Here is a 143,491-nt window from a genome sequence, read left to right on the forward strand (position 1 = left end):
AAACGTCTCCATTGAAGATAACTCATCTCTTTCGAAAACATACATTCGCAAATTTGCCACTGCTGTCATGAGTGACTTCTTTTCAAAGAGGCCCAGAGACAAAACAGCTGCCATTTCTTTCATTCATTCTCTTCTCTTCCTCCAAAAACACATGTAAAAACTATGAAATACAGTCTGAAACAATTCATTATTTTGTTCCTGAGAGGAATTTCCTGATTGACTCTAGCAACTCTTTCTTCATCCTGTTTTGATCAGAACCTCTCTTCACCTTTAATTTATTTTTCAGAGTTCATCTTACAAAGCTGTCCTTTTAAAAAATATTAAAATGTATTATATAAACTTGCTTCTCCACCTGTTGCTCCATCCTACAGTAGCAACAACTCTGAAAAGTCACTGAGCGGCTTAAAGTTTGAATTACCTGTACAATTGTTCCAAAGGGGTTCTTCAGCTGTCCGCATAGGAGAACCCTTTTTGGTTTTAGGTAGAACACTTTTTGGTTTCAGGTATAACCCTTTTGGGTTCCATGTAGAACCCTCTGTGGAAAGGGTTCTACATGGAACCCAAAAGGGTTCTAACTGGAACGAAAAATTGTTATTTAAAGGGTTCTCCGATGGGAACAGCCAAAGACGCTTTTAGGTTCTAGATACCACCTTTTTTCAAAAAGTGTACAAGAGTTGGGTCCAATAATATTCATATGACGTATTCCCTTAGTAGATATTCTTTACTGTGATAAACATCTAAACCAGGGTTCACCAACCCTGTTCTTGGAGAGCTACCCTCCAGTAGGAATTCACTCCAAACCCAGTTGTAACTAACTTGATGCAGCTGATCAACCAGCTAATTATTAGAATCAGGTGAGCTAGGTAGGGTTGGAGTGAAAACCTACAGAACAGTAGCCCTCCAGGAACATGGTTGGAGAGCCCTGATCCAAACCATTTAACCTGTAGACTCTAGCGGATGGACTCCAACTGATCCGCCAGTAGCCGATGACTAATAGCTGATAAATCAGTTGTGCTGTTTAATATGTCACTAGAAAGAAAAGACAAGAGAAGCAGCACATCCCAGAATGTATTTATTTACATTACATGCTCTAGTAGTGCATGGTCTATCAGTCACCTTATGGAGATCTGAATAGCATACCATCCCTGTGTTCATTTTGGGGAGGGGAGAACGTGTCCTTACTCTGCCTGCACACCATCTGTGCTCTCGTGGAGATTTTCCTTGGAGTTTCAAACAAAAGAAATAACTAAACTAATGGAGCTTCCAAAAGACATCAGTTAATCAACGCTGGACCCAGATCTTCCACCCCCAGAGACTCTCTGTGCCTGCGCTGCCTGAGGTGGACCGCCAACTCACTGTCATGTCCAGGACTTGATTGTTCAAACAGACGAAAAGATCGAGGCGGACAAAAACGTCCAAATATCTGATCGTTTCTACAGAAATGAGAGAGGAGAGGAGGCTCTGCACACCGTGCCAGTGGAGAGGCTGGCTGTCAGGAACGAGGGGGATGAATCCCCAGAAGAATGATTATAATCTGAAATGTTTGGCAGAGCCAGAGACGCTAGATTTATGTTTGACATTACGATTGGACATCCACACAGAGAGTGGGAATGGTTTGTAGAATATTTTGTCTGGTGTAGGTTCCACAGGAGGTTGGTGGCACCTTAATTGTGGAGGTTGGGCTCATGCTAATGACTGGAGCGGATTCAGTGGAATGGTATCAAATAATCCAACACATGGTTTCCAGGTGTTTGATACCATTCCATTAGCTCTGTTCCGGCCATTATTATGAGCAGTTCTCCCCTCAGCAGTCGCCACTGGTAGGTTTCACTGCAGCATGCACTCCAGAGCGTCTCTCGTTTCTTATTACCCATTTCTGAGAACTGGTATTTATTGAGGTCTATTTAAAAAGAGTTTATTTCCAAAACGCTATATCCAACAATTTTTCACATTTGTGTTTTTTTCATCAGAAATGAATGGTTATAGGTATCTTCATGTGTGTGTAAAATATTACTGATCTCATATATTTTCAATGTGTATTAAAAGGGGTATTTAAAGTAACCATTGTTTAGCTGAAATGGAATGTTGGTATCCTGTGTATTTAACATATGAATTGAACACATCATAAATCTAGCCTCATGCTATAATGTTTGGTTAGAGTAAGACATCGTACCAAATGGCACACTATTCCTTACCCTTCACCTCCACTGTGACCGTAGTGTCAATGGCTATTCCTTACCCTTCAGCTCCACTATCAGCTTGGGGTCAATGGCTATTCCTTACCCTTCAGCTCCACTATCAGCTTGGGGTCAATGGCTATTCCTTACCCTTCAGCTCCACTGTGGCCGTAGTGTCAATGGCTATTTCTTACCCTTCAGCTCCACTATCAGCATAGTGTCAATGGCTATTCCTTACCCTTCAGCTCCACTATCAGCATAGTGTCAATGGCTATTCCTTACCCTTCAGCTCCACTATCAGCGTAGTGTCAATGGCTATTCCTTACCCTTCAGCTCCACTATCAGCATAGTGTCAATGGCTATTCCGTTCCCTTCAGCTCCACTATCAGCATAGTGTCAATGGCTATTCCTTACCCTTCAGCTCCACTATCAGCATAGTGTCAATGGCTATTCCTTACCCTTCAGCTCCACTATCAGCATAGTGTCAATGGCTATTCCTTACCCTTCAGCTCCACTATCAGCTTGGTGACAATGGCTATTCCTTACCATTCAGCTCCACTATCAGCGTAGTGTCAATGGCTATTCCTTACCCTTCAGCTCCACTATCAGCATAGTGTCAATGGCTATTCCTTACCCTTCAGCTCCACTATCAGCGTAGTGTCAATGGCTATTCCTTACCCTTCAGCTCCACTATCAGCGTAGTGTCAATGGCTATTTCTTACCCTTCAGCTCCACTATCAGCGTAGTGTCAATGGCTATTCCTTACCCTTCAGCTCCACTATCAGCGTAGTGTCAATGGCTATTCCTTACCCTTCAGCTCCACTATCAGCGTAGTGTCAATCGCTATTCCTTACCCTTCAGCTCCACTATCAGCTTGGTGACAATGGCTATTCCTTACCCTTCAGCTCCACTATCAGCGTAGTGTCAATGGCTATTCCTTACCCTTCAGCTCCACTATCAGCATAGTGTCAATGGCTATTCCTTACCCTTCAGCTCCACTATCAGCGTAGTGTCAATGGCTATTCCTTACCCTTCAGCTCCACTATCAGCGTAGTGTCAATGGCTATTTCTTACCCTTCAGCTCCACTATCAGCGTAGTGTCAATGGCTATTCCTTACCCTTCAGCTCCACTATCAGCGTAGTGTCAATGGCTATTCCTTACCCTTCAGCTCCACTATCAGCGTAGTGTCAATCGCTATTCCTTACCCTTCAGCTCCACTGTGGCCGTAGTGTCAATGGCTATTCCTTACCCTTCAGCTCCACTATCAGCGTAGTGTCAATGGCTATTCCTTACCCTTCAGCTCCACTATCAGCGTAGTGTCAATGGCTATTTCTTACCCTTCAGCTCCACTATCAGCATAGTGTCAATGGCTATTCCTTACCCTTCAGCTCCACTATCAGCTTGGTGACAATGGCTATTCCTATTACTTACCCTTCAGCTCCACTATCAGCTTGGTGTCAATGGCTATTCCTTACCCTTCAGCTCCGCTATCAGCGTAGTGTCAATGGCTATTCCTTACCCTTCAGCTCCACTATCAGCATAGTGTCAATGGCTATTCCTTACCCTTCAGCTCCACTATCAGCTTGGGGTCAATGGCTATTCCTTACCCTTCAGCTCCACTATCAGCTTGGGGTCAATGGCTATTCCTTACCCTTCAGCTCCACTGTGGCCGTAGTGTCAATGGCTATTCCTTACCCTTCAGCTCCACTATCAGCATAGTGTCAATGGCTATTCCTTACCCTTCAGCTCCACTATCAGCATAGTGTCAATGGCTATTCCTTACCCTTCAGCTCCACTATCAGCATAGTGTCAATGGCTATTCCTTACCCTTCAGCTCCACTATCAGCATAGTGTCAATGGCTATTCCTTACCCTTCAGCTCCACTATCAGCTTGGTGACAATAGCTATTCCTTACCCTTCAGCTCCACTATCAGCTTGGTGACAATGGCTATTCCTTACCCTTCAGCTCCACTATCAGCGTAGTGTCAATGGCTATTCCTTACCCTTCAGCTCCACTATCAGCTTGGTGTCAATGGCTATTCCTTACCCTTCAGCTCCACTATCAGCGTAGTGTCAATGGCTGTTCCTTACCCTTCAGCTCCACTATCAGCATAGTGTCAATGGCTATTCCTTACCCTTCAGCTCCACTATCAGCGTAGTGTCAATGGCTATTCCTTACCCTTCAGCTCCACTATCAGCGTAGTGTCAATCGCTATTCCTTACCCTTCAGCTCCACTATCAGCATAGTGTCAATGGCTATTCCTTACCCTTCAGCTCCACTATCAGCATAGTGGCAATGTGACATTCTACCTGCTACACAGAGCTCATTGTTTGAGAGTGGAGAGCAACAGAGGGGAACGGCATCTTTATTCTATTTTCCCTATTATATTGGACCATATTCATCGATTATGCATAAGTACAATAGCTTTGGTCCAGTTTTCGCAAGTACTCATAAATGTTTTGCTATTGCTTGTGCTAAATGATCCTCTAATTACACACGTTTCTTTTGTTTACATTGTGAACATAGTCAATGTAGCTAGCTAGAGTTTCTGCTAGCTAGAAGCTTCTTGACTTCATACTGTAAGGACCGATGCCGGAGATGAGAAGCAGGTACAGGGAGTCAACATTTAATCAGGAAACAGACAAAGACTGTTTTTGTCTGTTTTCTGATTAAATGTACACGGGTACAAAATGACAAACTACAATTAATGCTCTAGCAGGGAACAGAGCGGGGAACCAGACAGATATAGGGGAGGTAATGACAGAGGTGATTGAGTCCAGGTGAGTCCAACAATCGCTGATGTGCGTGACAGGGGAAGGCAGGTGTGGGTAATGATGGTGGCATGTCACGTCCTGGCCAGTATAAGGGTTAATTGGTATTGTAGTTTGGTCAGGACGTGGCAGAGGGTATTTGCTTTATGTGGTTCAGGGTGGTGTTTTGGTAAAAGGGCGTTTGATTTAGTATTTCCGGGTTTTTGGTTTATGATCTATGTTTATGTAATTCTATGTCTAGTCTAGGTAGTCTGTTTTCTATGTAGAGTTAATTGGGGTGGACTTCCAATTGAAGGCAGCTGTGTGGTGTTGCCTTTGATTGGAAGTCCTATATTAGTTGGGTGTGTTTGTCTGTTTAATTGTGGGAGATTGTTCTGAGTTTAGCCTTGTGCCTTGCCAGACTGTCTGTAGTTCGTTTCGTTTTGGAGTGTTCGTTTTGATTTAATAAATGTTCAAAATGAACAACCGCATGCCTGCTGCGTTTTGGTCCTCCTTCACCGACGACAACCGTGACATGGCAGGAGTGCGTAATGTTGGGGAGCCTGGCGCCTGAGAGCGGGAGCAGGCGTGACACATACAACTTAGTAAAATAACCAGTGGTGTCTAGTCCAGGCCATATGCAACCAAAATCGACTTTATTTCTCATTATTTTAATTCACAAGATAAAATTAACAGGTGCGTCAGCCATCAAGAATTGAACCTTGGCAATTCTTGAGCTTAGACGCTGCCATTGGAAGTGACGCAGTGCGTGCGCAACACAGGCAGTATAGCAGCTTTCATTTATTTTAAAGGAAGCATTCCCTCAATGGCAGATGGCTGATGGCAATGCCGGATGCCCGATGGCTGTACTGTAGTAAGGCTGTTATATAGTGCCCTGCTTTTGACCAGAGCCCATATTACTGTGTCGATACATTTTTGAACGTCTTTTTTTTAATATTGATGTCACAAATGTATCATTCGTACCATTTTTTATTAAAAATATTATTATTTTCACACCCTGCAGTGCTAGTTTTTTCTCTGAGTGAGGCAGATATATCTAGTTTTGCAACAAAATGTGATTGTTTGTCTCTCTGAAATGAAACTACCTAGTGATAGGATTCAAACAAATACATGTCTGTCATTTACCAACCATATGCCATGATTAGATTGGGGGAAAAAAACACACCTGTCACGCTCTGACCTAGGAGAGCTGTGTTTTCTCTGTTTAGCAAGGCCAGGGTGTGATAGAATGCCCACCCACCTATGTTTTGTTTTCTATGTTTTGGCCGGGTATGGTTTCCAATCAGAGGCAGGTGTCTATCGTTGTCTCTGATTGGAAGCCATACTTAGGCAGCCTGTTTTTCCTTTGTGTTTTGTGGGTAGTTATTTTCCGTTTAGTTGTAAAGTACCTGACGGAACTGTCTGCTGTCATTTTTTGGTTTAATTTGTAAGTGTTCATTCTTCTTTCATTAAAACTTCAAGATTAACATATTCCACGCTGCACCTTGGTCTACTCATTATGACGCCTGTGACAACACCAATCTCTTACATCATTTATTTAAACAAAAAAGTGAATTTACCCATATTTTTTAAAATGGATATACTGTATAGCGTTTTGGAATGAAACTTAATTTCTACATACAGGGAGATGCAGGATATGTGAGGTTGTAAATGTGATGTGTTGATCATATCTGTTTGAATGAGAGTCATTAACATGGAAGGAGGATGATGTCGAAGATGGCAGGTTATGGTTCTAAGACAGACCGTGAGTTTAACGAAATACAAAGCATTTTAGAAAAGTGAATCACTTAAAAAGACCAACGGATGGGGTAGAAAGAGGTAGACAAATAAAAAGCCCTGGGAGAACATACTGTATATTTGGCCTTTTCTAAGTAGGGTGCAAGGTTTCAATTAGGAGGACATTAGCCTGTCGTCCCTGAGACCAGAATTGTTGGCCGGCTAGTATCTCTTGATGTTTAATGGCGACTTCTATGGCTTTATGACATCCAGAGCCATGACACACTGCACAACACTGCAATCAATGCATGTTTCTCATTTTGGAGGGAAAAAACGATCTCGGAGAAAGAGGATACATAACAAAGAGATGCAAGAAGGCTATCAGCAACTAATAATTACTTATGAACTGTCTTGTCTACAATCCTTCAACATCGGGACGAGGTCATTCCCACATTCTTATTTTATTTTATTTTTTTACAGTAGTTAGTTATACTTCTGCTTGAAATAATCTGGCATAATGTTTTTGCACTTAGCTGTGCTGATGACAACTGTGATTGATTTATCCGACTTTCGGAAAACGTGTGATTGCTAATGTCCGTTCACTGTTATTGCAGGCCCCAAATGTATCACTTTATGACCAGTCGAATGAGAACAGAATGTTTTCATATGTCCGCCTTTATCTGAATGGAAGAATTGTCTCTGAAATGGGGAATCTAAGAATTATACTGTATGACATATTTCCATCACTGTCACGTCCTGACCAGCAGATGGAGCTGTTGTAGTAGTTTGGGGGTCAGGACGTGGCAGTCTTGTGTGTGTGTGTTTGAATGTTCTCTGTGTCTTGTGACTCCTGATCAGGAACAGCTGGGGATCGTTGTTCCTGATTGGGAGTCATATATGTAGGAGTATGTTTGTCACTGGGGGTTGTGGGGAATTGTGGTGAGCACTGCTTTTTTGGGTTTAGCCTGCTACCCTGTCGTATCGTGAGTACTGTTCATTGTTTTGTTTATTGTTTTTCCCCAGTGGATACTTTACTTGTTTTGTTAATTAAAGAAACATGAGTGTCCACACTTCTGCTGCGCCTTGGTCCTCCTTTCAAATCCACGATGGATACGGTGACAGAATTCCCCACCAACAATGGACCAAGCAGCAGAAAAAGGAGCGCGAGAGATGGGCTCGCGAGGGGAAGGAGTTCTGGACCTGGGAGGAGATCAAGTCGGGGAAAGGACCCTGGCGGAAGGATTCCCAGGTCGAGGAGGTAAAGCCAGCCGGTGGACGGAGTCGCAGGCGGCGGTCAAGGAGGCCCGGAAGACACCCCCAAGACATTTTTTTGAGGGGGCTAATGGGGTGGTCTGGAAGGGCAGAGGAAGAGCCCAGACCACTGCTCTCGTGGGGGATGACGGCGGAGGAGGAGACAAAGATGAGAAAGTTGATTGAGGACCTGCAGAGGGAAGAGCTGGAGGAGGAGCCATGGTATGCAGAGTTGCGCGCTGTGTCGCCAGTGCGCCCGCACAGCCCGGTGCGTCCGGTGGACATGCCCAGCACATGCCGTGCTAGGATGGGCATCCAGCCAGGACGAGTGGCTAAACCAGCTCCACGCTTCAGGTCACCCGTACGTGTTCACAGTCCTGTCTGGCCCGTTCCTGCTCCCCGCACCAGGTTAGTGGTGCGTGTCCCCAGTCCGGCCCGGCCCGTTCCTGCTCCCCACACCAGGTTAGTGGTGCGTGTCCCCAGTCCTGTCCGGCCCGTCCCTGCTCCCCGCACCAGGTCAGTGGTGCGTGAGCCCAGTCCTACTCGTCCTGTTCCCGCTCCCCGCACTAGCCTGGAGGTGCGTGTTCCAAATCTGGTACGCCCAGTACCAGCACCACGCACCAGGCTTCAAGTGCGTAAACTCAGCCTCGCCAGTCAACAGTCGCCAGAGCTGCCCGCCAGTCAACAGTCGCCAGAGCTGCCCGCCAGTCAACAGTCGTCAGAGCTGCCCGCCAGTCAACAGTCGTCAGAGCTGCCCGCCAGTCAACAGTCGTCAGAGCTGCCCGCCAGTCAACAGTCGTCAGTGCTGCCCGCCAGTCAACAGTCGTCAGTGCTGCCCGCCAGTCAACAGTCGTCAGTGCTGCCCGCCAGTCAACAGTCGTCAGTGCTGCCCGCCAGTCAACAGTCACCAGAGCTGCCCGCCAGTCAACAGTCACCAGAGCTTCCCTCCAGTCAACCATCACCAGAGCTGCCCGCCAGTCAACAGTCGTCAGAGCTGCCCGCCAGTCAACAGTCGTCAGAGCTGCCGGCCAGTCAACAGTCGCCAGAGAGGCCAGACTGCCCTGAACTGCCGGAGTGGCCAGACTGCCCTGAACTGCCGGAGTGGCCAGACTGCCCAGACTGCCCCGAGCTGCCAGACTGCCCAGACTGCCCCGAGCTGCCAGACTGCCCAGACTGCCCCGAGCTGCCAGACTGCCCAGACTGCCCCGAGCTGCCAGACCGCCCCGAGCTGCCAGACTGCCCCGACAGCCAGGAACGGCCTGCACCTGAGCCACCTCCAGGATAGGTGGGTTGGGGAGGGAGGGTGTAGCACAGTGCCATCGGTGACGGCAGCCACCCTCCCTTCCCTCCCTTATTGTTTAAGGGTTAGTGTTTATGGGTTTTGTTGGGGATTTTGGTTGTTGGTTTTTGTTTTGTGGTTAGGTGCATTCCGGGGTCTGCAACTTGAGGGGGGGTACTGTCACGTCCTGACCAGCAGATGGAGCTGTTGTAGTAGTTTGGGGGTCAGGACGTGGCAGTGTTGTGTGTGTGTGTGTTTGAATGTTCTCTGTGTCTTGTGACTCCTGATCAGGAACAGCTGGGGATCGTTGTTCCTGATTGGGAGTCGTATATGTAGGAGTATGTTTGTCACTGGGGGTTGTGGGGAATTGTGGTGAGCACTGCTTTTTTGGGTTTAGCCTGCTACCCTGTCATATCGTGAGCACTGTTCATTGTTTTGTTTATTGTTTTTCCCAGTGGATACTTTACTTGTTTTGTTAATTAAAGAAACATGAGTGTCCACACTTCTGCTGCGCCTTGTTCCTCCTTTCAAATCCACGATGGATACTGTGACAATCACATCTTAGCTTAAATGAGAATGTACTCAGTACAGTACAAGAACTTGTAATTGCTCAAATGTTCCACATCGGGGCCAATATAATAATGGTAACCAGTGACGTTCACCCATGGCAAGGCTCAAAAGCTTTTTGCACGTTTTTTTTTATGTCAACATCAAAACGAAGCAGGGGGACACAATGGTGACATAACAAGATTCCCGTTCATCTAGCATTATAAAAACACAACGTCAAATGTCAATAAATTCTAAACCATATCAATAGCTGGCACCAGGGACTTACTAATAACAGACTCAAGTCATACTTTACCAGACAAAAGGCAACAATGTATGAAAGAAAGTCTCCCAGTCAAGCTGTGTCCGTTTACAGTCCATACAACAGGCCCACAAAGTTTTAAATGCAGAGTACAATTAGTCACGCATCGTCTGCTCTGGCACAGAAACCATACCGTAGAAACAGACTGTAAACAACATCACATTTCACAGCACTTGTGGTTATGGTTTCAGATCTGAAGACTCCTATACAGCTTACCAGTTACAGCTACTCTGTGGCTGCAGCTGACCCCAAGGTCAGGCCTACTGTACGCTCCACAGACACGTCTCGCTTCCAGCTGACATGACACATTTGGCTGGCGGTGGCGACGTTGTGTCATTGTCACTCAGGAAACCTCTGGCCGGGGACAAATGACCTCGTCCACCTAATAAAAGACATCTGTAAGCGCCGACATCATGTCAAGACTGGAGCAAAAATAAATGTCGAAATCAAGAGTGAAATATCACTGGAGTCAGCAGGAGCTTTTTAAATCATCCGATGATCAGCAGCTGAAGACGGGTGAACAGTCTCTGACGTGTTAAGTTAATGTGTGTGTAGGATTGTGTTGCCTACCTGTCGCTATGGCCGGATTTATGTTCAGTGCTCCTAAATTAGGCAATGCATGATTTAAACAAAAGTTCTAAGTTACAATATGCGCAGAGCTCAAGTTAGGATGCTAATGGAATAATGGTCTTTTGTAACACATCCTGCTTGTTCCACCTAGTGGAAAGGTGTAGGGGTACCAATATCACATGGAAGACCTCGCCAGACCAATCCTCGCCAAAGATCAGTTTAGAGCTCACGATCAATAAGTCTCACCGCAGCCTAGAGCTGCAGGGCCAAACACCAGGGGGATCAATGTCTTCTAAACATCTCCAATAGGAAATACTTGGATCTCTCTCCCTCTAAAATCAGTCATTCTCACAGTCATGGATCTGGGTCCGTTTCCTTCACCCCATGGATATCATCTCCATTTCACCACCTCCTCTCTGTTTACCTGGCTGCTCATAACTGCTCTTAGGTTATGAAAACATAACAGCTAAAAGAAGGCAGAGAAGTGCGTCATACTGTAAGTTCCCCGTTTATAGACCCGTCATCACACTAGGGGCTCTGGACCGGGAAGTGCCGCCTGCACGGGGGAGAGCTGGGTTGTTTTTCCACCTGAGGGGGACTGGGGTCTATTTTAAAAACACTCATTTCCCACATGGCTCTGTAAATGAAAGTTGAAGTGCAGTGGGTTGGACAGCGTAGATAGAACAAAGCAATGGAAGGTGTCCATGGAGAAGGTTTCATCTGTGAATCTTTGCCACAGTAAACTCTTCAGGTGACTGACTGGGTTTAAGTCTCAGAGAGTGAACCAAAGGCCTGTAGAATGAAGCAAAAGCCTGAAGGTTAGCAGCCTGCTAACACCTACTTTGTCAAAATGGAGTGAATGATGGAGGGCGAATAGTATTCAATCAACATAGACAACCTGCTCAAACTTCTGGGTATCCAAAAAACATACATATTCACATGGTATTAATATAGCAACAGTGACATTACAGTGCAGGTACGCATTGTTACATAATACTTGCTGTACATTACTGTTATACCTCTTTGTGCCAAGCACAATAAATAGATCACTTCCTCCTACAGTGCCTGAGGTGACATTAAACCATCAGGTAGATGATTAGTAGCCATTTTAACAGTAACTACATCGGGGCACTTAGTCTGCTGAGTAATTTATAAGGAGTAAGTATTAAGAGCTCATTTCAGTACATTGTCCCCTCTGGGCTCGTCAGTAGCTCTGACTGCTCCCGTCGTTCTTGTTCATTACCTTTCATGCACCATTTCTTAAGATTTAATTAACATTTAGATGCATAGTTACCAAGTATTTACATGGTTGAAAAAGGTATTGCAAAGGGATGCGATATCAAAAAAACCTTTGACTTTAACAGGCTTTTCAATGTTTGTTCAGCAATGATGATGTTGCCTAGCTCTAGCTTACACTGCAATGAAGCTTTTACATAATTCCCTCATTAGTGTGTTTGCAGCAAGCTGAATCGTCTGCTTCTGATGAGCAATTTGTCATGTTTAAATGTGCTTTTTATACATGATACAGGGCACTTGAGAAAGTCCCTTTTTGTAATCTAAAACAGTCCTCCTAAGGGAGTATTAGACTAGACAATTCCAGCTCATGGCCTCACTTCATTTTCCTCTCCTCATTCCCACTTTACTCCAGCTGCCAAGCCCTCCTCTTCCTTCTCTCCTTCACGTCTTCAGCGAAGAGGAGACAGTAGATGTAACCACAGCTGACCAATCTGTGATTTTCAGTAAACGGATTAAAGTCAGAAACAGACATGGTGTATTCAATCTGACACACATTGTTGATAGATGTCAGTTTAAGATGATTGGTTAATGATTTTTTTGAAGTTTCCTTTTTTGTGGTTTGCATGTTGCAACACAATACATCTGTTTATCACGCCCTGATCTGTTTCACCTGTTCCTGTGATTGTCTCCACCTCCTCCAGGTGTGGCTTATGTTTTCTGTCTCTCTGTGCCAGTTTGTCTTGTATGTTTAACTGGACTTTGTACCCGCCTGCCTGACCATTCTGCCTGCCTTGACCACGAGCCTGTCTTCCACTCTGTACCTCTGTCACGACTCCTACCGTAGGTAGCTCTCCCTCCTGTTCGGGTGGCGCTCGGCGGTCGTCGTCGTCGCCGGCCTACTAGCTGCCACTGATTCCCTTTTCCCCTTTTTCGTTTATTGTGTGCACCTGTTTTTGATTTGGGCTGATTAGCTGTGCTATTTTAGCCAGGAGGCCCGCCTGCTCTGTGTGCGGGATTATTTGTTTGCTGTATTGCTTGTGTATGCACGCTCATTTGTATTTTGAGGTGCGAGTGCGTATGTTGTGCCGACCTGTTTTGTCCCATGTGTTTGGGCACTTTGGTTTTTTGTGTGCGCTCTAGTTCGCTGTTGGGGCGGCTTGTGTTTTGCCGTTGTGTGTTGAATAAATAACACTACCCTGCATTCTCTGCCTCCTGCTCCTGACTCTGCACCCACTACGCCCTAGCGTTACAACCTCCTGGACTCTGATCTGGTTTTGACCTTTTTGCCTGTCCACGACCATTCTCTTGCCTACCCATTTGGATTAATAAACATTTTAAGACTCCAACCATCTGCCTCCTGTGTCTGCATATGGGTCACGCCTTGTGTCATGATACTGTTCTCTTACTGTGGAGTAAATCTACGTCAAACCCTTCAGCAGAGGGGCCTTACCGTTTTAGGTAATAAACAAACAACCAAAATCTGGATTTGAACTTTTTTTCTTAGAAATCGAGCAGAAAATCTAACTTCTTTTTAGGATTTGTCAGGATTTGAACACATCTGCCACGTCTACTCCCGCTCCCCCTCTCCGGTGCTTGACGTCGCCGGTCTACTAACCACCGGTCCTGGCAACCCATCTTTACACACACCTGGCAACCTTGATTACGCACACCTGCGCCTCATCATTAGTGTCGTGTCTTTGGCTATGCCGGATTAAGTGATATGACATGCTAACTTATAAAATTATTTCTCTGTAATTAATATTACCTGATTAAGCTAATCATGTAAATGTAATTAACTAGAAAGTCGGGGCACCACAGAAGAACGTTTATAGAGCTGTTATCTTCCGAATAAACTCTTAAAATACTTAGTAATATTTTACATCGATAGCAGTCAATATTAACCCTTATCTTATTTTCAGTCTCATCATGAAAGTTGTAAATTCTTGGTTATCATCACGAACCCTGGCTAACAAGTTGAATCAGCAATACAAAATTGAGTTTAATTATTTATTTACTAAATACCTAACTAATCACACAGAATTACAAATACACAGAATACAATGATGTCATACAGAATTCGCCCTGGTGAACGAAGCCTGTATGAAAGCTGGTTACACAAAGGAAAGGGGGGTTGGGCTTGAATGAAAGAGCGGGAAGATTTAGGAACAAAGAAACAGCAGCTATGCTATCGTAAATACATTATCTTATGCATTCTAAATTACCGCCCATTTGGAAAAGGAAAATGCAATAAATATTTACTCTGAGCTGCGGCCGGGTTGGCCAACAGATCTTCCTGTAGTGGAAGAATGTCTCTAGTGGTAATGGATACGTGGTGGTATCTTCGTCTGGTTGTTAGACTGGATCCGTCGTCCGTCCTTTCCTAGCCCACGTTAGCAGCGGCTAACTCAACGGCTAGGAAGTATCACTTCTGTAGTGAATAAGCTCAAAGTTCATACCATTCGCCATCAAAGCTCACGCCGAGGTTGGCTTAGTTCTGTCCTTGATATGGTTTAGTTAACATGTGGTCCTTCTGACGTAGAGGCTGCAGTCCTCCCGTACTGGAACCCTGGTTATCTTTTCGTCAAAGACTTATATAGTGGAGAGGGGGAAAGGAGGTGTTTCATCGTTTATAACCCCATGTCTCTTCACAGGGTTGGCCACTGATCGGGCAGGGCACTTTCCTTATGAAAACCCAATTCTCTCATTTGGAAGCTAAAATTACATTTAATCTCCTAACAAACAATTTCAATATCAAACATTTCAATTGCATAACAATTCCATGTGACTCTGATAACTAGAGGGTGTATACTTTCTCAGGTACAGTTTATGTCGTCCTGTCATCAATCATAATGTCTCAGATAACAATGAACTGACATACATACTCATTACGTTATCAAGCATATTTCCAACTGGTTTTATTATCAAAAGATGGTTCCTTTTCCCCATTTGTTTGATGTTCCCAGACTCTCTATATTTAACACAGGCTATTCAAGTCCTTCAGTAGGGTCAGAGAGAGAGGGGAAGGGAGAAAGGTATTTATGGGGGGGTCATAAACCTTACCCACAGGCCAACGTCATGACATTAGGCACAACTGGACTTCATAATTTCCCTGATTACTTCCCCTTTATTTAGCCCTCCCTTGTCATCAATACTTAGGTGTTATTGGTTTTTCTTTCACGTGCAGTACGCGTCCCAGGTTTGTTCTTTTGTATCTGTTCTGTGTTAAAACTCACCTTCTGCACCTCCTTTCTGACTCCCTGCGTATACGTTACAGAATAACACCTCGCAATATGGAAGCAGCATAAGATTCAACTCTCTTCCAGACCTTTAATGAACAAGGTCATCTAGTCCATCAACACCACGACCAGCTGGCAAAACTGGGTACGGCTATGGAGGAGGTCCTCTGTGTTCTCCACCACCTCGACACCACCAGCGAGGTACTCCATACCCATATCAGAGGGCCTCCTACCACGGGTCGTACAAGTCAGCCATTTCCCCATCCTACCCAGTCATCCCCCCAGGTCAGAGCTGCCCGACTATCCCTTCCGGAGAAATATGACGGTATTCCATCAAAATGCCGTTGCTTACTACTCCAGTGCTCCCTCTAGTTTGTCTATCAGATGGGAGCTCCCACCACCAAGAGGTCCAAGGTTGCCATGATCATTTCCCTGCTGACCGGATGGGTGTTGGTGTGGGCTACGGCCATCTGGGAGGGAAGAGAGGAGGAGCTGGTTTCGTAAGAGAGCTTCGTGGCTTTGTTCAGGGCAGTCTTCGACCATCCTCCAGAGGGCAGAGAGGGAGGTGAGCGACTTTTCCATTTCTGGCAAGGTGCCAAGACCAGCAGGATGCCAAGAGCCTCACCTTTTGCCTGTGGCAACCTCCAGCGAATGGAATGAGCCGGCGCTCCGCATCTCTATTCCGTAGTGGTCTGCACGAGGAGGTCCAGACAGAGTTGGCATGTCGGGATGACAACATATCCTTGGACACTCACCTCGATGGCCATCCGTCTGGATAACTTTCTTCGGGAGCGCAGATGTCCACCTCGCCACTCGCCTCCATCCTTTGCATGTCCTGAACCCAAGGAGTTAGGGGCCACAGATCTCTCCGCGGCAGAACGGCGTTGCCGGAGACAGCTGGGGCTCTGTCCCTATTGCGGCCAGGAAGGGAACCCGCTAGAGCAGAGGGGCGGCCCCGTGATCTTCCGTCTCCCAGGGTAGACGTGAACATTCCATTATTATCGTTATCCGCCAAACCCTTTCTGGTTCCTAATTCACTGGCTGGCTGTCCCTTAAGTGCTGTCTATACAGCTCTAGTGGACTCCGGTGCTGCTGGGAACTTCTCCAACCAGGCCCTCGCCCTCGCCTCCTCCTTGAACTTAACCTCATACCCGCTCTCCTCTTCACCTTTTCCTGTCCAAGCCCTAGATACACAACCATTGGGATCCGGCACAATTACGCACATCACCACACCACTTATCCTCACCGTGGGACGTACGCACCAGGAAAGCCTTCCCTTATTCATCACCACCGCACTCGTACACAAGGTAATCCTTGGCCTTCTGTGGATCCAACGTCACAACCCCACCCTCTCATGGTCGAGCATGAAAATCACCACCTGGGGACCGGGATGTCAGAGGACCTGCTTCCCTGTTCCCTGTTCCATACAGAGTCCTGTATGTGCCCACCAATCGGGCCTCCTGTATCGTTGGCCCCGTGTTTTGGGATGTAGATGTGGACTTCCGCCAGGCTCTGCAGAGGGAACCTGCTCCTGTTACCTGCCCTCCAGAACGTCCTCACGGGGGTCCTCACATTTTCGTCCTCACATTTTCCGCCACTGGACACCCAGGTTTCAACCGCACCATCCAATCCTTTTCCGAGAAGTACTGGTGGCCCACCTTGGCGCAGGACATCACCCACTAGGTCTCTCCAGAGATGTTTGTTGTTGTTGAACACTGTCGAATGCTGAAAGCTGAACTAAGACCTCGATTTAAAAGCCGACAGTGTTTTTATATGACAGTGTTTTATATACTTTTATTTTTATTTTGAATCCTGCGGCTCTGTTGGGCTAAATTGCTGTGAGTGCTGCTATCTGTCCCTGAATCCAGCTAATCTAGCTGGCTCAGCGGCCTCAAATGGAGGCCACTATTGAACATTTCCAGCGTTGCAGGAGCTGTGTTTACTTTGCTTTGTTCTGGGACAATGTGGACCGCGCTGACTTTCAATGTAGCATCTGCTTGCTTGCAGAGGACTACAAGAGCGAAGTAGCTACTCTTTGCAAGCAAGTAGCAAACCTACATATGCTACTGGGGAACCCACACCCACCTACTTTTTATTTTCTTCCTCCTCAGTAGCCGGACGCTGCTCTGGTCTGGTGGAAGTTCCGGCCCGGTGTCGGCTCTCCACAGCAGACTGGCCGGTGCTAGGCAGGGTTCCATCCCTGAAGGGGTCTCCCCCTTCCCTGGAGAACGGAGCTGTCCTCGATCCAACCAACCAGCCATGGAGGTACGTCACTCGCCGTGGAAGACGAAGAAGGCGTCCTCTGGCAACGGGGGTCTCCATGGAGATGTTGAGCCCGGAACTGACACAGACCAGAAACAGCTTTGCCGCCCTGGATCCAGAGGTTCTGGCACCTTGGTCCTTGGTGACTTCCCAATCAAGATCAGATCCAGAGGTACCTGCGTCTTCGTCCTCGGTTTTGTCTCCCTCTCCAGTGGCATCTACCTCAGGTTAAGATCTCCAGAGCTCCCAGCCTCACCAGACCGTGAGGCTGCCTGAGAGACCGGCCCATTCAACATCACCAGCTGTCATCATAGGCAGCTCTATGGTGAAAAACATCTCGGTCCCCTTGGCAAAAACCCTGTGCTACCCAGGAGCACGAGTACAGAACATAACAAGGCTGCTTCTGACTGTTCTACCACAGATGCCGAGAGCTGACACTGTCGTAGTCCATGTGGGCCGCGGGTGTGAAAGATTCAGCAGACTACTGGAATTACACATCTGGCTAAAGACTACTGTAGCTCCACTGGAGTCACTTTTATTGATAACTTTGACACCTTCTGGAATCAGAAGATACTCTACAGTGTCACGACGTGCGCAACTAGTTGCAGGTAAGTCAGGTTGCAGGAGAGCAGAGATGGGTGAAAACAGGCACACTTTATTCATGCCCAAGGAAAACAGTGAATATGCCCAAAGTACACAAACGGTACAAAAAAAACAAAACACATGGGTAAAACACATACCCGACGCAAACCAGCCTGAAGCGAACCACACGTAACAAACAAACAGTTACACATACAGACATGGGGGGGAACAGAGGATAATATACAATTTGTCAGATGAGGGAATGTGAACCAGGTGTGCGGAAAACCAAGACAAAACAAATGGATAATGAAAAGTGGAGCGGTGATGGCTAGAAGACCGGTGACGTCGACCGCCGAACGCCGCCCGAACAAGGAGAGGGACCGACTTCGGCGGAAGTCGTGACATACAGAAATGACGGAGTCCATCCAAATCATCTTGGCTCCTGGACTGTCCATACATTTCAAGGCTGCGTTGAAACAATGACTGGTAAATGATCCAAGACCAGCTCAGTTAATCCCTACTATTGTGACAATGAGTCGTCATAATGCTGCATCAAATGTACAGGATCTTAGGGGCATTGGCAAACACAATGCAAGTAATTTAATTGATGTACCCCTAATTGCACCAAATACATCTGTTTATCCTACAGCTATTGTAAGCAGTAATCATGAGCCTATAAACCAGAGTTACACTGTTAACACTGAGGCGGTGTGCAATAGTAGGAAGACAATGTGCAGCTCGCCCTGCACTATCAGCTCCAATGTAAATAGCATGAGTAAGTCTACCTCTGATAAGCCATCCAGTAAAGCATTAAAAACAATCAAGCAACCCAGAAAAGTGCTAAAAAGTAGCCCATATTAGCATATGTAGTCTAAGAAACAAGGTCCATGAAGTCAATAACTTGCTTGTAACAGATGACATTCATATTCTGACTATATCTGAAACTGACTTTGATAATACCTTTGATACAGTGGTAGCAATACATGGTTATAACATCTACCAAAAAGACAGAAATGCCAACGGAGGCGGTGTTGCGGTTTATATTCAGAACCACATTCCTGTAAAGCTTAGAGACAAATTAATGTTAAATACTGTTGAAGTAATATGGCTACAGGTTCATCTGCCTCATTAAAGGCCATTCTTGTGGGAAGCTGCTATAGACCACCAAGTGCTAACAGTCAGTATCTGGATAAAATGTGTGAAATGCTTGATAATGTATGTGATATCAACCGAGAAGTATATTTTCTGTGTGATTTAAATATTGACTGGCAATCATCAAGCTGCCCACTCAGGAAAAAACATCAAACTGTAACCAGTGCCTGCAACCTGGATCAGGTTGTCAGTCAACCTACCAGGGTAGTTACAAACAGCACAGGAATTAAATCATCAACATGTATTGATCACATCTTTACTAAAGCTGCAGATATTTGCTTTAAAGCAGTATCCAAATTCATAGGGTGTAGTGATCATAATTAATAGCCATATCTAGGAAAACCAAAGTTCCAAAGGCTGGGCCTAATATTGAGTATAAGAGGTCATACAAGAAGTTTTGTAGTGATTCATATGTTGATGTAAAGAATATTTGATGGTCTGTGGTGTGTAATGAGGAGCAACCAGACACTGCACTTGACGCATTTATGAAACTACTTATTCCAGTTACTGATAAGCACGCACCCATTAAGAAAATGACTGTAAAAACTGTTACATCCCCTTCGATTGATGAGGAATTGAAAAATGGTATGGTTGAGAGGGATGACGCAAAAGGTATGGCAATTAAGTCAGTCAGCCCAACTGACGTACTGCAAATTAAGATATCATGTGACTAAACTAAATAAAAATAAACTACACTATGAAACACAGATAACTTATATAAAGAATGATAGTAAAAAGCTTTGGGGCAACTTAAATTACATTTTGGGGAAAAAAAGCCAACTCGGCTCCATTGTTCATTGAATCAGATGGCTCATTCATCACTAAGCCCACTGATATTGCTAACTGCTTTAATGACTTTTTCATTGGCAAGATAAGCAAACTTAGGGATGACATGCCAGCAACAAACGCTGACACTACACATCCAAGTATATTGGACCAAATATATGAAAGACAAGAATTGTACATTTGAATTCTGAAAAGTCAGTGTGGAAGAGGTGAGGAAATTATTGTTGTCTATCAACAATGACAAGCCACCGGGTTCTGGCAATCTGGATGGAAAATTACTGAGGATAATAGCAGACGATTTTGCCACACCTATTTCCACATCTTCAATTTAAGCCTACTAGAGAGCATGTGCCCTCAAGCATAGAGGGAAGCTAAAGTCATTCCGCTACTGTAACGCCCTGGCCATAGAGAGGGGTTTTTGTTCTTTATTTTGGTTAGGCCAGGGTGTTACATTGGGTGGGCGTTCTATGTTCATTTTCTATGTTGTCTGTTTCATTGATTTTGGCCGTGTGGCTTCCAATTAGGCACAGCTGTTGTTGGTTGTTGCTGATTGGGAGTCACACATAAGTGCCTGTTTTTCCGTTGGGGTTTTGTGGGTAATTGTTTCTGTTACGTATTGCACCTGACAGTACTGTTTGGCTGTCAGTTTTCTAGTTTTTGTGTATAGTGTTCTTTCGTCCATTAAAATCATGATGAACACTAACTCCGCTGCGCCTTGGTCTACTCTCTCTCCCAACAGCCGTTACAGCTACCCAAGAATAGTAAAGCCCCCTTTACTGGCTCAAATAGCTGACCAATCAGCCTGTTATCAACCCTTAGTAAATTTCTAGAAAAAATTGTGTTTGACCAGATACAATGCTATTTCACACTAAACAAATTGACAACAGAATGTCAGCATGCTTATAGGGAAGGACACTCAACAAGCACAGCACTTACACAAATAACTGATGATAGGCTGAGAGAAATTGATGATAAATTATTGTGGATTATAATGAATGGACATTTTTGTAGGAGTTGATATATTTTTGTAACGGAAAGAAAATCAAGCATGAAATTTCAACGTGGAAATTACAAACGTCAGAAACCTTTTTAAACCTCCTATAAACTACAAGTTGTCCGCCGAAAGGGTGATCAAATTAAGATCCTACATCTGTATAAAAAAGTAGGCCCCAGACTACGGGGGATGCCGGCTGCTGTAACTGCTGTAGACACACTTTGGTGAAACCACTGTTCCCAAACGATTACAGTAGAACCAAACAGAGGGCAGAGAGAACTTTGCTGAGAAAAGAAAGGTCTGGCTTCTATCGGTCAACACGTGAAAATACTTTATCGCTCAATTAACATCTCCTGGTTTATTCATTCACTCACTGAGCCAGGAACAGAATAGGCCTAAACAGCATCAAAGTAGTCACAACCTCCCTCTAATCTGATGGAGTCATTGATCAACGTGAGGGGATTGTTACCCTTAGAAAAACCTTCACTGACCATCTGGCCCCTGATATTTTTCCTCAGAAAAGATCCAAGTCCTTTACCTGTCATCTGAAAGGATCTGTATAGAGGAAGGTGGTACATCTGTTACAGAACCTTGACAGGATGCTCCATCATCTTGACTTGAGGTTCAGCATGTAAAGTAGCTACATGTACAGTGGTCCATAAGAGAGACCTTACCAAGGTATGCTCCTAGTTAAAGTTGAAATTTGTAACTTTTGGGGCGACCTGACCAAATTCACATAAAAATATGAGTTCTAGATCTGTCGTTCTCTTTGAAAGCATTCTAAGAAGTGGTAGATCTGCTCTATGTGAGTTATTTATATTTGTCCCATTCTTAAGTTTTGTTTTTGCATATTACTTTCAGCTGAAAATACTATATTTTTGGTTATGGAAAATATATTTCACAGCATTTTAGATAGTATAATGATTATCTACACTATACTTGCTTGTTTTGTCACATAAACTGAAGTTAGGCGAACTAATAGAATTTTAGAAACCAGGAAATGTCAGAGAGCGATTTCTGCATAGTGCATCTTTCACATTTCAGAAAATGGATTAATTATAAAAATAACTGATTGAATCAACATTGTTTCCATGTCATTTCAACCAAAAAAATTCAATGTGATGACGTTGAATCAATGTGGAAAACTGATTGGATTTGAAAAAAGTAATTTCATATTATTTGCACCCAACTTTTAACCTTAATCCAATGACATGGTGAAATGTTTTGTGGATTTCACATTAGTTGACAACTCAACCAAATGTAAATCAAAACTAGACGTTGAACTGACGTTTGTGCCTAGTAGGAAGGGTTCCAATCATAAGTGAAAACATTTATATGAAAGTACACACTGGTACGACATAATTTATTTAAATACCAGACAAAACTGTAAATAAAGTGTGGTAGCCCTAGCCCTAACCATAATATAACCATTGTCTCATAACTGTCTGAAGCTGACAATAAACCAAGACAAATTTCCACCCTCCCAGGAGTTCCTTGGCTAGGACAGTCCCTTCTCCGGTGTTAGGGTTAGGAGAGACAGACTCAGTCCTGGTGCCAAACCACAGGTCCCCGGCACACCGTCTCGCCAGAGAGCCTGGTGATTGATCCTGGAAGGGATGAGCTAGCATTCTAATTGGTGGATAGTACCACGCCAGGCCAGACAGCAGCAACAATGGGGGACGGACACACATGGAGTATTTAGGACCACACGGTGACAAACAGACTGGAAAGTAATAATGGTGCAGCACAACACCTTGGAGATGCAGCTCAGCTCGGACAGTGGAAAGATGACCTCAGAGGGTTGAGTTCCACTAAGCCAGCCAGCATAGGAAATACAGCTAAGTACTTCTATATGAGGATAGCTCTCCCTGAAAAGTCATCAGGATTAAACCTCCAACTGGGTGTCATTGGCATAGTCTCTGCTACAGTGCTGCTCTCTCATCCTTAAGAAAATACTGTAGATCAGGCCTGGGCAATTATTTTCCATGGAGGGCCACATTATAATATATTTTTGCCATCGCGGGACAGAATCATATTACAGGATTATACATCATGTGTATGACTGTTGTCAGATATATCTACTGTAAATCACATCCAGATATGCTACTTATTTTACTGTTTTAACATGCACAGAAATAAACCACATCCATGTTCTTCTTTTGGTAGGTATTTTCATTACTAAACATGCAATGAACTACATGGAGGGAAAAGTACATTGTGCATTCAGCACCACGGACAGAACTCTTGTTAACAGGCATGCACAAAAACACAAGAAAGAGAGAGAGCTCAACATTACATTTAAATTACTCAATTAGTGTGAGGAGTGAAGTCTCTGATGGGCATTGACTAGAGCAGTGAAATCAGGTATAGTTTCTGACGTCGCTATGCGCAGGATTGCTGAGAGGTGAGAGTCAGTAAGAGATTATCTGTGCCTTGACTTGTTATATTTCATCACTGAAAATGTCTGTTCACATACATAGGATGACCCAAACCGTACAAACATCTTCTGAGCATGACTCCTAATCTTTGGAAAGTTTAGTTAATTGAGAGATGCATAGAACCTTGTCAGTGACATTGTTTTGAATAGTTCTCCAATCACTGCATCAGACTGAAGAACGATAAGCTCAAGTTGCAGGTCAGTGGGAGCATTATCCACATTGAAGGTGAAAGGAGAGGAAACCAACAGCATGTCATTTTCCAACACTTTGAAATCCTCAAAACGATGAGAAAACTCACCATTCAAAGCTTGCAGCAGTGATGTATATTTATCCCGGTGGTCATCTGATGGAGAACAGACTAGTAGTGTTGGAAGGTGGGTGAGATTCTACTTGGCGGGTCAGGAGGAGTAATTTTCCCTTGAAGGCTTTGACAAGGCTGTACATCTGATGTGCAAAAAGGCTCTTCCCTTGTAGTTTGGAATTCAGTTCATTCATGAGGGCCATGATGTCCACATTGAAGGCACAATCAGCCAACCATTATTTGTCTCGCAGTTGAGAGAAATCCACATATTTTCCTTTAATTTGCAAAAACTCAGCAATCTCCAACTCCAGGTCCCACACCTTTTTAAGCACCTTCCCCAAACTCAGCCATCTCACGTTTGTGTGGTAGGGGAGATCTGCATGACCCGACTCTGTCTCTTCCAACAGTGAGACAAACTGGTTTAAAGATTTTGCTCTTATGAAGTTTACCACTTTAGTGACTGTATCCACAACATGGCTCATTTTCAGAACACATTTACAGAGCACCTCCTGATGAATAATGCAATGCAGGAAAATTATATATTTTTCTGATCTGGATTCAGCTCAGCTACTTGATCTTGTATCCTTTTCAAAAGGGGGGCACCCATCAGCAGTCACTCTGGATAACTTTCTAAACTCAGTCCTAGCTTTGCCACACACTTATTAACATCCGCCAATAAATCTTTCACTGTGATTGTGCTCTTCATTGACTGCACTCAAGCAAGCTCCTCTGTAATTTCAAAGTCTGGGGTTATGCCTCGTAAGAATATCAACAACTGCACTGCGTCACATGCATCTCTGCTCTCATCCAGGGCCAAGGAGAAATAGGTGAAATCCTTTACCTTGCCTTTCAACTGTTGTTTTATATTCTCTGCGATGTCCTCAACATGGCGTGTCAATGTTCGTCTTGACAGGGAAACATCTCTTTCTTGTCGGGGCAAAGTATTGCTGCAGGGTCAATTAAACATTCTTTAATGAATTCACTCTCAGCGAATGGGGTGAGTACATAGCAATTCAGCAATTTTGTGGGACAGTACATAGCTAGCTCTTGCAATCTCGTCGTTTGCTGAATGCGGTTTTGTGAAAAGTCCTTGCTGCTTTTGCAACTAAGAAAGCAACTCTTTCGATGCACTTGCCCTCTGCTCAGAAGACATATTCCTATATTTCTCTGTATGCTTCGTCTGGAGTGTCGGGACAAGTTGGAGTCTTTCAAGACAGCGATGCTCTCTTTGCACACTGAGCACACAGCTTTCCCTGATACCTCAATAAAGACATATTTCGATGTCCACTCTTGGCTGGAACACCCTACATTCATTGTCTACTTTCCTTTTCTTTGAAATCTTTGAAAAACTCATTTTTGCACAATTTCTAGCTAGTTACTATTTGTAACTGTGACGTGTGTGTCAGTCACTGTCTGTTCTCGTGCAGTTGTTATTTATACGTACCTTCAAAATAAATGTCCCACAAGCGGTGGGAGTTAAATCATTACACAAAGGCGAGTATTCATTTGGCTTTTAATTTGTATAACATATACGTTTTTCAAAACTTTACTATCACAAAATCTTTATGTGATCTGAGCATGATTCTGCTGGGCCATATTGAATCAGGTCGCGGGCTGCATATGGCCCACGGGCCAGCCTTTGCCCAGGCCTGCAGTATATCATACCTGATTTGCACTCTGTCGCCAATAACACTTAAATACATTACGACAACACTGCATGGTAAATAATTGTGCAGAAGTACCAGAGACAGCCCAAAATAGAAATGACAAAAAGAAATGACAGAAATATGCCTATATGTCATTGATAGGGTTGATAATTCTGCCTCAGACTGTAAACAAACCAATTGGACAACTCAATAGTATCTTCATTTGTGGAAAAGGGACATTTGGTGTATTCTCTTCCCCTGTATGGTGAATTCACCCATTTCACCGTCAGTAAGGGCTAACTGCCTCTTCCACAAGGATGTCTGGCTTACCACAGCAACCCATCTTTGGGATAACTGTAGCATAACATTGATGGGCCTCACCACATCAATGTGTCTTTGAGTGTATCAAACTCCAGTAGCAGAGCAGCTGAGGATCAACAAGATGAAAGACGGTACCACAGAATCACCACTGGAACATCCTAAAATGACTCTGTCTCTGACAGAGACTACAGTGGCTGGGCATTCTTGTGTTTGGGTTTGTGGTTGAGATGGGCGATGATCTAATGTTGTGAGCTCAGAGAGAGAGACTGGCATGGACTTACTGCTGTCTCAGCCTCCCTCCTCTGCTCTCTCTGTCTCCTCTCCTCTTAGTCACCTCTTTCCTCTCCTCTCCTTGCAGTCTTCTCTTAGTCTTTTCTTCTCTCCACTCTGTCTTCTCTCCTCTGCTTTCTCCTCTCCCTCCTTTCCTTTCCTCTCCCCTCTCTTCTCAGTCTCCTCTGTCTCCTCTCTTCTCAGTCTCCTCTCCTCTCAGTCTCTTCTTCTGTCCTGACCTCTCCTTTGCTCTCTTTTCTTCTCCTCTTCTTTTCTCCTCCTCTCCTCCCCACAGTCGGCCTCGATGAAATTCCCTGCAGCCTCCCGTGAGGCCTACTCAAAGTCATCGGGAGAAGTTTGACGACCAGACCGCGCTTTAAAACCAAGCAGACGAAGGGAGGATGATGCTCCTGTTGCAATTGAGAAGTGAAATACCACCCTCTTCAGCGAACGTCCTGATAAACGACCTGTCGACACACTGGGATCCTGGAAGCGTGCGGTGGACTGCTTGCCCGGGGGATTATTCCTAAAAACAAACACATCCTTCTAGATCCCTCCACCGCCCTCGTAAAATAGGTCTCCTTCTTTCAGACACTCATTGGTGGAGAGGTAGCGAGGCCAGGTGCCAGGTAACAGGAAGCCAGTTGCCAGGTAACAGGAAGCCAGTTTCCTGGTAAAGGGTACAAGTGTAACCCAAGAGCCATTGGGACCCCTGGCATAAAAATAAGATAATATAGGCCCTATTCAAATGGAACCTGCTCGTAAATCTCCTGAACAGACTGGAAGATGGCGCAGAACCTCATAGAGAGCACAGGGGGGAGAAAGTGGTTGAATCAGTCCAAACTACCTGCAAACAAGTTTTCTCCAACCCTCGAGTCACAACAATGGACCGGTCCGCTCCCAAACCAGATCTTAATGAGCCACACAGAAACAAGTGTTATTAGCAAGAGCCTTGGGGAGGTAGAAAGAGTGATTCCAAACAGTAATGAAATCATTAAGACTACTCTTGTTCCAAAAGGGTTCATTGGCTGACCCCATAGAAGAACCCTTTTTGGTTCCAGGTAGAACTCTTTACACAGAGGGTTCTAGACGGACCCCAAAAGTGTTCTACCTGGAACCAAAAAGGGTTCTTCAAAGGGTTCTCTATGGGGACAGCCGAATAATACTTTTTTCCCTAAGAGTGTATATTAAACCTCTGAGACATGGTAGAGTCTGTAGTCCAAGGTCTGTAGTCCAATGTCTGTAGACCTAGGTCTGTAGTCCATGGTCTGTTGTCCAAGAGAGGAATGCATACAGTACATTCCAGGAACTCTACTTATACAGTGTATCTTAAAGGTTGAGTATATCCTGTGAATATGCCTCAAAGACCCTAAAGATTGACAAAGCTCAAGCTGTAAAACTTTAGAAACTCAATAGCTACTCTGCTCTGAGACTCCAACACATACTGCAGTTTAAAAATCTATTTTGACATGACTGTCTTTGTCACGTCCTGACCAGTAAAGGGGTTATTTGTTATTGTAGTTTGGTCAGGACGTGGAAGGAGGTGTTTGTTTTATGTGTTCCAGGGTTTTTTGGTCTATGTTCTATGTTAGTGGATTTCTATGTTCAGTCTAGTCTAACTATTTCAATGTTTTGTTCATTGGATTGACCTTCAATTGGAGGCAGCTGTTCCTCGTTGCCTCTGATTGAAGGTCCTATGTATAGGGGTGTTTTTGTAATGGGATTGGTGGGTAGTTGTTTCCTGTTTTGTGTCTGTGCACATCACAGGACTGTTTAGTGTCTGTCGTTGTTTTGTATACATGATTTGTTTGTTTTTTCCTTCTTTTGATTTAATAAAAAAGATGCGTATACACGTTCCCGCTGCACCTTGGTCTAATCCTTACGACGCCCGTTACGGTCTTACACACTGATAAAAATATATATATATATAATTGTGAGTTGAAGCAATTCCTTGTGAGAGCATAACTTGGCTGGGGTTGAGGCCCCCAGAGGACGCCAGGAAATTAAACACCATCACTTGTCAGAAGTTATTCTATTTCTTCGAGGAGAAGGAATCCGTTTCCCCAGTCATGTGTGCTGAAGAGGGCTTAATCTCAATGTGATGGACAATCATGGGAATGGTGCCATTCAGGAAACAAACACACTCAAACAAAGGTTTAATTCACCCAGAGTGAGCAGAAATAGTAAATTACTTAGCAGACACAGGAAGTCACCTAAGTGGAGCGTTTGAAAAAAAAAAAAGTTAGCTTGATTACTGCACACTAAGTGCAAGGATCGTAGCAAATTCTTAAATCCATCTTTTTTATGTTTGTTCAACTTCGATGGCAGTGGTAGAGCGTATAACTGAGAGCAACACCTTTCAGTCTAACTGCTGTTTGTTCGAAAAATGAAAGTGTGGAAAACCCTTATCCCCTCAGCTAGAATGTTCCTTCAGAGCCGGATATCATAGAAACAACAGCCTTGCTCGAATTTGATCATTGAGACACTCTGGACCGTTCATGTGCATCTAGTCTGAACACAAGACCTAAACCAGTTCAGACAGAAAACCAAAGAGCAGAGCAGTAAAATACAGAAACCGGACATAATCCAACCTGCGGTATAATTACATTGATTCTCTGAACGCATCAGAGGGACGTCTGTCTGCTGTCATCATGTCACGATGCAGTAACCCCTCAACTATTTCAACCATCGCAGCTGTGAGCAATTACGAAAATTAGATTTGATGTTTAGATTATTTCTACAGACAGAGCACAGCTAATCCTCTCCTGACTGTTCCTAGATCTGCTGCTCCAGTGGTCCGTCACAACCAAAACATGTTTGCTCCAAGAAAAGTCCCCGACCCCTCGACTCCCACGCTAAACGGGTGTACAAATGAACCTCTGCGGACGGAGTAACCTCCTGTTCAACCCAACGGGGGAAGCACAGGCTGATCCTGACCGCATCTCCAAGAGGAAAAACTGAACAAAAGATACAGTGGGTCTTAGGTTGATAGAATAAGAAATGAACAACTTAATTCCCACTGTCAAAGAAGACCAACGGATCTGACATCTGATGTTTACAAGGCATCTGAAAGTCTTTACATGGTCTGAAAACAGAATTAGCAGCAGTAATTGCAGTGTTAAAGTACCTCATACCTAGTGTAATATAATTTTGCAGTTACCCCGGAATAATGTCTATGTAATATGGTTGCATATCTATATGGTTGCATACGGTTCTATGTAATATGGTTGCATATCTATATGGTTGCATATCTATATGGTTGCATACGGTTCTATGTAATATGGTTGCATACGGTTCTATGTAATATGGTTGCATACCTTTGCACCCCAGTTTCTCTACTTGCACATTCATCTTCTGCACATCTATCACTCCAGTGTTTATTTGCTAAATTGTAATTATTTCGCCACTATGGCCTATTTATTGCCTTACCTCCCTTATCTTACCTCCTTTGCACACACTGTATATAGGTTAAATAAAGGTGAAACAAAAAAATAAAATTGAAATAAATCTATGAGGGCTTGGCGTCCTCATCACAACTATTATAGAGATACGTTAAGACCAGATCAGCAGTATAATGGCTATAAAACAAGTTTCAATTCCAGGCACCATACACATGGTTATTGGAACCACCGGTGAAGTGTGGCAGAGACCTTACATATGGCTCATGGCTATTAAATACATTATGCTCTTGATCATGACTTTAAGGCATTAGACACAGTGGGGATAAATAACTAGCAAAAATGACATAAAGAGTAATTCCACCTGTTGTCTGTCTTTTGGATGGTTGCCAACGACAGACATTGTGCTTTCAGTGTACATGATCTAAAGCAACAGTTCTCAATGCCAGTCCTGAAGCGTCTGCAGGTTTTGTTGAACAAATGCATTCAAATCTGTAGTGCAACAACAATGCTTGTGACTTTGATGACATCACCCGGAAACCTGGTTACTGTGCAACTGCATAGGCTTCCGGGTTAAGTGGCCATTGTGTCAAGAAGCAGTGCAGCTTGGTTGGGTTGTGTTTCGGAGGACGCATGGCTCTCGACCTTCATCTCTCCCGAGACCGTACGGGAGTTGCAGCGATGAGACAAGACTGTAACTACTACCAATTGGATACCACGAAATTGGGGACAAAAAAGGGGTAAAAAATAAAATAAAATAAAAAAACAAAAAAACTGCATAGGACCCTAAAAAGTTCTCAACAGTGTATGTTTGTGATGACTAGCACCCCTAAAGGCCTTATCAATGCGTGTGTTTGTGATGACGTCATAGAAATATAGAATTCTGAGAATCATAGGCATGGATAGTCAGTTCACACTCCCCTAATCACACATGATCACTGCCTTTTCATTCCTCTTCTCACAGTCAAACGTTCTAGAGACTCGACACGTCACCTGACATACAGCTGTATTTAAGGAGAACAAAGCTGAGGGAACTTCCCTCCCCCACTCTAAACAAACACCATATGTGTCTGTGGTGAACACTGCTTTATCCAGCCCTGTAGCATAATGCAGTACCACCACCTCTCACTCACTCACTCCACCGGGCCTCTTAAAGAAAAAAAGTGGTTCATTTTCCAGAACAGGAAAATACATGTTTTGACATCAACACTGTGGAGTAAGGCTATGGTGTATTTTGGAGTGATATTTTGGTGACGACTTAATTATGAAGAATCAATCATCAATGTTCTCTGTAAAATCCCACACACAACATTCTGTAAATGTAATCACTATTCCAGCTGTCTCACTTCAGAGGTGATTTCTCTACTCTATTGAGGTGGCTGAGAAAGCTGTCGTGTGTCTGCCCCATGTTTGCCTGACAGAAGTCCTATACCAGGGGAGCATTCTCACAAAGTCCTATGGAACTCGATTACCTTAGACTCTGGAAAGAGAAACACTTCTAATTCAGCTTTATCAGAATGGAGAACTCACCTGTTCCAGCTCCACCACATTCACTAACTCAAGGTGTCCTCACTGTAGCCCATGCTCTGCTGTAGGAGTGGTTATGCTGTTAGAGTTCAGACCATATCACAGGTCCACCGGTTGTGTTTATATGGCTCTGAGGTCAACATGGAGAGATGGCTGTAGCTGAAAGGGAAAGTCATTGAAGCACAAACCAGTTGTAGAGACCAGAAGGGGTTAACTAACTGAGATGAAGTGTGTCGACGAAACACAAAGATACTGTGTACAGTTTAACGCCGTACTTCCCAGTCAGCTGATACAGAATGTATAGATCACAGGAGGCTGCTGAGGGGAGGACGGCTCATAATAATGACCGGAACAGAGCAAATGGAATGACATCAAACACATGGAAACCATGTGTTTGATGTATTTGATACCATTCCACCTATTCCGCTCCCACCATTACCACAAGCCCATTCTCCCCAATGAAGGTGCGACCAACCTCCTGTGGTACAGATTATACTGCTATGTGACAATGGCCTCAGATACTCCACGATCTACTATTGCTATGGCAACACACTGCTTGCCAGCCTCCCGAATTAAAGGGAAGTCTTTTACATTGCTGCTTTTGTTGACACATGCCTGAAGTGAAAACACAGGCAAGGAAAAAGCAGACTGGCCAGGCAGCCATCCATCTTTGTGATTTAACGCTAGCTGCTTGTTCGCCAAATACCCAGGAATTCCTCTCTTTAAAAGAAACAGAGAAGAGAGGAGACCAGATTCACGGGGAGAGAGCTAATTTATGAGTTGAGTCATCATCCGCACAATATCAATCACTTCACAAGGGCTTTTTCTTAAACCCAGTTAAGCTCAGCTCAGCTCAGCATGAGTCCTGCAGGACAATAGAAGGGAGGCATCTTTTCAATTAGCTTCTTCACAGGTAGAGTAGTTGATGTTGACTGCCGCCAGAGTGGTGACCTGACATCACAGAGGGTGTGGATGAGAAGAGAACGCCTTCCAGAAAGGTACTTGAGTCTGCAGCAGAGTCAAATATAATTTTAGTCATTCAGCATATGCTCTTCTCCAGAGCAACATACAGTAGTGAGTGCATACATTTTCATACGTTTTTGTGTACTGGTCCCCCATGGGAATCAAACCCACAACCCTGGCACTGAAAGCGCCATGCTCTACCAACTGAGCTACACAGGAGGGCAGAGTGATATGCAGACCCTCACTGAGTGTTCCGATTCTTTACAAAGAGCCAGTGATGGGAGAGGAGGGGAGGTGGAGGGGGCATGTTTATGATCTTCAGTTCCTCTGTGAGATTCCACAGGTCTGACTGCTGTTTTCGGGTCTCTTGCTCCCCTCAGCAGCATAGCGTGGTTGGGTAACAGGACGGGAGACAGCTTCAATATAGCAGTAAGGATCAGGAGCACATCATCGTCCTATCAGCCTGTGTCTGTGGTGAGCCCCAGCACCACTTCCAACACAGCAGGGTCTTAATAGGGGAGAAAACTTACAGAATGCACTCAGACGAATTAAAATGACTATGACCACTTTGATGGTAAACCCCAGTTCAGACTGAAAACAGGACATGCTTCCATATGGTCCATAACACCACAGGAATATTCTATCAGCCATTCCCCGTTCTTTCACATGCTAACTAACGCTCAAGTTCTTCCAGTTTCGCAAAGAAGACCCCAGACCAGACTATTCATGTGTCCTCTCCCTTCCGTTTTATTGCCAACTGGTGATGTTGTATGTTAATAAATGGTTGGAAACAGCTGTACACTTTAACCATAAGAGTGTGCACAGGTGCTTGATGAAATATCAATATATCTCTTGGTACAAACGAGATTTCCAAACCACAACAACAGCAATTAATAATGGCTTAGCTTACACTTAGCATTTTACTTCTTCAAGTTCATTTCCTGAAACCATGTGTGATGTCATTTCGACTGCTCCCAGTCCTTGGCATCTTCAGGTATGAACTGGGAAAGACCTACTGATGCGGTGTAGCGCCCATCAATCCTCCTCAATGGCTCACAATTAAACCCCACAATGGCTTTAAATAAAAGCTGACATATGAAAACAGGCAGAGGCCGGGATCCTCATCATCAGAAGCATTATTCTCTAATGTTTCCACCATGGGCTGGTTTTAAATCATAACAGACCATTTTGTAAATGGAGAGGATTCTCTGTACTGAGAAGGGCAAGGGCAGAACCCCTGTGGCTCTGTTCTCTCTGTTCAGAGGAGTCGTCTTTTCCATTAGAGAAAGAGATTGTTGTTGCTGATGGGCAGTGGGTCTGGAGCTCAGTGAGAGAGGAGGAGAGAGAGAGAGCGAGAGGGCGAGATCGAGAGACAGAGAGAGAAGCTACAAGCTCAGTACTACAGTAAGAAACAAGTTGTCATGGTAGATATCACTAATCACATGATCTCTCTCTCTACCCTTAAAGCCAGTCATATTTCTTCCACAGATGCCATTCATCACTGGTCTTGGGATATGTCCAAAAGGAACAAATTGACAAAGGCCTGCAACCTGGACTGAGGGGTAGATATCACATAGTAAATGAAAATCCTGGACACTCCAATTAGTAGGATATGTTACGTTTGGTATGATATGTATTCATTTGTGGATGTCCATCATCCATTTTGTAGGATATGTTACATTTGGTATGATATGTATTCATTTGTGGATGTCCATCATCCATTTTGTAGGATATGTTACAAATTACAATTTGTATATGTTACGAATTACAATTTTTATGCTATGTTACGAATTGCAATTTGTATGCTGTTACAAATTGCAATTTGTTGTGGTTAACGTTAGCTAGGTGGCTAACGGGGGTTAGGATTATGGTTATATGTTAGGGTTAAGGTTAGGAGTTAGGTTAAAGGGTTAAGGTTAGGGGAAGGGTTAGCTAACATGCTATATAGCTGCAAAGTAGCTAAAAAGTAATAAGTAGTTGCAAAGTTGCTAATTAGCTAAAATAAAGTTATCCGTGATGAGATTCAAACACACAACCTTTCGTTTTTGCCATCCAGTCTTATGTAAACATACCAAACATAACATATATTTCTAATTTGAGTGTCCCGGATTTTTGTTTACTGTGTTACGTCTAGTCTATGAGAACAGCCTGGACGACGGCATCCTCAGAACACAGGAGGGCATGTCCATCGAATCAGCCCTTAGGGAGTCCAATCTATCTATCTACCTTTAGACAAAAATGTTGTTCTTCATGGTACTGCTGTTGATGTGTTCTTAGTAGATGCAGGTGTGAATGTGAAAAACAAACTGTGATATAGAAAGCTACTTGACACAGGTTAAAGCCTGTTCACTACTCATTGCCAATATAACGTAGGATGTGCACATTGGCACGGAGTGATTCTGCTGTCAGGTAAAAATGTTGTTGGAGATATAAGATATCTACACTAATGTTACACACTACACTAGATCACTCCACACATCCTGTTTCTCAGAGGAAGAGCAGACCGCAACCATCAGGAAGAGCCTTGGCCACTCCGTGCCTCCATGCCCACAACACCCATCTAACCGAATGACACTGAACAGACACTATGGAGGGAGAAGAAGCGTGAAGGAGCAAGAGCTGTCAGAATGCCGGCATGGCCGGGGAATCACTCTCTAATTTCCCTCCCGCCTTTTTTGTGCTCGGGTGTAGGGGGTGTGGATCCCAAAACCTTTGCCACACATGCCTTAGATCGGCAGGCCCACGTGAGGTCACAGCCCCCGGCACGTGGCGAGGTTCCTAGGCACGTCACAAAATGTGCAAAACTTTTGGGTCAGGCTGACAAGCCCTCTGAAAGAAAAAAAAGGCTTACCTTCTTTTCATTTCCTTTGTTGTTTCTCTTATTCTAACATTAGCTGAAGCTGAAGCATTCAAGGGTCGATCCAAATCACACAGATTCCGCAAACACGTGAAATAGATCCTGACAGTTCTATTCATGTGGTCATAGTCAGAGTATAGTTAGTCTCATTGACTCCCCTATAACTTGATGAAAGGGTATTTGAGAAACAGCCGAGGGATCCATAACAAAGACTGAAGGGCCGAACGCCAGCCAACATTTATCTCAGTGGGAGACATTCATTGTTTTCCTTTCAAGGTCAAAATGCTCCTAGATGAATCACCACACACACACACACACACACACACACACACACACACACACACACACACACACACACACACACACACACACACACACACACACACACACACACACACACGTGTGCATGCACACACCCACGCACACACACAAGCACACTCAAAAACACACTCTCTCTGGAACTCCCAGCAGCCTTAGCAAATCCAACTTTGGGCTGGAAGCTGAGCTCCCACAAATTTCAGCAAACTAGCTGTGGGATGATTCAGAGCTTGGATCAGGATAGGGGCTGGAGAATCTCGACATCTCCTGTCCACAATCTCTCACCCCCTGGTTGATGACCCTGGATCCAGTCAGCTTCCAGCTGAGCCGTTGCTGTGGTAACAGACTGTTGTGTTTTGAAGGCCTTGCATTTTCCTACATCCAGAGAATGTATTCTTTATGATTGTGATGTCGTGTTCTCCCTCATGTCCCCGCTGTTGTTTCTGTTTAAATAAGATGAAGGGGGGAGGGGGGAGACATCTATCTGGCTTGAATGTGATGCCATGTATACATGAATCTATAGAACAACTCACATGTGAAATCATGTGAAACATGATTTTCATGTGAAAACAAGTGTTTTTGGAACACTTCACATGTGAAATTCATGTGTTTTGATTCAACGTTGTTTCCACATCATTTCAATTAACTTAAAACGTAGAATAGTTTCTAGTTTCTAACTGACTCATGCAAAATAGAAGCATTCAGTCTGTCGCTATTTGCAGTCCAACCAAGGTGCATGTCCCTAATGAAGGCTCAAAGTCTGAACTGTTTTTAATAATAAAGAACTTATTCCCTATAATAGTGGGCAAAATGTATAGCAGTTCTTTAAGAATGCACCCCTAAATTAGCCTTATGAAACAAATGAACCTTGAATTCTTGAAATTAGACATACATAAGGGAAAGTGAATATGCTAAAAGATTTTCATAAACATCTCTACCTATCTGCACATTCATGAGGAAGACTGGTGAACAGTTTGGATGGACCGTTCCACTGCCATACTAAATCCCCCTTTAGAGGAAGAGTATTGGCGCCACCACATGGCAGAGGCTGCGTCAAAATGTATTTGTCACATGCTTCGTAAACAACAGGTGTAAACTAACAGTGAAATACTTACTTATCAGTACCTGTACGTGGGTAAACTCACTGGTGAAGCCAAACCCCCCCCCCCCCACAAAAGAAAGCCATATTCAACATGTGTTGTGATAATTGCGTTGTTTGCTCTATAACCTGTTAATTCATTTGCCTTGCGACCGTGATATATAGGCATAAAGGCCGAGACAATAAGAAGACAAAGTGGCAGAATAAACTCAACCACACTTTTGTTTTATCACAAAACCGTATAGCTCTGTCCAATGAAGTCCACAAAGCATATTGCGTGTACATTTACATGACCTGCAGCATGGTCACGCAAGTCATAAAATCAAATCAAATGTATTTATATAGCCCTTCTTACATCAGCTGATATCTCAAAGTGTTGTACAGAAACCCAGCCTAAAACCCCAAACAGCAAGCAATGCAGGTGTAGAAGCACGGTGGCTAGGAAAAACTCCCTAGAAAGGCCAAAACCAAGGAAGAAACCTAGAGAGGAACCAGGCTATGAGGGGGGGCCAGTCCTCTTCTGGCTGTGCCGGGTGGAGATTATAACAGCACATGGCCAAGATGTTCAAATGTTCATAAATGACCAGCATGGTCAAATAATAATAATCATAGTAGTTGTCGAGGGTGCAACAAGTCAGCAACTCAAGAGTAAGTGTCAGTTGGCTTTTTCATAGCCGATCTTTGAGAGTATCTCTACCGCTCCTGCTGTCTCTAGAGAGTTGAAAACAGCAGGTCTGGGACAGGTAGCACGTCCGGTGAACAGGTCAGGGTTCCAGCAGGTCTGGGACAGGTAGGACGTCCGGTGAACAGGTCAGGGTTCCAGCAGGTCTGGGACAGCAGGTCTGGGACAGGTAGAACGTCCGGTGAACAGGTCAGGGTTCCATAGCTGCAGGCAGAACAGTTGAAACTGGAGCAGCAGCACAGCCAGGTGGACTGGGAACAGCAAGGAGTCATCATGTCAGGTAGTCCTGAGGCATGGTCCTAGGGCTCAGGTCCTCCGAGAGAGAGAAAGAAAGAGAGAAAGAGAGAATTAGAGAGAGCATATTTAAATTCACACAGGACACCGGATAAGACAAGAGAAATACTCCAGATGTAACAGACTGACCCTAGCCCCCCGACACATAAAGTACTGCAGCATAAATACTGGAGGCTGAGACAGGAGGGGTCAGGAGACACTGTGGCCCATCCGATGAAACCCCCAGACAGGGCCAAACAGGCAGGATATAACCCCACCCACTTTGCCAAAGCACAGCCCCCACACCACTGGAGGGATATTTCCAATCACCAACTTACCATCCTGAGACAAGGCCGAGTATAGCCCACAAAGATCTCCGCCATGGCACAACCCGGGGGGGGGGGGGGGGCGCCAACCCAGACAGGAAGACCACGTCAGTGACTCAACCCACTCAAGTGACGCACCCCTCCCAGGGACGGCATGGAAGAACACCAGTAAGCCAGTGACTCAGCCCCTGTAATGGGGTTAGAGGCAGAGAATCCCAGTGGAGAGAGGGGAACCGGCCAGGCAGAGACAGCAAGGGCGGTTCGTTGCTCCAGCCTTTCCGTTCACCTTCACACCCCTGGGCCAGATTACACTTAATCATAGGACCTACTGAAGAGATGAGTCTTCAGTAAAGACTTAAAGGTTGAGACTGAGTCTGCGTCTCTCACATGGGTAGGCAGACCATTCCATAAAAATTGAGCTCTATAGGAGAAAGCACTGCCTCCAGCTGTTTGCTTAGAAATTCTAGGGACAATTAGGAAGCCCGCGTCTTGTGACCGTAGCGTACGTGTAGGTATGTACGGCAGGACCAAATCGGAAAGATAGGTAGGAGCAAGCCCATGTAATGCTTTGTAGGTTAGCAGTAAAACCTTGAAATCAGCCCTTGCCTTAACAGGAAGCCAGTGTAGGGAGGCTAGCACTGGAGTAATATGATCACATTTTTTGGTTCTAGTCAGGATTCTAGCAGCCGTATTTACCACTAACTGAAGTTTATTTAGTGCTTTATCCGGGTAGCCGGAAAGAAGAGCATTGCAGTAGTCCAACCTAGAAGTAACAAAAGCATGGATTAATTTTTCTGCATCATTTTTGGACAGAAAGCTTCTGATTTTTGCAATGTTACGTAGATGGAAAAAAGCTGTCCTTGAACCAGTCTTGATATGTTCTTCAAAAGAGAGATCAGGGTCCAGAGTAACGCCGAGGTCCTTCACAGTTTTATTTGAGACGACTGTCCAACCATCCAGATTAATTGTCAGATTCAACAGAAGATCTCTTTGTTTCTTGGGACCTAGAACAAGCATCTCTGTTTTGTCCAAGTTTAAAAGTAGAAAGTTTGCAGCCATCCACTTCCTTATGTCTGAAACACAGGCTTCTAGCGAGGTCAATTTTGGGGCTTCACCATGTTTCATTGAAATGTACAGCTGTGTGTCATCCGCATAGCAGTGAAATGTAACATTATGTTTTCGAATGACATCCCCAAGAGGTAAAATATATAGTGAAAACAATAGTGGTCCTAAAACGGAACCTTGAGGAACACCGAAATTTACAGTTGATTTGTCAGAGGACAAACCATTCACAGAGACAAACATATCTTTCCAACAGATAAGATCTAAACCAGGCCAGAACTTGTCCATGTAGACCAATTTGGGTTTCCAATCTCTTCAAAAGAATGTGGTGATCGATGGTATCAAAAGCAGCAATGAGATCTAGGAGCACGAGGACAGATGCAGAGCCTCGGTCTGACGTCATTAAAAGGTCATTTACCACCTTCACAAGTGCAGTCTCAGTGCTATGATGGGGTCTAAAACCAGACTGAAGTGTTTCGTATACATTGTTTGTCTTCAGGAAGGCGGTGAGTTGCTGCGCAACAGCTTTTTCAAATTTTTTTGAGAGGAATGGAAGATTCGATATAGGCCGATAGTTTTTTATAATTTCTGGGTCAAGATTTGGCTTTTTCAAGAGAGGCTTTATTGCTGCCACTTTTAGTGAGTTTGGTACACATCCGGTGGATAGAGAGCCGCTATTACGTTCAACATAGGAGGGCCAAGCACAGGAAGCAGCTCTTTCAGTAGTTTAGTTGGAATAGGGTCCAGTATGCAGCTTGAAGGTTTAGAGGCCATGATTATTTTCATCATTGTGTCAAGAGATATAGTACTAAAACACTTTAGTGTCTCCCTTGATCCTAGGTCCTGGCAGAGTTGTACAGACTCAGGACAACAGAGCTTTGGAGGAATACGCAGATATAAAGAGGAGTCCATAATTTGCTTTCTAATGATCATGATCTTTTCCTCAAAGAAGTTCATGAATTCATTACTGCTGAAGTGAAAGCCATCCTCTCTTGGGGAATGCTGCTTTTTAGTTAGCTTTGCGACAGTATCAAAAATTAATTTCGGATTGTTCTTATTTTCCTCAATTAAGTTGGAAAAATAGGATGATCGAGCAGCAGTGAGGGCTCTTCGATACTGCACAGTACTGTCTTTCCAAGCTAGTCGGAAGACTTCCAGTTTGGTGTCATTTCCGTTCCAATTTTCTGGAAGCTTGCTTCAGAGCTCGTGTATTTTCTGTATACCAGGGAGCTAGTTTCTTATGACAAATGTTTTTAGTTTTTAGGGGTGCAACTGCATCTAGGGTATTGCACAAGGTTAAATTGAGTTCCTCAGTTAGGTGGTTAACTGATTTTTGTCCTCTGACGTCCTTGGGCAGGCAGAGGGAGTCTGGAAGGGCATCAAGGAATCTTTGGGTTGTCTGAGAATTTATAGCACGACTTTTAATGGTCCTTGGTTGGGGTCTGAGCAGATTATTTGTTGCGATTGCAAACGTAATAAAATGGTGGTCCGATAGTCTAGGATTATGAGGAAAAACATTAAGATCCACAACATTTATTCCTTGGGACAGAACTAGATCCAGAGTATGACTGTGGCAGTGAGTAGGTCCAGAGACATGTTGGACAAAACCCACTGAGTTGATGATGGCTCCGAAAGCCTTTTGGAGTGGGTCTGTGGACTTTTCCATGTGAGTATTAAAGTCACCAAAAATTTGAATATTATCTGCGATGACTACAAGGTCCGATAGGAATTCAGGGAACTCAGTGAGGAACACTGCATATGGCCCAGGAGGCCTGTAAACAGTAGCTATAAAAAAGTGATTGAGTTGGCTGCATAGATTTCATGACTAGAAGCTCAAAAGACGAAAATGACGTTGTTTTTTTTTGTAAATTGAAATTTGCTATCGTAAATGTTAGCAACACCTCCGCCTTTGCGGGATGTGCGGGGGATATGGTCACTAGTGTAACCAGGGGGTGAGGCCTCATTTAACACCGTAAATTCAACAGGCTTAAGCCATGTTTCAGTCAGGCCAATCACATCAAGATTATGATCAGTGATTAGTTCATTGACTATAACTGCCTTTGAAGTGAGGGATCTACCATTAAGTAGCCCTATTTTGAGATGTGAGGTATCACAATCTCTTTCAATAATGACAGGAATGGAAGAGGTCTTTATTCTAGTGAGATTGCTAAGGCGAACACCGCCATCTTTAATTTTGCCCAACCTAGGTCGAGGCACAGACACGGTCTCAATGGGGATAGCTGAGCTGACTACACTGACTGTGCTAGTGGCAGACTCCACTAAGCTGACAGGCTGGCTAACAGCCTGCTGACTGGCCTGCACCCTATTTCATTGTGGAGCTAGAGGAGTTAGAGCCCTGTCTATGTTCGTAGATAAGATGAGAGCACCCCTCCAGCTAGGATGGAGTCTGTCACTCCTCAACAGGCCAGGCTTGGTCCTGTTTGTGGGTGAGTCCCAGAAAGAGGGCCAATTATCTACAAATTCTATCTTTTGGGAGGGGCAGAAAACCGTTTTCAACCAGCGATTGAGTTGTGAGACTCTGCTGTAGAGCTCATCACTCCCCCTAACTGGGAGGGGGCCAGAGACAATTAATCGATGCCGACACATCTTTCTAGCTGATTTACACGCTGAAGCTATGTTGCGCTTGGTGAGCTCTGACTGTTTCATCCTAACATCGTTGGTGCCGACGTGGATAACAATATCTCTAGTGATATCGCAAGTGAATGTTTCCGACATTTTCGGACCACAGAGAGTTATCACAAGTCGCAAAGAAAACAGGAGCTGCCTCCTGAGCGGCACAGTGGTCTAAGGCACTGCATTGCAGTGCTAGCTGTGCCACTAGAGATTCTGGGTTCGAGTCCAAGCTCTGTTGCAGCCGGCTGTGGCGGAGCACAATTGGCCCAGCATCGTCCGGGTTAGGGGAGGGTTTGCCCGGCAGGGATGTCCTTGTGTGGCTGGCCGGGCGCAGTGCACGCTGACACGGTCGCCAGGTGTACGGTGTTTCCTCCGACACATTGGTGTGGCTGGCTTCCGGGTTAAGTGGGCGTTGTGTCGAGAAGCAATGCGGCTTGGCTGGGTTGTGTTTCGGAGGAAGCACGGCTCTCGGCTTTCGCCTCTCCTGAGTCCGTACGGGAGTTGCAGCGATGAGATAAGACTGTGACTACCAAATGGATACCACGAATTTGGGGAGAAAAATGGGGTAACAATTTAAAACAGGCGCTGCCTCCACTATTCCATCAAAACTTCAACATTTGAACATCATCAAATCACCTCTGCTGAGTCTAATACACTGTCAACTAAAATATACCAAAAACTATTTAATCCAAGCTAAATATGTTGTGGCTGCCAACAGTTCTAATTTCTGTGTGAGTAAAAGTAGAAAAACATGTTGACTCACCCTAACTGTTACTTGTAGAGAAACGCCAATTCCATCCTCCTCTCTTTCATGTTGAGGACACGGTCTATCACTCTGTCATACAGTACATGCTTTCATTTTTTGTTGTCCTAGGCTACCTGGCTTCCATTTGTGGGCAACATTAGCTAGTTAACATTAGCCTTCTACATCTAGCTACATATTGAACTTCCATCCTCAGTCTAGAGGCACAACAATGTATGTATTAATGGTTGGATCAGAATCGCCATTATAATCATGGGCTAGTACGGAAGATTAAGTAAAAGCACAAGGCCAAATCCCTATCTCCATCCATGGCTAATTTAGGAAAGGGACAATTTTAGCTATCTAGCCACCGGAGGACAACAACACAACGAGATGCAACAATTCAAGTTTTTCCGTCAATGACGTAAGCTCTCAATGGGACTTGATAGGAGTGACGCCAAAATCCGAGCTGGCCTTGCTTGACACTTTTTCTTTGGTGGGCCAGAACCACTCACAGTTGAGCTCGCTTAGCTCAACGCTAATTGTTTTATACTTTTTTTTGTCAAGGGAGGCCAGATGCACGCTATTCAACTCTATATCTGGTATTGTACAGGTGTCTTCTTTTTTTTTAGGTCCATGACCATGTGTGTGTGGTGTATATTTTTGTTTCAAAGTAGATTGTTACCAAGACGACCAAGAATCACTCTGTGTGACCCTGATTTTGCCCACTGCAGTAAAGGTTAATACATTTGAATTAAATGAGGTAAAGACCAAACGTGGCCCGCAGGGAAAATTATGTAGTTTGACACCGCTAGGCTGCACTGTCTACAGCAATTTTCTGACATTTTGTGTAAAATAGTGTTTTTTCCTCACAAAAATACTGAAACAAACATTAGTTTCAAAAGGAAATATTCACAGTTTTATTCAAAACAGTTACATTTAAAAAATAACAGAGTATGGATATACAGTATTTACAAAAATGTGCACAGCCAAAAAATCCTTGGACAACACAACTTCTGAGGGAATACACAGTAACAATACACAATAAAATTGTGTGTATTATACGTCAATAGTGGAGGTATATAAAATATTTTTCAACCGAGGTTGAACTTGCAGCCCATCAGTTAGATGTCTGTGAGGAACAAGGTGGAAATGACAGATCAGTGTCCTGCTGTGTGTATGATTCTACTTGATCACTGTGCTTTCCTCGCCATACACTGAACTTCCTAGTGGGAAGCGGGATCCCAACACTAGAGATTGATTTCAAAGCACTTGACATAATTTTCTTGACAATTGCTGTTCTTGCTGTGAACAGAATGAAAATCTGCAGGCCCTGTGAAGCAAAAGCAAAAACACAAAGACGTTATCAAGTATTTTCAGGAACACGCAAGAGCAAACGAAAGGTAGCGTTTCCATAAAGACTAGCTCAATTTATTTATGTTACTAGGTGTCTAATTGTCAATCATGTCTGGATTCTGTGGTACAATAGTACACTAGTATTTATAGTTTACATTTTTGTCATTTTGAGACACTTATCCAGAGCGACTTACAGTAGTGAGTGCATACATTTACTACCTGAGTGGTGGTGAGTACACAGAAGGAGATGTTGAGTATGGTGTCCATGGTCTGGTTCTGTGTAATGAGCAACAGATAGCCCAGGATCCAGGAGAGACCGAGCACCACAGCCAGAGAGAAGCTACTGAGGAACTTCTTCTTCATCGATGTGTGTCTTGTACTGGGAAACATAACCAACATACTTAGATTTCTGTAATAGACTGCTGTAATGCTGTGGTATAATAACAGTATGCTTCCATTGACTGAGTGGGTTAGAGCATGGTGCACATTCAATTTGATGATTTGGTTACTAATGACAATTAATAATAAAAAAAGATATAAAATTACAAGCTTTTCATTGAAGACAATAAAAAAGGAACAAGCTCGTTAGTAGGCATTTAAATCAAGACATCTTAATGACTAAAACTTTGTACTTTGTGCCTCCAAAATGCCCCCATTAATGTTACCTGGTTAAATGTGGGTTGGTCTTGTCTGTTGTAACTGCAAAAATACCAACATCACCGTTTTGAAGATAAGCATGAACGCCACAGGTATCAGGAACCCCCAAAACATTGGCAGCTTGAAGTCAAAGTTCCCCTTTGGATCGAGGGCAGCAAGCCAGCAACTGAGAGGTCAAATGAACGAGTTAGAGAGTGGGACTATGTGACAGACAAAACAGGATGTCAGTGATTTGAATAACTTGGTATAAAGTAAACATGGCGGGTGGCATAAGTAAACAAGAAACCTTTCAACACAATGGATCATTCTTTTAGTTTTTTTACAACTTTTTTAATTGCTCTTTACCATCATTGATAGGGAAAACCTTTTACAGTATGAGTTCTAACATTTTATACAGCAATTGCCCCACATTGACATTGGTAATTCAATTCAGTACAGTTCATGTGAGAGATATCCATCACCTCCAGCTCGTGGCTTCAGCCAATCAGACTGTCCCCATGCACCCCAGACACTGCCCATGCAGAGGTTCACAAACCAATAATACGTTGAGCCGGGTCGCTCTCTTTCAAGTACAGTACATTATAGTATAGTACAATACAGTACAGAGAAGTAGTACAATAGTAGTATTACTCACAATTCCTCCTGCCTGTAACCCAGTGGATCATCCACTCTGTAACTAATTCCTAAGGTGAGAGCCACCACAACCGCAGGCAGTCCTAAAGGACAGAGAATGATGTTGTTATTTCCTGGTAGATTTGCATGCAGCCATATACAGAGTATATACACTACATATACATCCTCTAAAGACATAACATCACTATACAAGTTGCTTTTAAGATCTATTTCAGGCTTATTAGAGCCTGAAAATATCCCCTAGCATTAGTTTTGGTTCAAGGAGCCCAGGGATAATGCCAGCCAAAGCTTCTGAAACAACTAAATACTTTATGTTTCTCCATGCTGTCCTACCCCATCCGATGGCCACGGTATAGGCTGTGAAGTGTGATGGGCTGGTGGCCAGGCTGTTTCTGATCATCAGGAAGACATGTGTGGCGTACAGTGTGTTCCAGGTGAACGTCCCCAACAGGAAGTACTGCAGCAGGATTGCAACTGCAGTACAGGGCCCTCTGTCCCGCTCTGTGTGTGTGTCGGACGGGGGGAGAACGTTGTCCTCCTGTATATCAGGTTCCTTCGGCTGTTTATGAGGGTTGTCCACTCCCAACATGAAGAGGAGGGTGAAGATCAGGAGACACACGCAGACGCTCACTAATTACCGTTGGGTTGGTTTTGCATGATTTCCTGGTGATAGGTGATAGACAACACTATGTTAGGGAAGTTAGATGTGTAGCTATGGATGTGTTGGTTCATAAATAGTGGGTTTCATATTGGTTTCACCTATCAAGTCCTGTTGGATCAGACAAAGGGCTTCTTTACACTATTGAGATGCACCAAATATTTTGAATTGGTTCTGGAACCTTGTAGGATCTTACCGGGTCACCATCTGGAATGCTATTGTAGATTTTGAATTGGTTCTGGAACCTTGTAGGATCTTACCTGGTCACGATCTGGAATGTTATTGTATATTTTGAATTGGTTCTGGAACCTTGTAGGATCTTACCTGGTCACGATCTGGAATGTTATTGTATATTTTCAATTGGTTCTGGAACCTTGTAGGATCTTACCTGGTCACGATCTGGAATGTTATTGTATATTTTGAATTGGTTCTGGAACCTTGTAGGATCTTACCTGGTCACGATCTGGAATGTTAGTGTATATTTTGAATTGGTTCTGGAACCTTGTAGGATCTTACCTGGTCACGATCTGGAATGTTATTGTATATTTTGAATTGGTTCTGGAACCCTGTAGGATCTTACCTGGTTGCGATCTGGAGCGTTATTGTTAAACTCAACCCTATGATGGAATTGGAGCATCCCAATAAGGTGATCCAGTTTAGCGCTTCAGCGTATTTAAAATCCCTCCTGAACGACTGTAGAAAGAAAATAAAAAAATACATTTCAACACTAAGTTTTGTCACGGTCATACAGTATAAAGTCATCCCCCTCATGTGTCTGGATATGCTGTGGTAAACAATAGGTCAGCGGTTCCCACACTAGGGGTCACGACCCCATGTGGGGTCGCCTGATATGAAAATGCATCATCGCTGTCCATCATGAATGATAATTCTTCACGTTTTTTTTGCTTGTACTACAAACTGCTATATCCGTCTGTTTATTCATGACTAGTAAAGGCCCAATGCACTACTTTGATGAAAATATTTATTAATATTATTTTGTAATTCTGATTTTTAAGGGGGTGCAGCACCCTCAGCACCCTACTTCCCACAGCTATGCTTATATCTTTCAGTCTAATATGTAATATGGCTATTAACTTACTTTTTTAGCTCTTCCTCAGAAGATCTTTGATGTAGTTAGGAGGCCTAAATGCCCGCTCCAAGTTTAGCTGGAATTTAGTCTGAAAGGATTTGAGAAATATTTGTTGACGATAGGCCAATGTCTTGAACCCCGGTCTCCCGCATGCCCCGCATTCTGAAGTACAGACATGGCCTGCTCTCCCTTATGTAAGAAATTAGGCACTTTCCCATGTTTACTACAGTATGTATTGTAGACTGCACAGTAGCCTAATAAACAAATAAACACTTTTCGTTAATAAAATAATGATAAACAAATACTCGTTCAAAATGTAGATGTTGATTTAGTTATGGATCCATAACGAATTACTATGCGAATAAAAATCCCTGATTTACAGAAATATTGGAACAAAGTTGTCTAATGAAGGCAAACAATTTAGAATCCTCCAATCCTGTAGCCTAGTCCCAACCGTCATGTTGTACATCGCCATATTTTCCATTCCATCCTAACGGAAACCCTGAGGGTTTCGTTTTCCTCTGAATAGAAACACCATAATATTAATCAAATTAATTAAGCCAAATTTCTTAAAATTAATCCCATATACTATGTTATTACGAAAAAGTTTTTCAATTCTCTGCTAATGCCAATACGGAATACTATCAAATGCTTCTCAAAGATGCCCTCTGGTGGTCAAACTAGCAATAACTTGCAGTAGCAGAACAAATGGCTGAGAATTAAATGAAGAGCCACAGAATTCTGCGACAGCACGCAAGGTGTGCCACAGTATGAGGCAACTTTTAAAGGCGGAACCACTGTATGTCTCATCCTGTGCTGTGCAGAATATCAGATCTCAACAACGATTAGAGAAGTGTTTAACATCCCCATGGCTTAGGCTACCACATCCTTATGGTTTGCAAGTATATTTTTTCATAAGCGCAATGTGACTGCAAGAGACAGGTTGGAATGTCTGACTGAAATACTGGACAAATCAACATTTAAAAAAAAAATTGGTGGTGTTTGAATTTGTTGATAAAATGTGGTACTGTCCCGCACAATCCAGGACATGTGGTCACCCTATTCCCATGGTGAATGGCTAGGCCCACTACGATCGATATGAAACCACAGACTATAGCAGACTTTACCGCCACAATCGATATGGTGAAAACAAGTTCTAGGGAGGCATAGGCACAGAAACTCAACACCTTTGTCAGATAACACTGTAAAACTAAGAATTGATGCTATAGCTAGCAATAAATAGAAAACTGACTGAACCACTCAAAAACTCTGCAGCTTTCCAAATGGATGTTAGTTGTGAGGGCCGAGGTGCCCGTTCATTTACTTTTGTTCGCTACATGTCGGGATGCTATTCACAAGGACATGTTGTTCTGTCTCATCTCAGGATCAACTGCATGGCTATATTGACAAAAAAACAGATTCCATGAGATCGAACGGTGGACAAAAAAAACAAACAGACTTCGATGACTTTCTGTGTAATGAAAATAAAATGTCTCCCCTTGCCTATGTAAATGACATATTTGGGAAACTGAACGCAAGCATGCAGGGAAAATACTAAAACATTTTACAGATGAGTGACCGAATCAGTGCATTCAGAGAAAATATTTCTTATTGGAGAGAAATCTGTTTGACTGTGATCCTGCCTCAGTTGACATGCCGGTAAGTGAAATCAAATCAGATTGTGCCGTCATATGACCGAATGCTGCAGATAACGTGTTTTGGTTCCTGACCCAAAGGGAATACCCAGCCGTCTCCCTCCGAGCATTAAAACTCATGGTACCCCTTGACAGCTCATATCGGTGTGAAGCTGGATTTAGTGTACTAGTCTGCATTAAAACCAAATATCAATCCAGGTTGGAAGTGACAGCAGAGATGAGGTGCGCATTGTCAACCACACCCCCTGACTTTGAGAACCTCCGACTCGACATGCATCATGTCTCTCAACTCACTATCTGGAACAGTGGTGGTGAGATAAGAGACTTTATGTCAAACCAATTTACATTGACTGTCATAGTCCCACATTAAATGTATGTGATGGTGAGTTGAGAAGACAATCAGAAATACTGTTAGAATGTTTTGCAATTTTTCCCCAAAAATTGGGAACCCCTCCATAGGTCAGAGTGTGGTCAGTAAAAGGGAGATGAAGGCAGTTAGCTACTCACCGTCAGTTAGTGGTGTGATTACAGAAACATCGCAGGCCGTCTTCTGAGTGGTTGACTTTGGAGCAGCCAGAGGTGCTCCAGTCTTTCAACGTGTAGTTCCATGACACGCAGGCAAAGTCATAGAGGGAGGCGTTGTGGACAGCCTGAGAAGTGAGAACAGTAACAAACTCACTGTAAATCCTTCAGCAAAAGACATGCATTGAAATATTCCTCATTCAAAAAGATGTATAAAGTCAATTGTGAAGTTTGAAAGGTCATTATGTAAATGTGGAAAGAAGAAGTTTCAATTATGATAGATCATATTATTTACAATACAACATATGCTTCCTTGTTCACTGGCCAAAACATACTTCCTTGTTCTTAATGGCGGATAAGCGTCAATGGATAACTTAGATCAGGTGTGACAAACTCATTCCATGCAGGCCTAGTGTCTGCTGGTTTTTGTTTTTTCCTTTAAATTAAGACCTAGACAATCAGATGAAGGGAGTTCCTTACTAATCAGTCACCATGATTATCAATCATGTACAAGGGAGGAACGAAAATCCACAGCCACTTGGCCCTCCGTGGAATGAGTTTAACACATAACTTACAGTTGACGTTTTCCACATTTTGTTGTGTTTGACTTATTCTATATTTTTTTATCCTCAGCAATCTACACACAATACCCCATAATGACAAAGCGAAAACAGGTTTTTAGAAATGTTTGTAAATGTATAAAAAATAAAAAAATAGAAATACCTTATTTACATAACTATTCAGACCCTTTGCTATGAGACTCGAGATTGAGCTCAGGTGCATCCTGTTTCCATTGATAATCCTTGAGAAGTTTCTACAACTTGATTGGGATCCACCTGTGGTAAATTCAATTGATTGGACATGATTTGGAAAGGCACACACCTGTCTATATGAGGTCTCACAGTTCACAGTGCAAAAACCAAGCCATGAGGTCGAAGGACTTGTCCGTAGAGCTCCGAGACAGGATTGTGTTGAGGCACATACCTGGGGAAGGGTACCAAAAAAAAGTCTGCAGCGTTTAAGGTCCCCAAGAACACGTCCGTTCTTTAATGGAAGAAGTTCGGAACCACCAAGAATCTTCCTAGAGCTGGCCGCCCGGCCAAACTGAGCAATCAGGGGAGAAGGGCCTTGGTCAGGGAGGTGACCAAGAACCGGATGGTCACTCTGACAGAGCTCCAGAGTTCCTCTGTGGAGATGGGAGAATCTTCCAGAAGGACAAACATCTCTGCAGCGCTCCACCAATCAGGCCTTTATGGTAGAGTGGCCAGACGGAAGCCCTTCATCAGTAAAAAGCACATGACAGACCGCTTGGAGTTTGCCAAAAGGCACCTAAAGAACTCTAAGACCATGAGAAACAAGATTCTCTGGTCTAATGAAAACAAGATTGAACTCTTTGGCCTGAATGCCAAGCGTCACATCTGGAGGAAACCTGGCTTACGGTGAAGCATGGTGGAGGCAGCATCATGCTGTGGGAATGTTTTTCAGCTGTAGGGACTGGGAGACTAGTCAGGATCGAGGGAAAGCAAACTACAAAGATAACCTGCTCCAGAGCACTCAGGACCTCAGACTGGGGCAAAGATTCACCTTCCAACAGGACAACGACCCGAAGCACACAGCCAAGACAATGCAGGAGTGGCTTCGGGACAATTCTCTAAATGTCCTTGAGTGGCCCAGCCAGAGCCCGGACATGAACCCGATCGAACATCTTTGGAGAATCCTGAAAATAGCTGTGCAGCGATGCTCCCCATCCAATTTGACAGAGCTTGAGAGGATTTTCAGAGAAGAATGGCTGTAATCGCTGCCAAAGGTGCTTCAACAAAGTACTGAGTAAAGGGTCTGAATACATATGTAAATGTTTATTTCAGTTTTTTATTTGTAATACATTTACAAACATTTCTAAAAACCTGTTTTTGCTTTGTCATTATGGGGTATTGTGTGTACGTAGATTGATGAGGAAAAATAGCAATTTAATAAATTTTTGAATAAGGCTGTAATGTAACAAAATGTGGAAAAAGTGAAGGTCTGAATAATTTCCAAATGCACTGAAGATAACGGACAACTTCCCATTATGTTTCGCAGATAAATTCGAACCACGATGCGTTTACTTATTCCTAGACAAATCTTACTGTGGGCTTGAAGAGCATCTCAACATGCAACCCAGACACTTGTCCCAGGTTAGCAGAGATGACCCTTCTGCTGGTCTCTGAAGAAGCTCTGAAAACCCTGGACCTGAAGAACCAGTCGTTTTGGTAGAGCACAAAACCAATGGAGTGGTTTGTGTTTTTACTATGTAAAACTGAGTGGAGTGAGAAAGAGGGGAGAGAGGGAGAAAGAGAGATTGTTGTTCATATCAGGACTTCATATACATGAGTAACTTGACCTTGTCTTGTAGAACTATCATGGAAGCCTTATTATTTCTCAATAGCTACCCTATCCATGTCATGTGACTCAACTTTATTGGACAATCTAAATTGAGTCACTGCTGACCTGACTTCTGAGACCACAAAGAGCAGTTAAGCCCTCTCGGTGAAAGCGGTATAAGGAAATTGAATCTTATACACTGTTTTTTTATACCAACATTGGCTCACCTGGTGGGAATTTGATAACAATCTGGACATAGGTAGAACCTCCTTTGTCAGCTGTCAGTTCAGTGGTATTAGTGTTCTGTTGGCCACAAATGAATTCTGTTGGCCACAAAATTACCAGATCTTCCTGGAGATGGAGATTCATTTGATTTATACAGTTAAAGCAGAACAGTGTTACTTCTTTACCACAGGAGGCTGGTGGCACCTTAATTGGGGAGAATGGGCTCATGGTAACGGCTGGAGTGGAATCAGTGGAATGGTATCAAACACATCAAATCCATACCAAACCTTACTGACAGCAGAGGAGAAACATTTGAAAAATGAGAGGAGATAGAACTAGACTGTCAACACAGATAATTGTCAAAGACTCCAGCCACCCTAGTCATAGACTGTTCTCTCTGCTACCGCACGGCAAGCGATACCGGAGAGCCAAGTCTAGGTCCAAGAGGCTTCTAAACAGCTTCTACCCCCAAGCCATAAGACTCCTGAACATCTAGTCAAATGCCTACCCAAACTATTTGCAGTGCCCCCCCCTCCTCACCCCCTCTTTACACCACTGCTACTCTGTTGTCATAGTCACTTTAATAACTCTACCTCTACCTGTTGTGAAATTGTTAGATTGCTTGTTAGATATTACTACACGGTCGGAACTAGAAGCACAAGCATTTCGCTACACTCGCATTAACATCTTCTAACCATGTGTATGTGACCAATAACATTTATTTTGATTTGATTTACATGTACATACTACCTCAACTAACCCGTGCCCCCGCACATTGACTCTGTAAATCGGTACCCCTTGTATATAGTCTCGCTATTGTTATTTCACTGCTGCTCTTTAATTACTTGTTACTTTTATCTCTTATACTTATCTGTATTTTTTTTAAACTACATTGTTGGTTAGGGGCTCATAAGTAGGCATTTCACTGTAAGGTCTACACCGGTTGTATTCGGTGCATGTGACTAATACATTTTGATTTGATATAAACTATAACTTTAAATGCCAGTGTGTAGGTTCACTAGCAGTCCCACCCACCAGTCAGAGCAGTAATCTGGATCCCTACTGAGTCACTTGGTACTTGGACTGCCAGGTTGGGCTGAACCACCAAGGACACATTATTGTGCTGGTCCAGGGAAAACATCTCCAGGGTCTCTGTGAGGCTGGGAGAGAAACACAGAAAAACATTAGTTTACATGCACCATGCAGACACGCACAGAGGCACACGTACACACAAACTCAAGCATATGCAGAAATACACACCACCACGCATGCACGCTCACACACACACACACACACACACACACACACACACACACACACACACACACACACACACACACACACACACACACACACACACACACACACACACGCACTTTCGGACAGCGTCTCTCTGTGTTCTCTCCCCACTGGCATTCAGCAGCTGACTGATGGTAGTTACAGCTGCCACTGCGATGTCCTGCAACATGATCAAAACCAGGGGATGACCTTCAAGTGTTCAAATCACTGCAGTAACAACCTCACATTTCTCTCCAGAACATGTCATAGTTCACGACTTGATTTCAAAACATGTTATACCTTTGTGATATTTGCAGACTGAAGCAGCGTGTTAGCGATCTGAGCTGCTGTGGTGATGTTGTCAGCTGACAGCTGCTCTGGTTGGGAGGTCAGGATCTGAGTACTGAAGGCTAACTGTAGTAAATCACCTGAACTGCTGGAGATCTGAATAGAGACAGAGAATGATTTATATTTATTTACATAGTTTTTTAACAGAACATTGTATAAGTGGCAGCAACATGCTGAACTGTGAGTACATTTGGATGTTCAAATAGTCAATTCTATCTATGTGGATCAGTTGGTAGAGCATTTCACTTGCAATGCCAGGGTTGTGGGTTTGATTCTCACAGGGGACCAGTACGAAAATGTTTGCACTCACTACTGTAAGTTGCTCTGGATAAGAGTGTCTGCTAAATGACTAAATATAAAATATAATGTAAAACACAATAAATAAAAAAGAATGTTCCTCATCAACTGTTAAGCAGAGTAAAGGAACAGAATACATGAGCTGAAGGTAAGAGCCAGTTGTTACTGATCTTCAAACTGTAAGATCCACTCCTCATAATGATAACTAACTGACCTGAAGAAAGAAGAATGCTAAATTGAGACTGGTCATAAATCAATATAATAAAATTTACTTACATTTCCTAGAATGTCACTGAGGGTTAAATCACACTGCAGCTTGTAAGGAGTACCAAACTGCGGAGATCCAGTGTCATTCGAACATTCTGCAAAGGGTTCTGGTAAACCGTCTGGAGGAACCAAGATAGTCAAGATTTAGTTTTATCTAATACAACTTTAATTAGGACTGTAACAGATAAACACATTTTTCTAATTTTAGGTGAATCAAAGTAACATACCACCGGCTGTATTCTCACCACACAACTCTTCTGAATCGCCATAACAGCCAAGCATTGTTATTGGGAAGGAAAAATCACCAATGTTGGTGAAATCGCAGCAATTCCCTATCGAAGTAAAATACATTTCAACATGGACCAAATGTATGACAGCAAACATGAAATATACATTCTGAATGTGAGATCCAGGGAAAAGTGTTGTGAACTCTGAAGGTGAGATCCAGGGTTAGGTAGAGTAGTGTAGTTGTGTGTACTGTCAATGTGAGATCCAGGGTTAGGTATACTAGTGTGGTATTCTGGAGTGGAGTCACAGGGTTAGGTATAGGAGTGTAGTATTGTGGAGTGGAGTCAATGGTAGATCCAGGGTTAGGTACAGTAGTGTAGTATTGTGGAGGAGACTGAATGGTAGATCCAGGGTTAGGTATAGTAGTGTAGTATTGTGGAGGAGACTGAATGGTAGATCCAGGGTTAGGTATAGTAGTGTAGTATTGTGGAGGAGTCTGAATGGTAGATCCAGGGTTAGGTATAGTAGTGTAGTATTGTGGAGGAGACTGAATGGTAGATCCAGGGTTAGGTATAGTAGTGTAGTATTGTGGAGGAGTCTGAATGGTAGATCCAGGGTTAGGTATAGTAGTGTAGTATTGTGGAGGAGTCTGAATGGTAGATCCAGGGTTAGGTATAGTGTAAGTGTGTGGATGTACCCTCTGAACAGGTCTCTCCGGTCCAGTCATCAGGACAGATACAGTCTCCACTCTGCAGCTCACCACCGTTGATACAGTCCAGAGGGGTTGTGGTGGGAGAGGGGAGACTGATACTGGTGATAGAGGTAGGGTAACCAGTAGTTGGAAGACCAGTAGTATTTAGGTAACAAGTAGTTGGAGTGTCAGTAGTTGGAGGGTCAGGGGTTAAAGGGGCAGCAGTAGTTGGGGTAGTTATGTCAATGGTGGTTGGAATGGCAGAGGATGTGGTGAGATCCCCCTGTGGAAAAGAGACTTAAAAAAGATAATTAAATCAGTAAACCACATAAACAAGGATACATAGTGTCAGTTCCTATAATCATGGGAGATGATCCATGCTGTTCCAGTTTCATTGTGTCTGCATCAGTGTAGAAATGTTTTCTACTGTACTTTATGAGAGAAAGAAATCTTTATCACTGCCAATAAACGGTTGACAGCAAAGGCTGAATGGTAGGAGATTTATCAACTGAATCTAAGATCTGACAGTAGTCGATTTATAGTCAATAGTGTCTGCATAAAAAAAACATCTGAAACAATGTCTTCATAGACACTAATACAGTTGAAGTCGGAAGTTTACATACACTTAGGTTGGAGTCATTAAAACTAGTTTTTCAACCACTCAAATTTCTTGCTAACAAACTATAGTTTTAGCAAGTCGGTTAGGACATCTACCTTGTGCATGACACAAGTCATTTTTCCAACAATTGTTTACAGACAGATTATTTCACTGTATCACAATTCCAGTGGGCCAGAAGTTAACATACACTAAGTTGACTGTGCCTTTAAACAGCTTGGAAAATTCCAGAAAATGATGTCATGGCTTTAGAAGCTTCTGATAGGCTAAATTACATTATTTTAGTTAATTTGGAGGTGTTTCTGTGGATGTATTTCAAGGCCTACCTTCAAACTCAATGCCTCTTTGCTTGACATCATGGGAAAATCAAAAGAAATCAGCCAAGACCTCAGGAAAAAAAATTGTAGACCACAAGTCTGGTTCATCCTTGGGAGCATTTTCCAAACGCCTGAAGGTACCACGTTCATCTGTACAAACAATAGTACGCAAGTATAAACACCATGGGACCATGCAGCTGTCATACCGCTCAGGAAGGAGACGCGTTCTGTCTCCTAGAGATTAATGTACTTTGGTGCGAAAAGTGCAAATCAATCCCAGAACAACAGCAAAGGACCTTGTGAAGATGCTGGAGGAAACAGGTACAAAAGTATCTATATCCACAGTAAAACGAGTCCTATATCAACATAACCTGAAAGGCAGCTCCGCAAGGAAGAAGCCACTGCTCCAAAACCGCCATAAAAAAGCCAGACTACGGTTTGTAACTGCACATGGGGACAAAGATTGTACTTTTTGGAGAAATGTCCTCTGGTCTGATGAAACAAAAATATAACTGTTTGGCCATAATGACCATCATTACGTTTGGAGGAAAAAGGGGGAGGCTTGCCAGCCGAAGAACAACATCCCAACTGTGAAGCACGGGAGTAGCAGCATCATGTTGTGGGGGTGCTTGCTCCAGGAGGGACTGGTGCACTTCACAAAATAGATGGCATCATGAGGAGGAAAATTATGTGGATATATTGAAGCAACATCTCAAGACATCAGTCAGGAAGTTAAAGCTTGGTCACAAATGGGTCTTCCAAATGGACAATGACCACAACTATACTTCCAAAGTTGTGGCAAAATGGCTTAAGAACAACAAAGTCAAGGTATTGGAGTGGCCATCACAAAGTAATGACCTCAATCCCATAGAACATTTGTGGGCAGAACTGAAAAAGTGTGTGCGAGCAAGGAGGCCTACAAACCTCACTCAGTTATACCAGCTCTGTCAGGAGGAATGGGCCAAAATTCACCCAACTTATTGTGGGAAGCTTGTGGAAGGCTACCCGAAACGTTTGACCCAAGTTAAACAATTTAAAGGCAATGCTACCAAATACTAATTGAGCGTATGTAAACTTCTGACCCACTGGGAATGTGATGAAAGAAATAAAAGCTGAAATAAATCATTCTCTCTACTATTATTCTGACATTTCACATTCTTAAAATAAAGTGGTGATCCTAATTGACCTAAGACAGGGAATTTTTACTAGGATGAAATGTCAGGAATAGTGAAAAACTGAGTTTAAATATATTTGGCTAAGGTGTACGTATACTTCCGACTTCAACTGTATATCCTTCGCAGCAAAAAGGATATAACATCAATCAATCATTTAAGAAAAACTCAACTTCAAAATTCATAAACCAAACTGTAAAAACAGTAAGGTGATATATTGGTTATAATCAATTGATAAGTTAAATGTATCATACATCTTTCCACACCGGAAGAGAAAGCAATTTTCCGATAGTTCTCCATCATACATCATACCCAGCAGCGTTGCAGTTCTTGACACAAACCGGTGCGCTTGGCACCTACTACCATACCCCGTTCAAAGGCACTTGCCCATTCACCCTCTAAAGAGTGCACAAACACAATCCATGTCTCAATTGTCTCAAGGCTTAAAAATCCTTCTTTTACCTGTCTCCTCCCCTTCATCTACACTGATTGGGGTGGATTTAACAAGAGACATCAATAAGGGAAAAGAGCAGGTGTTCTTAATGTTTTCTACACTCAGTGTATGCCTGAACATCTTAAATCACCCTGAATGAATCAAATATAGAGCAAGTCTTACCTGTAGCAAAAACAGGCATAATCCATAGCTCCTTCATCTCTGCTGTTACCAGTGTCAGCAGACTGCACATTATTAGGACGTCTGTTGGTCTTATGCTGTGCTGCTCTCCACCTGTCACAGAGACTGCAGTAACGTGGAGATACCTGTTAATGATTTACTATTGACATTGGCTCCAACACAATCAACGTTGTCAACAGGATCATTAAAGACAATGACACAAATTCTTTGAAAATAGATCAGATATGACTGGATGAATAACTAGGATAGACATGGATGGATACTAAGGACCAGTCAACCAATAGCATTACCTTTCTCTATGCAAAACATTCTTGGTTGCAGCTGGGAAGGTACAGTACATGTTTTGGTAAACAGAAGAAAAAAAATCACTAGAGCAGGTGTAATTAGATCTCCTGATTTGAGGGTTAGATTTTTTTTTAAAGTGATAACTGTCTTGGAGGTCTGGATTAGAATGTGAGGCCACTAGAAGGTGTACTTCTCTAGAACCTGGGTACTATTCTGAAGTACATGTAACACAAAACTCATCATATACTAAGAGAAAACTGTTCCAATGTAGGGAAGTTGTTCCTTAAGTAACCATGGTAATAGGAAAGATGAACCCAACTGCAGAGATGACAAATGGTGCAGTTACATTGACATTATTAATTCATGTAATTCATTCAATAATAGCCAAGACGCAAAGCTGCTACAGCATAACCATTTATTGTTATTTAACAATGTACATCTCATTTAGAAACAATTGAATTGTTGCGTACTGTCAACATGAAAATGTGAATTGACACCAGCACACAACCATATGGACTCAATCTGACCACTGCTCTTGCCTTCTCTGAACCCGTTCCCTGTTCCTTTACAGTTGGCTTTACAATGGCTCCTCTCATTAAGGCCACATCATGCCCTGACCTAGTCATGGGTATGTCCCAATTATAACTCCTGCCTCCTGAAGTGTTCACTCATTCACTATTTCACCCACAAATCTAAAAACATTGGATTCGCAGAGGCACTGTCCAAAGCAGGGATGGGCAACTGCTGGTCCGGTGTAGGCCCGCGAATACATTTCCAAAAACGAAAGAAAAAAAAAATGAGAAACTCAGTCGGGTTCTCAACTTACTGTTGAGAGTTAGAATAGTAGAAAACACAAGGTGCAATTTCAATGTTTGGTTGTGTATCAGCAGTTTCTCTCTTGTTATGTCAGTCACTTGACAGTCACTCAATTAGTCTACGTCAGCTAACATTTGTCTAGACTGGTAAGATAGTCTAGCCAGCGATCTAAACTTGTAGTAATCATGGTCGAATTACCAACTGGGGAGGGGCCCAATTGATTTGGTAAGTCATTCTCACTCAGATATCATAATAAAAACTGCAAACATTTCTCTCCATCCTATAGTAGGGTGAGAAATTTCAGGAAATTAGCTGAAAAACTGCACATTACTCTCCACCCCATTGCAAATTATTAGAATTACATGAAATGAGTTAAGTTACAAAATCTCTCCTCCCCATGGCAAATTGTGTAGAATATCAAGAAATTAATTCTAAAACGTACTATTTTCTCTCTCCATTAGGGGGGGCACTAAAACTTTGTGCTCGCAAGGTAGGACACACAAAATTCCATTTAGGCTAGGGCCAGCTCTGACTGTATGTGTGGGTATGGATGAGTTGATTTTTTTTACCTTTATTTAACTAGGCAAGTCAGTTAAGAACAAATTCTTATTTTCAATGACGGCCTAGGAACAGTGGGTTAACTGCCTTGTTCAGGGGCAGAAGGACAGATTTTTACCTTGTCAGCTCAGGGATTCGATCTTGCAACCTTTCGGTTACTAGTCCAACACTCTAACCACTAGGCTACCTGCCGCCCCAAGGTTAGGTAGACCCGCGAGCCACTGCGGCCCCTCATGATGAGTTCAGATGTTTTGTGGTCCCCACCCCCATCAAAGTTGCCTATCCCTGGTCTAGTGGGAGTTTCTACCATATTTATTATTCCAGTCATTTCCTTTCAAATCAGTGAAGGGCAGTGAACAAGGGCTAATTTGTGGAGGAAGGAGAGATAATTGGAACATATGGCTAAGAGTGGAGGTAGCTAGTGTACTATCCTTTGGGGGACAGATTATGGCAGACCGCTCCATAGATCAGGATGAGATATAGAGAGAAGCAGCTGGCAGCAGGACGGGTCAACATTAAACCCTGGAGTCTCAGATAAACAACTCAAGTCTTAATCTGTCCACAGGCTCCAGAGCCAGGAGATGAGATAATGGAGGTGAGACGGTTTACCAGGAAGACGACAGGACAGCCTGCTGAGTATTCCAATTAGTCCTACAACTATCAATTAGGGATGGCGAGAGGGGGAGGAGGAGGGGGGTGTAGAATTCACATATAGATGGAAGATGGGCCTAGAAGTGGTGTCAGACAGTGGCAGGCAGCAATAGTCGTTCCTTGTCAGTTGTTTAAATAATGAAGTCCTCCTCTGTCCTCATTTCTTCTTCTTGTCTTGTGTGGAGGTGAACCAGGCGTCCAGCAGCTTCTTGCTGTAGTAGATCTGCCAGCCGTGCACCTGCACCGCGATCACCATCACCAGGTACATGACGGAGACGGCAGAGAAGCCGAAGATGAAGCGGTAGGCCTTGCCGTGGCGGTACAGCTGCTGAGCCACCGGGAACATCTCCATACCCCCGTAGATGAGCGGCGCTATGCAGAAGAGACCGGCACTGATCATGGAGATCACCAGGTAGCTGATGTTGTTTCTGGGCAGGGCCATGAAGCTGAAGAGGGAGGGGATGATACTGAGCAGGTAGGGGTACTCCCACTGGTAGGGAGCAGCCACCACACTGTGGGACACCAGGTTCAGCTGGCTCACCGTCACCTGGGCAGCTAAGAGGAGCCAGATCAGAACATGGACGATGTTCAGCTTACGGATCTCGGACTTGAGGGCGACACTGATGAGAAAGACAGAGGAGAAGCACAAGAATATGTGATGTTTCAAATGGGTCACTGTGAACAAAACCTGTCATCTTGTTCTTATGAAGGCACTTACCCCTAATCGCTCCTGTAAGCCGGTCTGGATAAGAGCGTCAGCTAAATGACTAAAATGCAAAAACATTGAAATGAGAGCGAACCTCATCTGGTAGTGTGAGGCCACTCTCTCGCGGTGCTGAAAGTCACTTCCATCTGTGCCAGTAGCTCGAGGTCCAGCTCGGGAAGCCATGGTTACCGCCTGTCCAAAAAACTCAAAGTAAAACATGTCATTCATTGTGTTAGAGCTTTCTAAGGTGCTCATTAGTGCTCATTAGTTATTTCACAACTGCAGATAAGTATACAGCATTCGCTATCACTCTCGAAGACATTGTAACCTAATGGCAGTCTAATTACATTAGACAACTAGCCTTTAAAATAATAGGACTAATACAATTTGTATGACATGAGCAATACCAATGAATTAAGAATTGCATTAGTCACATGCACTGTAAACAGGTGTAGACTAACAGTGAAATGCTTACTTACGGGTCCCTCCCACAATGCAGAGAGAAAAATAGAAAAATAATGGAAAGATAACAACAAGAATAAATACACAATGTGTAACGATTACTTAGCTATATACACAGAGTACCAGTACTGAGTCAATGATAACATGACTGTATACACGGGATACCAGTACTGATTCAATGATAACATGGCTATATACACGGGGTACCAGTACTGATTCAATGATAACATGACTGTATACACGGGATACCAGTACTGATTCAATGATAACATGACTATATACACGGGGTACCAGTACTGATTCAATGATAACATGACTATATACACGGGGTACCAGTACTGATTCAATTACAACTTGACCAAATACACGGGTACCAGTACTGAGTAATGATGACTTGGCTATAAACACTGAGCACCAGTACCGAGTCAATGTAATTGAGGTAGATATTTATATATAGGTAGGGGTAAAGTGATTAGACAACAGGATAGATAATAAGCAGTGTCAGCAGCGTATGTGATGACTCAAAAGGTAGCTATTTGGTTAACTATTTAACAGTCTTATGGCTAAGCAGTAGAAGCTGTTCAGGGTCCTGTTGGCAGTAGGTACCGCTTGCCGTGCGTTAGCACAGGTAACAGTCTATAACTTGGGTGAATAAGGTCTATGAATTAGGCTAATAGATTAGTTGATGAGGCATAAATACAGAAATGACTTGTACAAAGCATAGCTGATCCTCCTAGTTTTCCTAAAGGTTACCCAGTGAACTTGACAGTGGACACATGAGGATGATGGGCATGTGGATTAACACTAGCTTGGCTACCCTCTGCTTTCCTGTCCCCTTCTGCTGCTTATCAGATAACGTCAGGCCAGGCGAGGATGATTTCTAGTTAGCAAGTAAAATATTTAAATCCCCCTGTGGGCTATTTAGAAAGAGCCCAGTAGCGCTTGTGTTAAAACATTCATCAACAGGTCTGATTAAAATACAGTTTTTTAAGACAGAGTTAGTTAGCTAGTAAGCATCATCAGCTATTAGTATGTAGTTTTATAACACGTCCAGCTGCTTGTAAACTAAACAAGCATGCTCACAGTTCGTCCTGGACTGTAAGTGGGGAAATGCATGAGAATGTAACGTTACAAGTCAAAATGTAAAAAGTCACCCAGACAACTTTAAAGTTACCAAGCTAGCTAGCATTATCAGCTATTAGTATGCAGTTTCTAAAACGACCAGCTGTTTGTACTAAACAAGCATGATCACAGTTCGTCCTGGATTGTAAAGTAAGGAAAGGCATGACAATGTACAAGTCAAAATGTAAAAAGTCACCAAGACAATTTTAAGGTTACCAAGCTAGCTAGCCAGCTTGCAAACTTAGTGGTACTGCTAGCTTAACAATCTCATTGCCGTAGACACCTTGCAAGAACAAACTACAGACAACTGCAGCTACAGTTTAGTTTGCTAGACATACGTTAATTTAATACTTACTGTATGTTCAGTACAACAGTAGTCGTTACACGTTCAATTAACAAACTTATTGCGACTAAACTCGGTGAACATTGCTCCTTTCTCCCGTAGACATGTGCAATACGGAAGTGTTGACTATTCAATCTGTGATTGGACAGATGACTGAACGGAGGGTAGTGGGGGACAATCCAAAAAGTTATACTACAGTTGGAAACAGAAACGCTAATTGCGACAGGCTAGGATCTTCTTCATCTTCGTGAGGTTCGAAATAAGTTTGTTAATTGAACGTTTATAAATCCATTGAACAATATTATAAATCCATTTCACTTTGTGATACAAAATGGGAAAAGGGGAAACGGAAAAATAAAATATATTTTTAATTACCCTACCAACTAACCTTACACTCATTAAAACCCACCACCTTATTTCACTACTTTAACCGTATCTGATTCTACCCCATGGCCAACAACCTGAGAGGACGGGACACTACCACTCAACACACCCTGTAACACTTCTGAAGTCAAATCTCCTACCCCCAAGTACTTCTCTGCAGCTGCCACCACAACATATATTTTCTGTGACTTACATTCCATCACTGTGGTACAGTTGATAACCATTGCTAAGAAGCCAACCTTACTGAAACATACAGTATTTTACTCATTGGCCTATCCCTTTGTTCTGGCACAGATCTACTATTCACAGGGATACTCTCAGAATCCCTCACCCTTGATCCACCCTCCTCTACTTTCTTCACTGCCTCAGCATAGGACATCTTCTGCACTGCTCTGAGCCTGGCCACCTCAACCTGCCTCTCTCGCACCTGACACCTCCAATTCTCCGAAACATGGGCACAGTTGACACACAATTTTTTTCCATCGAAACTACACATTGCTCTGTCCCATGTCCTCCTTCACACTTCCCACATCTTGGATTATCCCTCCTACCCACTGCTGCAACCTGCCCATAAATGTGACACCTATAACACCGCAATGTATTCTATGATATTAATTTGTTTGTAGCTATATGAGATAGATGCATAATTAGTGGTCTGTCAAATATAAATGATTCTTTATGTAAACAACAACAAATGCATGCATTGCATTTTGTGAGTGTATGCAGTGTTGTACAGGTATTGACAAAAATGATGATGATGATGATCTTGAAAACAGTGAGCAACAATGGTATGTGTTGGAGCCTTGTTCACACTGCAGGGCTTAATGCTCGAATCAGTTTTGTTTTTGAAATCCGTTTTGGAATACTGGCAGTTCAAACAGCAAGTTACAAGTGACCAAATGGGATACGTGTGTGTTCAGACAGCAGTCATTTGCTGACATGGCTATGGCAGTTGTCATAGTAATGACAGATGTGTGCGCAGTGGTGTAGGCTGATTGGTGGTGGTGCTCATGGTTCCTATCACTCAAAGTTATTTAACAGGCTAAGGTGACAACAATGCCTGCCGTGGATGTTTACTAGTTGCTTTACATGTTCAAAATCATAGTGTAAGAACTCAAAGGATAAGATGACCCAACTTTAAAAACAAGTCCTTTTTGGATAGCCACAGCAGTCAACTAGCTCGCTAGGTAGCACATTGACTAATTTGCTTGTAAACAATTAACAAGCAAGTTGGCTACCACATGTTCTTGTCAAACTGTCAACAGAGTGGCCAGCAAGCAACAAGATATGCCAAATAAGTTTAAAAACCACTTGACAGATTAGACTGTTCAGACTCAAGTCGCATGGCCAGGACTCAGATTTGTATCTGATTTCATACCACCTACGAAGATGGTTTGAAATGTGGCTTGAAATATCCGATTCCATGTGCTTTTTGGCGGTTCAGATTGCAGGAAAAAGAACAGATTCAAATCGGATATACAAAAAAAAATCCCGGCAATCAAAGAAGAGAACACATTTTTTTTATCACTTCATCTTTATTTAGAAAAAAAACAATAGTGCCAAAAACGTTATACTAAGTTCTTCATTTGGTTATATGTTTAGCACCATTGTCAGTTAACATTTCTTTTTTCCTTCAAGGCAGTCTCAACAGGTATACACATTTACAATTTCAGACAAAATCAGTAGTTAAACGAATAAATGACAGAGAAGAATACTGCCACATAACTTAGAGAAGTGTGGTTGACCTTAACTTAATGTGCATATTGAAAATGTTAACTATACACCCCTTCAAACTCCCATAACTCCTTTATTTATTAATGCACAACAGATGAAATGGGAAGCTTACAACCAAATGTCTTCACTATGTTGCATATCAATTTTATTTTATTTTAGGTTCCAAACCATGAAACAATCTCATTTCCAAATATGATATCAATAAATAAAAATGGTAGACACTTCTGCATAATCTGGAACAACGTGAATAAGTTGATGATAAAAAAAGAAATCAATCTGTCGTGGAGGAACTATGGGATAGGAAAAATCATATTGTTAAAGGGGAACAATGTATGGTATTACATACTGTGAATGTAACAGTGTTACTTATATGCCAAAAGTATAATTTGGCATGAAATAAAGACATTAGAATGTCTTCTGAAATGTCCACACATGGAAGAACTATCACTGAAGAATAATTGTGTACTAACATTAGGTATGCATGACAGATAAAGCTGATGCGTTGATGCTTGCTTATGAAAGCTGCGGTAGACAGCTAGCCATTTAGTGGTGTCATGGTATGGCTGTGACTGTTGGAATGCAAAGAACGGATATACTGAGTGCACATAACATAAATCTGATATGGAAATATAAAATACAAACAAATGCTATATATTCACATATGGAGAAGAACATGTTGGGCAAATGTAATAATTCCATCCTAAAAATAGTTCTCTTTAATAAAAAAATAACACATAGTTTCCAATGTAATATGCTGCTATCCACAGTAGCACCATAGCATGTCAGCAACCATGTTTTCTCTATAAACACTGTAAATCATGTGAGGTGGATGACACTGCTACAATTGGGATAGTCAGTATTCTCAATAATTTGCAACATTTTTACCCCCTATTAACCAACAGAAATTGTAATTTGCATAATTATCTGAATATCTACATACAGACATCTCAAATAATTTATCTCAGGGCTTTGCCAAATTCATTTCTGGGGTAAATTAAATGTATTGCAGAGAGATTGATTTATGTTTTTTTGCACCCATGTAATACTGCAATACAAAGACATAAACATACTATAGCATGTACTGTAGCACTCACACATTCATTGGATACTTCAGAGCCAAGTAGTAGTTTTCACCATTGTCATCATGTGTCACTATTGAGGTCAACAGTTTAAAATGTATAAAACGCTAATAAAACATCTATGTAGTGAGTTGTGGTGTGGATGCCCTTTTTTGTTGTTGTTGATGATCTTTACATTGGGTACAATAAATATCCGGAGAATGAAGAGTGGACATATTGACCGGCATAAAGTCCTGCTGCCTGGTCAGATGGAAGCTGTACATGCACAGTGTCTCCTTGCTGTAAGGGGAGCACAGCGCTCCCTGACGCCTGGTCCAGGCTGCCCTTTTTGTACTCATCATATGTGTACATCACAGGCTCATTGTTCTTGACCAGCGCCACCCACACATTTGCTCCTTTGCAGTGGACGTGGTAAGCAAAGTAATAGATTCCCGGTATGGTACAGCTGAAGACACCGGTTTGGGGATTGTAGTCCTGATGGCCGTTGTACAGGAGCTTGTCGAAGACAACAGGGGAGCCTACGGGGGGGAAAGGATTGGTGAGCTGAGCCGTGAATGCTGGCATCTCTAGGCCGTTCCTGTCCCCTCCATTCTTTGGTTTCTTGTAACCACCTTGTTTAAGACCGTCCAGACCAGGACCCATCTCAGGGAGGATTTCACCAAGACCAGGTGGTTGGGTGAGGGGTCCGGGTGGGCCAGGGGGACCAGGTTGTCCTGGTTGTCCAGGCTGACCAGGGGGTCCACCGTTGCCAGGTTTCCCTTGGGGCCCTAAAGCGCCTGGAACACCAGGTTTACCTTCGCCGGGGTAGCCAGGTTTCCCTGGTGGACCAAGCTCGCCTTTTGGCCCGGGAAGACCGGGAAGACCAAGTGGCCCACCTGGACCAAAATTTCCTGGGATTCCCTTGGGTCCCTGGTGACCTTTTTCTCCGGGCATTCCACCTTCTCCCCTTGAACCGGGCATTCCAGGAGCTCCAGGGAGGCCAGGTAACCCTTTGTGGCCGTTATCCCCTTTCGGACCCATTGGCCCTGGTATACCTCTCGGTCCTGGTTGACCACCCTCTCCAGGATACCCACCCTGTCCAGGAAGCCCTGGAGGCCCTGGCTCACCTTTAGGACCTGGCAGCCCCTTTGGCCCTCCATTGCCACCTTCTCCCTTCGGACCTGGGAAACCAAGGCCCCCAGGTGGCCCAATGGGACCGGGCAGGCCCGGTGGCCCGTTGGGTCCAGGAAGGCCTTCCTGCCCTGGGAGACCTCCATGACCTTTGTCACCTTTTGGGCCTGGAGCTCCAGGAAAACCTCCATGTCCTTTGTCTCCTTTTGGTCCAGGATATCCTGGCTTTCCGTAACCAGGTAGGCCTGGGCCCCCTGGCAAACCTGGTGGGCCTGATTCCCCTTTACCGCCTGGGAACCCTGGTTGTCCTGGCAAACCATCTTGCCCGGGCTTGCCAATACCTGGTAGCCCAGGTGGTCCTGGTTCTCCTCCTTCACCTGGTGGACCAGCAAGTCCTCCTTCTCCAGGTGGGCCTGGTTTTCCTGCCCCCCCGGGCAATCCTGGTAGTCCATTCAGACCTGGTTTTCCAACCCCTGGCAAACCCCCTTGACCAGGAGGCCCAGGTGGTCCACCAGGTCCTTTCAAACCTGGCAATCCTGGCAAGCCAATCCCTTTGTCTCCCTTGGGCCCAGGAAGACCAGGCAGTCCAGGTATGCCCTTGTGTCCAGGCTCCCCTCGAGGCCCAGGCTGCCCAGGCAGACCCTGACCCCCTGGCTTCCCGATGCCTGGCAGGCCTGGTGGCCCTGGATGACCTGGCCCCCCAGGCATCCCCATTGGTCCTACATCACCACCAGGACCAAGGTCGCCCTTTGGACCTGGCTGGCCGCCTCCACCAGGTTTCCCGGGCATTCCCGGCATTCCGGGTTTCCCTATCCCAGGATACCCTTGGGGACCAGGAGGACCTGGTTTTCCATGGGGGCCGGGCATCCCTTGACCTAGCATCCCTGGAGGGCCCTGTGGTCCGGGAGGCCCTTGGGCTCCTGGTGGACCCTCGGGACCAGGACCCTGTAGTCCCCTATCATCAGGTGGTGGGCCTCCAAGGCCTTTCCCATTACTGGGATATGACTGACCTGCGGATGACATCAATTAGCATTTAACATGAATTACTAACTTGAGTTAGTGACTTGAGTATCTCATTGAGCACATAGGAACATGACCAATTAATATGCATGGACACTGGGGTAAGCCCAATGGACCTTTATCCGTAAATGATGGGCCAAATTATTATCTTTGAAAATGAATGCCAAAAGCTGGCTTTAATGTCCCCCTTGGACACAGGGTGCTGATAGTGGATGTTAAAAGCATGTTACATTTCCTAGTTATCGAACATACTTTCTTTCCGCCTTCTCTGATTCCTTGCTTGATTGTTGAAACAGCCAAAATACACATTTGTGAAATGTCTTACACTCTTAGAAAAAAGGTTTCCAAAAGGGTTTCATTCGGCTGTCCCCATAGGAGAACCCTTTTTGGTTCCAAGTAAAACACTTTTTGGTTCTAGGGAGAACACTTTTTGTTTCGAAGTAAAACACTTTTTTGTTCGAGGGAGAATACTTTTAGGTTCCATGTAGAACCCCCTACATGGAACCCAAAAAGGTTCATACCTGGAACCAAAAAGATTCTTCAAAGGGTTCTCCTACAGGGACAGCCAAAGAACCCTTTTAGGTTCTAGATCGCACCTTTTTTCTCAGTGTGTACAGTACCTGCAATATGCCGTATTTCAAATCAAATCAAAGTGTATTGGTCACCTACAAAGATTTGCAGGTGTTATAACAGGTGCTGCGAAATGCTTAGGATGCTGGCTCCAACAGTGTAGTAGAATGACTCGCAAATACAATACAAATAATAAAACATCTAAACAAAAACTCAAGAAACAGCAGAATGAGTCCAATTAACAATCCAGGGGTAGATATATTAGAATGAGCATGTGTCAGAATCCAGAATATAAATACGTGGTGTGTATAGACAGTATATCATTTGGAAGGAAAATGGTTTGTATAGTAGTAGCTATATTAGGATGAGCTATGTGGAGAACACAGTACAGATATACACAGTGAGTAAACAACAGTATATTTTTGCCTGCTTCACATGTGATTTGTCAAGGATGCTTTTACAACCATGAGCAGGATATGATTTCCTGTGGATGCTAGGAGAGATGACGTTTGCTTTGGCGAAGGGAGAAGAATCTTGGAAAAGCAGTAGAGAGGTGTTTTGAATGGAATTAACATGTCAGAGAGTGGGTAATGGTTTCATGTCAGCACTGCACCATGAACATGGCTAGTCTTCCTCTGGTTGTACCATAATGTCCATGTTGGTTTTCCCTTCAAACCCACATTGGTGGCCATGGCCATGATCCAATTTAAAATCTAAATATGGTTCAATTATGCTATTGTTTAGCCTACACTCTTAGAAATAATGGTGCTATCTAGAACCTAAAACGGTTCTCTGGCTGTCCCCACAGGAGAACCCTTTGAAGAATCATTTTTAGTTCCAAGTAGAACCCTTTTGGTTCCATGTAGAACCAAAAAGGGTTCTCCTATGGGGACAACCAAATAACAATTTTTTTCTAAGAGTGTACATTTCTGTGATGAAGACAATCTATTAAAATCTCACCTTTTCCTTTGCCCTTATTGGGTGGCATCTGGGGTTGTTCGTGCATCTGTGGAAGCATCTGTGGAAGTTCTTGCCCATACTGTGGCAGCACATATGGCATCTCTTTGCCGTATGGCATATGTTGTGGCATTTCCTTCCCGTACTGTTGCTGGGGCAGCCCGTCCCCATTCCCGTTCCCGTTCCCATACCCGTTCCCTAGGGACATGTGAGGTATCTGTTGCATGGGCTGGTGCTGCTGGGGAAGGTGCTGCTGTGGGTGCTGCGGCTGCTTGTGCCCGTAATATGCCGCCCCACAGGCATGGTGGCGTAGTACTAGACACAGCTGGAGTGCCACCACCAATAGATGAGTAGAGGGGAGGGGCTTGGCCATGTCCTATCGGAGAGAGAGAGGGCAGGTCAGCAGAATGAGATTTTCAAGACCATAGAATGAGTTAAGCAGATGAGGGTTTCAAGACCATAGAATGAGTTAAGCAGATGAGGGTTTCAAGACCATAGAATGAGTTAAGCAGATGAGGGTTTCAAGACCATAGAATGAGTTAAGCAGATGAGATTTTCAAGACCATAGAATGAGTTAAGCAGATGAGGGTTTCAAGACCATAGAATGAGTTAAGCAGATGAGGGTTTCAAGACCATAGAATGAGTTAAGCAGATGAGAGTTTCAAGACCATAGAATGAGTTAAGCAGATGATATTTTCAAGACCATAGAATGAGTTAAACAAAGGTATTCTGACAGATATATTAGAGAAAATGTATGGCAGTACAATAACCCCTCGCCGAAGTTTCTCAGAATCATGAGAGCTAAGATAAGTGTGCTATTTAACATTTTGTAGCGAGGCCTCAGGATGCACACTACAACCATATGACTATACACAGCGAGGGACTCCCAAATATTCTGATCATACTGTACTCTGAAACATTTTAAAAGCCATCTTTTTGTGGAACAGATAATAAATAGTTCTGACAAGCTAAATCACATGGATTTGAGTTTGATACTGCCAGCATGGACAGCCAGGCCACTCCTCAAGGGCAGACATTTTTGGCTCTGAAACCATAACACTCTTATTCAGAGGTGGGGTTTTGAGTTACTGGGCGGGTAGGAAAAGAGAGCGAGCTCCTTGTTGTTGTGGATGTCAGTTCCTGCTGTAATGAAGAGATGTGTTTTGCATCATTGAGAAGCGAATGTGCAAAACTTCGAACTGAAAATAATCCAACGCATTACTTCGAAGCTTCACACAGAACAGTTGTTACTGATCCAGTGGGCCTACCCCAGTGTAACGAGGGAAGAGGTGATTCATCATACGACTGTATTTCTGTATTTTGAAAGTTATATATCTTGATAACTTGATTGTTGACACGCAAAATATTTTGGGATAATATCAACCACAGACTAATGAAAGAAATACCAAAAGATGATTTTTTTTTAACACTGCAGTATGTTTGTTTGGGTTTTAAAGAGAACATTTGGTTCAAACAAGGTGTTAGAGTACATTTGGAGGGACACTGAGCTAGCTGTAAGATTACTGTTGATCAGTGGAGGCTGCTGAGGGGAGGATGGCTTCTAATAATGTCTGGAACGGAGCCAATGGAACGGCATCAAACAGATGGAAACCATGTGTTTGATGTATTTGATACAGTACCATTCCACTGATTCCGCTCCAGGCATTACCACGAGCCCATTCACCACCAACCTCCTGTGCTGTTCATACATTATGATTAGTCTTATTCCAGACACCTAGACAAAACAACTGTGAAAGGTGAGGAGTTAGATGCAACATAGCAGAGTCTAAACATGACAAAGTCTTCACAGCACATCTATTCCCACTGGGCAAAAACTGGTTGAATCAATGTTGTTTCACATCATTTCAACAAAATAAATAATGTGATGACGTTGAAGCAACGTGGAAAACTGATTGGATTTGCTCATCAGTGTAAGGGATTTTTTATTTTATTTTCACCCAAATTTGTACCTAAATCCAATGGCATGGTGACATTGTTTGTGGATTTCACGTTGAATTCACGTTAATTGACAACTCAACCAAATGGAAATCAAAACTAGACTTTTGAACTGACGTCTGTGCACAGTGGGTTGTCAGTATATGCTAAGTACATGCAGTCCAACACTGACATGGCATTTAAGTGACCTCCTCAGACCAAAGGAAAAGCAATGACTAAATGGACAATTGGCATGTGTGGTTCTTGTAGACACCAGCATGGACCACAGACAACCATACCACCTGAATCAAGCCATTTATGGTTTGACTTGGCAAAAATATCTCTGCTTTCACTAACCATTTAATGCACAGTTTGTCTACGCAGTAACCATTTGTACGTGCTCAACACTGGATAAAATGACCTCACTCTGTCCAAGTCAAGGGTGTGATTCTCCATGCTTTCATAAGAATCAGTCTGGCCAGGCTGTGAACAGGAGAGAACAGCAGTGAATCCATATATAGCCCACATGCCAGATGTATTATGTCTCAGAAAACAAGCAGGAAGCAGGGGAACAGAATAACATTTGGTTTAATGCTCAGCCAAAATGAATTGCCCTAAAAAAATTAAATGCTGACTTTATCAAGTCTTGGTTGTGACAGACTGCTTAGAAACAGGAGGTCGGCACATTGGACCTAGTCAAAGTTACGGAACACTTTGACTCTCAGGGTTTTCCAAATTTCACTAATGTCACCAGTCCTGTTGATCAAACATCTTTAGAATGTTTACTGGTAGAAAAGAGGTAGAAAAAAGAGCATCATTCTGGAACAGAATTAAGCATAATTTCTCATTCACAACCACTGTAGGAGCATACCAGGAACAACTTGTTGATGGAATTGATTTATCCCATGAGCCAGTGCGAAATAAGAAAAGCACAGAAACACCAAATCACTCCACACTACCAAGCTGTAAAAGCACCATAACATACATCCAGACCTTCGCGCTTTTACCATGACCTCTGGGAAATCAACAACACATTACCATGTCATTAGACTGAAGGGCGCTACCCACATAAAAGAATAAGACAGTTTACTATAGAATACTACACTACTTATTATAGAATTCTGCAGATAACTGTAGTATGCTGTAGAATACTATACTACACACTTGTATCCTTCCAATTTCAGACATTCCAATTTCAGCTGCAAATGTTTTGTGTATTGTGTAAGTAGTGGATCTGTAGACACATGAACATGGTTGTTATTATCACTCTATAGACCACGAAGGCTGCCAGACTGTATTAATGGATAACATTTGTAGGCCTATAGTGTACAGTAACTCACCACATCCATAACCTGTTGCATTGTCGGGGGACGTGTGCTGTAGGCTGGTGACTATTTATTACATTATTCTATTTCCCTCTGCTAATTCTGGTTTAGTGTTTTAATAGCAACATCAGCCATTTTGTTAGAGTTTGGAATTGGTTTTGGACAGCAGCGCTGGATGGATTCTCCTCGCCAGAATAGCAGCCATTAGGTTGATGAATAACACATGAGAAATCATGGGAATAATGCCTCTATTATTCCAACCACCAATATTAAAATAATACAATTACAAGAAGCACATGGGGAAGCATCAAGCAGCTGTGCCACATGTCAGTGTAGACCAGACCAGAGACTGAGGAAGAATGGCCTGTAATATTCACTCTGTTCATTCTCAGAGCAACAACATGAGTGGAGCTATGCCCATTCCCTTCATTCCATGAACGACCTCCTATCCACTGTAATTACACTGTGCTGTGTAAATAGACAAACTGATCTGCACAGCAAAAAATACAAAACAGTGTGGATTACCCTCACAGGGTAACATAAGATCACATGTGATCACATGACAAGGTGTGTTTTTGTGATCACGTGAAATTCAGGGTCCAGTTAGCTGTTGTATATGTAACTTCCATGGTCACTCACCTGCACACCTCTTAACTTGTTTTATCTGCACTGTGTCTTTCACTTGTCTTCTTTGTCAGAATAAACTAAACTAAAACACTCTGGTTCTGGGTTGCAGCACGACCTCATAAACACAAGTTGTCTGACATGTCCTTCTCTCTCTTTCTGCTCTTTCTACACAATGATGATGGAAAGTTCAACTGTGTGTGTGCCCGTGTGTCTGTGTGCGTGTGGGTGCGTGTGTGTCTAATATGTTTGGTTGTGTGTATTTATTCCTTGTGTCACTATTTCAATGTTTTATTGAAATTGTTATCTTTATCTTTAACTCTGCATTGTTTGAAAAGGACCCGTAAGTAAGCACCTGTAAGTAAGCACACAAGCACACACTGCTTGGGTGCACCTGTTGTTTACGATGAATGTGACAAATCAAATTTGATTTGATGTAATCTCTTTGACCACAATCAATTTACTCTCCACACATCTACAGTAGTGGAGAAGATAGCCCTGATACCCATACCTCACCCTTTAACTAACATCCTACTTTCACCACTAGGGGGCAGAATCAGTACAACACTTGACAGACGCAGTGAAGACATGAGAAAACAGCATTTGTACCTTGTGTTATGGCAAGTTGTGATTCTGGAGAATTGAGAATTTGTTAGGATTTGTTTTTAAAAAACAATTTGCGGCCAATAAGCTCACACACACACACACACACACACACACACACACACACACACACACACACACACACACACACACACACACACACACACACACACACACACACACACACACTTCCATAGAAGGCCAAACCCAAATGCCCACCACACCCTGGATGTGTGTACATTCCTCTTTCCTCTATTTTCCTTTCCCATCCTTCCCATCCTTCCCTCCTTCCCTCAATCCCCTCCTTCCCTCCTTCCTCTCTTCGCCGGCCCGTCACTGAGTAAGGAAGAGAGAGTCACGTTTCCCCTCAGAGTGAGTTGTTCCACACAGAGAGCACATGCTGCTAAATGGGAGATGATTAGAGACAGGAACCTAGGACGTGACTTTATATGTGTGTGTTTCTGCGTGTGTGTGTTTCTGCGTGTGTGTGTGTGTGTTTCTGCGTGTGTTTGTGTGTTTCTGCGTGTATGTGTGTGTTTCTGCGTGTGTGTGTGTTTCTGCGTTTATGTGTGTGTTTCTGCGTGTGTGTGTGTGTTTCTGCGTGTGTGTGTTTCTGCGTGTGTGTGTGTGTTTCTGCGTGTGTGTGTGTGTTTCTGCGTGTGTGTGTGTGTTTCTGCGTGTGTGTGTGTGTTTCTGCGTGTGTGTGTGTGTTTCTGCGTGTGTATGTTTCTGCGTGTGTGTGTTTCTGCGTGTGTATGTTTCTGCGTGTGTGTGTTTCTGCGTGTGTGTGTGTTTCTGCGTGTGTGTGTGTGTTTCTGCGTGTGTGTGTGTGTTTCTGCGTGTGTGTGTGTGTTTCTGCGTGTATGTGTGTGTTTCTGCGTGGGTGTGTGTGTATCTGCGTGTGTGTGTGTGTTTCTGCGTGTGTGTGTGTGATTCTGCGTGTGTGTGTGTGTTTCTGTGTGTGTGTGTTTCTGCGTGTATGTGTGTGGACCAACACTACTCCTTTAAACATGGACCACGTCTCAGGAGATTTGTACAACGCTGCCAAGTGATTGGTGCAATAATAAACGTAAGGTGTGAATGTATGGACGCTTCCCTCACGGTCGTCTTTACTGTTCTTTCAGCCGCGCTGAGATCAAAGCATTGACTTATGGAGAGAAGATGTTTATTCTGCCTGCTGAAATAACCTCCCAAGTTGTTCTATTATGGAAAGATTAGTTACACTTGTGTAACCGGTGTGAAATGACTGGCTAGTTAGCCGGGCGCGCTGTGGGGCATTTCAATCAGTGATGTCACTCACTCTGAGACCTTGAAGAAGTTGTTCCCCTTGCTTTGCAAGGACCGCAGCTTTTGTGGAGCGATAGGTAACGATGCTTCGAGGGTGACTGTTGTCGATGTGTGCAGAGGGTCCATGATTCAAACCCAGGTTGGGGCAAGGAGAGGGACGGAAGCAATACTGTGACACTTGCATAGATATTGTTGCCATCAACATCATGCTGAAGGTGTGAGGAGAAAAGGCACTAGTACAGAGAACAATCTGTACTCTACATAACACCCTTCAGACATACAATATCTCTGTCTGTCTGTCTGTCTGTCTGTCTGTCTGTCTGTCTGTCTGTCTGTCTGTCTGTCTGTCTGTCTGTCTGTCTGTCTGTCTGTCTGTCTGTCTGTCTGTCTGTCTCTGTCTGTCTGTCTGTCTGTCTGTCTGTCTGTCTGTCTGATCACTACAATTACGCACGTCCATTTCCTTCCTCCATGACCTGCTAACCTCTTGACCTGACAAACAGAAAAAGCTCCTCTTACCCTTAGCGTCTCCTCTCCTCAAACCCAAGGGCCTGTCGCGACGATGACCTAACCTCTCGCTCTGTCCTTTGGCCCGCAGGTCTCACTGTACTTTCCCTCTGTTTCTGGTGGTGTTGGGGGTTTCCCGAGGCATGAGACTGCTTGTGACTCTGGCCACAGGTCCGATGCGTTGCGGTGCAGTGCAGTCTAGGGCCCTGTAACAGAACGATGATGAATGAGAGATCCTGGAGCACCATGACTTTTCTCAGACAGCTGGGGTTTTAACACTGAGCTGCCATCTCCAGCTCACTGCCCTTCCCAACTTGGCCGTCATACAGTACTGTACAGTAGTAGAGGTCTTATCACTATGAACAGTAGTAGAGGTGTTATCACTATGAACAGTAGTAGAGGTGTTATCACTCTGGACAGTAGTAGAGGTCTTATCACTATGAACAGTAGTAGAGGTGTTATCACTCTGGACAGTAGTAGAGGTCTTATCACTATACAGTAGTAGAGGTGTCATCACTATGAACAGTATTAGAGATGTTATCACTCTGGACAGTAGTAGAGGTGTCATCACTCTGGACAGTAGTAGAGGTGTTATCACTCTGGACAGTAGTAGAGGTGTTATCACTATGAACAGTAGTAGAGGTCTTATCACTATACAGTAGTAGAGGTGTCATCACTATGAACAGTATTAGAGGTGTCATCACTATGAACAGTATTAGAGGTGTTTATCACTCTGGACAGTAGTAGAGGTGTCATCACTCTGGACAGTAGTAGAGGTGTTATCACTCTGGACAGTAGTAGAGGTCTTATCACTATACAGTAGTAGAGGTGTCATCACTATGAACAGTATTAGAGGTGTCATCACTATGAACAGTATTAGAGGTGTTATCACTCTGGACAGTAGTAGAGGTGTCATCACTCTGGACAGTAGTAGAGGTGTTATCACTCTGAACAGTAGTAGAGGTCTTATCACTATACAGTAGTAGAGGTGTTATCACTATGAACAGTATTAGAGGTGACATCACTATGAACAGTATTAGAGGTGTCATCACTCTGGACAGTAGTAGAGATCTTATCACTATACAGTAGTAGAGGTGTTATCACTCTGGACAGTAGTAGAGGTGTTATCACTATGAACAGTAGTAGAGGTGTTATCACTCTGGACAGTAGTAGAGGTGTTATCACTCTGGACAGTAGTAGAGGTGTCATCACTCTGGACAGTAGTAGAGGTGTTATCACTCTGGACAGTAGTAGAGGTGTCATCACTATGAACAGTATTAGAGGTGTCATCACTATGAACAGTAGTAGAGGTGTTATCACTATGAACAGTAGTAGAGGTGTTATCACAATGAACAGTAGTAGAGGTGTTATCACTATGAACAGTAGTAGAGTTGCTATCACTCTGAACAGTATTAGAGGTGTTATCACTCTGGACATTAGTAGAGGTGTTATCACTATGAACAGTAGTAGAGATGTTATCACTCTGGACAGTAGTAGAGGTGTTATCACTCTGGACATTAGTAGAGGTGTTATCACTATGAACAATAGTAGAGGTGTTATCACTCTGGACAGTAGGAGAGGTGTTATCACTCTGGACATTAGTAGAGGTGTTATCACTATGAACAGTAGTAGAGGTGTTATCACTCTGGACAGTAGGAGAGGTGTTATCACTCTGGACATTAGTAGAGGTGTTATCACTATGAACAGTAGTAGAGGTGTTATCACTCTGGACAGTAGTAGAGGTGTTATCACTCTGGACAGTAGTAGAAGTGTTATCACAATGAACAGTAGTAGAGGTGTTATCACTATGAACAGTATTAGAGGTGTTATCACTCTGGACAGTAGTAGAGGTGTTATCACTCTGAACAGTATTAGAGGTGTTATCACTCTGGACAGTAGTAGAGGTGTTATCACTCTGGACAGTAGTAGAGGTGTTATCACTCTGGACATTAGTAGAGGTGTTATCACTCTGGACAGTAGTAGAGGTGTCATCACTATGAACAGTATTAGAGGTGTTATCACTCTGGACAATAGTAGAGGTCTTATCACTATGAACAGTAGTTAGAGGTGTCATCACTATGAACAGTATTAGAGGTGTTATCACTCTGGACAGTAGTAGAGGTGTTATCACTATCAACAGTAGTCGAGGTGTTATCACTCTGGACAGTAGTAGAGGTGTTATCACTCTGGACAGTAGTAGAGGTGTTATCACTCTGGACAGTAGTAGAGGTGTCATCACTATGAACAGTATTAGAGGTGTTATCACTCTGGACAGTAGTAGAGGTGTCATCACTATGAACATTATTAGAGGTCTTATCACTATGAACAGTAGTAGAGGTGTTATCACTCTGGACAGTAGTAGAGGTGTTATCACTCTGGACAGTAGTAGAGGTGTTATCACTATGAACAGTAGTAGAGGTGTTATCACTCTGGACAGTAGTAGAAGTGTTATCACAATGAACAGTAGTAGAGGTGTTATCACTATGAACAGTAGTAGAGGTGTTATCACTCTGGACAGTAGTAGAGGTGTTATCACTCTGAAAAGGATTAGAGGTGTTATCACTCTGGACAGTAGTAGAGGTGTTATCACTCTGGACAGTAGTAGAGGTGTTATCACTCTGGACATTAGTAGAGGTGTTATCACTCTGGACAGTAGTAGAGGTGTCATCACTATGAACAGTATTAGAGGTGTTATCACTCTGGACAATAGTAGAGGTCTTATCACTATGAACAGTAGTAGAGGTGTCATCACTATGAACAGTATTAGAGGTGTTATCACTCTGGACAGTAGTAGAGGTGTTATCACTATCAACAGTAGTCGAGGTGTTATCACTCTGGACAGTAGTAGAGGTGTTATCACTCTGGACAGTAGTAGAGGTGTTATCACTCTGGACATTAGTAGAGGTGTTATCACTCTGGACATTAGTAGAGGTGTCATCACTATGAACAGTATTAGAGGTGTTATCACTATACAGTAGTAGAGGTGTTATCTCTCTGGACAGTAGTAGAGGTGTTATCACTCTGGACAGTAGTAGAAGTGTTATCACTCTGGACAGTAGTAGAGGTGTTATCACTCTGGACAGTAGTAGAGGTGTAATCACTCTGGACAGTAGTAGAGGTCTTATCACTATGAACAGTAGTAGAGGTGTCATCACTATGAACAGTATTAGAGGTGTTATCACTCTGGACAGTAGTAGAGGTGTTATCACTATCAACAGTAGTAGAGGTGTTGTCACTCTGGACAGTAGTAGAGGTGTTATCACTCTGGACAGTAGTAGAGGTGTTATCACTATGAACAGTAGTAGAGGTGTTATCACTCTGGACAGTAGTAGAGGTGTTATCACTCTGGACAGTAGTAGAGGTGTTATCACTATGAACAGTAGTAGAGGTGTTATCACTCTGGACAGTAGTAGAGGTGTTATCACTCTGGACAGTAGTAGAAGTGTTATCACAATGAACAGTAGTAGAGGTGTTATCACTATGAACAGTAGTAGAGGTGTTATCACTCTGGACAGTAGTAGAGGTGTTATCACTCTGAAAAGGATTAGAGGTGTTATCACTCTGGACAGTAGTAGAGGTGTTATCACTCTGGACAGTAGTAGAGGTGTTATCACTCTGGACATTAGTAGAGGTGTTATCACTCTGGACAGTAGTAGAGGTGTCATCACTATGAACAGTATTAGAGGTGTTATCACTCTGGACAATAGTAGAGGTCTTATCACTATGAACAGTAGTAGAGGTGTCATCACTATGAACAGTATTAGAGGTGTTATCACTCTGGACAGTAGTAGAGGTGTTATCACTATCAACAGTAGTCGAGGTGTTATCACTCTGGACAGTAGTAGAGGTGTTATCACTCTGGACAGTAGTAGAGGTGTTATCACTCTGGACATTAGTAGAGGTGTTATCACTCTGGACATTAGTAGAGGTGTCATCACTATGAACAGTATTAGAGGTGTTATCACTATACAGTAGTAGAGGTGTTATCACTCTGGACAGTAGTAGAGGTTTTATCACTCTGGACAGTAGTAGAGGTTTTATCACTCTGGACAGTAGTAGAGGTGTTATCACTCTGGACAGTAGTAGAGGTGTTATCACTATGAACAGTAGTAGAGGTGTTGTCACTCTGGACAGTAGTAGAGGTGTTATCTCTCTGGACAGTAGTAGAGGTGTTATCACTCTGGACAGTAGTAGAAGTGTTATCACTCTGGACAGTAGTAGAGGTGTTATCACTCTGGACAGTAGTAGAGGTGTAATCACTCTGGACAGTAGTAGAGGTCTTATCACTATGAACAGTAGTAGAGGTGTCATCACTATGAACAGTATTAGAGGTGTTATCACTCTGGACAGTAGTAGAGGTGTTATCACTATCAACAGTAGTAGAGGTGTTGTCACTCTGGACAGTAGTAGAGGTGTTATCACTCTGGACAGTAGTAGAGGTGTTATCACTCTGGACAGTAGTAGAGGTGTTATCACTCTGGACAGTAGTAGAGGTGTCATCAGTATGAACAGTATTAGAGGTGTTATCACTCTGGAGAGTAGTAGAGGTGTTATCACTATACAGTAGTAGAGGTGTTATCACTCTGGACAGTAGTAGAGGTTTTATCACTCTGGACAGTAGTAGAGGTGTTATCACTCTGGACAGTATTAGAGGTCTTATCACTATGAACAGTAGTAGAGGTGTCATCACTATGAACAGTATTAGAGGTCTTATCACTATGAACAGTAGTCGAGGTGTTGTCACTCTGGACAGTAGTAGAGGTGTTATCACTCTGGACAGTAGTAGAGGTGTTATCACTCTGGACAGTAGTAGAGGTGTTATAACTCTGGACAGTAGTAGAGGTGTTATCACTATACAGTAGTAGAGGAGTTATCACTCTGGACAGTAGTAGAGGTTTTATCACTCTGGACAGTATTAGAGGTCTTATCACTATGAACAGTAGTAGAGGTGTCATCACTATGAACAGTATTAGAGGTCTTATCACTATGAACAGTAGTCGAGGTGTTGTCACTCTGGACAGTAGTAGAGGTGTTATCACTCTGGAAATTAGTAAAGGTGTTATCACTCTGGACAGTAGTAGAGGTGTTATCACTCTGGACAGTAGTAGAGGTCTTATCACTATGAACAGTAGTAGAGGTGTCATCACTATGAACAGTATTAGAGGTGTTATCACTCTGGACAGTAGTAGAGGTGTTATCACTCTGGACAGTAGTAGAGGTGTTATCACTCTGGACATTAGTAGAGGTGTTATCACTCTGGACAGTAGTAGAGGTGTCATCACTATGAACAGTATTAGAGGTGTTATCACTCTGGACAGTAGTAGAGGTCTTATCACTATGAACAGTAGTAGAGGTGTCATCACTATGAACAGTATTAGAGGTGTTATCACTCTGAACAGTAGTAGAGGTGTTATCACTCTGGACAGTATTAGAGGTCTTATCACTATGAACAGTAGTAGAGGTGTCATCACTATGAACAGTATTAGAGGTCTTATCACTATGAACAGTAGTCGAGGTGTTGTCACTCTGGACAGTAGTAGAGGTGTTATCACTCTGGACAGTAGTAGAGGTGTTATCACTCTGGACAGTAGTAGAGGTGTTATCACTATACAGTAGTAGAGGTGTTATCACTCTGGACAGTAGTAGAGGTTTTATCACTCTGGACAGTAGTAGAGGTCTTATCACTCTGGACAGTATTAGAGGTCTTATCACTATGAACAGTAGTAGAGGTGTCATCACTATGAACAGTATTAGAGGTCTTATCACTATGAACAGTAGTAGAGGTGTTATCACTCTGGACAGTAGTAGAGGTGTTATCACTCTGGACAGTAGTAGAGGTGTTATCACTCTGGACAGTAGTAGAGGTGTCATCACTATGAACAGTATTAGAGGTGTTATCACTCTGAACAGTAGTAGAGGTGTTATCACTATGAACAGTAGTAGAGGTGTTATCACTCTGGACAGTAGTAGAGGTGTTATCACTCTGGACAGTAGTAGAGGTGTTATCACTATGAACAGTAGTAGAGGTGTTGTCACTCTGGACAGTAGTAGAGGTGTTATCACTCTGGACAGTAGTAGAGGTGTTATCACTCTGGACAGTAGTAGAAGTGTTATCACTCTGGACAGTAGTAGAGGTGTTATCACTCTGGACAGTAGTAGAAGTTTAATCACTCTGGACAGTAGTAGAGGTGTTATCACTATGAACAGTAGTAGAGGTGTCATCACTATGAACAGTATTAGAGGTGTTATCACTCTGGACAGTAGTAGAGGTGTTATCACTCTGGACAGTAGTAGAGGTGTTATCACTATGAACAGTATTAGAGGTGTTATCACTCTGGACAGTAGTAGAGGTGTTATCACTCTGGACAGTAGTAGAGGTGTCATCACTATGAACAGTATTAGAGGTGTTATCACTCTGGACAGTAGTAGAGGTGTTATCACTCTGGACAGTAGTAGAGGTGTTATCACTATACAGTAGTAGAGGTGTTATCACTCTGGACAGTAGTAGAAGTCTTATCACTCTGGACAGTAGTAGAGGTGTTATCACTCTGGACAGTAGTAGAGGTGGTATCGCTCTGGACAGTAGTAGAGGTGTTATCACTCTGGACAGTAGTAGAGGTGGTATCGCTCTGGACATTAGTAGAGGTTTGTTATCACTCTGGACAGTCAGTAGAGCGGTTATCACTATGAACAGTAAGTAGAGGTTTATCACTCTGGACAGTAGTATAGGTGTTATCACTCTGGACAGTAGTAGAGGTGACCACGTATTGACGGCCATTAGAGGTGTTATCACTATTTAAAGTAGTATTAGAGGTGTTATCACTCTGGATAGTTGTAGAGGTGCTATCACTATTTACTGTATTAGAGGTGTTATCACTATTTAACAGTAGTATTAGAGGTGGTATCACTCTGGACAGTAGTAGAGGTGTTATCACTATTTACTGTAGTAGAGGTGGTATCACTCTGGACAGTAGTAGAGGTTGTTATCACTATTTACTGATTAGAGGTGTTATCACTGATGAACAGTATTAGAGGTGTTATCACTATTACTGTATTAGAGGTGTTATCACTCTGCACATATTAGTTAGAGGTGTTTCACCATTTACATTAGTAGAGGTGTTATCACTATGAACAGTAGTAGAGGTGTTATCACCATTTACAGTAGTAGAGGTGTTATCACTATGAACAGTAGTAGAGGTGTTATCACCATTTACAGTAGTAGAGGTGTTATCACTATGAACAGTAGTAGAGGTGTTATCAACATTTACAGTAGTAGAGGTGTTATCACTATGAACAGTATTAGAGGCGTTATCACTATTTACTGTAGTAGAGGTGTTATCACCATTTACAGTAGTAGAGGTGTTATCACAATTTACAGTAGTAGAGGTGTTATCACTATGAACAGTAGTATAGGTGTTATCACTATGAACAGTAGTAGAGCTGTTATCACCATTTACAGTAGTAGAGGTGTTATCACTATTTACTGTATTAGAGTTGTTATCACTATGAACAGCAGTAGAGGTGTTATCACTATGAACAGTATTATAGGTGTTTTCCCTATTTACTGTATTAGAGGTGTTATCACCATTTACAGTAGTAGAGGTGTTATCACAATTTACAGTAGTAGAGGTGTTATCACTATGAACAGTAGTAGAGGTGTTATCACTATGAACAGTAGTAGAGCTGTTATCACCATTTACAGTAGTAGAGGTGTTATCACTATTTACTCTATTAGAGGTGTTATCACTATGAACAGCAGTAGAGGTGTTATCACTATGAACAGTATTATAGGTTTGTTCACTATTTACTGTACTAGAGGTGTTATCACCATTTACAGTAGTAGAGGTGTTATCACTATTTACAGTAGTAGAGGTGTTATCAGTCTACAGTAGTAGAACTCTGGACAGTAGAGATGTTATCACTACAGTAGTAGGGGTGTTTTCAATATTTACAGTCAACAACATGCCAGTCCTTCCTGGTTGAGGGTTGACGAGAGATGAACTGCTTCTTTTCATGAGAAATATTACTGCAATGAAAATTCCAGATTGTCTGCGTAATCAAATAACATTCAGCTCAGACACCCATACATACCCCACAAGACATGCCACCAGGCATCTGTTCACAGTCCCCAAGTCCAAAACGAATTCACGGAAACGCACAGTATTATACAGAGCCATGATCGCATGGAACTCCCTTCCATCTTCCATTACTCATTCAAACAGAAAAATGACAGTACCTTTAAAAAAGCGGGACTATGAGGGGACACACACACAACACACAGTTGTGTTGTTTGTATATCGTTGTGTTTAAACTTTGTGTGACTGTCCTTGTCTATCAGTGTTCTGTTACTTGTCATGTTTTGTGTGTTTTGTAGACCCCAGGAAGAGTAGCTGCTGCTTCTGCAAAAGCTAAGGGGGAACCAAATAAAGAAATAAAAAGATGAAACCCAATATTTATATACAGCAGGTTTTTAAAGGACCAAAGAGTATGATCTGCTTCGTGCTTTCATTTTTGCAAAATAAAAAATACTGGCATCGTCTCGGCCCTAATATATAGTATAATCTATTTTTATATCTGTGTCCATACTGTCCACAGTTTCTAGTATATAGACTTTCTAGTTCAAGAGAAAATCAACAAAATAATGAATTATTTTCAATGAACTCTGCAACTCTTCCAACTATTGTAATTTTTAATAACTGCCACCAGTTTTGCACCAACACATTTACAACAAAGACATATTGACATAGAAAATTAAATAAAAGTGTGTAAAAATATACAGATAAATTATATTTCATGCTGAAACCCTCATATTAAACACCAATGGTATTCACTAAGCTGATTGTTTGTATTTAGAATAATGTTTTACAGCTTTGTCATTGTATTTTTTTAATCATCTTATTATATATACAGTAATAGTCAAAGTTTAGACACACCTATTCATTCCAGGGTTTTTCTTTATTTTGACTATTTTCTACATTGTAGGATAAAAGTGAAGACATCAAAACTATACAATAACACATATGGAATCATGTAGTAACCAAAAAAGTGTTAAACAAATCAAAAAATATTTTATATTTGAGATTCTTCAAGGCAAAGTAGCCACCCTTTGCCTTGATGACAGCTTTGCACAATCTTGGCATCCAGAGGGATCAGCGAGACAATTATTCCCAGACTCAGAAGACATCCCTTAGGCTTTGTGTCGGAAATGACTCTGAGACCTCTGGATTAAGAATGATCTACAGCTTTGATTAAAGTAATACACAAACATGAAAGAGCTGAGTGGGAATACCAAGACACCAGCATTTATTTTAAACCAAGAGGTATATTTCTGATCCGATAATATTTTCAGGAATAAAAAAATAGAACTATTGTGTTTGGAATGTATGTATCCAGCACCATGGACAGAGGACTGAGCGCTGCCAAACACAAATGGATAAACACCGGACTGCACTGCAATAGAAATGTTTTAATTTACTCGCTTTGCAATCAGTAAATAATAATAATAAAAAGTATATGACCCGGAAATAAGGGGTTACTGACAACAACAATAACAACAACAACAGCAGTGAAAACAGAGAAGAGCAATAGGCTCTTTAAAACAGCTGCATCATGGCACAGCTGCATCATGGCACGTCTCCAAGGACGTGTCAATCTGCCACCCTGCTGAGAGCAACCAGACCAAAACCCATCCTATTTAATTACCAACACCTGTCCTACCAACACCTCTAGTTCATTTAACAATACTGTGCTTTAACTACTCCCCCTGTGGACAGTGAGGGCAAGACACCCAGAGTTAAAGAGAGCCGGGGTACGAGGGTTCACAGCTGCTGTTTTCAGTCTCCACGCATCCCACTCACACATCAACCAATCGGGTGACAGTCTTGGATATTCCAAGGGATTCTAGACGGACCAATTGCGAGAGACCTGTGGGAGCCATCTTCTTTGGCTCCTCAATTTGGCTGAGGAGAGAAAACGGCGGGCCCCCGCTAGGGAGTCGAAGTCCGGCACACAGCAGATTCAGAATCCAACAGAATCCAAGCTCTCAGCTGCAAAAGCAAACTGTTTCCTCTCCACTCCCTGCCTTATTTACTTATCAGATTCACATGGCTGCAATAAAATTCTCACGTTGTTCTCTGGGGCTTGCTGTTGGAACAACAAAAGTCAGTCAAACATCTAAATATTCCTTCAACGGGCTGCCAAAATGTATTTCTCCGGCCCCTCTGTCAATACTTAGACCAGGACTCTCAAACCCTGTTCCTGGTGAGCAACCCCCCTGTAGGTTTTCTACCTATAGGACGGTAGCTTTCCAGGAACGGGGTTGGAGAGCCCTGACCTAGACACTAACCTGTGATTTTTAGTGTGGTGCAAAACAATAACGATAATGCAACAAAGTGACTCCCGAGTGGCCTAGCGGTCTAAGGCACTGCTCTCAGTGCCAGAAGCGTCACTACAGTCCCTGGTTCAAATCCAGGCTGTATCACATCCGGCTGTGATTGGGAATCCCATAGGGCGGCGCTCAATTGGCCCTGCATCGTCCGGGTTTGGCCGGGGTAGGCCGTCATTGTAAATAAGAATTTGTTCTCAACTAACTTGCCTAGTTAAATTAATTAAAAAAATGTAAAAGGCTGTTGCCATTCTACCACAGGATGTCTGTTTCCTACCACCTTTGCCACCACTTCCAACCACAGCAGTGTCTGCTTGAGCCCGAGCCACAACTCTTTTATCGCACCAACTCGGGGGTTTGAAAATAATCACATTTCCATTTCTCCTCTGTATTTCCCTGACTGCTTCCAGATGGTAACTTTAATTCTCAATAATCAAAAGGGGATCATGAAGAAAAGCATGTTGAATACCAACCATGCTGTTGAGCACAGATATGTGCTTCTTTAGTAGTTTGTAGTCAGGTCTGGCATCGCTGTTTCAACGGCACCCCTTGGCCTAATACCCCTTCACTATGTAAACATGCAGTGAACAAGAAAAGTTGACGAGTGAACTTATACGTGAACATTACTGGCCCTGTCATCATCTATCCAAATCGAACACGGCTTGTTTCTGATTCTGAGCAAACTGCAACCTCACTTCAAACACGGACACAGCAAGGAAATAAATAAGGGATAATATCATATTTTCCACTGATCTGAACTCTGGAGGTGGTAAAATCAGACTCTCTGTTTGAGGCTCAGTAAGACAATATGCAGCACAGAGGACCAATTCTCTCTCTACCCAGAATACCATCAGATGTATTTCTAATGTTCACAATTCTCCATCAATCAACTGAAAACATGAGACTGAAAATGGATGAAGACAGGGGCCGTTTTCTTTATCCTGCCATATTATACTTCTTGTGTGTTTTTTATCAAATTTTCTATTATTCTCTATAGTATTATCATTATCAATGCATTGTTGGGAAAGAGCTCTCAAGGAAGAATTTCACAGTACTGTTTTACACCGGTTGTATCCTGTGCACGTGGCGAATAAACTTTGAAACTTGAAACATATTCAACACGCTGTATATGACGCATATCACTCGAAGACTGGCAAAGGAGACAAGCTAAGCTGGAACAGACTCACAGTCAAAAGGTTAGTGGGCTAAACATTTTCTATGGAACAGAGATGGAGTGAGGGAAAAGGAGGGAACAAAAGGAAGGATTTTCATTTTTACCACGTTTGGCTTTACTTGATGCCGTTTTGCTTGCGTCGGTTCCAGAAATCAAGCCTGCACAGTTTAAGTTGACTGCGGATCATGTTCTCTGAACACAAAGGTAGGACGGGTGACTGGAGACAAAGTACTGTAATTCTTACAAAGCTGCCCTTGGAAATTCTACACAGAATTCCAGAGGGAAATGCCTGACATCCTCCCATGGATCTATCTGTGTGCTCTCCTTCCTTCCCTGAGTAAAATTAATTTTTACCCTACAGATGTAGGATGTTAATTTGATCACAAAAATGTCCAATAATTATAATCCACATAATAATTCAAATTTCCTGTTGCTGCAGGATTATTTTCCTGCTGTAGGAAAATGGCTCAAAATAAGTTCCTACATCAGTACTCACTGATCCAATGTCAGTTTAACATTTTCCCATCTAATAGGTAAAGTTAGGACATGATGAGGGTAAGATGATTTTAGATCAGAGCCTCAGTTCAGGTTCCCTTCCTACAGGCTGTGGCTGGTGCCCTAAAGAAGCCCATTGTCTTTGGTGTCACCCCTTTGGCCCATTGACCCCATGAGAACAGGCTGTTTTCTCTGTCCCCAAGGGCTTCCCAATAAAACGGATGCTGATGGCTGTCACGCTCTTCACGTTACCTAACTCGCACACTTGGCCTGGCCGCCTTGGCAACCGATGTGCACAGGTAACCATGGCAACCACTCCAACCTTACTCTACCACACACACACACACACACACACACACACACACACACACACACACACACACACACACACACACACAGATGGTAATGACTGGAACAGAATCAGTGGAATGGTATTGAATACATCAACACATGGCTTCCATGGTTTCCAGGTGTTTGATGCCATTCCATTTGCTCCGTTCTGGCCATTATTGTGAGCCGTTCTCCCCTCAGCAGCCGCCAATAATGAGTAGTGTGCTAAACAGAAGAAGAGCCGCTCCGTATTAGCAGCAGCATGGGTTAGTGATATCCTGGAACCTTGGGACGTCCCGACCTTAAACCCTAAATCCTAACCTTAACATTTACCCTAATCTTAACCATAACCCTTACCTAACACTAACCCTTACCTTAACTGTTTTATATTTCAAGTTCAATGGGGTGACGTCAGAGTTGGGACGTCCAAAAGCATCCCACTTAGACTTTTTCCCAGCAGAATTCTGGAGTTTCAAAGGGAAAGACACACCACTGGTTCCACAGGAATGTCCGATCAGCTGACGGAGCCGAGTGGGAGCCAAGCACACATCTGGGGACTGTAAAACCCATCGGGACCTAAGCCTCTCTCCCTCTAGTCTTCATCTCATCTGTGGGTGCTCTGTCTGTGTATTCAGGAACTTGGGTCACTACTCCACACTTTACTCAGCTGACCTGGTCGAGTGGTGAAGACCCTTGAGGAGCAGAGACAGAGAGACAGAGCGGGAGGTAGGGAGGGAGGAAAAGAGGAAGAGAGAGAGAGAGAGAAAGAGAAAGAAAGAGAGAAAACGAGAGAGAGACAGAGAGAAGGAGAGTAAGACACAGAGACAGAGAGAAGGAGAGTGAGACACAGAGACAGCAAGAGAGAGACAGCCCAAGAAAGAGAAGTAGAGAGAGAGAAAGAGGGAAGGAGCGAAAGAAAGAGAGCTAGACCTGTTAGCCCCATCAGACAACTGTATGAGGATGAGGTGGCTGTGAGGTCTCCTGTCCCACTCTGACAGCAGCAGCCTGGGGAGCAGCAGAGGAATCAATCCTCCCTCCAACTCACTCCTGATCCTTTGTCTTTCTCTCACTTTAACTTTGTTCACCAGCTCTCCTCTCCATTCCTCCCTCCTTCACCTCTCCTCTCCCCTCCCCTCTGCTCTCCTCTCTTCTCCATCCTCTCCCCTCCCCTCTTCCTGTATGTGCTGTTCATCTGGCCTTGTCCGATGTGATTTATACCATCACAAACACAACTCCACTCCCAGCAGTCTAAATACCTGCCCTGCAAAGGTCAGCGCCTCTGCCAATACTCCCGTTGTCCTGCCCATGTTATGAGCTGATCGATGTGTGTGTGTGCCTGGCCTTTTCCAGCATTCCTTCACACATAGACGCTCTCTTTACAGAGCGAGGCTACAGGAGTCACCCTGAGTTATTTGGTTGTAGCTCTCAGCCTCCAGAGGGGGGAAACAAACGGTGATCCCGATGACCTCAGCAGTACACAGTTCACAGAGCTGGGTTGAATAGGACGTCGTAATGGAGGCCAGGGTCAACGAGGGGTCAATGAGGGATCAAGAGGGTCACAAACAAGCTGAGGAGAGGCCGACTTTCTGCTGGGAAGGCTTTGGTACCTTCACAATACACGGTGATCTCAAACTTAGACTATTTCCTGTTGTTAACACTGGGAACTGTGAGCGGTCGCATATTTTAGGCCAGACTTTTGTGGAGAGGCACGATATTCTTGTTAAGCTTGAGCTGAATTGAATGTTTGAAACCCTCCAGGAACTGAACTCCTAATCTAATTTACAATAAAGGTATTCTATTCTATTCTATACATATTTAAATCCATGGACATAACTGATATAAATAAATGATGATAAATGATGTCACAGTATCAGGGGTGTAAAGTACTTAAGTAAAAATATGTTGAAGTACTAAAGAAATGTTTTGGGGTATCTGTACTTGACTTTTCTATTTATATTTATGACAACTTTTACTCCACTACATAAGAAAAGATGTACTTTTTACTCCCATACATTTTCCCTGGCACACAAAAGTACATTTCGAATGCTCAGGCAGGACAGCAATATGGTCAAATTCACACACCTATCAATATAACGCGTTGTAATCCCTACTGCCTCTGATCAGGAGACTCATTATGTCTGTGTTGGAGAGTGCCCGTCTGTCCGTAAATATAAAAAACAACCTGTGTAGTCTGGTTTGCTTAATATAAGGAATTTGATGTATAGCATTTACTTTTTTAGTATGACAATTCAGTACTTTTCCCACCACTCTACTTAAGTACATTTAAAATCAGATACTTTAAGACTTTTACTCAAGTAATATTTTACTGGGTGACATTCCCTTTGACTTGAGTTATGTTTCATTAAGGTATCTTTACTTTTACTCAAGTATGACTATTGAGTACTTTTCCAACTACTGCAGTGTGAGAAATATACCATCCAAGAGACCAGTCTAAGGGACTTTGGCTTCTGTCGTCAATGCTCTCTTTACAATAACACTGGTAACACTTTACCCTGCAGTTACAAAGCAGTTACTATGTAACGACATGTTAATAATAAAATGTTATTACCGGTGGTTACATAAGGTGTTACCATAACACATATTTCTCCTTCCCCTCTCTATCCACTAGAGTACCATAATCCACCATAAAATATATATAACAGCATGTTAAGTTATATTCACTCTCATCACCATTAAACCAAACCCAGGCTCATTTAGGATCTCTCAGAAGAGAGATGTACAGTACGGCCACGGGCTAGACAGGATAGTGATGAGAATAAGGAACATGATGGATGTCAGAGACAACTTCATGTATTATACAGTTCAGCAATAAATATTTTCTATATCCCGTGCCATACAAAACTGACGTAGGAATTCTGAATTCCATGCCATTCGTTTGAGACATCATCCACGTAACTTTCAAGGATATTTTATTAAGAATATGACTCCACATATCTGCATAACTTTCAAGCTATTTTATTTTAGATATCCACATAACTGTCAAGTTATTTTATCAACTGTACCTTCAGAAAGTATCTATACCCCTTGGCTTATTGCACATTTTGTTGTGTTACAAGCCTGAATTCAAAACAAATTAAATATATTTGGTCTCACCAATTTACACACAATACCCCATAATTAAAAAAGTGAAATTATGTTTTTAGAAATTGTTGCAAATGTATTTAAAATTAAATACAGAAATATCTAATTTACACAAGTATTCCCTCCCCTGAGTCAATACATGTTAGATTCACCTTTGGCAGTGATAACAGCTGTGAATCTTTCTGGGTAAGTCTCTAAGAGCTTTGCACACCTGGATTATACAATATTTGCACATCATTCTTCAAGCTCAAACAAGTTGTTTGTTGATCATTGCTAGACAGCCATTTTCAAGTCTTGCCATAGATTTTCAAGCATATATAAGTAAAAACTGTAACTAGGCCACTCTGGAACATTCAATGTCATCTTGGTAAGCAACTCCCGTGTATATTTGGCCTTGTGTTATAGGTTATTGTCCTGCTGAAAGGTGAATTTGTCTCCCTGTGTGTCATGTGTCAGTGTGTGGCAGGTCAGACAAAGTCAGGCGCAGGACACAGAACTGAGTAAAAACGTAACTTTACTCAAAAATAAACCAACAATATATTCCACGCTGGGCAACACACCAGCTCACAGAAATACCGACCCCTTAACAACGAACAAACACGCACAAAAACCATGGTGAAAACAGAGGGTTAAATAATGAGAGAATTGAAACCAGGTGTGTAAAACAAAGACAAAACAAAAGGAAAATGAAAAGTGGATCGGCAATGGCTAGAAGGCCGGTGACGTCGACCGCCGAACGCCGCCCGAGCAAGGAGAGGGACCAACTTTGGCGTAAGTCGTGACAGTACCCCCCTTGAAGTGCGGCTCCAGCAGTGCACCGACACCGGCCTCGGGGACGACCCGGAGGACGAGGCGCAGGACGACCCGGGTGGAGACGGTGAAATTCCTGCAGTAACGATGGGTCCAGAATGTCCTCCACCGGCACCCAGCATCTCTCCTCCGGACCGCACCCCTCCCACTCCACGAGGTACTGAAGGCCCCTCGCCCAACGCCTTGAGTCCATGATGGCTTGCACAGTATACGCCGGGGCCCCCTCGATGTCCAGAGGGGGCGGAGGAACCTCCCGCACCTCAGACTGCTGGAGCGGACCAGCCACCACTGGCCTGAGGAGAAACAGATGGAACGAGGGGTTAATACGGTAATCAGGGGGGAGCAGTAACCTATATCAAACCTCGTTCAGTCTCCTCAGGACTTTAAATGGCCCCACAAACCACGGACCCAGCTTCCGGCGGGGCAGGCGAAGGGGTAGGTTTCGGGTCGAGAGCCAGACCCGGGGGCCTCACTGCGGTGGCGGTCGGCGCTCGCCTTCTGCCGCCTGATGGCCCGTTGCAGGCGCACATGGGCAGCGTCCCATGTCTCCTCCGAGCGCCGAAACCATTCATCCACCACAGGTGCCTCGATCTGGCTCTGATGCCACGGTGCCAGGACCGGCTGATAACCTAGTACACATTGAAAAGGAGATAGGTTAGTGGAGGAGTGGCGGAGGGAGGTTAGTGGAGGAGTGGCAGAGGGAGTTTTGGGCCATCTCCGCCCAGGGGATGAAAGCCGCCCACTCCCCCGGCCGGTCCTGGCAATAGGACCGCAGAAACCTACCCACATCCTGGTTAACTCTCTCCACCTGCCCGTTACTCTTGGGGTGAAAACCTGAGGCAAAGGCTGACCGAGACCACCAGGCGTTCCATAAACACCCTCCAGACCCTAGACGTGAACTGGGGACCCCGATCAGAAACTATATCCTCAGGCACCCCGTAGTGCCGCAAGACGTGGGTGGACAGGGCCTCTGGAGTCTGTAGACCCGTAGGGAGACCGGGCAAAGGAAGGAGACGGCAGGACTTAGAAAACCGATCCACAACGACCAGGATCATAGTGTTTCCCTGTGACGAAGGAAGATCCGTCACGAAATCCACCGATAGGTGTGACCACGGCCGCTGTGGAACGGGTAGGGGTTGTAATTTCCCTCTGGGCAGGTGTCTAGGTACCTTGCACTGTACACACACCGAGCAGGAGGAAGCATAAACCCTCATGTCCTTAGCTAAAGTGGGCCACCAGTACTTCCCACTAAGACAGTGCACTGTCCGACCGATGCCAGGTCGACCAAAGGAGGTCAAACGATCGCGGACATCAGACGGAATGTACAGATGCCCAACTGGACACTGGGTGGGAGTGGGATCTGTACGTAACGCCTGCTCGATGTCCGCGTCCACCTCCCATACCACCGGTGCCACCAGGCAAGAAGCCGGAAGTATGGGAATGGGATCCGTGGACCGCTCCTCTGTGTCATACAGCCGGGACAGTGTGTCTGCATTCGTGTTCTGGGAACCTGGTCTGTAGGATAGGGTGAAAACAAAACGGGTGAAAAACGTGGCCCACCTTGCCTGGCGAGGGTTCTGTCTCCTCGCTGCCCATATGTACTCCAGATTGCAGTGGTCAGTCCAGATGAGGAAAGGGTGTTTAGCCCCCTCAAGCCAATGCCTCCACGCTTTCAGAGCCTTTACGACAGCCAGTAACTCCCGGTCCCCCACATCATAGTTACGCTCCGCCGAGCTGAGCTTCTTCGAAAAGAAAGCGCAGGGGCAGAGTTTGGGTGGCGTACCCGAGCGCTGAGACAGCACAGCACCTATCCCAGCCTCGGACACGTCCACCTCCACTATGAACGCCAAAGAGGGATCCGGATGAGCCAGCACAGGAGCCGAGGTAAACAGAGCCTTCAGGTGACCAAAAGCCCTGTCCGCCTCAGCCGACCACCGCAGCCGCACCGGTCCTCCCTTCAACAGTGAGGTAATGGGAGCGGCTACCTGACCAAAACCCCGGGTAAACCTCCGGTAGTAGTTGGCAAACCCTAGAAACCGCTGCACCTCCTTTACCGTGGTGGGAGTCGGCCAATTACACACGGCTGAAATGTGGTCACTCTCCATCTCCACCCCTGAAGTTGAAATGTGGTACCCTAGGAAGGAGACGGACTGTTGGAAGAACAGACATTTCTCAGCCTTGACATACAGGTCATGCTCCAACAGTCGACCAAGTACCCTGCGCACCAGGGACACATGCTCGGCGCGTATAGCAGAGTATATCAGAATGTCATCGATATACACCACTACACCCTGCCCGAGCAGGTCCCGGAAAATCTTGTCTACAAAGGATTGGAAGACTGATGGAGCATTCATCAGCCCGTATGACATGACGAGGTATTCATAGTGCCCAGAGGTGGTACTAAATGCCGTCTTCCACTCATCCCCCTTCCGGATACGCACCAGATTGTACGCGCTCCTGAGATCCAACTTTGTGAAGAAGCGCGCCCCGTGTATTGACTCGATCGCACTGGCTATGAGAGGCAGCGTGTAACTGTACCTCACAGTGATCTGATTGATCCCTCGATAGTCAATACACGGGCGTAAACCACGCTCCTTCTTCTTCACAAAAAAGAAACTCGAGGAGACAGGTGAAGTGGAAGGCCGAATGTATCCCTGCCCTAGAGATTCGGAGACATATGTTTCCATAGCCGCCGTCTCCTCCTGTGACAGAGGATACACGTGACTGCTGGGAAGTGCTGTGTCTACCATGAGATTTATAGCACAATCCTCCCCGTCGATGAGGTGGTAATTTAGTCGCCCTCTTCTTACAGAAGGCGAGAGCCAAATCGGCAAATTCAGAGGGGATGTGCACAGTGGAGACCTGGTCTGGACTCTCCACCGTAGTAGCACTGATGGAAACACCTACACACCTCCCTAAGCACCTACGTGACCATCCCTTGAGAGCCCTCTGTTGCCATGAAATAGTCGGGTCATGATAGGCCAACCAGGGAAGGCCCAACACCACGGGAAACGCAGAAGAATCAATCAGGAAGAGACTAATTCTCTCCTCATGACCCTCCTGCGTTATCATACATAGTGGGGCAGTAGTCTCCCTAATCAGCCCTGACCCTAAAGGACGACTATCTAAGGCATGTACAGGGAAGGGCACATCAACAGGAACAATAGGGATCCCTAATCTAAGTGCAAATGAACGGTCAATAAAGTTCCCAGCTGCGCCTGAATCTACTAGCGCCTTATGCTGGGAATGTGGGGAAAACTCAGGAAATTCTATAGACACACATGTGCGCAACAGGGAGATCTGGGTGAATCGGGTGCCCACTCACCTGGGATGATCCACCAGTGCCCTGCTTGCTGCCTCGACTCCCTGGGGAACCTCCCCAGCACCGACCAACAGTGTGCCCTCTGCGGCTACATGTGGTACAGGAAGTGCCCCCCCCCCCCTCCAGTCGCCCTCATAGCAGCACCTCCGAGCTCCATAGGTGTAGGATCGGAGGTGCTGGGGGATGGAATGGACGAGCCCCGATCTGGACGTCTGTGGGAGGCCAACAGGTTATCCAGCCGGATGAATAAATCTACCAGCTGGTCGAGGTTAAGGGTGGTGTCCCTGCAAGCCAGCTCCCGACGAACGTCCTCACGCAGACTGCACCGGTAATGGCTGATCAGGGCCCTCTCATTCCATCCCGTGCTGGCAGCCAGGGTTCTGAAGTCCAGTGCGAAGTCCTGTGCGCTCCTCATCCCCTGTCTGAGATGGAACAAGCGTTCCCCAGCCGCTCTCCCCTCAGGTGGATGATCGAAGACCGCCCGGAAGCGGCGGGTGAAATCCTCATAGCAGACCGATGCTGCGTCTACTCCTCCCCAGACGGCGTTGGCCCACTCAACAACTTTCCCCGACAAACAGGAGATGAGGGCGGACACGCTCTCGTGTCCCAAGGGAGCCGGGTGAATGGTCGCCAGGTAGAGCTCCAACTGGAGCAGGAACCCCTGGCACCCGGCAGCCGTCCCATCATATGCCCTCTGGAGTGAGAGCCGAATCCCACTGGGTCCAGGTGACGGAGGGGTGGACAGTGGTGTGGGTTGGGTTGGGATGAAGTTGATGGGGGTGTGGGAAAACCCCCTCTCTCCCATCGCTCCATGGTGTGCAGCACGCGATCCATGGCTGTGCCAAGATTTTGGAGCATCGTCGCGTGCTGCTGTACGCGCTCCTCCACTGGTGACGGAGGACTGGGTGCATCTGCTGACTCCATAATTTTGGTGCGTGTTTCTGTCATGTGGACGAAGTCAGGCGCAGGACACAGAACTGAGTAAAAACGTAACTTTACTCAAAAATAAATCAACAATATATTCCACGCTGGGCAACACACCAGCTCACAGAAATACCGACCACTTAACAACGAACAAACACGTACAAAAACCATGGGGAAAACAGAGGGTTAAATAATGAACATGTAATTGGAGAATTGAAACCAGGTGTGTAAAACAAAGACAAAACAAAAGGAAAATGAAAAGTGGATCGGCAATGGCTAGAAGGCCAGTGACATCGACCGCCGAACGCCGCCCGAGCAAGGAGAGGGACCGACTTGGGCGGAAGTCATGACACTGTGTCTGTTAAAAAGTAGACTGAACCAGGTTTTGTGCTTAGCTCTACTCTGTTTATTTTTATCCTAAAAAACTCCCTAGTCCTTGCCGATGACAAGCATACCCATAACATGATGCAGCCAACACCATGAGGTATTGTGTTAGATTTGCTCCAAACATAATGCTTTGTATTCAGGACATAAAGTTAATTTCTTTGCCACATTTTTTAGCAGTTTTACTTTAGTGCCTTATTGCAAACAGTATGAATGTTTTGAAATATTTTTTATTTTGTACAGGCTTCCTTCTTTTCACTCTGTCATTTAGGTTGATATTGTGGAGTAAGTATAATGTTGTTGATCCATCCTCAGTTTTCTCCTATCACAGCCATTAAACTCTAACTGTTTTAATTCACCATTGGCCTCATGGTGTATCTTTGTAGTGACTGGGTGTATTGACGCACCATCCAAAGTGTTATTAATAACACCATGCTCAAAGGGATATTCAATGTTTGCCTTTTTTTTACCCATCTACCAATAGGTGCCTTTATTTGTGAGGCATTGGAAAACCTTTCTGGTCTTTGTGGTTGAATCTGTGTTTGAAATTCACTGCTCGACTGAGGGACCTTACAGATATTATTGCACACAGAATGAGTCCATGCAATTTATTATGTGACTTAAGCCCATTTTTACTCTTGAACTTATTTAGGCTTGCCATAACAAAGGGGTTGAATCCTTATTGACTCAAGGCACTTCAACTTTTCATTTGTATTTTTTTTTTAAATAACATAATTCCAATTTTACATTATGGGTTATTGTGTGTAGGTCAGTGACACAAAATCTCAATCTTCAGGCTGTAACACAACAAAATGTGGAAAAAGGGGTGTGAATACTTTCTGAAGGCACTGTAATTAAATGCACTATGAATACATATATTCAGTGGGTGTTACATCCTGATGAGCTACTAAAGAACCAGATACAGCAGCTGCAGTGGAACGGAACAGGGCTTCTCTGCTCCCGGCAGTAGGGCTGATCTGCTAGGGATAGACTGCTACTGTCCCGTATTTGGTAGTGTACTCAAATCACAGCCACTGCAGCTGTGTGATCCCAGGGCACATTCCCCTAAACCTTATAAACCCTTCTTATACAACGGCATTAGCAGAGAGAAAGACAGAGAGAGAGAGAAAAAAACCTGGCTCCCTGTAGAGGAAAGGCTGTTCAATCACTGCACCACAGCAGAACCTGAGACAGAGCTGTATTTCCTGACAAAATGTCAGAAACATAAAACAATTAGAGAGTGTCATTTCCCCAAATTTGAAACCCTTATTCAAGGTCTCAAAGACCTCACTGATGCGAATAGGCTTCCCATCCTGTTGGGGGAGGACGCAGAGAGCTGTAGGTTGGCTGCGCACTACATTGCTGCCTGCCATAAGATGAGGGACAGTGTCTGACAGACCTTCCAACATGTCCTCTATATTGTTATTGTTCAATAGTTATTTTGACCTTTGGTTATTGCTGTTACTGTTGTCAATATCGATTACTATTATTTTAATATTTTAAATATCCAAAGTAAGCGTTTGGCAAGATGTACATTGTTATGTCATACCAATAAAGCAAATTTAATTGAATTGAGAGAGAGAGAGAGAGACCTACTAATTTACTAATTTATGTGCTAGAGCAGTCACACAATGTGTTGTTGTCCAATAGGTTGACACTAATTGCCTAAGCTATACAGGTTTAAATCTAATTTCATTATGTGATTTGTTTGTTGAAAATGTAAATGTTCCTCCCCCAATAATCACAGTGACCCTTTATATTAAACAGTCACTTGTCAGTCGGAGGCGAGGGTTGATGTGCAATATTTAGATTTTACATGTGTTTATGTGTTTTACAACTGAAATGTATAAAGTCCAACAGCAATATATGCAATGAATTGTATGTGTAATGTCCAAGCCTCTGTTCTGAAACGTGTCTATATGTCCTTCCTGTTGTTTTTAAATGTCTGATGTACGTATGTTGTCCTTTTGTATATAATGTTGTCATGGTTACAGTATATGTTCACCTGCCCGGGGACTAAGGATGTAAATGAGCTGTTTGCTAAATCTGGTGCAACTCATGTTTTTGTTGCACACTGTCCCTGTCCAAATAAAACTTCAGAAATAAAATAAATAAATGAGATCACTAGGTGTGATTTATTTTAAACTAGCAAAGAACACAGTTATAACCATGTCAGAGACTCAATCTCCATTTTTTGTTGTCGAGTCAAATCTCTGCCAACTGACTACACCCGAATCCTCTCTTCACCCTGAACAAGGCAAGGGCACCACCCTTAGCTCACACAACACATACAATATGTCGCGGATTAGAAGTTGAATTCCAAACGATTTCATCCACCCCTCCCTGGAATGGCTGAGCAGTCTAAGACAGACCACACCGGGTACTGTGGTTCCACACCTTTAGTGGGAGAGTGACCCTCCTTTTTCTGGCCCTCTCTCTCAGGCTGCACAGCAGACACCCAGGAATGCTCCCACAATGAACCTCAGAGACAACAGAAACAACCTGCTGCTGTATCTAATCCCTGTATAGGAAGAGAGGGAGGAAGAGAGGGGAAAGAGAGAGCAAAAGAGCGGGGAAAGAGAGAGAGGAAAAGAGGGGGGGGGACAGAATAGAGTCGCCCTCAGGGTCCAGGCTCAGATCTATGGGCCAGGAAGTGAAGGTAAAGCTAGGATGCTGCATGGGGCTTTAGGGAACCCATTATGAAGCCCAGAGCCACATAGTCATGTCTAGTGGACACAGGGCCTACTGACTTTACAAGGACAGGCCATCAGGCTGCACATATCCTAACTCCTGGAGGTATGTTTCAATGGGTTAATCTGTGTTCAACAGCCTCTCTCTCACTCTCTCTCTCTCTCGAATGATATGAATGTGAACAATATGAATAATATTTGAATGCTAAGCGAAGGATTTAGCATATGATCATATTCAGGAGATGACATCACCATCCTAATACATGATGTGGTATTAACTAACTAGACTGGAGATGACATCACCGTCCTAATTTTTTATTTATTTTACCGTTATTTTACCAGGTAAGTTGACTGAGAACACATTCTCATTTACAGCAACGACCTGGGGAATAGTTTCAGGGGAGAGGAGGGGGATGAATGAGCCAATTGTAAGCTGGGGATGATTAGACAGCCGTGATGGTATGAGTGCCAGATTGGGAATTTAGCCAGGACACCGGGGTTAACACCCCTACTCTTACGATAAGTGCAATGGGATCTTTAATGACCTCAGAGAGTCAGCATCAGAAGCAAGCCAGCAGTTGGATGCAGGGTGGTATGCTGCTGGCTAATACATGATGTGGTATTAACTAACTAGACTGGAGATGACATCACCATCCTAATACATGATGTGGTATTAACTAACTAGACTGGAGATGACATCACCATCCCAATACACGATGTGGTATTAACTAACTAGACTGGAGATGACATCACCATCCCAATACACGATGTGGTATTAACTAACTAGACTGGAGATGACATCACCATCCTAATACATGATGTGGTATTAACTAACTAGACTGGTGCTGACATCACCATCCTAATACATGATGTGGTATTAACTAACTAGACTGGTGCTGACATCACCATCCTAATACATGATGTGGTATTAACTAACTAGACTGGAGGTGACATCACCATCCTAATACATGATGTGGTATTAACTAACTAGACTGGTGCTGACATCACCATCCTAATACATGATGTGGTATTAACTAACTAGACTGGTGCTGACATCACCATCCTAATACATGATGTGGTATTAACTAACTAGACTGGTGCTGACATCACCATCCTAATACATGATGTGGTATTAACTAACTAGACTGGAGATGACATCACCATCCCAATACACGATGTGGTATTAACTAACTAGACTGGTGCTGACATCACCATCCCAATACATGATGTGGTATTAACTAACTAGACTGGTGCTGACATCACCATCCTAATACATGATGTGGTATTAACTAACTAGACTGGTGCTGACATCACCATCCTAATACATGATGTGGTATTAACTAACTAGACTGGAAGTAAAGCTACTGGGTCAGTCTCTCAGAGTTAACACCTCTGACAAGCCCTGGATTTCTACTGAACAGACTGTCTGTTTCACATGTCCTTTTCTCTTTGGAAAAAGAAGTGCCTCATCATCACATGATTTAGGATTATTCCATCATGATCTTTTTCAGGGAATCTCTCAGTGAAGAAAGGTTACAAAAGTCCCAATGAACACTGAACAATTTGAGCTGAACGTTCTCCTCATTTTAACCACATAGCCTTCAGAACAACCCAGACACGTGCAAAGAATCTCGCCCCGTTCCCTCAACACCCTTGCCAGAACACACAAACTCACCGGAGAAGAAAAATGCAGACATTGAAAGCACCAAATAGTCAGGTGGTACCAGGTCTAGAGAGTGAGAATACACTCCCGATAAACACCCAGTTCACAAAACCCCTCCAAATCATCATCATAATATCAGCCATATTAATCCTGACAGACCACACCTTCCTCCAGGAAACCTATAGGATGTCCTTACCTTGCTCAGTGTGTGTCTGTTGAGGGGAACTATCACTGGAGTTACAGAAGAGTGATACAGACCCCTGAACAGAAGTAAACAGCATGGACTAGGCTTTTATGTGCAGGTGGGTGGAGCTACTGGGGAGGAGACTAGGCTTTATGGTCAGGTGGGTGGAGCTACTGGGGAGGAGACTAGGCTTTTATGTTCAGGTGGGTGGAGCTACTGGGGAGGAGACTAGGCTTTTATGTGCAGGTGGGTGGAGCTACTGGGGAGGAGACTAGGCTTTATGTTCAGGTGGGTGGAGCTACTGGGGAGGAGACTAGGCTTTTATGTTCAGGTGGGTGGAGCTACCGGGGAGGAGACAAGGCTTTTATGTTCAGGTGGGTGGAGCTACCGGGGAGGAGACTAGGCTTTTATGTTCAGGTGGGTGGAGCTACCGGGGAGGAGACTAGGCTTTTATGTTCAGGTGGGTGGAGCTACCGGGGAGGAGACTAGGCTTTTATGTTCAGGTGGGTGGAGCTACCAGGGAGGAGACTAGGCTTTTATGTTCAGGTGGGTGGAGCTACCAGGGAGGAGACTAGGCTTTTATGTTCAGGTGGGTGGAGCTACCGGGGAGGAGACTAGGCTTTTATGTTCAGGTGGGTGGAGCTACCGGGGAGGAGACTAGGCTTTTATGTTCAGGTGGGTGGAGCTACCGGGGAGGAGACAAGGCTTTTATGTTCAGGTGGGTGGAGCTACTGGGGAGGAGACAAGGCTTTTATGTTCAGGTGGGTGGAGCTACTGGGGAGGAGACTATGCTTTTATGTTCAGGTGGGTGGAGCTACTGGGGAGGAGACAAGGCTTTTATGTTCAGGTGGGTGGAGCTACTGGGGAGGAGACAAGGCTTTTATGTTCAGGTGGGTGGAGCTACTGGGGAGGAGACTATGCTTTTATGTTCAGGTGGGTGGAGCTACTGGGGAGGAGACTATGCTTTTATGTTCAGGTGGGTGGAGCTACTGGGGAGGAGTACCCCTCAGAGAAGGTGGGCAGAGAGAGAGGTGAGGTAGCCCCCGAGAGAGTGTGGAAGAGGGAGAGAGAAAGAGAATAGAAGAAAGAGGGAGAGAGAGAAGAGAGGGAGAGAGGTATTCTCCTGAGTAGTAGGGAGACAGAGTCAGAGAGAGAAGAGAGGTGGAGAAAGAGAGTCCAAGAGAGGTGGATAGAGAGAAGAGAGGGGGATTGAGAGAAAAGAGATGGATATAGATAAGAGAGGTGGGACAGAGAGAAGAGAGATGGACAGAAAAGAGAGATGGATAGAGAGAAGAGATGGACAGAGAAGAGAGATGGATAGAGAGAAGAGAGATGGACAGAGAAGAGAGATGATAGAGAGAAGAGAGGTGGACAGAGAGAAGAGAGGTGGAAAGAGAGAAGAGAGGTGGATAGAGAGAAGAGAGATGGATAGATAGAAGAGAGATGGACAGAGAGAAGAATGCTGGATAGAGAGGTGGATAGAGAGAAGAGAGATGGATAGAGAGAAGAAAGGCGGACATAGAGACATGGCAGGTCACTCAAAGGAAATAAATCCAACCTCTAACACTACTCCTGTAAGGAGCTTCTCCTTGATTCTCATTTGATTTCATCTGTTAAAACCACTCTTTGGTGTGATGATTTCCTACGGATAGAAGCTTGGTTCAGTGGAGCAGTGGTGTTTAGGTGAAGTAGAAAAGCTATATCTCCCAGTATCTGTCCACTGGGCCGGCTGCTGATCTCTAGCACAGTACAACTCAGTGGTGCTTCTGCTGCAGAGCTTCACATCAACAGAACACAGCGAGTGAACAGCTGGTTCAGATTTGATGCCATATTGAAACCGTGTTGTAATGTTGTAGTTTGCCATGTCCTTCCCGCGCCATTCCTGTTGATCTAGAAAACATTATCATAACCACCGCCCATTCCTGTTGATCTAGAAAACATTATCATAACCACCGCCCATTCTTGTTGATCTAGAAAACATCATAACCACCGCCCTTCCCGTTTATCTAGAAAACATTATCATAACCACCGCCCATTCCTGTTGATCTACAAAAAATTCCTGTTTATCTAGAAAACATTATCATAACCACCGCCCATTCTTGTTTATCTACAAAAAATTCCTGTTTATCTAGAAACATTATCATAACCCCCACCCATTCCTGTTGATCTACAAAAAAATCCTGTTTATCTAGAAAACATTATCATAACCACCGCCCATTCCTGTTTATCTAGAAAACATTATCATAACCACCGCCCATTCCTGTTGATCTAGAAAACATTATCATAACCACCGCCCATTCCTGTTTATCTAGAAAACATTATCATAACCACCGCCCACTCCTGTTTACCTAGAAAACATTATCATAACCACCTCCCATTCCTGTTTATCTAGAAAACATTATCATAACCACCGCCCATTCCTGTTGATCTAGAAAACATTATCATAACCACCGCCCATTCCTGTTTATCTAGAAAACATTATCATAACCACCGCCCACTCCTGTTTACCTAGAAAACATTATCATAACCACCTCCCATTCCTGTTTATCTAGAAAACATTATCATAACCACCGCCCATTCCTGTTTATCTAGAAAACATTATCATAACCACCGCCCATTTTATTGTCATCTGCATCTGTCTTGCATCCACTATAGGCACACTCCTCACTAAAGTCCTTTCTAATACAAATAGGCTGTCTTCAAGTGCTGCTTCTCTCTCTCTCTCTCTCTCTCTCTGTCTCTCTCTCTCTCTCTCTCACACACACACACACAAATATCAACCTTTTTCTGGCCATTAGCTCTACTGCCCCACCTGTCTCACATTATGGTGTCTGGCAGGAACCACTCACCCTGTTTCTATTGATCTATTATCACTGTATTATCTTCCATTACATATCAAGGAAAAACATTGAACAGCCAGCCACCAGTTGAATGGAAACTTTGACATCATACCTGCCCAGACTTCCTATCCATGTAGTTAACCTGCATGTGCTTACATCTCAAGGCCAAAATGTTATTATGTCAAACAGCGGCCCCAGAAATGTGGTATGCATACGCCATTATATCTCTGCTTCCTGTTGTTTGATCAACTTCCTTTAATCTGTCCCATTGGCAGTTAGTGGGGATGACTAATACGTCAACTGAGCTCACTCCCATACTACAGGAGCCACTGAGTCCAACTTTCAAAACATGATGTGAACATTGGTACATGATAACGACAATATCTGATAGACCACAGATCAACATACTGTGGTGTATCACTTAGTTTGACTGTCTTTAAATCCTCAGTGACTAGTTCTTACAGATTCACGGACGTGCCAGTGAGAGCAGCAGTAAGACAGAGAGAAAGAGAGAGCGAGAGACAGACAGACACAGAGACAGAGACTGCTGCTGCGTTGGCCTTGTGTTACCCACACAGCTCATGTTCGCTGGTGCTGACAGGCTGTCTGTTAGAGACACGGGCAATGTTTCAGAATGAATGTGTTGGATCGACAGCTCAAACGTGACCGGCAGCTGGGCCCTGGTCCGGGGCAGATAATTCCAATGCCAGAAGCCTGGTTGAACCCTGCAGCTGCCGAGCACAGCAGTCCCTCCGGTCGACCCAGATTACACACAGAAATTCACAGCCACAGCACTAAACACTCAACCACAGACAGAGAGATGAGAGATGACCTGGCCATTTGTCCTAACATGGGACCATTCATTAATAAGTCATGTTCTGTAGCTAGTCTAATACAATGCATGATCTTTCTCGAAACCAAACTTGAACAATTACATTTACATTTCATGTTATCATTCTTGAATATTGCACATATTATAAATAGCTACATGTATTCATCAGTGTGGCGGTCAGTGCTGAGATATTAAAGAAGTATATTGTAGGGTTGTACGTTGTAGGGTTCATCGAGGTTTCTGCTGCTATTCTAAGGAGTCACAGAGCAGCTATGACGTAATAGAGGTTCAACAGAGAGGACGTTCAAGAACACTCCATTTTCACAGAACACTAATGCAGAGCAGAGATGTGTTCATTGCGTCACTCACCAACACTGCATACACCATGTGTCTCATTGAGAGAGTTCTAGATAAAAATGTTATGTTAAATTTACATCATTACATTTTCACAGACTACCCCAGCCCTGACCGAGATACACAGTTACAGAGGGGTGGCAAAGGGAGGGTACTGTATATTACTTTAGATGTTTATCAGAATATGAATAGAATTCTGGTAACTTTCAAGGATTTTATGTAATTTAGCACAAGACATCTAGTGGGTCTTTTGGGTAATTCCAATTATCACAGGTGTCTGTCATTTTTTCTGGCCCTCCATGTGGCCTTATCACATGTAAAATATATCAAATAATCAAATAAGATGGTCTTCCCTGTGGCTCAGTTGGTAGAGCATGGTGTTTGCAACGCCAGCATGGTGTGTGCAACGCCAGGGTTGTGGGTTCAATTCCCACGGGGGGCCAGTACAAAAAAAACAACAACAAAAAATATGCATGAAATGAAATGTATGTATTCACTACTGTAAGTCGCTCTGGATAAGAGCATCTGCTAAATGACAAAAAAATGTAAAATGTAAGATGATTTTAAAATTAAAAAATACAATGATAAAGCTGTAAAACATGATCTGAAATATAAACCATCAATTTAGTGAATACCATTGGTGTTTAATATGAGGGTTTCAGCATGAAATATATTTTATAAACATTTTTACCCCAAAAAGTTTTACTATGTCAATATGACTTTGTTGTACATTTTTTTTTGATGCCAAACTGGTGGCAGCTGTGAAAAAAGTCAATAGTTGGAAGAACTGTAGAGTTAACTGAAAATAATGCCATTGTTGATTAGATGTTTTATTCATTAATTAGGCTATTTTCTCTTGAACCATTTGGTCTATCCATTAGAAACTCGTGGACAATATGGACAGAGATTAAAAAAATGAACACTATATGTGAATACATTTTTTAAAAGCTATCAAACATAAGTGACCAAAGTTACCATAAATTGCCATAGATTACCAAAATTACAGAAGATTCTGGTAACTTTGGTAAATTACCACTAGCTTTGTAACCTTGGTTACAGAACATTCACTTCATTAACTGAAAAGTCCCCATTGGCTGTAAACCATGACACTGATCTGCAGCAGCGTTAGTGAACTCAAACAGAAAAAGCGGAGAAGACAAGAATGAGATTCAATTGGTCAATTATTCGAATTCTGCTAGGTCAGGTGACCTCAGATTCTGGCCGACGGCCGCAGACTACAGAGATGATCGATGGTTGTCTTCTGTGGTTCTCATGGTCAGAGGAAGTCAGCTGAAGTTTAAGAAGCGAGAACGAGAGAGGCGCAAGAGTGCAGCTGGGTGTGACTCTGAAAATCGTTTCTGTTGCTACGGTGTTATATCGCCACTGAGTTGTGTTCGGGTTGACCATCTAACTCACTCCCATTTAGTAGAATTACAGCTGTCGAGTTTGGCCGAGGAATGGACACGTTTGCCTGTGAGAACATTTCATAAAGCTGCAGTCACATGCTCCTCTGAAAAATGCAGACGGTCCCCTTTTCCAGAGATCTCAAAACAGCATCCACTCCATCCCCCCTGCCAAATGAAGGCTAGGTTGGAAAATATTCCTCTCCGTTTTTTATGGGCCTTCAGAACAGCTTTTGATAAGGTCGTCAAAACGTGTCGGAATTCATTTCCATTTGATACCTAATTAAGGATTCAAGAACCACTTCTGAGAAGGACGAAATGTAATGGATAAACAGTTGGTGCATGATTGAGGCAGATTCATCATGTGAACATCAGCCTTCAGAAGGTGTTGGAACAGCCATATTTGTCAATATAACCAGAATGGACGGTCCCCAGATATGCAGCTGGTCTTCCAGCACAGATACGTCATGACCTCTGGAAAGTTGAAACTGTTCCGACGCAGACCAATGACCTGTTTTTCTGCCTCGTTATTACGTCTCTGTCTATTTTGGCTCGGGTGCAAGGACAGGTGAAGTCACCAATACAGAGCAAAACACGAGGGAGCGCCAACCCTGCTGAGATGGTTTCAGGAAAAGGGAGTGCAGGCTTTTGTTCCATCCCTGCCCTAACACAACATCAGAACCTGAATGACGTATGTTAGAGCTGTAACACAACCCTGCATGCCCAGTAGCTCTCCAGCAGGATTAGTATGCCCTGTTTGTCCCATGATGAATACATTAAAACTGTATCCCAGACATACATATGTTGGTGAATATTAACCTTACTGACCTGAGCTGGCTAACAGGCTGATGTTTCGACAGACATTCATCACGTGACACTGACACACACAAGTTACATGTGGGAAACTCAGCCACCGGGACTGAGCCTGTACCATACCTCTGAGAGGACTATCCTTCTAAAGCCCACAACTATAATTAATCAAATAAGTCAATTACTCAACGAGCGGTGGAGTTGAGAAATGTATAAACTCTCTGTGGGTTTCCTGCTACCACAGGACTAAGCTTCATTATTCACGCATTCATATATCAAGCACTCGCTAGAGGCATTTCCTCGTTCCCTGTTTTGTTTTGGCACACAAACATGGAAAATATCACTACCTCTTAAATGTCACCCCACCAAACCACCTGCAGCCTGCATAACGTGTCGTCTGTTTAGTCAAAATGTTCTCAATCCTAATTGTTAATGGGGCGGTTTGAACAACACTATATAGAGTTCTGACAGTGATATTCCCAAGTGTGTGTGTGTGTGTGTGGCAACAGACTGAAATCTCTCAATGGATCATGTGTGTTGTGTTGTGTTGTGTGTGTACGTGGCAGCAGACTGAAATCTCCCAATGGGTCATGTGTAGTTAACGTCCCTCCCTATGACAGTGAGTGTCTGTTTAATATTATGTCTGTAATAGCATTACGAAAAATGGAACATATTTAAGGGTAATTTAGTTCAAACAGATCTCTCAATCATCACAGGATGGGTCTTTACACTTTAATTGGTATGATGTCATTAAAGCAAATGATGCAGAACGAAACATCACTTTCTGCCATAAAGCTAGATGGCTATTACAGGACCTGTTCCTTCACTGTAATATGTAAATAATGTATTCAAGCCCTCAATCTCCACTCTCCTTAACGAGAGGGGTTGTAATGTTGACATCATGAAGAAAGGGTTCATCCTTTCTCTGGTAACACTACCATCGAGGGTTGGACTGCGGTGTGAAATACCAGTCTGACCACTTGTTTGCTGACACTATGCATGCCAGCTTTGCCAGTTGGGCACGGGTTGAATTTGCTGTCCTGCCATCAATCTCTCTGGCATTTGTGGGTTTGTGTTGAGTCGGTCTACTGCTCTGTGTTTTTCTCCAGTACGGCAGGCTGGCGGCAGGGTTGAACCTCCAGTGTGGGACGTTGGATGAAACAGAACCAAACACTAGTCCCTGCGCTGGGCTCCTCACACCGGGCTTTGGGGCAGAGAGACTCTGTGTGTTCCTGTCTGTCCTTTACGATCCAGACGACCCAGCCGTTGGGAGATACATCACGTGTGAGAAGAGTTCAGCTGCTGGTCGCTCCTCTCCTCAGACGACAAGCAGAGATAGAGGCAGGCTATGAGGGATATTATTAGTTACACATGTCCTCATTTTTAAAGAGTACCTCATCTAATGTAAGATACCCCACAGTGGTGACCAGAACTAGACAGTCAGTTGAGCCTAGAATAAAAGAAAGGAAGGTTGTCTGCAGTACACAAAACATGTATTTTCAACCATGTACAAAGAACAGGTATTCCCAAATATATTGTAAAAACAACACTTCATAACTGAGTCAGCAGCTGTTCTTCCTCCTAACCATGTCTTCACTTGCGTACAAGTTACTATTTCCCCAACAACAACAGCCATTTACCATGAGGGTGGCATTTCCCCAACAACAACAGCCATTTACCATGATGGTGGCATTTCCCCAACAACAACAGCCATTTACCATGAGGGTGGCATTTCCCCAACAACAACAGCCATTTACCATGAGGGTGGCATTTCCCCAACAACAACAACCATTTACCATGACATTTCCCCAACAACAACAGCCATTTACCATGAGGGTGGCATTTCCCCAACAACAACAGCCATTTACCATGAGGGTGGCATTTCCCCAACAACAACAACCATTTACCATGAGGGTGGAATTTCCCCAACAACAACAACCATTTACCATGAGGGTGGAATTTCCCCAACAACAACAGCCATTTACCATGAGGGTGGAATTTCCCCAACAACAACAGCCATTTACCATGAGGGTGGCATTTCCCCAACAACAACAGCCATTTACCATGAGGGTGGCATTTCCCCAACAACAACAGCCATTTACCATGAGGGTGGCATTTCCCCAACAACAACAGCCATTTACCATGAGGTTGGCGTTGGTCATCAAAGTAGCTGTAAGGCATCAGCTTGTTATTGTTATTGCATGGTAACCCCGTTCAACCCCGTCACGGCGCTTCACGCTCACGCTTTTGACCTGGGTCATGTAGTGCAAGCTCACAGCAGTTAAGGATTAGTTCCTCGCCACATGCAGCACTGCGCTCTGCTGCCCAGGGACTACGCATAGCTCCCAAAAAATAAGACATAACATTCTCACTCAGCTGGAGCATCAGTCCGAGCATGTGCCAAGTATCTGAAGTAGAAAGAGAGCTTGGCGAGCAGTTTCCACAGAGGTGCTATCCCTCATCCTCCGTTTCAACAGGCCCCTGTCTCTTCCACCTTTTTTACCAGTCCCATCTCTTCCCTTCATCCCTCTAGCTCTGACAACTCCGCCTCTGTCCCAGACAAGCCAGCCGTCAAACCAGCACCCCGTCATCCCAAAGACGACCCGTTCACACATAAACAACTAACCTCTATGGAGGGAAGGAGGCAGTACGAATCAGAGGAACATGGGAACGTATGAGCATGGACCCCAGCAGAGTATGTCTGGACCAGGACTAATACTAAAACATATAACCTGGGTCATCTAAAATGTGATGTAGAAAATGCAAGCTACAGAAACATGTCATTTGACTAGCTAAGACTAAGTTAGTCTTTTGCAATTTCAACAATGTCCATACCATTGAACATTATACAGTAACCCTAGTAACCCAGGACCCTAAACGTCAGTAGGCTAACGTACACATCCAGTTTATACCATTCATCCACGTGATGACATACACACAGAATGTATAAACATCACAAACGCCTGCAGTCCCATTCATCACCATTGACTTCCCTCTGGTGGGTGAGGTCAGGGGTAAATAACAGAGCAACGTAAATACACCAGCGTGCCTCCATGTGAGGAAACAAGTCATTATCCCAAACTGACGTTTCCTGTGGAGGGTAAGTCACTGGTCACGACACCTACAGCAGGGGCAATGTGAGCAAACCACTTCTGTGAGCAAAACTTCCTCTCCTGTGATTTAAAAAATATATATATATTTATTATTTAACCTTTATTTAACTAGGCAAGTCAGTTAAGAACTAATTCTTATTTACAACGACCAAAAAGGCAAAAGGCCTCCTGCGGGGACAGGGGCCTGGGATTTAAAAAAATTAATAAACACAATATAAATATAGGACAAAACACACATCATAACAAGAGAGACAACACAACACGACATAAAGAGAGACCTAAGACAACAACATAGCAAGGCAGCAACACATGACAACACAGCATGGTAGCAACCCAACATAACAACAGCATGGTAGCAACACAACATGATAGCGTCACAAAACATGGTACAAACATTATTGGGCACAGACAACAGCACAAAGGTCAAGAAGGTAGAGACAACAATACATCACACAAAGCAGCCACAACTGTCAGTAAGAGTGTCCACGATTGAGTCTTTGCATGAAGAGATGGAGATAAAGAGATTGTGATGCCAAATCCTGCTGAGCTGACCCAGGGTCGTGGGTTCAAGTCCCACTGGGGCCACATATACTAAGATATAAGATGTTGAGACATTCTGTCCTGTTAGTCACATTGTATTATTATTGAGTCTGGGGACACAAAGAACTTGGCTCTGTTGACTCCTCGTCTGCATGGAGCAGACACCAGACACTGTTGTTGTTCCTGAATGAATTTCTTGGACACCAGAACCCCCAAACAGTACTCCTACATTTCTCCTAAATGATGATAGATTAATATCCATGTGCAACAGTGGATAACATGGAATTTAGGCTTAGATAAGTTTAAGCAGTGGTGTTAAGAAAGATATAGGGGAGTTACAGTGCATTCGGAAAGTATTCAGACGCCTTGACTTTTTCCAAATGTTGTTATGGTTCAGCCTTATTCTAAAATGGATCAAATAAAAACAATCCTCATTAATCTACACAAAATACCCCATAATGACAAAGCAAAACTGTTTTTTTAGAAATGTTTGCAAATGTATAAAAAATTAAAAACAGAAATACTTATTTACATAAGTATTCAGAACCTTTGCTATGAAACCCAAAATTGAGCTCAGGTGCATCCTGTTCCATTGATCATCCTTGATGTTTCTACAACTTGATTGGAGTCCACCTGTGGTAAGTTCAATTGATTGGTCATGACTTGGAAAGGCACACACCTGTCTATTTAAGGTCCCACAGTTGACAGTGCATGTCAGAGCAAAAACCAAGCCATGATGTCTAAGGAATTGTCCGTAGAGCTCTGAGACAGGATTGTGTTGAGGCACAGATCTGGGGAAGGGTACAAAAACATTTCTGCAGCATTGAAGGTCCCCATGAACACAGTGGCCTCCATCATTCTTAAATGAAAGAAGTTTGGAACCACCAAGACTCTTTCTAGATCTGGCTGCCTGGCCAAACTGAGCAATCAAGGGAGAAGGGCCTTGGTCAGGGAGGTGACCAAGAACCCGATGGTCACTCTGACAGAGCTCCAAAGTTCCTCTGTGGAGATGGGAGAACTTTCCAGAAGGACAACCATCTCTGCAGCACTCCACCTCCAGGCCTTTATGGTAGAGTGGCCAGGTAGAAGCCACTCCTCAGTAAAAAGGCACATGACAGCCCGCTTGGAGTTTGCCAAAAGGCACCTAATGGACTCTTAGACCATGAGAAACAAGATTCTCTGGTCTGATGAAACCAAGATTGAACTCAGATGTGACGCCTGTATGCCAAGCGTAACGTCTGTAGGAAACCTGGCACCATCCCTACGGTGACGCATGATGGTGGCAGCATCATGCTGTGGGGATGTTTTTCAGCGACAGGCACTGGGAGACTCATCAGGATCGTGGGAAAGATGAACGGCACAAAGTAGTTTCTTGATGAAAACCTGCTCCAGACAGGACAACCCTTAAGCACACAGCCAAGACAACGCAGGAGTGGCTTCGGGACAAGTCTCAGAATGTCCTTGAGTGGCCCAGCCAGAGCCCGGACTTAAACCCGATCAAACATCTCTGGAGAGACCTGAAAATAGCTCTGCAGCGCGCTCCCCATCCAATCTGACAGAGCTTGAGAAGATCTGCAGAGAAGAATGGGAGAAACTCCTCAAATACAGGTGTGCCAAGTTTGTAGCATCATACCCAAGAAGACTCTGGGCTGTAATCTCTGCCAAAGGTGCTTCAAGAATGTGCTGAGTAAAGGGTCTGAATACTTATGTAAATGCGATATTTCAGTTTTTTAGTTTAAATTTGCAAACCTTTCTAAAAACCTGTTTTTGCTTTGTCATTATGGGGTATTGTGTATAGATTGATGAGGGAAAAAATGATTTAATGAATTTTAGAATAAGGCTGTAACGTAACAAAATGTGGAAAAAGTCAAGGGGTCTGAATACTTTCCGAATGCACTGTAGATCACTATATAGGCTGACTTGGTGACTAAGGAATAAAGCGGGGCGGCAGAACCGGAAATATCTGGTTTTTAGACTTCACCTTTTCTTTCCTTTTTCACTGAAAACCGGATGCTTCCGGTTTCTTCTGACTCAGCTGAGGTTGAGTAATTTCTTAAAACAGCTGCAGTGCCTTTGAGGGTGGCATATTTTCAGTACTCCTGAAAGGGTGAAAACATTTTTAACCAAGGAATATTGACAGGACAAATTCTCTGGCCGCTCACACAAAACATATTTTTCAGGAAAACTTACAGTAGAATAAAATTATACATCATGTTTCAATGTTATCAGGGAATAACAACTTAGAAAGCAACAAAGTCCCAAAATGTTTATTTTTTAAAGTTTACATTAATAGATTGTCCACAATATTGTTTACATTCCTTTGCACAGTAACTGGGCAAGAAGTATGCCATTTTGTGGTCAGAACCTGTCATTGCAAGTACATGTTCTGCAAGTCATCTTTGTCCACACATGGTGCACATTTGCAAAGGAAATTTATAGTGTATAAGGTTACAACTCTACAAAGACATATTGATCGCTGACCTTATCCTTTTCATTATCACGTGTGTTGACATTTCTGAAGCACTGTGTATCATGTCGTTTTTCTTTTAGCATGGATTGATCATGTATAGAAGTTGTAGTCACTTTACATCAATAAGACATTGAACATGGGCATAGTAACTTCAAAAAAATGTCATCTTAATCATCTTTAATTATTGAGTCAATGCATGTTCACTATCTTAAAAATGCTGGCAAGTCAACAAGAGAATCCAAGAGTGATTCTCCACTTCTTCCTGTGTCTTCCAATGATTCTGCTATTTATTTCAGAGCACAATTCATGGCTGTGAACATCAAGGGAATCCTTCACCGTCTAATTACTGGATAATCTATGAGTGAAAACTGTGGCGTTCACAGAGACGCTGAGACTTCTCCTCTTCAAATGGTTTATTTATTTGCCCGTGACCGCGATCCAGCGATCCAAACTGTTTCTGTTCTGCTGAAAGTTTTGGTCCAACGCTTCCCTTGGAACAGCAGCCGTATATTTTGACTGGAAACCATGTTGATCAGAGGAAGCAAATTAATCAATTTAGATAGATCCAAAAACCTGAGTAACGTTCGTACATGAAAGGCACTGAATCATCGTCTAAGGATTCGACAGTCTGTCTGGCCAATGTCTGGACACACTTAGTTAAAGTTTAAAGCAAATGTTTGAGATTTGCTTTAAACCAGGGAGCTCAAAGCATAGCAAGGTGAAAATACATTATCCCCTTCTCCTCCCCTGTTTTTCTTTATTTCCTTCTTCACATTTGTCCGGTTTCCATGGCAACCGGTTGAAAGACGTGTCGGGGGTGGGTTTGGATTGAGAGTTTTGTTTTGGGATGCCCACAATATCATCTGGTGTGCTTTATGAAACTCCTTCAAATGTCTAACGATGACCAACAGGTTAGGATATGCTGTTCGAGGTGAATACATGGAGAGGCCTAATTGTATCAATGATATATTTACAATTCTACCACCAGTCCCTACTTTATAGGCCCTGTAAATAGTCCTACTTTACAGGAATAAACAACACAATGTGAAAACTGTACAAGGGAGTGAATATAGCTTCATACTGTATATCCAAAGTACTACAACAAAAACAGAATATTGGAATATAAATATCCTACAGTTTACTATAGGAAAAATGCTGACTGGGAGTTGCTTCATCTCATCCATCATGTCTAGTCTGACCTTTAACCTACTGGGCCATACAGTACAGTGTAGTTACAACCCAGTGTCTCTCTCTCCCAACTGGGCCATACAGTACAGTGTAGTTACAATCCAGTGTCTCTCTCTCCCCACTGGGCCATACAGTACAGTGTAGGTACAACCCAGTGTCTCTCTCTCCCAACTGGGCCATACAGTACAGTGTAGTTACAATCCGGTGTCTCTCTCTCCCCACTGGGCCATACAGTACAGTGTAGTTACAACCCAGTGTCTCTCTCTCCCCACTGGGCCATACAGTACAGTGTAGTTACAATCCAGTGTCTCTCTCTCCCCACTGGGCCATACAGTACAATGTAGGTACAACCCAGTGTCTCTCTCTCCCCACTGGGCCATACAGTACAGTGTAGGTACAACCCAGTGTCTCTCTCTCCCAACTGGGCCATACAGTACAATGTAGGTACAACCCAGTGTCTCTCACTGGGCTATACAGTACAGTCGTGGCCAAAAGTTTTGAGAATGACACAAATATTAATTTTCACAAAGTTTGCTGCTTCAGTGTCTTTAGATATTTTTGTCAGATGTTACTACGGAATACTGAAGTATAATTACAAGCATTTCATAAGTGTCAAAGGCTTTTATTGACAATTACATGAAGTTGATGCAAAGAGTCAAGATTTGCAATGTTGACCCTTCTTTTTCATGACCTCTGCAATCTGCCCTGGCATGCTGTCAATTAACTTCTGAGCCACATCTTGACTGATGGCAGCCCATTCTTGCATAATCAATGCTTGGAGTTTGTCAGAATTTGTGGGTTTTTGTTTGTCCACCCGCCTATTGAGGATTGGCCACAAGTTCTCAATGGGATTAAGGTCTGGGGAGTTTCCTGGCAATGGACCTAAAATATCAATGTTTTGTTCCCCGAGCCACTTAGTTATCACTTTTGCCTTATGGCAAGGTGCTCCATCATGCTGGAAAAGGCATTGTTTGTCACCAAACTGTTCCTGGATGGTTGGGAGAAGTTGCTCTCAGAGGATGTGTTGGTACCATTCTTTATTCATGGCTGTGTTCTTAGGCAAAATTGTGAGTGAGCCCACTCCCTTGGCTGAGAAGCAATCCCACACATGAATGGTCTCAGGATGCTTTACTGTTGGCATGACACAGGACTGATGGTAGCGCTCACCTCGTCTTCTCCGGACAAGATTTTTTCCGGCTGCCCCAAACAAACAATCGGAAAGGGGATTCATCAGAGAAAATGACTTTACCCCAGTCCTCAGCAGTCCAATCCCTGTACCTTTTGCAGAATATCAGTCTGTCCCTGATGTTTTTCCTGGAGAGAAGTGGCTTCTTTGCTGCCCTTCTTGACACCAGGCCATCCTCCAAAGGTTTTCGCCTCACTGTGCGTGCAGATTCACTCACACCTGCCTGCTGCCATTCCTGAGCAAGCTCTGTATTGGTGGTGCCCCGATCCCGCAGCTGAATCAAGTTTAGGAGACGGTCCTGGCGCATGCTGGACTTTCTTGGGCGCCCTGAAGCCTTCTTCACAACAATTGAACCGCTCTCCTTGAAGTTCTTGATGATCCGATAAATGGTTGATTTAGGTGCAATCTTACTAGCAGCAATATCCTTGCCTGTGAAGACCTGAAGGGCTGAAATGCAGTGCAAATGTTTTGGGGGGATTCAGTTCATTTGCATGGCAAAAAGGGACTTTGCAATTAACCTGATAACTCTTCATAACATTCTGGAGTATATGCAAATTGCCATCATACAAACTGAGGCAGCAGACTTTGTGAAAATTAATATTTGTGTCATTCTCAAAAGTTTTGGCCACGACTGTACAGTGTAGTTACAACCGTGTCTCTCTCTCCCCACTGGGCCATACAGTACGGTATGCAGTGAACGGTCTACTCTTCCAGCGGGAGGTTTTTGGACGAGGATGAAGAGGGCCCAGGGTGAGTTCCTCATGGGGTTGCTGTTTGCAAGGCCAGACAGGTGTCTCCTGCACTTCACTGCACCCCCTCCACCCCCCTGTACACACACACACACACACACACACACACACAGTCCTGAAATGGACACCTTGTGTCTGACATGTGCTTGAGGGGGCCGGCTGACCCAGCCACTACCCAGTCTGAGAGTTAAAACATGTCATTACTAATCATTACAAATCTGTAGGCTACTCAGCAATGACATCCAGACACAGTCAGCGACGTCATTATTACAAATACCAGCCGAGCTGGAGACCTCATGAGTCATGAAAATCCTGTTTAACAGATCTAATAAGTTTAAGATTGATGTTAGTTCATGTAACACATTCTCAGCAGAAATTCTGGCGTTCCATGGAATCTACCACAGGAACAGCAGAAACTAAATACCAAGCATGTTTGATAGTTCATCAGGACGTTCACAGCCCTCAAACGGTTTCCACTAGATAACCCAGCCACACAGTCAGATTCCACAGCTACAGAATTGGCTACAGAATTGCTTTTTGGTCTTCATTTAAGGTTAGAGTTAGGCATAAGGTTAGCAGTGTGGTTAAGGTTAGGGTTAAGGTTGGTGTTAGGTTTAAAATCTGATTTTAGAGTGGCTGGGTTATGACTTGTGTCTTGTGTTCACTAGTGAAAACCCTCACACATCCACTGAAATTAAGTAAGCTTTCGCCAGAGTATTGATTATAAAATAATGACTCTAGGGAGGGATTTTAAATAAACAGCATGTTGGAGAAGAATCCTGAAAGCAGCCTCCGTGGTATGGTTGGTTCTGGGACTGTCCCATGGACAGTACAGTACATGAGGTATGGTTGGTTCTGGGACTGTCCCATGGACAGTACAGTACATGAGGTATGGTTGGTTCTGGGACTGTCCCATGGACAGCACAGTACATGGGGTATGGTTGGTTCTGGGACTGTCCCATGGACAGCACAGTACATAAGGTATGGTTGGTTCTGGGACTGTCCCATGGACAGCACAGTACATAAGGTATGGTTGGTTCTGGGACTGTCCCATGGACAGTACAGTACATGAGGTATGGTTGGTTCTGGGACTGTCCCATGGACAGTACAGTACATGAGGTATGGTTGGTTCTGGGACTGTCCCATGGACAGTACAGTACATGAGGTATGGTTGGTTCTGGGACTGCCTCCATGGACAGTACAGTACATGAGGTATAGTTGGTTCTGGGACTGTCCCATGGACAGCACAGTACATAAGGTATGGTTGGTTCTGGGACTGTCCCATGGACAGCACAGTACATAAGGTATGGTTGGTTCTGGGACTGTCCCATGGACAGTACAGCACATAAGGTATGGTTGGTTCTGGGACTGTCCCATGGACAGTATAGTACATGAGGTATGGTTGGTTCTGGGACTGCCCCATTGACAGTACAGTACTTGAGGTAGGGTTGGGTCTGGGACTGTCCCATGGACAGTACAGTACATGAGGTATGGTTGGTTCTGGGGATGCTCCCATGGACAGTACAGTACATGAGGTATGGTTGGTTCTGGGACTGCTCCCATGGACAGTACAGCACATAAGGTATGGTTGGTTCTGGGACTGTCCCATGGACAGTACAGTACATGAGGTATGGTTGGTTCTAGGACTGCCTCCATGGACAGTACAGTACATGAGGTATGGTTGGTTCTGGGGATGCCCCCATGGACAGTACAGTACATGAGGTATGGTTGGTTCTGGGGCTGCTCCCATGAACAGTACAGTACATGAGGTATGGTTGGTTCTGGGGATGCTCCCATGAACAGTACAGTACATGAGGTATGGTTGGTTCTGGGACTGCTCCCATGGACAGTACAGTATATGAGGTATGGTTGGATCTGGGACTGCTCCCATGGACAGTACAGTACATGAGGTATGGTTGGTTCTGGGACTGCTCCCATGGACAGTACAGTACAGTACATGAGGTATGGTTGGTTCTGGGGATGCTCCCATGGACAGTACAGTACATGAGGTATGGTTGGTTCTGGGACTGTCCCATGGACAGTACAGTACATGAGGTATGGTTGGTTCTGGGACTGTCCCATGTACAGTACAGTACATAAGGTATGGTTGGTTCTGGGGCTGCTCCCATGGACAGTACAGTACATGAGGTATGGTTGGTTCTGGGACTGTCCCATGGACAGTACAGTACATGAGGTATGGTTGGTTCTGGGACTGTCCCATGGACAGTACAGTACATGAGGTATGGTTGGTTCTGGGACTGCCTCCATGGACAGTACAGTACATGAGGTATGGTTGGTTCTGGGACTGCTCCCATGGACAATACAGTACAGTAAATGAGGTATGGTTGGTTCTGGGACTGCCTCCATTGACAGTACAGTACATGAGGTATGATTGGTTCTGGGGCTATAGATCACAACATAACAAAGCTTCAGATTATACCCTAGGCAGGGCTTGTAAACAATGATATTACAGTGTAAAGGAGCGGTTGAGTAATATTGGTAGCATGTAGTTTCAGACGGTTCCATAGTCTCTATCAAGAGAAAGTTTGATTTTCACATACTTGCATCAATGTGAAGAGAGTATTTTCACTTAACTGTTTTTCGGAGATTGATAGGGATCAGACTGGGATAGGACTGCTACCAGCCATCTGCCAGGGTGTCACGTCCTGACCAGCAGATGGAGCTATTGTATTAGTTTTGGGGTCAGGACGTGGCAGTTTTGTGTGTGTGAATGTTTGTTTTGGTGATTGGGACTTCCAATTGAAGGCAGGTGTGTTGAGTTGCCTTTGATTGGGAGTCCTATATAGGTGTGTGTGTTTTTCTTTGGGGTTGTGGGTAGTTGTTCTTGCACTGCGTTTTTGTATGCCTGTAAGACTGTTCCTGTTGTGTGTATTGTTTTTCCAGTGGATGCTTTACTCCTTTTTTTAAAATTAAAATATGAGTATCCATATTCCCGCTGCAGTTTGGTCTATTCAACACGGCTCTTTTTGTGACACAGGGGAGATATATTTTACTTTCTCCTTTATAAACCAATCAAAGAGAGCACATTCAAATGATTAATCACTCTTTTGCACGCTCTCTTAATTGGCAGTTTGTGAAAGGATTTACCATCAGTGTTCATGGGTAATTTGCGCTAAAATCACACTGTTCATGTCTCTCGACAACATAAACCACAACTGTTCAGATCTATTTCAATGAAAGGTCAGGAAATATTTTGACATTTAATGACATTTAACACGTTTTCAAGTATATAAAAATGAATGTGAGTGTGATGCTGAGCAGAAACATTCTTTAATGCAGAGGAAGCTAAATAATAGAACTCCATGGTTGATGTGTCAGATGAGGTTATAAGATTTTGTATTATTTCTATCCATGGTGAAACATTTGTATTAATCTCTTCACAACAATAGCGGCTTATGGATTCCACTTTCCAATTTGTCTGGAACGCTGTCATTTTCCAACATCGCCAACTGCTTTCCTAGTTCCTGTCTTTGAGAACTTAATGCATTTTGACCCTCATAACATCCCTCCTCGGCACAACCAACCCATACCAACACCACACAAGACAAATACATGTTATTACAGCCTGCGGTTTGTAGACCGCAACCCCAAGCCCTTTAGACAGACGAGATAAAACAACAATTCATACATTTCGTGCCAGGTGATGTGGAAGCACAAGGCTCTGCCAGAAGCAGCACTGAAGCAGACAGAGCAAACAATTCCAAGCATTCCTTGGAGAACCAGAGTAAAGTGACACAGGCATCCTGTACCACACAGCAGAGGTCACAGAGGCCTGGCCAGATGCAGCAGGCTGCAGAGATCGAGACGCCACTCAGAGAAGAGGACGCTTTGGTCCTTGGCAATCCTTTTCATCTCATATCCTTTTCATCTCATCACACATGCAATGTGGCTCATTTGTTCTTGGCCCGACATGATAGAAACCAATTGTTGTTGGTCAAAGATGAACTCCTTGAGCAGGAGACAGACTCAGCATACTACAGTACGCATTAATCCTAATGAAACACTTGAACATCAAACATCTCAGTTAAGAAGGAGCAAGATGAGAACGAGAGAGAGCAAGAGAAAGACATACATGAGCAAAGAGAGAAAGAAAGAGGGAAAGAAAGAAAGGACAGACTTTGGAGCATATTGGTCTAACTGTTGTTCTTCCCAGTGTGTCTCCAGGAGGGCATAGTTTCCCCAGCAGAGAGAAGAGCCCCAGTCCCTGTTTGCTGAGCATTGATGGATTGAGCCCTCACTGAGTCCTACACTAGAACGATTTTTACTGGCGTACGGTACAGGGCGGCTTGTGGAGGTAGCGCAGGGCACTAATAATCCTGCCTGCCGTGAGATTACACACAGACTGTGTTGACTAAGGGAGATTCCCTACCAGACGATATACAATGTGCTTTGTCCAGTTACCAGTTCCAGAGCTGCTGAACTGAGTGTGTCAGAGAGGAAGTACGTTACTAACAATATAAATCAGTATTATATTATTTAACAAACGTATATGCACTGTCTATACGCTAACTATAAAACCTTTACAAACCATTTAAAATCAATAAAATAAAGGTTGAGAACTCCACAGCTTTAAGACATCAGATGACCATTAAACAGAAATATGATTCTGATACTGTCCAGACATGGCTCTAGCAGATTGTTGTCCTGTAATTGATGTTGGACCAGTTAAAGGATAAATCCAATCCAAAAATACATTTTGGTATTGTTTTCCTTAGTTCACTGTTGATACAATCCCAAAATGTTTTGCATATCAGCAGTCAAGTGTTCAAGATATTGGACTTTCAAGAAGCAAATTGTCACATCATCATGATGGTGCAAAATGCCTTATATGATGATGTGGCAAGTGACACTTTGCTTCTTGAAAGTCCAATATCTTGAAAACTTGACTGCTGACATGCAAAACATTGAGTGGGTTTTCCGTTAAAGGAGTTGTCTCCCTTCTCTATCCTGTAATGGTTGCTTCATGTGTTAGTTGGTGAATGTTAGATCTTAGCTGGTGATTGTTAGATCTTTGTTTCCACTGGTCTAGCCAGAGTAAATGGAGCCATGGAGTTCGTCGTCTAGTTACCACAGCCACAAAGTCATAATCATGGCTTAACCAGCCCATTTTCTACAATTTCTCTTCTTACATTTTTTTTAAAACCTAACCCAAACCACACCACTAACCTTATGTCTAACCCTAACTTAAGACCAAAAGGCAAATGTTTGTTTTTATAATTTTTTTAATAGCCAATTTTGACTTTGTGTCTGTGTTAACTAGTGACAACCATGGAGTTCAGTCTCCCTCCATTCTATTCCACTCACCTTTTATTCAGAAGTGAGACTCACATTACCATTCTGATGAGCCCCCTTTCTATGATCAGACGCCATTTACAAAGCCACAAATATGCAGACCAAGTGTATCATCGACATTATCGTCTGGAATCGACCGGATAAAAAGTGGGACTTCAACAACTGCCTAGCCTTTATTTCAGATGCGAGGCCAAGTGCAATAAACATGAATATGCATGAATATGCCTTTTGAATATGCAGATGATGAATGACTCTAAATATTAAAGAATGTACATGGTCAATTGGACTTATTTTTGGAAAATAACACACTGGACAGTGCTATCCTCGATGCCGATGGTGTTATAATATTTTTATAAACTGGGTGGTTCGAGCCCTGAATGCTGATTGGCTGACAGCTGTGGTATATCAGACCGTAGACCACGGGGTATGACAAAACATTTATTTTTATTGCTCTAATTACATTGGGTAACCAGTTTATAATAGCAATAAGGCACCTCAGGATTTTTTTATTTATGGCCAATATACCACGGCTAAGGGCTGTATCCAGGCACTCGGCGTTGCGTCATGCTGGGGTATATTGGCCATATAGCACATCTCTTCGGGCCTTATTGCTTAAATATATTATGGTGAGGTCAGAGCAGTGAGCTAGCTGGTGAGTGTGCTCCCAGAGGTCAAAAGAGTATGAACCTCCAGTGAATGAACTTCCAACGAACCGAAGACAGATTTACAAGCTTGTAGGAATGGGCGTCAGGATACGGCCTGGCAGGACAAAGGTCACAGTGACAAAACAAGACAAAACCTTTATGGATTTGATGGCGTTTTCAGATATATTGATTCCGTGTCTGACTTTGACAGGGGCTGTGTTTTGCGTGTGTAGAGGCATATCTCTATAAAGGGAGACATGTTAAGGCCCCATAGGCCAGAGGAGACCTTTATATATCTGTAAATCAGTCACACAACCTTTAACATGGCAAAAAGGGATGGGAGAATCCATGACCTGCCTTGTCCATAAATAAACCCCAGCGCTTTGTTGAGACGAAGATGCTCAGCAGCAACAGACAGCCTTCTCAAACTGCTGGTGGTCAACATCCATTAATCAATCCAGCCATCAGTCCATCCAGGAGAGTGCCATCAGTCCATCCAGGAGAAAGCCATCAGTCCATCCAGGAGAGAGCCATCAGTCTATCCAGGAGAGAGCCATCAGTCCATCCAGGAGAGAGCCATCAGTCCATCCAGGAGAGAGCCATCAGTCCATCCAGGAGAGAGCCATCAGTCCATCCAGGAGAGAGCCATCAGTCCATCCAGGAGAGAGCCATCAGTCCATCCAGGACTTCACTGGAACCCAAGTTCTTAAGATGTTGGCCATGGGATCAAATGATTGTCAGATTGATGCAGTGGCAATCAGCTAGATTGACATCTACCATTAGCAGTAGCACAAAGGGCATGCTGGGCAGTCATTCTCCACCAGGTGTGCCCAGTCAGTCTACACCAGGTGTGCGAAGTCAGTCTACACCAGGTGTGCCCAACCTTCTTTGACATCAGATCTACTTTTTCATTTGCCAGCCTGATGAGATCTACCAGTCTTTAAATCTAAACCAACCAACACTGAGTATGGACCTGTTGCTATGATACCCATTTGATACGCAAATATGTGGACCAATAACATGTATTCCACAAATAAGTGAAACTAATTTCATTTCCGACCTTAGTGTGACTTTTGGCATTGGGTGGAGGCAAGTAGTTTGTCATAGTCAGGGCTGTAGCAGCTTGTTTCAGGTCTCATGCAGGCCACAAGGTGGTCATCAGTCATAGTAGATCTGTACTTGGACCGTATTATCTTCATGTGAGAAATTGCAGACTCACTGAGGTAGGTTGATCCAAAAAGGACTGATATGTTGAGAGCACATCTTCTTATGTTGGGATACTTCTCCTCTAGCAGTAGCCCCCAGAACTCTTCCTTCATCTCAGTGGTTGCCCTGGATTTCAGCTGAATGTCATTTTGATGGGTGAGAATTTCAGTTTCTGCTATAGTTGTGTCCAACTGAACAAGGGATCCCATTTTGGAGGCAATGACTTCCACATTTGTCTGTACCAAGCGGGAAAGCACATATAAGTGGCAATAGGCTCAAGTGATGCAAAGTCAGTGAAACGACTGCAAAACTCAGATAAGATGCTCTGGACTCCAAAGCTGTGCTGTATCCTTGCCCTGACGTTCAAGTTCTGAATGCACGTGTTGAAAGAAGTACAGGTCCTTACGTTGCAGCTTTCTTGTGAGCAGTTGTGGTTTGCATTTAAGTGTTCACAGAGCTGATCATGCCGATTACGTTTGCCTTTTCCTTGCAGCTCTACATTCAATTCAATAAGCATGTAAGTTAGGTCAGTGAGAAAAGATAAATCCAGGAGCCACTGTATGTCCTCTGGCTGTGCATACTCTGCATGTTTGGAGACCTTGAGAAACTCCTTGATTTCAGGCAACAACTCACTGAATCAACCTAAAAATTTACCTCGGCTCAGCTACCGCACATCCGTGTGCAGCAGCAGGTCTGTGTGCCCCGCTTCAGTCTCTTCTAAGTGAGTGTGAAAAAGCCTCCACTGTAGGCTTCTTGCTCGAATAGAACACACAATCTTCATCGCAGCATCTATCACCTCTTTCATGTTTAACATCTTCCTGCACAAAGCTAGCTGCCGAATAGAAATCACCTCGTTTGCACAATGCAACAAACCCACTAATGCGGCCTTCCATAGTGGGTGCCCCATAAGTAGTAATGTAGACAAGCTTACAAAAGGGCAGTTGGAATTTGTTAGCAAACTCCCTAAAAGCTTGAAAAATATCTTCGCCCCTTGGATGTCCTTTCATGTTGTCAAATACCATTCTGATGAAAAGGTATAACTGTGCCACATCTACCATATCTGTGGACTGGTCAAACTGGAGTGAATAACACTCGCAGATGTCAATATCCTTCTTCAGTTGATGCTCAAGATTCTCTGCTATTCCCTCACATCTTCTTGTCACCGTATTTCTGGACAACTGAATGTCATTGATGTCAGCCATAATTTCAGTCTTATTCCTAAAATCCCCAAACAGCGAGTCTGCAGCCTCAATAAATGCTTCCTTGATCATCTTCCCATCTTTGAACAACTTTTTATGCTTAGCAAGAACGCGACTCACACGATAAGATGCTATGGTTGCCGCTTCCCTTTGGTCACAGGCCTTGTGAAAATTGACTGCAGCGCTGCCAGTTGATTTTTTAGTTAGTGTACCTTCCTTCTTCGTAATTCAGTCTTTGCTGGAAAATCTCTTTCCTGGGTTTTGTGTGTGGTTTTAAAATGTCGTTCTGTGTTACCTTTCTTTGGGATAGCGATGCTATTATGGCAGATGAGGCACACACTTTTTGAGTTTGACATGATGAAAAAATAATCCTCCTTTCCTTGTGGAAATTATACATTTTCTGTATCCTTCCCTCCACTCATTATTGCTGCTGTCAACTACACAACTTAAGAACTAATTGGCTACTAAGTTAGCTAGCTAGCTACCTGCCTGGCATCACCGTGACCTCGACTTGGAGATGGCGGGCGACATCTGACCGCGCTAACTAGGCATACGTCAATAAGTGGGCAGGGACTGGTCATATTTTATGTAAATCACGTGACTTCTCAGACATTGCTGTGAATGGAGGACTGTTGAACGTTAAAACAGAAAGAGATTATAGGCGTTGATTTGTGTGGCTGAATTTAAGTAGATGTATAATCATCTCACGATCGACTGGCAAGCACTCCATGATCGACCAGTAGATGGCAGTCAACTGGTTAGGCACCCCTGGTCTTCACGTTAGCTAACACGAGGTAGCATAGCATCCAACAGAAATGCAGTAATCACTATTGCATGTGATAAGCTGTTGGGACAGCACAGTCAGTGTAGCCTTGCCCTTGTCTCTCCTTCCATAGCCTCTAGCTAACGGGTCAGCCAAAAGGACACTTTGATCACCGTAAATCTCCTGCCTCCAGAGTAACACTTCAGCATGAGTTGATAGATGGGAGGAACTCTGGGGTGTGTACACTGGCACTGCACTTGGAGGGAATATTTATCTAATATGCTTCTGACATATTTGTGGAGTTGAGAGGCGTATGCACTGTCTGAGGTGCTCACGGCTTTGGTATTCGAAAACAAACCTCTACAACGCCAGAGCCCAAACCTGATGCTGTGGGCTGGAGGCCGCAGGGTGGTGAGGGGGTCGATGTGTGTGTGAGAGAAAGAGTGAGGAGGGGGGGGGGGGGTAACTGTTGAAAGGGGACTCAGGGCTATACATACCTGAAACCCAATGCTTGTCTGAACATAACCCTCACTCTACTTTCACTTCTAATGATGAAAGTAAAATGGCCTTATGTGAGTTTATTTTCACTCTAATAGAATGTACAATGTATACATAACGGGGGGTGGAGGTATTATTGGCAGCGAATGTCATCCCTTAAACCCCCCAGCCTCCATCCATCCCATGTCGGAAACCAAGCTGGCATGCAGACAGTGTGTAAATGTTTAGTCTGGTGTGTTTTATTTCCACGCGCCTCTTCAGCATCACAGCCAACACTTAGCGGAGCCGCTGCCATGCTTGTTTTGCTACCGCCTCCACAGAGTAGCAAAACAAATGACATCAGAGCTTTGCTGTGTGCTCTCTGCTGCACACTGATGTAGGACAAGCCAGTGTTCTCTCCTCCAACACATTGGATTGGATGATCAAAAGAGGAGAAAGGGCATGCTGAGAACGTACAATAAGAACAGGAACAGTGTCCATCTCCATTGGCTGTAACAGTGCCACAGAAACCAATGACACACTGCTGCTCTTTCATCCAACTAGTTATATAAACAACTGCTAGCTGGAAGACTAACTGCTCATTCTAATACCGCTGCAATCGCTCAATCAGTGGATTGAAGCGTTTATCAAACTCTCTCAACATGCGGATGTCTGTGTTATCCAAAAGAGCTGTGGAGAGGAGGGTGTATTTGGAGGATATTTGGAGCAGGGAGGTAGATATTCTGGGCATATTTTGTATAACTTGATTGATCATGTGAATGATTCATGTAATCTGATTGAACAGTCCTTTATTCTTAATGATAATGTGAATTACATTAATGCATATATCACATTCAGCTGAAAATTGAAACAATATTGAGCATTTCCTGCAAATCATTCAACATTCTATAATCAAAATTCAAATGATCCTATAATTGAAAGACACCAAATTGATGCCATGTAAAAAAGAAAAACTTCAGATGTTTACTTCTTGGTCGGTCCATAGGCCTACTTGCACCAGTACAAAGACAAGTAAAGAGGTCTTAATATCTCAGCCTAACGCGAGTGAACATTTAATATAGCAATATATAGATGTCCAATTTGGCCACCATCCTTGATAAATCAATCTAGTATATAAACTATAGTCATTACTACTGTTTAATGCTATGGAACAACAAAAGGGAGAATTGTCTAGAGCGAAACACTGATGGTTTGGGATTTTATCGGTGTTGGCCGGGGACTTGAGTGGCTGGTTTCACACTCTGGTCCCACAGAGCGGTTGGATGTGTTCACAGTGCACCCGCTCCTGCTGCCCAGTTAGACTTGGCACGACTACTGTTACATGTGCCACTGATTCACATACTGTTAGCCGGGCTCATTCTGTGTGTAATATACTATTATAGGGTTTTACTTGGCAGTAAGGGACTGTCCAAACTAAACAGAACAACACTACTAGAGACGACAGATGACTTTGGCAGAGTGCTAAGCGATGGAAATTAGATGACTGAGTGTGTGTGTCTTCCATTCCGTCTCATTCTGGGTTGTCCTGACTAACCTCCATGATAGACCCAAGGTTTACAGATGTCAGACATGTCCCACACCACCTCCTTGTGGTAGAACCAGCCATTACAGAGTCCACATGAAGTCTAGAGGAGGACGGGCAGACAAAATAGATTTTATAAAAACAGATATCAATATGATGCGGTTTGTTTCTAGACCTATGTTAATATTTCTCTTTTAGTATCGATATAATTTCACTGAAAATACATCCAAAAAGAGACGCAGAATGAAGTACTACATGGTTGGAGACAGAGGTGTTATCTGTTTTCCTGTGGCAGAAACAACAGGTAAAGTGGTAATTTAAAAGTGTTTAAACACAGAGAAGGTTTCCACCGACCGCAGAGAGAAAGACATGAGCAATTTGGGGATAATTCTCTGCCCACAGCTTCTTGGCCTGGGATCTCCCCTGTCTGCTTGGACTTGGTCTATAAACACGATCTGGTTCTTTAACTTGACGTATTTGAGGTGAAGCACTCATACCCAGAAAGCTTCTGAACAATGGCTGGCCCTGCATTAGCAAATATTGGTCAAAATATTCCAAAGTACTTCAAAAAATAAAAACGCCATATGAAACATTTCAGGGAAGTATTAAACTGTTTTGAACAGCAGCATCCATTTCACACAATCTGCATTTCACTCCAGATTAGCGTCTCCTTGTACCAAAGGGTTTGAATATGTGGAATCAGGCACGGACTACCTCAGGTTAATGAAATGTGCAGCGGCGGAACCTAGCTGAACAGCCCAAAACAAGCTAGTGAGCGTCTGGAGATAGAGTTTCTAATCCCAACAAACTACAGTACATATACCCCTGCATATTCAGACCATGGACTCATGCGCTTGCTGTCCTGCAGTTTCACAATCATCTTTTATAACCTTCACTCTTTTTACAGAGCAACCATCTGGTCAGAGAGGCCTGGTCCCATGGTCCTTCATCTGGTCCTGGACAGAGAACAGGGGAGTGGGTTCATGGAGGTAGATCCACCACTCCCTTCCAAAAGGCCAGAGTTGAGTTAGCTCAGCTCAGGGCTCACAAACCGAGGGTAATAGATCACTTACCCTGGCCTCTACAAAGGCTCGTTGAGACAGACGACTCCAGGGCAAGCCGACTGGGCAGCGCAGCTGTCTAGTAAAGATGTCATATGAAACACTGGGGGTCTGGAGCCAGAGGAGGAAAGTTAAACAGGCAGAGAGACACTGATTGAACCCTGCAGAGTCAGATCGCACGTTGCATCGTCACACCCCCCCCCGAACAATGCCACACCATACTGACGCTGTGCAACAGTATGTCAAATTACTATGCTAATTAGCATTACAGTGTAAGGGGGAGGAATGGATATGGCTGGGAGAGTAACGAGCAAATGTTTGCCTGACTGCCTGTATCAGCCTACTATGTTTATACACAGCAGTCCTTCAACAGATAAAATCTGTCCTGATTGACAGATGTGACCACCGGTTGCAAACAACCATCCATCATTACCATGATGTCATCTGCGACAGATTCAATTTTGAAATAAACAAAAAGGTACTGTAGCAGAAATATGAATTCCTTGAGGTACGCTAGCAGCAGGGACTCGTTTACGTCACTCGCCAGGACAACAACCAAACAGTAAAGATATAAGCCTGGTTCCTGTCAAAGCTGCATCCTGTCCCTCTCGACTTTGATCTGCTGGCACAAAGACATAGGGTGGCATGTTGGTTCTTGTCTAGACTAGGGACGGCAGAGGACAGGCCTGCTGGATGATGAATAGGGCATCTGTGTTCACCCCGTCAAGCACTTCTGAAGAGGGAACTACAAGTCAATCCAACCAGAGCAAACTGTACAGCCAGCACTACTTTAAATACAAGGCCACATACCGGTAATCGGTCTCCTTTCACACGGCAAGCAGTAGAGCCAAACAGAAAGGACTAGGTGATCTAGAAATACACCACATCAGTCTGCGGAGGCGCCTGACCCACTTCAACAGATACTGTATGTACTGAGGGAACCTAGGGATGCATTCAATCAAATCTGCACCACAGAAACATTCTGCATGGGAAAATGCTGCATGCATGCTTATACAAAAATATAATTTGAATTCTATTTAATCTCAGTGTAAATAACTCACTGCACAGTTTACTGAAAATGCATGTCAATGTGGCACAGCACAGATAGCATTACATCCCAGACCTCGAGATCAAGACAGGAGAGCAGAGGAGTGAGAAAGATGGTGAACTTTCACACCGGATAAAGAATAAGAAAATTGTTCTTTCAGATGACTGACTGGAATACTGCAGTGTGGCATGAAACTGTCAGGGCAAGTCTGGGAAACATCAACAGCATTTTAACAATTTCTAAATCTACATGTCTAAAGAAAATGTGCAAATTCTCTGCTCCAACTGAAATAAAGTGGACAGAAATTTTGGACGGGTTCCTCCACTCTTCTAAAAGACACAGAAGGCTTGATTGTGATATGTTAACAATATGGCAGCCATCTCGTTCCTCGTCTCAGCTCCCTTGTCTGGTAGCCAAGAATAACTGGGAGTTCTGGGTAATTCTGCTGTTCTCCACCCATTTCCTACTGTTCCCTCTCCACTGGGCCGAGCTGCTGTACACCAGATGAGTGAGAGCATGTGTGTGTTCTCAAGCTTCTGAAGAGGAGTGACGTCAAAATGTGTATAAGATGCCCCTTAGCTACAGGGTCACTGAGGATAATCTGAACACTGGTCTCGCCAATAGGCCAAGGTTATGACTCAGTGTTATGATCATATGCAGCAGGACATCAGTTTCCTTCATATTAAAACTCGTCCAGGGCTTGACTAGACTGTCGCCAACTTGGCACACAGAAAGACATGCATCAGCAGAAATATCCCTGGCCTGCACTGTAGACATTCTAGAGTTCACAACTATACATACCAATTACACTAAGAGATCCTGCATTATGTCAGATTCCAAAGTGTCCACAAGAGGGCTCTATTATTCTAGATCTGAAAACACTGGTCTCAGAGAAATCCATTTCTAGAAGATTCTATTCCAGTAATAACAGTATTTGTCTATTCAGCAATATATCTGATCAAAGGTACAAGAGGATCAATCTGTACACAGAGCCAAACAAATTTAGAATAGATGAAAAGGAGAATACAATTTCACTCAACATCTTGATTTTTTTGTTGCTGGAATCCTTAGTTGCTACATCCATTTTTGGACTTCTAAATGAATAATATACTGAAAACCCATTACACCTTGAAGAATATATCTTACTAATGACCTTAGTTCTGTCATACCCCCATCAGAACCCCAAATATGAGCTTGTTTTACTCAAAGTATTGGTAAAAAAAAACACTACAGCTTCAAAACATGGTTCAAACTATAATGTTGTTATCATGGATGGTCACTGCTTGCATCCATAGCTCAGTCTATGAATTTGAGTGGTGATATTTCTCCAGCCCCGTCCCTCAGTTTCTCACCAAAACACAGGCAGGGTGGCTGCTTTGTTGTTGTTTCAATAACTGGTGGTTAAATGCACGCCACAGTGATCAGCTTCATGCTAATTTTCATGCAAAAATATTGAGGTTAGGCCATCATTTGAATGATGCGGGTGACATGAACAGTGATTGGCTGCCTTTATCCATATCTCATCATACACCGAGTATAGCAAACATTAAGAGAAATTTCCTAATATTGAGTTGCACCCCCTTTTGCCCTCAGAACAGCCTCAATTTGTCAGGGCATGGACTCTACAAGGTGTTGAAAGCATTCCACAGGGATGCTGGCCCATGTTGACTCCAATGCTTCCCACAGTTGTGTCAAGTTGGCTGGTGGACCATTCTTGATACACATGGAAAACCCAGCAGCGTTGCAGTTCTTGACACAAACCGGTGCGCCTGGCACCTACTACCATACCCTGTTCATTTGTCTTGTCCATTCCCCTCTGAATGGCCCATATACACAATTCATGTCTCAAGGCTTAAAAATCCTTCTTTAACCGGTCTCCTCCCCTTCGTCTACACTGATTGAAGTGGATTTAACAAGTGACATCAATAAGGGATCATAGATTCACCTGGTCAGTCTGTCATGGGAAGAGCTTCTTAATGTTTTGTACACTCAGTGTATAACCTACCCTGTACACTTTATCAGCACTGTAGTCTATAGCGAATGGGCCAAAAACCAGGTTGGGCAAGTAGGCCATTTCTAAAATACTATGGAAACACATTAAAACTTCTATTTTATTCTGTACATGAAAACATAAGCGCAAAAGTGTTATGTGCACTGTCATACAACAGTCAGTTTGATGAAAGCACGTCTGGTGGGAAAAATGCATATATTGTTTCTGTGCGGACTTTTGAATATCTGCATTAAAATCTGTTGCCAAGTGGATGGAAATCTAACCACAGTACCAAACAAGCAGTGGAAAACAACTCCTTAAAACTCAAAGTTCCAGGAAAAGTGGAGAAAAAAAATTCTCAAAGTGAAATGCTTGCTTTGACAGGGCGAGTTTTCCTCAAAACAGGCTTATTCTCAACGCAGCTCTTCTTGGTAGCTATTCTCGTAGATCGTCTGAGACCACTGGCCATATGGGACTCTCCTTCTATGGTAGGTGTATTTTCAGCTTTAATTCGGACATGAGAAGCCTGTTGGGTAATTGTTTCTCCACCATTCCTTTTTGTCTTGGGTGCCTTGGGAGCTTTTGCTTGGCTTGGGGTGAATTGCAATGCCTCCTGGGGACCCGTGTCTTCCTCTTTTTCTGTGTCTTTGAAAGTGTCCGTCTTGCCTTGAATGGTTAGCAAAGACTCCTGTGAAGTTACAAGGAACTGGCTCATGGAATCTCTTGAGGAAGTACAAATATTTTTCAATGTGACTGAAAATTCCCAACACCCCAGACACCACAAGGTCAGACACGGAGCTTATTACATTACATACAGACTTACCTCTGCCGCAGCCAGTTGGGATTTGAGCTCTGATAGTTCCTTCATCAGATGTTTGATGTTTGCCTTAGAGATGAAGCAGTGCTCATCAGTTATACATGTCCAGAAAGAACTGGCCCATGACCGTACAGTACTGCTGGTGATTCATCGTATAACTAAAAACTACATGGTGACAAGTGTTGAACAAATAGCACCTTTTTTGTGAGGATGGCTCTGTTCCGATTCTCAATCTCCTGTTGTCTTTGCTCCCCTCTCGCTCTGAAATTAGAAACAATAATATTAATATAAAGCCAGAAGTCCTGTTTCTGTAAACATCAACAAACTGCACACTGGCCATGTATTCCATGGGTCATATTCATTAAGGCACACTGTAGCAAAAACGTTTTGCATCAGAACAAAAACGAATGCTTCTTATTGTAAGTCCCTGCTTGTTTTCCTGTCCCTTTTCCAGTAAATGTTCTTCCATTTGGTGCCTAATAAATATGATCCTGGCCACTGCAGTAACATGATGTGAAATAGCTAGCTACCTGAGCTCCAGGGCTCTGGCCACTCTGTCCTCTAGCTCAGTGATCTCAGCTTGTTCCTCCTCTACAGCTTGCTGGACATCAGCAGTCTTTATCTGGGCCAGGAGGGACTTGGAGTCCAGGGCCTCTACCTCCGTTGAGCTCAGCTTCCTCAAGAGGAACCCTTGCCCCATTTGAACAGTCTGCTCACAGGACAGGATCTGAAACGTAATGTCCAACAGAACAATTTTCAGAGAATGCATCGACATATCCACAAACACTACAAATATGAGTATGTGAAAATTATGAATATATAAACATTTGTATAGATAAATGATAAGATATAACACAGTAAAGTTAAGAGGCAGTATTAACTCAAGGTCATAACTTCAGAGGTTGGCAACATGACATTCGGCATAGGACAGTATCTAGTAATGGTGTAAACGTTTAAAGGAGAAAATCCTTAACTGAAGAACCTTCAGTGGTGTAGTTATCACAAAACTACCACTAACAGATCCCCATCATCATCATGGGAAAAATACAAATGTAAGAAATACCTAACGCAACAATGCTGTAACGTTATTAGCAGAAGATATGCATCTTTCAAATGATTAGTCACGGATATAAAAGCGCTGTGCACGTCATATTTAACAGTTGGAGAAATGTCAGAGTGAGACAGAGAAGCGACAGTAGCAAAGTCCTGAAAACATGGAGGAGAGGGACACAGCAGAGAACCTAAAACAGCATTAACTACCATTGTTGCTGAGTGGGTGGGAGACAGCAGTAAGATGAGCTGCGTCTATTAGCTAGGCAGGACTGAGGTAGACTGAACTGCATTGCCCCCTAGTGGTCATACCATTTATATACACATACATACATAAATACACACACAGGGTCATACGAAGGACCATATCTGAGTTTTCTTAGCGTATAAACATAACGGCAGTTTAAAAGTTAAGAACAATTGTACATTAGTCACATCCCTAGTAGCTACATTACTGTACAATAACAAGTGACCTCACCTCGTCAAGGTCAGTTTGGATCTTCTCTCTGGAGGCCAAGGACAGATTCCTGGCCAGCATCTGGTTCCTCCGCTGCCTCAGTAACTCGTCCAGCTCTCTCTGCATAGGAAACACAGTGACAGCCTTGAACAAAACATCATTCAACTGTATCAAGTAGGCTCTAATGGGGTGTACTCACTAGGCGCAAATGGAACCAAACCTACCCGAATTTGTCTAATAGAAACACTCGTTTTCACTGCAAAACATTTTTAGTTACAAACTGAACCAAACTGGAGAAAACGCAAAACGGAACAAAACCTACCTGAATTTTTCGTGGCAAAACATTTTGCTGCAAAAGTTTTGCTATGTGTGTGAATAATGAACACACCCCAGGTGATTGAGGGAATATTGACGATAGCTTTAAATGTGTGATCAAAGCAGCACAAAATGGCTGCGTAATTTCAATTTGAGGTACCATGAGCATCAGTCATTAAAATAATCAAGTGGGTGTTTTCACCATCAGATATGAATTTTCACCTGTAAGGCGTTGATCTGCCTCTCCTGCCTGGCTCTCTTCAGGAATACAAGGTCTGCCGGGGTAACCTCATAGCCCTGCATGTCTCTTATCAATGAGTAGGGGTCCTCTTCCAGCACACTGCCTGAACAGACTGAACATGTACATTGATAACATTTGGTGGATTGTGCTAATATATTTTTCATTACAAGCTTCTGCACCATCATAAACCAAAGCATTTAACATTCAGATTTATAGACATACAGTAGGATCATGTGACATAGGACTACATTAAAATAGATAAGAATTGGAACTTTAATGAAATGTGTTGAGGACACGTACCCCCTCAGATCTGTCCTGTAAATAAATAAAAAAAATTATATATATATATATAAAAAAATAAAGGGAACACTTAAACACATCCTAGATCTGAATGAAAGAAATAATCTTATTAAATACTTTTTCTTTACATAGTTGAATGTGCTGACAAATCACAAAAATAAATCAATGGAAATCCAATTTATCAACCCATGGTGGTCTGGATTTGGAGTCACACTCAAAAGTGAAGTGGAAACCCACACTACAGGCTGATCCAACTTTGATGTAATGTCCTTAAAACAAGTCAAAATGAGGCTCAGTAGTGTGTGTGGCCTCCACGTGCCTGTATGACCTCCCTACAACGCCTGGGCATGCTCCTGATGAGGTGGCGGATGGTCTCCTGAGGGATCTCCTCCCAGACCTGGACTAAAGCATCCGCCAACACCTGGACAGTCTGTGGTGCAACGTGGCGTTGGTGGATGGAGCGAGACATGATGTCCCAGATGTGCTCAATTGGATTCAGGTCTGGGGAACGGGCGGGCCAGTCCATAGCATCAATGCCTTCCTCTTGCAGGAACTGTTGACACACTCCAGCCACATGAGGTCTAGCATTGTCTTGCATTAGGAGGAACCCAGGGCCAACCGCACCAGCATATGGTCTCACAAGGGGTCTGAGGATCTCATCTCGGTACCTAATGGCAGTCAGGCTACCTCTGGCGAGCACATGGAGGGCTGTGCGGCCCCCCAAAGAAATGCCACCCCACACCATGACTGACCCACCGCCAAACCGGTCATGCTGGAGGACATTGCAGGCAGCAGAACGTTCTCCACGGCGTCTCCAGACTCTGTCACGTGCTCAATGTGAACCTGCTTTCATCTGTGAAGAGCACAGGGCGCCAATGGCGAATTTGCCAATCTTGGTGTTCTCTGGCAAATGCCAAACGTCCTGCACGGTGTTGGGCTGTAAGCACAACCCCCACCTGTGGACATCGGGCCCTCATACCACCCTCATGGAGTCTGTTTCTGACCGTTTGAGCAGATACATGCACATTTGTGGCCTGCTGGAGGTCATTTTGCAGGGCTCTTGCAGTGCTTCTCCTGCTCCTCTTTGCACAAAGGCGGAGGTAGCGGTCCTGCTGCTGGGTTGTTGCCCTCCTACAGCCTCCTCCACGTCTCCTGATGTACTGGCCTGTCTCCTGGTAGCGCCTCCATGCTCTGGACACTACGCTGACAGACACAGCAAACCTTCTTGCCACAGCTCGCATTGATGTGCCATCCTGGATGAGCTGCACTACCTGAGCCACTTGTGTGGGTTGTAGACTCCGTCTCATGCTACCACTAGAGTGAAAGCACCGCCAGCATTCAAAAGTGACCAAAACATCCGCCAGGAAGCATAGGAACTGAGAAGTGGTCTGTGGTCCCCACCTGCAGAACCACTCCTTTATTGGGGGTGTCTTGCTAATTGCCTATAATTTCCACCTGTTGTCTATTCCATTTGCACAACAGCATGTGAAATGTATTGTCAATCAGTGTTGCTTCCTAAGTGGACAGTTTGATTTCACAGAAGTGTGATTGACTTGGAGTTACATTGTGTTGTTTAAGTGTTCCCTTTATTTTTTTTGAGCAGTATATATATATATATATATATATATATATATATTTGAAGTCGGAAGTTTACATACACCTTAGCCAAATACATTTAAACTCAGTTTTTCACAATTCTTGACATTTAATCCTAGTAAGAATTCCCTGTCTTAGGTCAATTAGGATCACCACTTTATTTTAAGAATGTGAAATGTCAGAATAATAGTAAAGAATGCCTAATTTCAGCGGTTATTTATTTCACCACATTCCCACTGGTAAGAAGTTTAAATAAACTCAATTAGTATTTGGTAGCATTGCCTTTAAATTGTTTAACTTGGGTCAAACGTTTTCGGTAGCCTTCCACAAGCTTCCCAAAATAAGTTGGGAGAATTTTGGCACATTCCTCCTGACAGAGCTGGTCAGGTTTGAGTCAGGTTTGTAGGCCTCCTTGCTCGCACACACTTTTTCCAGTTCTGCCCACACATTTTCTATAGGATTGAGGTCAGGGCTTTGTGATGGCCACTCCAATACCTTGACTTTGTTGTCCTTAAGCCATTTTGCCACAACTTTGGAAGTATGCGTGGGATCATTGTCCATTTGGAAGACCCAATTGCGACCAAGCTTTAACTTCCTGACTGAGGTCTTGAGATGTTTCTTCAATATATCCACATCATTTTCATTCCTCATGATGCCATCTATTTTCTGAAGTGCACCAGTCCCTCCTGCATGCAAAGCACCCCCACAACATGATGCTGCCACCCCCATGCTTCATGGTTGGGATGGTGTTCCTCGGCTTGCAAGGCTCCCACTTTTTCCTCCAAACACAGCGATGGTGGTTATGGCCAAACAGTACTACTTTTGTTTCATCAGACCAGAGGACATTTCTCCAAAAAGTATGATATTTGTCCCCATATGCAGTTGCAAACCATAGTCTGGCTTTTTTTATGGCGGTTTTGGAGCAGTGGCATCTTCCTTGCTGAGCGGCATTTCATGTTATGTCGATATAGGACTCGTTTCACTGTGGACATACTTTTGTACCCGTTTCCTCCAGCATCTTCACAAGGTCCCTTGCTGTTGTTCTGGGATTGATTTGCACTTTTCACACCAAAATACGTTCATCTCTAGGAGACAGAATGCGTCTCCTTTATGAGCGGTATGAGGTCTGCATGGTCCCATGGTGTTTATACTTGCGTACTATTGTTTGTACAGATGAACGTGGTACCTTCAGGCGTTTGGAAATTGCTCCCAAGGAAGAACCAGACTTGGAGGTCTACACTTTTTTTCTGAGGTCTTGGCTGATTTCTTTTGATTTTCCCATGATGTCAAGCAAAGAGCCACTGAGTTTGAAGGTAGGCCTTGAAATACATCCACAGGTACAACTCCGTTTAACTCAAATGATGTCAATTAGCCTACCAGAAGCTTCTAAAGCCATTACATTTTCTGGAATTTTCCAAGCTCTTTAAAGGCACAGTCAATTTAGTGTATGTAAACTTCTGTCCCACTGGAATTGTGATAGATTATTTTACTTATAATTCACTGTCTGTAAACAATTGTTGGAAAAATTGTGTCATGCACAAAGTAGATGTCCGAACCAACTTGCCAGAACTATAGTTTGTTAATAACAAGAAATGTGTTGAGTGGTTGAAAAATGAGTTTTAATGACGCCAACATAAGTGTATGTAAACTTCCGACTTCAACTGTATATATAGTTGTCGTTTCTCTGAAATACTACTGGCCACCTAGCAATTTTATGAAGTTGATTTTGGCTAGCCCAGATTGAGAACCTATCTCCCAACCTCATAACTAGCTACCAAGAAGCCATTTCAGGCTACTTATCAAGTTACAGTAGCTAGCTTGTCTAACCATCTTAGCATTTCACGATAGTCTAAACACGTTGTATTCGGCACATGTGACAACTACAGAAATATTTGGCATGCCTGCTGGCAAGGTTGGAAGACTTTAGGAAAGCAAGTAAATACTAAATGAACTGAGTAAGACTCACATTCCTTTCATTCTTTTACCCAGATATTAGCAAAAAAAGAACCACCAGTCAGGAGGATACAGACAGCTCAAGAGGTATGGTTACATATGCAGAAAAATATACATTTTTGCACATACAATTAAGCATAATGATTATGGCTCTAAATTGCAGGAAAAAGCCATTTCAGGCTAAATTCTCCCACTTACAGATGGGGCCAAGCCACCCTCCAGACCACCCTCCCATCCTCACGTACTTTGTGGCCCCTCAGATTTTGGGGGTGCACGACATCCGTGTGCGTTTATGTTTGTCACCTCAGATATATCAAATCACATATTGGTGCAAATATACAGCTATAGGATTGTGAACAATATGGGAAACACCCACGTGTGCTTGAAGTGATGCGAGACCGTCGGCACGTTTCCGTTTCTGCAGGCTCGATTGTGTTAATGTCCATGGTCATATTTAGCGCAGGAGACAAGGGTTCTTGCCCAGGGGTGGTTTCAATCTGGATGGAAAGACACAATTGTAACAGATAGAAATTAATTAGTTGGCTAGGCCCACCCTCCACAATAATTGGCTCAAGTTGGCCTACAAACTACAATGCCTTCATAAAGTATTCACACCAATTGATTTTACAGTTTGTTGTGATGAAAAGTTGGATTAAAATGTATTTAATTGATGTTTTTTGTCAACCAGACACAATATACTGTAATGTCAAAGTGGAAGAAAAATTCGAACATTTGTAAAAAATGCACAACAAAGACACTAATATATATCTTGATTAGATAAGTATTAAAACGCAGAGTCAATACGTTAGAATCAACTTCTGCATCAATTACACCTGTGAGTCTTTCTGGATGAGCGTTCCACTCCTGGATTGTGCTACATTTGCCCATTACTCTTTTCAAAATTCTTCAAGCTCTGTGAAATGGGTTGTTGATCATTGCTAGACAACCATTTTCAGGTCTTGCTATAGATTTTCAAGCAGATTTAAGTCAAAACTAACTCGGCCACTCAGGAAGATTCACTCTTCTTGGTAAGCAACTCCAGTGTAGATTTGGCATTGTGTTTTAGGTTACAGTCCTGCTGAAAGATGAATTAATCTCCCAGTGTCTGGTGGAAAGCAGACACACAGGTTTTCCAATGGGATTTTGCCTGTACTTAGCTGCGTTCCATTTTTTTTTTTATCCGGAAAAACTCCCCAGTCCTTAATAACGATTACAAGCATACCCATGACATGATGTAGCCACCACTATGCTTGAAAAAAATGGAGAGTGGTACTCAGTAATGTGTTGTATTGGATTTGCCCCACCCTGAAAAAGGCACAGTGATGCCAAAACATTTTTTTTTTTACCTACAAATTACTGGGAGGTTATACAACGGAGTATGCAACTCTTTTTTACAGCTTCGTTTATTCTCCGTTAGTCAGCACCTTTACCCTAAATAATTTTTTCTGGGTGTGCACCTGCTCATGTTTTTTATTGGATTTGTACCAAACATAACACTTTGTATTCAGGACAAAGTTAAATTGCTTTTCCACATTTTTTGCAGTATTACATTAGGCACTTGTTGGAAACAGGATGTATGTTTTGCAAAATTTGCATTCTGTGCAGGCTTCCCTCTTTTCACTTTGGTTACTATTCTGGAGTAACTACAACATTGTTGATCCATCCTCAGTTCTATCACAGCCATTCAACTCAAACTGTTTTAAAGTACACTTTGAGCTCATGGTGAAATCCTTGAGCAGTTTCCTTCCTCTCCGGCAACTGAGTTAGGAAGGACGACTGTACCTTTGTAGTGACTGGGTGTATTGACGCCCCGTCCAAAGTGTAATTAATAACTTCACCATGCTCAAAAGGGATATTCAATGTCTACTTTTTACATTTTTAACCCATTTACCAATAGGTGCCCTTCTTTGTGAGGAATTGTAAAACCTCTGGTCTTTTCGGTAGAATCTCTGTTTGAAATTCACTTCTCGACTGAGGGACATTACTAATACAGTTATTGTATGTGTGGAGTACAGAGATTAGGTAGTCATTGAAAAATCATGTTAAACACTATTATTGCACAGAGTCCATGCAACTAAGCACATTTTTACTTATCTAGGCTTGCCATAAAGCAGTTGAATACTTATTGACTCAATGCATCAGCTTTTAATTAATTTGTGAAAATTTCTAAAAACATAATGATTCCACTTTGACATTATGGGGTATTGTGTGTACGCCAGGGACAAAATTTCAGCTGTAACTACAAAATGTAGGAAAAGTCTAGGGGTGAATACTTTCTGAAGGCACTGTAAAAACCCCAGTGCGCCTAGGCAGAAGTGTGGTGAACGAGATTCGGCCTACCGTTTGTGTTTCAAAGCTCAAAGGCCAAGTTATTTTCAACTCTGACGTTGGCGGCGTCCTCTGAAGTTGTCGTCCCAATGGAATATGATTTGAAGTGTCTTGAATGAGTCTACTTATCGCCGGTGAAACATTTGACTTGTGAGTAACTTTTTTCCCTTTGGTTGCATTTCTGTTTCTCCTCTTTGCAACGGAATTCTTTGAGAGATCCATTTTTCTTGTTGTGTTGAAACCTAAAGTAGCCAAATTGCAACATATGTTGACTAAACCATTCAGAAAAAGAAAAAGAGAAGAGGCATTATGTGACAATCGAATCAAAATCACCTGTTGGCGCGCACCTGTAATGCTCGCGAGGCCGTTGCTAAGAGCCAATTTATGCTTGATCCGAAAATGTGGTCTGAGACGCAATAGCGGGGCGGAGGCTAAATTAAGCTCTGTACCGCATCGCTGTCCGCCTCTTAAATGTTGAAACAATGTGGGGGGCTCCGTATAGCTCTGCATTGACATGATTGGTTAACGGTAGGTGAGGGCGGGAGGTCTGATCTGACAATACTGAGATATTAAATTATGTTGCAGGATTAAAAAAAATATATATATATATATATAGCCTACTGTACATAAAAAACATTCCTACAGTAAATGATATCTCAGACAGAGATACAGTAGGTGTGTGATAGTCCGTTTTCACCCTCAAAGGTCAGAGGGAGGCCATAGGGGAGGTCAGAAAGCGGTGAGAGGAGACTAACAGGCCATTGGATGCTTTCACTTGACATACATTTCACCATCATTTCACTATCAGAATCAGAAGGTACTTATTCACCAGTATATTAAATGAGTACATTTTACTCATACCCAGCAATAGACAAATATACAGACATAATACAGACAGAGGAATTTACATAGTCGACATACATCATGTATAATATAAATACAGTAAACATAAAACATAATGGATGGTAAATTGCATTACTTGAAATTCTACCTTCCAGCGAGGCTAAATCCTCCCTAAACAGCTGACTGTAAATGCCAAGGCTCTTGGCACCTCTAAAAATGGTCTGGAGCAGGGAGACACCCAGAGGGAAAAACAGCAAAGATCAAATGGGCCAGCTGCAGATGAGAACATGTACTAGTAGTATATGACCACTAGAGGGAGACAAGAGGTTGCACCTGCATTGAGGAATCATCAGTACTGTCGTTATAGAGGTGCGGGGGGCTGCCATATTCCAAGTCCACGTCATCAACTAGTGCTCAGGGAGTGAAAGAAATCAAAGAAATCATGTTTTATTGTCACATACACCAGATAGGTGCAGACAGTGATATGTGTTGTTTTACAGGGTCAGCCATAGTAGTATGGTGCCCCTGGAGCAAATTACAGGTAAGTGCCTTGCAACATCGACATATTTTTCACCTTGTCTGCTCGGGTATCAAAATAGCATAATGCAGTGTCAACAGTTTCTACAGGAGTTGTCCTTTGAAGCCAGATCTGCCCTCTCCTCCTTGTCCACATCAGAGCCCTGTGCCACAACAATGGGACAGTGATGTGTACCTGGCCTTAGTGCTCAGACACCATCAGTAGCAGACAGCCACAATCTGCTTATGACCTGAAGCAGCAATATCAAACACTATGAGGAGACCTTTTTATACAATTCTAAATAAAAAGTGCATTTCATACTATGTTTATGAGCAAAAAAATACATGTTTTTGAACTGAGAACACACACACACACACACACACACCGCGTGCTTCCACTGAAACACAAGCCGTAAGGGAACATACAGTGCATTCAGAAGGTATTCAGACCGCTTGACTTTTTCCACATTTTGTTACGTTACAGCGTTATTCTAAAATTGATTAAATAGTTTTTTTCCCCTCATCCATCTACACACAATATCCCATAATGACAAACCATGCTCTGACATGCACGGTCAAGGATGACCATAGAAATAGGATGCACCTGAGATCAATTTCGAGTCTCATAGCAAAGGGTCTTAATACCTATGTAAATAAGGTATTTCTGTTTTAAAGGTTTTCTACATTTGCTAAAATTTCTAAAAACCTCTTTTCACTTTGTCATTATGGGGTATTGGGTGTAGATTGATGACCATTTTTTTTTATTTAATCAATTTTAGAATAAGGCTGTAACGTAACAAAATGTGGACAAAGTCAAGGGGTCTGAATTCTTTCCGAAGGCTCTGTATAGCCAAGCAGAACTGACAGCTAAGTTTAAACCTGCTCTTCATGCCGTCCGTCCAGCCAGGCTGAGGCTAAGGCACATGCTCAAGAGAGCTCCAGGAATGGAAGATGAGAGTGAATGCTGAGTCATAAATACTTCTGTTTTTAAACTGTCCGATCGGGTCTATCACACTGAGGAAGAGAACGGGGGGTGTAAATCTGAGCTTTACAACACTTGCTTCCCAGGAGGTTAGGGCCAAGGGAGGAGAAGGAGAGTCACATGGCTTTACACCAATCTACTCTTCCCCTGGGAGCAAGCCCCTTAGTTATTCCCCGTGGGAACAAGCCTCTTAGTTCTACCCTGGGAACAAGCCCCTTAGTTCTCCCCGTGGGAACAAGCCCCTTAGTTCTTCCTCTGGGAACAAGCTCCTTAGTTCTTCCCCTGGGAACAAGCCCCTTAGTTATCCCCATGGGAACAAGCCCCTTAGTTCTCCCCCTGGGAACAAGCCCCTTAGTTCTCCGCCTGGGAACAAGCCCCTTAGTTCTCCGCCTGGGAACAAGCCCCTTAGTTCTCCGCCTGGGAACAAGCCCCTTAGTTCTCCGCCTGGGAACAAGCCCCTTAGTTCTCCGCCTGGGAACAAGCCCCTTAGTTCTCCGCCTGGGAACAAGCCCCTTAGCTCTCCGCCTGGGAATAAGCCCCTTAGTTCTCCGCCTGGGAATAAGCCCCTTAGTTCTCCGCCTGGGAATAAGCCCCTTAGTTCTCCACCTGTGAATAAGCCCTGTAGTTCTCCCTCTGGGAACAAGCCCCTTAGTTCTCCCCCTGGGAACAAGCCCCTTAGCTCTCCGCCTGGGAACAAGCCCCTTAGTTCTCCGCCTGGGAATAAGCCCCTTAGTTCTCCCCCTGGGAATAAGCCCTGTAGTTCTCCCCCTGTGAATAAGCCCTGTAGTTCTCCCCCTGTGAATAAGCCCTGTAGTTCTCCCCCTGTGAATAAGCCCTGTAGTTCTCCCCCTGTGAATAAGCCCTGTAGTTCTCCCTCTGGGAATAAGCCCCTTAGTTCTCCGCCTGGGAATAAGCCCCTTAGTTCTCCCTCTGGGAATAAGCCCCTTAGTTCTCCCTCTGGGAATAAGCCCCTTAGTTCTCCGCCTGGGAATAAGCCCCTTAGTTCTCCCCCTGTGAATAAGCCCCTTAGTTCTCCCCCTGTGAATAAGCCCCTTAGTTCTCCCTCTGGGAATAAGCCCCTTA

The 143,491-nt window shown here is 43.5% G+C and overlaps 4 protein-coding genes and 1 long non-coding RNA gene across 11 annotated transcripts; all 5 read right to left on the reverse strand.

Moving 5' to 3' along the window:
- Positions 1-42,634: 42,634 nt before the first annotated feature.
- LOC115179160 (uncharacterized) lies at positions 42,635-45,731 on the reverse strand. The gene is made up of 6 exons (XR_003872860.1): positions 45,624-45,731; positions 44,719-45,048; positions 44,387-44,468; positions 43,761-43,918; positions 43,315-43,474; positions 42,635-43,072 (listed from the first exon to the last, which is right to left on the reverse strand). It is a non-coding gene; the product is annotated as an uncharacterized LOC115179160 (long non-coding RNA).
- Positions 45,732-51,791: 6,060 nt separating this feature from the next.
- LOC115179158 (uncharacterized) lies at positions 51,792-54,082 on the reverse strand. Of its 2 annotated transcripts, XM_029740495.1 has the most exons (6): positions 54,012-54,082; positions 53,314-53,418; positions 53,096-53,205; positions 52,475-52,618; positions 52,273-52,355; positions 51,792-52,056 (listed from the first exon to the last, which is right to left on the reverse strand). In XM_029740495.1, exons 2-6 carry the CDS (start codon positions 53,366-53,368, stop codon positions 51,915-51,917), a joined length of 534 nt encoding a protein of 177 aa, XP_029596355.1. In that variant the 5' UTR covers positions 53,369-53,418; positions 54,012-54,082; the 3' UTR covers positions 51,792-51,914. The 2 variants fall into 2 exon arrangements, with proteins under 2 accessions (XP_029596355.1, XP_029596354.1); XM_029740494.1 differs by lacking the exon at positions 54,012-54,082 and having other exon boundaries at positions 53,314-53,580.
- A 4,505-nt stretch (positions 54,083-58,587) lies between these two features.
- Positions 58,588-61,819, reverse strand: LOC115179159 (protein jagunal homolog 1-B). Its single transcript, XM_029740497.1, has 3 exons — positions 61,700-61,819; positions 59,855-59,964; positions 58,588-59,674 (listed from the first exon to the last, which is right to left on the reverse strand). Exons 2-3 carry the CDS (start codon positions 59,941-59,943, stop codon positions 59,212-59,214), a joined length of 552 nt encoding a protein of 183 aa, XP_029596357.1. The 5' UTR covers positions 59,944-59,964; positions 61,700-61,819; the 3' UTR covers positions 58,588-59,211.
- Positions 61,820-63,586: 1,767 nt separating this feature from the next.
- Positions 63,587-101,332, reverse strand: LOC115179156 (collagen alpha-1(VIII) chain). 3 transcript variants are annotated; one of them, XM_029740487.1, is made up of 4 exons: positions 100,294-101,332; positions 74,832-75,025; positions 68,545-68,917; positions 63,587-67,004 (listed from the first exon to the last, which is right to left on the reverse strand). In XM_029740487.1, the coding sequence occupies exons 3-4, from the start codon at positions 68,912-68,914 to the stop codon at positions 65,056-65,058; spliced, it is 2,319 nt and encodes a 772-aa protein (XP_029596347.1). In that variant the 5' UTR covers positions 68,915-68,917; positions 74,832-75,025; positions 100,294-101,332; the 3' UTR covers positions 63,587-65,055. The 3 variants fall into 3 exon arrangements, with proteins under 3 accessions (XP_029596347.1, XP_029596348.1, XP_029596349.1); XM_029740488.1 differs by lacking the exon at positions 74,832-75,025; XM_029740489.1 differs by lacking the exons at positions 74,832-75,025; positions 100,294-101,332 and adding an exon at positions 74,329-74,360.
- A 10,727-nt stretch (positions 101,333-112,059) lies between these two features.
- On the reverse strand, positions 112,060-140,509 carry LOC115179157 (early endosome antigen 1). Of its 4 annotated transcripts, none has more exons than XM_029740492.1 (9): positions 140,415-140,509; positions 140,080-140,309; positions 138,116-138,236; positions 133,872-134,002; positions 133,356-133,454; positions 132,358-132,554; positions 132,025-132,088; positions 131,834-131,896; positions 130,969-131,698 (listed from the first exon to the last, which is right to left on the reverse strand). In XM_029740492.1, exons 2-9 carry the CDS (start codon positions 140,287-140,289, stop codon positions 131,369-131,371), a joined length of 1,215 nt encoding a protein of 404 aa, XP_029596352.1. In that variant the 5' UTR covers positions 140,290-140,309; positions 140,415-140,509; the 3' UTR covers positions 130,969-131,368. The 4 variants fall into 4 exon arrangements, with proteins under 4 accessions (XP_029596353.1, XP_029596352.1, XP_029596351.1 ...); XM_029740491.1 differs by having other exon boundaries at positions 140,401-140,502; XM_029740493.1 differs by lacking the exon at positions 130,969-131,698 and adding an exon at positions 112,060-112,272 and having other exon boundaries at positions 140,080-140,503.
- Between the last annotated feature and the right edge of the window lie 2,982 nt (positions 140,510-143,491).

The sequence above is a fragment of the Salmo trutta genome, chromosome 39 (genome assembly GCF_901001165.1).
Source record: "Salmo trutta chromosome 39, fSalTru1.1, whole genome shotgun sequence".
Taxonomy (NCBI): domain Eukaryota; kingdom Metazoa; phylum Chordata; class Actinopteri; order Salmoniformes; family Salmonidae; genus Salmo; species Salmo trutta.

Coding starts and splice junctions, on each gene's coding strand:
- LOC115179159 (XM_029740497.1), bottom strand. CDS start 59,943: ATGGCTTCCCGAGCTGGACCTCGAGCTACTGGCACAGATGGAAGTGAC. Junction 59,675..59,854: donor GCCTCACACTACCAGATGAG/GTTCGCTCTCAT, acceptor CTTTCTCATCAG/TGTCGCCCTCAAGTCCGAGA.
- LOC115179157 (XM_029740492.1), bottom strand. CDS start 140,289: ATGGATCTCTCAAAGAATTCCGTTGCAAAGAGGAGAAACAGAAATGCA. Junction 133,455..133,871: donor GGCAGATCAACGCCTTACAG/GTGAAAATTCAT, acceptor TTTCCTATGCAG/AGAGAGCTGGACGAGTTACT. Junction 131,897..132,024: donor GAGCCATCCTCACAAAAAAG/GTGCTATTTGTT, acceptor TTCATCTCTAAG/GCAAACATCAAACATCTGAT.
- LOC115179158 (XM_029740494.1), bottom strand. CDS start 53,470: ATGTTTGCTGTCATACATTTGGTCCATGTTGAAATGTATTTTACTTCG. Junction 53,206..53,313: donor TGGTGAGAATACAGCCGGTG/GTATGTTACTTT, acceptor TGGTTCCTCCAG/ACGGTTTACCAGAACCCTTT. Junction 52,057..52,272: donor CAGAGAGACGCTGTCCGAAA/GTGCGTGTGTGT, acceptor TTTCTCTCCCAG/CCTCACAGAGACCCTGGAGA.
- LOC115179156 (XM_029740488.1), bottom strand. CDS start 68,914: ATGGCCAAGCCCCTCCCCTCTACTCATCTATTGGTGGTGGCACTCCAG. Junction 67,005..68,544: donor CAATAAGGGCAAAGGAAAAG/GTGAGATTTTAA, acceptor TGTCATCCGCAG/GTCAGTCATATCCCAGTAAT.